Source organism: Phaethon aethereus (assembly GCF_964289735.1).
Source record: "Phaethon aethereus genome assembly, chromosome: 6".
Taxonomy (NCBI): domain Eukaryota; kingdom Metazoa; phylum Chordata; class Aves; order Phaethontiformes; family Phaethontidae; genus Phaethon; species Phaethon aethereus.
Window position 1 is genome coordinate 23053861 of NC_138580.1, and position 144179 is coordinate 23198039.

General features: G+C 38.9%; 3 protein-coding genes across 3 annotated transcripts in view; 1 reads left to right on the top strand and 2 right to left on the bottom strand.

The window, feature by feature from the left end:
* Positions 1-2784: 2784 nt before the first annotated feature.
* On the top strand, positions 2785-18161 carry GORASP2 (golgi reassembly stacking protein 2; the record flags this gene model as incomplete). The annotated part of the gene is made up of 10 exons (XM_082001483.1): positions 2785-2847; positions 11269-11349; positions 12138-12341; positions 12760-12846; positions 13314-13444; positions 13964-14096; positions 14224-14347; positions 14714-14800; positions 16878-16973; positions 17776-18161. The coding sequence occupies 10 exons, from the start codon at positions 2785-2787 to the stop codon at positions 18093-18095; spliced, it is 1326 nt and encodes a 441-aa protein (XP_081857609.1). The 3' UTR covers positions 18096-18161.
* A 22280-nt stretch (positions 18162-40441) lies between these two features.
* TLK1 (tousled like kinase 1) lies at positions 40442-107670 on the bottom strand (the record flags this gene model as incomplete). Its single annotated transcript, XM_082001746.1, has 21 exons — positions 40442-40618; positions 43629-43736; positions 44028-44139; positions 46679-46814; positions 47982-48151; positions 48946-49035; positions 49122-49213; positions 49489-49570; positions 51893-51990; positions 55617-55683; positions 62928-63116; positions 64360-64496; positions 66200-66310; positions 67524-67616; positions 68457-68546; positions 69677-69763; positions 70113-70159; positions 72743-72818; positions 78547-78618; positions 81697-81815; positions 107526-107670. The coding sequence occupies 21 exons, from the start codon at positions 107668-107670 to the stop codon at positions 40442-40444; spliced, it is 2298 nt and encodes a 765-aa protein (XP_081857872.1).
* A 32143-nt stretch (positions 107671-139813) lies between these two features.
* The window catches only part of METTL8 (methyltransferase 8, tRNA N3-cytidine), a 20580-nt gene continuing 16214 nt past the window's right edge, over positions 139814-144179 (bottom strand). Inside the window, exons 7-9 of the mRNA XM_082001294.1 lie at positions 141717-141823; positions 141555-141620; positions 139814-140313 (exon numbers count right to left, since the gene is read on the bottom strand). Of these exons, the coding sequence (XP_081857420.1) occupies positions 140099-140313; positions 141555-141620; positions 141717-141823 (388 nt within the window). The 3' untranslated portion in view covers positions 139814-140098. The remainder of the gene's footprint in view (positions 140314-141554; positions 141621-141716; positions 141824-144179) is intronic.

Consider the following 144179-nt stretch of genomic DNA (forward strand, 5'->3'; position numbering starts at 1 on the left):
AACATTGTTACTCTTTTTGGTTCTGGTGCTGGTTGACACAAGTATCGAGTTTGGGATAACAGTCACCTTTTTTCACAAGGAAATCAAAGTTCATGTCTTTACAATCTTTAATGACATGGGAAAGGGCCTCTAAGCGGTATTTTACAGTGTGTTTCACTGTGATGTAGCACTCATCATGTACTCTATATCATGTAGAGTTATAGTAACCTCTGCTGAGAGATAACTTTTTAAGAGTGAAGTATGCAACTGAAGTGAGGATTTAGTGTCTTCAGTGAAGCACGTGAACAATTATTACATCTGACCCGACATAACTCTGAGCAGGAAATGCCTGCCATTAATGAAATGTTTATCAGCTCCAAAGCCACTCACCTCTTCATAATCTCTGGGGAAACAGAAGTGTCACTGAAATTTACTGTGGGGTCTAAAAATGCTCTGGAATTTATGGGGCTTTGGCTGGGAAGAGAAGCAACCCATTGCAGTGTTGCTTGAGTTGTTGGTTTGGGGTTTTTTTCTTAATACAGCAACAGTATTTATATATATATATATATATAAATATATATTTTTATATATATATTCAAGGGTCTTCCAGTCCATAGGCAAGGTAATGAAACTGAATACACCTTAGAGAAGCCTACACCCAGTGAAGGTTTTCACCCATAGATTTGTTCTCAACAAATGAGGGGCCAGCATCACAGAGCCAGTCAACCAGGAGGACAACGTCTGGCTACATCTGCCTCATGGCCACAGGAAACGTACAAGCAATCCACAAAATTGACAGCACCTTCCTAGCAGCATATGAAGAGTGATGTCATACAGGAGCTACTCTCCCAGGAGAGAAGAATGACTGTGGGTGGTAGTTTGCCACCAGCTATGGATCCTTTAGGAAGCGTTGGATAAAGGCTGGTGAACCACAGCTGCTGTCCCTGGACCACACTGTGTTATACTGCTGTCTATCATGAACCTCTAATAGCAAGAAAGAAATCAATATGGCTGGGATTTTCCTCCTGAATCCAAATGGCATGTGCATGGAAGCATAAGGTTTGCTTAAGCTGGTATGGTTTTAGCCTTATTTGCGTGACTTTATCAGCTCACTGTAACAAATTTCCAGTACTGTGTTGAGCAGAGAAATTCTTGTAAGATATAGTTTATTTATTTATTATTCACTTTGTCTTCTTTCTACTGCTGCCTCTGGGTATCCTAGAATTGATTTCTTCTTGTAATGATGAGGAGAGACACTGTGCGGGCATGTAAGCATGCCTGAACTGGCGTGCAGACTCAATCCAGAACTGGCCATGCCTGTCGAGAGTGCGTGGAGAAACACTGGCTGCCTGCTCCGGTGGGAACACCTGGGCTCAGTGTGGTGGCCAAGGATAAGAAGGGGGTTGGTCATCTCTGCAGGCAGCACAGGGGTAAATCCCAAGCACAGTGCAGAGAGGCTTTCAATACTAGCCTGTAAAACACTATGATAATACAGAGGGAAATGAGTCAAAAGAAGTGAGGTGTGTGTTTCTAATCATGCTAATCTGAATTTTGTTTCTGTGCTCAACTGAGGATCCTTAACACTGTGTTCCAATTCAGTAACAAATGCTATTTCTGCAGTACTGAAAATGAGGGCAGTGAGGGCAGCACTCCTTCAAGAGGCCACCTCTCCAGATCTGTAGTACCAGAACCAGGAGGCACTGGTTTGCATGGGCAGGCTGTGCAAAAGCTTCATCTGGGGCCTTCCATGCACAAGGGACACTCTCAGAGAGACAGAGACTGTCTAAAGCTTAGATTTATAACATTCCTTGAAAAAACACCGCCCACCTCCTCCAGCTATGCTGTGGCATCAAGCTGGCTCAGGGCTGGATTTTAATGCCGGATGTGTGGTGCATTTCACCAGTTCGCTGCTCTCCCCGCACAAACAAGCTGGAGAGCAGATCTCTGCCTGCCGCGTGCCAGGACACACCGCGCGTCTGCAGTGAGAATCCATCCCATTACCTTGCTAATGCCTGCGAGGGGATGCATGCCGTGAAACAGGTTAATTCAAAATGCTGCTCTTGGGCAGCATTTCTCACCCAAACTGCTCTGTACCAATGCATGAATCCTTCCACTTCAGCCCCAGCTACCAGAGAGTTTCACGCGCACCCAGCAATCCCGATGCTTCTGTCTCACTTCGAAGCACCCGATCAGCTCCGTCGCACGGACAAGAGCAACCCTCAGAGCTCGCTGGTATTTCAGTTTTACCTTGAACTCCACAGAGAGCTGTAGGATTAGAGAAGCCGGCAGAAGGTACGACGTGCCCCAGCTTTCCCTCCCCATGTTCCGTGCACCCATTTACTATACATTATTAATATAATCAATACTAACATACATTAACTATTGCTCTGTAGCACCGCCGGCGCGACCTGGCCCGGGGAGCCCGGGCAGGCGGGGACGCGCCCCGCCCCGTGCTTGGCAGCGCCGCCCTCGGCCGCCAGGGGGCGCTGCCGCGCCAGAGACGAACGGGAGGCGCATGGTCCATCGCGGCCACCGTACAGCCCCCGCGTCCCCGGCGGCTGAGCAGGCGAGGTGTGTCCTAGGGCGGCCACCGTAGGGCCTCCTGCCGGCAGTGAGGGTGGCTGGCAGGGGGCGCTGCGGCGGGAGCCGTCAGCTGCGGCGCGGCCTCCCGGCATGCCCTGCGCGCGGCCTGTGCCCGCCCCTCCCGAGCAGGGCGGGTGGGGGAGGGAGGGAGCGAGTGCCACGTCCCTGGTGTGTGGGGCTTTGTGCGGGGAACAGCGCCGCCACCGCCGCCCGCCCCCGGCCATGGGCGCCTCGCAGAGTGTCGAGATCCCCGGCGGGGGCACCGAGGGCTACCACGTCCTGCGGGTAAGGGCGGCAGTGAGGTGGGCGCGCTGTTAGGCCGGCGGCGGCCCTTGGGCCCGGCGGCCGCTCCCTCCAGTGGTCCGCGTTCGAGTGGCGCGAGGGGCTCCCCCGGGCCGGGCGGCCCCACCGCGGTGCCTGCTCGGTGGGAATGTGTTTGGGCAGCGACGGCGGCCGGGACTCCCGGCGCCCGTGGCCGGGCCTCCGCCGCGGCCCTTGGCAGCGGTGAAATCCGCGGCAGGGTCCGCGCTGCCAGCTCACTTTCCCGGAGGAGCGGGGAAGCGAGCAGCCCGTTCTCCGGGCGCCTCGCCAGGAGGGCTGCGCTCCGCGCTGCTGCTACCCGGGGCTTCGCCTCAGCCGCGTGGAGCTGCCCGGGGCCTGCGCCCCGGCCCGGCCCGCGGCGGCAGCCCGGACGGGCTCCGAGCCTCCTTTCCCCGGCTGGAGAGACCTGGGTGGCCCGGGCTGGGTTTCAGCTTGTAAACAGGCCGAGAGGGACAGTGCGTGGGAGGTGATGCTGCTTTTTGGGCAGCCTCTGAGGGCAAAGGCTGCTTCTCCTCTAGAAAATGCTGTCAGCACAGGGGCTTGCACACATTCAAACCGCAGTTTAAGAACTGCGATCCCTGAGGTAACTGGCTTGGGTAACCCGTCAGGCTTTATCTGGATCGTTGCATCATGCTCTGAGCTGTAGGTGCTTCACTCCTCGACAGTAGTTCCAGGGGCGTATCAAGGTATTTAAATGTCAGGCATCACACCTGCCAGAGCTGCATTGATAGTGAAGGCGATGTTGCTATTTTTCATAGTTAGTTTTTGTTCACATTCTGGCCACAGAATTTTGGTTTTGTGTGCAACAGAATACTTTGGTAGGCTGTGTTAAAGGTCTTGCGAGCAGCCTTTGGAAGCCCGTTCCTGAGCATGTATTTCCCGTTCAGTGAGCAGAGTGGTATCTGGGTTGTGTCCTTGACTCTGGTGCCGGGGGTGGTACAGTAACTTTGCTGGAGCTGCTATAGCCTTGCCCACACGGTAGCGCTTTTGCCACGGCAGCCGGAGCCTGTGTACCTTTACTGGAGGCACCGAGCTTGGCTATTTTTTTTATTGGCATTCGACCTTCTCGGATCAGCTCTCTGTCTAGAGCTAGCCCCATGTCTCAGACGTGTGAAAGAGCACAAGACCTCGACGCATGTGAATTAGTGCTTCCTTACTTGGTATGGATTGCTACTCGTGAGCTACAACTATGTGTAGAATACCATGGTGAAAAAAGAACAGAGAACATTTTTCAAGTGTTAAAAAATCATGCGTAATGCTTTTGAGAAGCAAACGTTGATGTTCTGATCGAATCCAAACATTCATCTGTTAAAATTTACATATAGACTAAAGTCATGGTGGTCTTTGTTTCTTCCTTTTAATGTTACTAATATGGTAACGATCCAATATTATTAATATATACCAATCCACTTTGTCTTTTCCTTTTCCCCCACAAAAACCACTTCTGCAGTTTCATAAAAGTGGCAGACTTTTTTTTTTTAAATCTTACTACAGCGTAAATACGTGCTTTTTGCTTCTGAGGGTTGTAATTCAGTAAGTACTCTGCAGTTAGAACATCAGTTTTGTCAGATTCGTCAGTTCACGGTGTTTGCTTAAAGCAAAGTTTTGATTAAAGTTAGTAAATTGAGGTGCATCTCTCTTATGAAGTATAATCTACATATTTTTTCTTGTAATTTTGCTTGAATCTGGTACCTTTTGTTTTCGTTTAGGCACTTTTTGGTTGTAATGTTTTTGCTGTGACTTGAAGTGGTGGCGTTTGATGACCAGTCTTTGTAACTGTAGCTGGTGGGTACACATTAAAGAAGTTGACTTCTGAGAGGACAGCCATATTTATATTAAATGCAGGAAAGGACCTGCCTGTTGTCAGACTGATATGTCAGACTATAACAGACTGATATATCTATTTTTTCCACTTCTTGCTGATGTCTTCAGATGCCACAACAATGAGCAATTATTTTTTTTCTGTGGACATGCATCTTAAATTGCATCATGATCCCGGTCTAACAGGAATTAGGCCAGTGCTTATATGCAGTTGGGAGCATAGATTCAGAGTAGAGAAAAATTCTGAAGTTTCACATTTATAATGTGGAACATTTATATTGAAATGCATGTGGCATACAAGTGGCTAGAATTTTCCTCTATAGTTTTTTTTTTCCTTTATGCTTTTTATAGTTTAATTTTGCAGTTGGTATTCTGTAGTAAGTTTGTTAAAGACACGTGTTCAGCTCACACTGTTAGAGGAGCTTGACGCATGTGCTCTGTCTGTCTTCATGGATCGACCTTTGGTAGAACCTGGGGCTGAGCAATACTGCTGTTTTCTTCTAATTTATTCTCAAGTAGCCTTTCTTTCTGAGCTCAGTATTTCAATGAGATAAATGAGAATAGTAAAAGGAAAACAGCAGTAGTCACAGAAGTGTTACAGATCTAATTCAGATAAGGTCATATTTCTTTGAGAATGCCAAACTTCTGTAAATAGTATATAGTGGTCATTCTTTAGGATTTCATTGGTTGCTGGAAAACTAGAGAAATGTCAGAAAATCTTTTAAATTTTTGGAATAATTTGTTTGGGTGGGGCACATAAATGAAAAATACATGTTAAAAGGCTATGAAACAAATGAGTTACATGGTTCAGAATGACCGCAGGAGCCAAGTAGAAGTTGCCAGAGGGATGAGGAAACTCAGACTGTTGCAAGTTACAGGTTTCCTACGGTGAGACTTTTAGACTGTACACACTGCCTACCTACAAAACTGGTAGCAAGTCTTTCATCCTGGTCACATCAGACAGGAACAGAAATATATACAGTAAGTGAACAATTCTAAAGGCTTTCCATCATTAATTTCTGATGTAATTTCTGCAGATTACTTAATTCTTTTTGGCAGCTCCTGCTAATACTTGGTGCAGTGTCGCTTTCATTGTGAGCTTTATTATCAGTGCCCTTGTACAGGAAATGGTAACACTCCAGGACTGAAGCGCTGTTGAAGGAAAGCGATTTCATCATGTGCATACTTGACAGAAAAAGTTACTGTGGGTTGCACTCTTGAGTTTCAAGACATTAAAAAGTATCCCTTTGGTTTTGGGGGGGGGGCAGGGGAGGTGTTTATTTTTGCTGAGAGGGAGAGAAGGTTACAAACTGTTTTGTTGCCCTGGTCTCTTCATAGGTAGACATAATCAGTCATTTGTTTGAAACAATTCTTTGGAATACATTTTTCTTTATAGTATGTGCTTTTGCTGTTAGACTTACATTTACTGATTCATGTAACGTGCTCATAAATCTTTCTTTTAGCTAGTACCTCCCAGGCTGGTAGCATGCAATGCTATTTACCTGTAAGAATTTTCTCCATCGTTTGTTTTTTCTTCTCTGTAAATTTCTTTTAACATATGTTATGTGACTGATTAGAGCAACTGTCTGACTATTTATTGCTCAGAATGCATTTCTTTCTGCTCTTCAAAACCGAATGAAGCAAAATCTTCAGTAACTCTTGTTCAGCAATGCAAAACTGCTGTAGTTTGCTCAGGCTGTTGTAATCATTTGACAATTTCTTCAAGTAATAGGTAATGTAAGAATTTTTATCTGCAAGAGATTTGTATGCTGCTGTATTAAGTACCGTTTTCTCTAAAAGATATTGAACAGCACTGCCCAAAGTTTAGATTTCTAACTTTTACTTGGGTGCCTCAGTTTGTTATAGTAGAGATACAAATGTATTGCTGTAAAGGGATGACTTAACTTTTCAAGGGAGGCTCACATTTTAAAAGCTCAAGTTAAATTCTCTGTGCTAATATAAAATTTGATGCTACATATAGGAAATCTGTTTTCCTACAAAAAGCTTATAAAGCTTTTTCTCTTGAAAACTGGGTGTTTCGTAAGGAAATTCAATACAGTTACACTGTGTAATATGTTAAAATAGCTGACAGAAATAAAATAGATTCTATCAGACCTAAAAGGAATTGCGTATAACATGATACATAGTGAAATTTTATTACTAGTTACTGAGTGGTTGGAAGAACTACTGGAAAACTTCTTTCAGCATTTGTTGATAATAAAGTAAATATTCCTTAGGAAGCATTTCTTAATATGGGGGGGAAAAAAAGCTTCATAGTTTCTATTCCTTGACAGTTGTATATTTAGTGCTTGAAGCTAAACTTCTGAAAGTCAGATAACTTCTACTAGTGTCCACTTAGAAGTGGCAAGAGCCTTCATCTGCCTCTGAAAATCAGGGTTTCCATGTACTGTAGCACTGCTCGGTCGGGGCTTAAATTTGTGACCATTGTGTTGCTAAGGAGCTTTATTATAATGTGTAATGTACATTATATACTGTGTAGGCATAGAGTGATAGTGTCGGGAAAGGTGTTCAGCAAAGAGAAACTTTATGTACTTACCAGAAAAGAAGTCTTTTTAGTATCTTGACCTTGAAACCTTTTCCATGTTTAACTCTTGACAGTGAATTAAAAGGGAAATAATTAGCATGTGATCTATGTGCCCTGATGTCCAAGTGCTGTCATCTCGGTGAGAAACAAGTCCTGCAGCATTGTACAAGGCTGAAAGGGTCATACAGCCCTTTTCTGCCTCTGAGATTCAGCATTCTTGATAGAGGTTTTCTTTGCTTGCTCTTAAAAGGCTCCGGTGGTGGCAGTTCCACAGCTTCTCCGTGTAGTCTGTTTCACTGCTTTTCTCTGCTGTTAGAGAGTCATGGCATTTACCCACAGGTGTCTGTAACTTGCATGTCTGAAATAACAGCTGGCTTTGAGACAATTAGGCTTCCCAAGCTGCCATGGGTGGTATCTTGCCTGCACTGGCATCTGTTGTAGATGTCATTATTTGATTATTTCTCAGTCCTTATTTAGTTACAAAGGCAAGTTACTGAATACCTACTTGGGGAATATAGCAAAGCTGCACGTAGCCAGATTGCTCAGGAGGCCTAGAGTTTATGTACATGGAATCTTTGTTTCCATCATTAATAAGAAGGTTTTTGTGCCCTTGTATTCCTAAGGTCCCTGGTTATCGTTTCTTCCTGGAAGAGAACCGTGGCCACAGAGCTTTGAGCAGAGAGCTGTGCTGTGCATTTGGCACTGTGTGATGGTGATGAATTGTGCAGGTAGCAGGCTGAAAATACGGTGGTGCGACATAAAAACTGTATGGGGTCAGTGTCACTGTTCTGCAGGGCTGAGTATGTCACTTCTTTAAAGAGGAGTCTTTTCATACGGAGGGAACTCGGCACTTCTGTTTCGTGTTTCTGGGACTGCCAGGCATAAAAATGCTTTTCCGTCGGTGACGTTGGGCCCAAACAAGCTAGGCAAATAGGAAACTTTTTGTGACTGAACCTGTGCATGGCAGCATGAGGAAATGTGATGACAAAACTGATGCAGCTACATGCTTCTGAGGTGCATGTATGATTGATGCAACTATAAGAGCTTGATTTCTTTTAGATTCAGTTTCCTGGCTCTTTTTACATGCCTACTTAGGAGCAAACTATGCAGAGATGTTCAGGATTGTGATGGATTTGGGGGAAGGTGTTCAACTTCTGAAGATACTTTCTGCAACTAATCATTTGAAACTTGGAAACTCTCGCAGTTGCTTCATCAGTTTGGGGCAGACTATAAATAATTTACTTAGACTACGAAATCTATACATCCCAGGTGCCAGCAAGCTTGACATAGATGGATGCTGAACATACTTAATTCTCATTTGTTTTAGGAGCTCCCTCGAATTTTAAAATATTTCCTTATTGAATACTGGTCACTGTTGGTTCACAGTGCTCAGGATATAATCTGTCAGAGGCCCTGGAGGAGGGATATTGTGTCAGGGTGTAGGGGTTTTGTTGGTTTGGGTTTTTTTTAAGAAGTTCATTTGGAAATGGAGGAGAATCTCTGAATAAAGAGTGGCCCATGTCAGGGCTGCTTTTGCAGCTGTCCTGCTGGCTGAATGAAGTCTGGCTTTTCATAAGTTCAAGGCCATGACATGTATCCAGTCCTAACAATCTGATATGTTATCTGAATAAATGTATCAGTTTGCTGGGTTTACTGATTTTTAACGGTGAGGTTAGAAAGACATGTTCAGTCTCTAAAATTCTTGTTTTCCCAATAACTTTTGAAACCATCTGCTGATTTCATTTTGGTTATAAAGCCTTTATGGCAGGCTCATTAAAAACACAACATGTAAGTTCTTATATGTCACATGCAATAGGTGCTGGAATGAGAGAGAGAGAGGCTATTAAAGTATTTGCACTTTAATTAGTCACCTCCCTAAACTGAGGGAAGAACAACAATCAGCCCAAGATCATCCTACATTAGCTACTAGAAAAACCACATCAGAGGAGAGGATGTTTTGAATGACTTAATTACAAGAGAAACTTCAAGCCTGAGAGTGCAATTATGGAGCATGTCCATAGGAAACCAGAGTTCATTAACTCTGCTTTCATGAAACTGTTCATTTAACCTTTCTTTGGCAAGAAGGCCTTGAGTACCCAACTTAGTAAGTAAATGCTTTCTACATTTGAGAAGAATAATTCATATAGTGTATTTTAGCCTCTCTGTGGCTTTTCTCGTAAGCTAAAATTTCTATTTGTGGAGGCTGTTCTGCGGTAGCTCTGCATTATTGAAAGTTTTAATATCTAAACTTAAAAATGAGCTTTAAGGTCAGTCCACCAATGTCAAAGCAACATCCACAGTGTGCCTGGGAGTTTCTGTGCAGCTAGTGTCCGAGGGTCTGCTACATGGAGCTTAGCTTGCACGTTTACCCTCTGACCCGGTGCACAGCTTGCTATCTGATCTCTGGTTATTCTTGGCGAGAGGCATCTTGAGCCAGCAGATTGGGTTAGTAACATGGAGGCAGTAATTTCGATCTAGTTAGCAGGACTGCAAGTTACTTTGGTGATGGAGAGCTGTGGTTCCGTACAGTTAATTCTCCCCTTGGCACCCAGGGAGAATATCCGTACCCCCAGCTGTAGGAAATTCTCTCCAAGGAGCATGCAGGCATCTTGAAGAGACACTTCTGTAGACACACTTCAAGTTCTAGTTAGAAATTATAAATGTGGAGTTTGGGGGTGTTACTGCTGCCTCAGTGATTGTTGTTACTTTGGGGTCATATTGGTTTTGTGCTTTTTTGCTGCTTTACAAATCTTGGACAGCAACCAGTGTGTATGATGTGACCCTGGAACTACTGATTCCAGATTATTTTTTTCTTTAATGAATGTTTAGGTTATGTGACACTAATGTTCTAAGCTTCTGGCGTCTGTTACAGAAAGCTACCCACATGTATCTGAGTTTTTTCCAAGCTCTGATTTTATGAATATGTCAGGCAGAGATCAATAGACTCTAAGAGGACAGTTTTAGTAGTAGTCAAGCTTTATTTTTTTTCATATTAGAATATTTTGTTCTAGATGAGTCATATTAAGAAAACTAAATTCCTGCAGAATCAGACCGGTATCGAACAAACTAGCAGATTTGTACCAGTTCAGTCAGATAGAATAACACATAATGTAATAAACTATACTGTAAAGGGTAACGCACTTTAGATCTTTTTGGAAGATGAATGTAACACATAAAAGAAAAAGCCAGTGGGTGAAATGAATCAGCTCACAAATAAAGATGTTCTTTGCTACAAAGGCTGTAGGAGAAATCTGGTAGCCATATTACAGTTACATGCATTATTGACAGACAAAAGTAATAGTGAAAAAAACAACACTGGCAAATGTCTCAGTTACTCCATTTGGAATTAAAAGCATGCCTTAAGCTTCTGGAAGCAACATGGAGCCAATACTTAGGCCTTGACCTAGTGGAGGGGTTGAATTATTTGAGCTGCCATGGCTGCAAAATTGGCATGTGTCCCTTTTCTTGAAGCTTGTTGGTATGTTAATGAATCATTGGTTGTACAGATGCCCTCTATGTCTCAAGAATGTCAACAGGTGATGTTTAATCATGAGATAACAACCTGTGCTAACACAGATGTGACTCTCCTTTTCCTCTAGTAAGGATTAGACAAGAAGCAAGGTCCAATGTTGGTACTTCTTTGGAAAGCTACTGATGTTTAACCAACTTTTTCAGAATTCATTAAGCTTGCCCTTTGACCATAATCTCCTTTATTGAAATAAATATCTCCAGTTTATCTGCCACAGCTGTTACACATTGCTTGTCCCAGGGAGTGGCTACTGTTGTGTCATTCCTCAATAATTTATAATTTACTGATTCTTTTTAAATGTTTCTCTCTTTTTTTTTTTTTAATTAAGGAAGGGATTTTTTGACCCAAAAGATTATATTTGAACATGTAAAATTCATCCATACAAACATCAGTACCTTCTAGAGCTACAGTTTGCACAAGTAGAAATACAATTTTAATCTATGAATCAGCATTGGTACTCTTTTGCTAAATTCTTGTTTAACTTTGGTAGGTACAAGAAAACTCACCGGGGCATAGAGCTGGTTTGGAGCCATTCTTTGATTTTATCGTGTCCATTAACGGTTCAAGATTGGTAAGTGTGTTGCCATTTTATAACTCTGAATATAAGTAATGTGTTGAGAATCTTATTTTTATAGGTAAACAAATGCATTTGTTTTATTTAAATGTATATAAAATATTTCTCCTTAGTTTAAAATGAGAAAGCCTAATTGCATCAGAAATTAATTTCCTTCACCCTGTAGCTACAATCTATGAAAAATTTAGCTGTAGAATGCAGAGAAGGTGCAGACAGACAGATGTGCTCTCTGCAGACATCTGTGCCAGCAGGAGGTAGTACTACCTACTGATCCACCATGAGCTGCTTGTGTTAGTGCCCCCCTAGTTCTGTCTGTAAAACTGCTTGTGTGAGAACTTGCAAACTCATTTCAGTCAAAACAGGTTGGTTGAAAGAGCTGTTGTCAAAGCTGTTAGCTGGGCAGGAATCATGGAAGAAAGTTTTCAAGCAGAGCTGTAGTGAGACAACAAACGGTCACAGCAGCGGAAAAGAACAGCTGTGGGTAAGCTCTTCCACCGGTCCAGCTGGATTCAAGAAAGCCTCTGAAAAGCTGTGAGGTACATCAAATCACAGGTTTAATTGAAGTGCTTTGGGAAGCGTGACCTGTTACTGTGAAATCCCAGGTTTTCGCTGGAGTTGTATCCTAGAATTGTGAAGGGATGGGAAGCTTGTTATCAAATAGCTGTAGATACCTATTCTGGTAATGCATGGTGTTGGTAGGACCTCTGAAGTAGAGAAGTGGTGCTATAGAACTGTATGCTTGCTGTGTTAAGCACTAAACCAAGCTCTTGTTTGAACATTTGCAGAATAAAGACAACGACACTCTCAAGGACCTGTTGAAAGCAAATGTTGAAAAACCTGTAAAAATGCTGGTGTACAGTAGCAAAACACTGGAACTGAGGGAAACTTCAGTGACCCCCAGCAACATGTGGGGTGGACAGGGCCTGCTGGGCGTGAGCATTCGTTTCTGCAGCTTTGATGGGGCCAATGAAAATGTGTGGCATGTTTTGGTAGGTACAGACTTCCAAGTATTTTTCTCACTTGCTTAGTGTTAAACTTTGTATCTTTTTACTGAAAAGTAACTTGCAAGGGGGTACAAAAGCCATGAGGTCAAATTGGTCTGTTTTCTCTTCATTGATTTTGGCTTTGTAAAGATTTTTGAACTGGAACTGTATGTCTGTGAGTATATTATCAAATCTTGTATTTAAGTCAGTGGGTTTGTACAATAATAGGAGCTGCTCGTAGCAGTATCAAAAGAGACTGTCATCTAGCCACTCTTTCTCTAGTTCAACGACCATTCTACTAATTGTGCTGAAAACTTGACCAGTTTGTCTGTCTGACTCAAAACTTGTGTGAAGTGCACCTCTGACTGTTCTGCTACACCCTGACAGTTACGGAGTGTTTTGTAACTTTCCATTTTAAAACTAGGAAGTGGAACCAAATTCTCCTGCTGCGTTAGCTGGACTTAGACCTCATAGTGACTATATCATTGGAGCAGATACCGTGATGAATGAGGTAACTATATGAAAATAAGAATTTGATTTTTTTTAAATGGGGAAAAAAAAAAGTATCAGGGCAGTTTGAAACAATTCCCAGTTCTGTCTCTGTTCAGTGCTAATGGAAGTAAGTTAATGCAAAGAGGAAGGAGCTCTGGCATCATGCCTCTTCTTGGTGCTTAAATGCAGTTCTGGAAATAAAAATTGCTCTTAAATATCCTCATGAAGTCAGATAGAAACTTTTTTTGTACTCTAATATTAATATTTTGAATAGCAGACTTGAAATCTGGGTTGTGCCACATGTTATCTGGGTTGTACTAGCAAAGCACATCTTAAAGTTGGCCTTGCAATAAAGCAGCACCACTGCAACATGTATCAGTTACCAGGTTCTGTTACAGGAAGTTAGGGCTAGGAAGATTGATCGTTCTAATGTCAAATGATAAAATAAGGACAAGAAAGCCCTTATTAATTTTTCTCATTTTGCAGTCTGAAGATCTCTTTTCTCTTATTGAAACGCATGAAGCAAAGCCATTAAAACTTTATGTATACAACACAGACACAGATAATTGTCGGGAAGTGGTGATTACTCCAAATTCTGCCTGGGGTGGAGAAGGCAGGTAAGGAGACAATATGTTACAGGGGGGTGAGATGACTTTGTTATAGCAGTAGCCTAAAAGCTGCTTGCTTAAGTTTTCTACAAAGACAGGAAAAGAATGTTGTTATATCCAAGGCATTTCTGGTATACTAAATTATATATTTACTTGAAATTCAGATTTAATTACTAATGGGGGCTGTATTTACACAGTAAGTTATGCGCAGTAGCCAGAACAGAGGACTGCAAATAACAACTGTGAGTTGAATTCCAAGCTGTATACCCAGTATAGCTACTTGGTTTAAATAACCATGAAATTTATTTTGTGCTAAAAGTTTCTTGATAAAAGCTGCAGAATTTCCTTTCAGTTGTCTCATATTGATTATTTCTCTGTAGAAAATGAGGTGACGTTGGTGGGGAGGGAAAATTGTACAGAACTTGTCTTGAAACTTGTTGGCATCTTGAGTCGTTCATGCATTGCTTGCTATGGAGTCTGTGGTTGTAAAGTCACTTCACTGACTTGTAAATGTTCATATTTTAAAAGCCTAGGATGTGGCATCGGTTATGGATATTTGCATAGGATACCTACACGCCCATTTGAAGAGGGAAAGAAAATTTCTCTCCCGGGACAGTTGCCTAGCACATCTCTCAGTCCCCTCAAAGATGGCTTCACAGAGGTAAGTTGTAGTCACTTCTTTGGCTTGATAAAAATGGATTATGATGTTCTATTGCTTTGCTGCTTCTATTGGTTCTTGTGGAAACACACCCTAATGATGTAACTTTCTTTTTTTCCCTTTCAATAAGGTTCAGCTGTCATCAGTTAATCCCTCAGCCACATTACCTCCTGTGTCAGCAGGCCTTGAACAGAGTCTTTCAGGACTTTCTATTAGTTCACCCTCAACTACTGTCAGTAATGTTCTCAGTACAGGTTAGTATGAAAGTAACTAACTTTTGAAATGTATGGGGCTTCTGACTTTTTTGCATTCACAGGTGTTTCTATCAATTTAATAGAAGGCAGAAGATAGAAGAAAATCTTCTCTTCCTCAAACTTTTATCAACAGCAAAGGCTCGAGTACTACAATTGTGCCCTACTTGCTCGCAAAATAATTGCAAACAACTTCTATCAGAAATACAATGTGTATTATTTAGAAAAAATATTTTTCTTCATCAGCATTTTAAGGCTAAGGCAAATAGTAATTCTCCTGTAAGCAGTTATTCATTTGTGCTCCTTGAGGAAGGGAACTGAATTGTTGTATGCTTAAAATTAATGTTGTTTTCCTGTATACTCCACCAGGTGTTCCAACAGTTCCATTATTACCACCACAAGTCAGTCAGTCCCTTACCTCTGTGCCACCAGTTAACCCAGCAACCACATTACCAGGTGAGTAGGTAAAATTTCTTAAAACATTTCTGAAACAAAAATCTTATGGAGCAAGGGAAGAGGGCTGTCTCTTCCACTGCGTTTGCAGGGGCGGGAGAGTAAACTTCATACAACCTAAACGTTTCATGTTACAGATCCCTATACAACCTCTACAACGTTAAGAATTTTTTTAGAATGTGTGGACGGCATATCTGTAGCACAGAGGACTGAGTGGGCAACAAAGTTTACAGTCATTTACCTTTTAGGGCCCCCTGCACAGTAGATGCAGCAGTTCAGGATTTCTCAGGAAGGTATTAACTTCGCTATTTGCAGTATTTCTTGAGTTGATATATTGTTACTTTCCATAGTTCATAAATTGTATGTTGCAAAATACTTTTGCAAATAGCTTCACGGTTTCCAGTTTGTCCTTTGCACTGGGACATCAGGACAGAAGACCTGAGAAGGCACACTTTGCCTATTTCTGCATTCCTTTCACCCATAAAACCTCTATTTTAGGAAACTCCTTTTTAATACCTAGCATATCATTCTTCTTAGTATAAATAGAGGGTTAACAATATAGAACTGTATGTTGCAGTTACTGTTTCTGAATTTAGTAATTAAAACTGGTATAACAAAAGGAAGAGTCTTGCCTACAAAGTGGTGTGCATTATTTCCTGATAATAATGAACATTTCGAGCACTAGTATTACAGAATTATTCACGGTGGGTAAAATGAGGATTGTATACGATTTTACCGTGTAATTGGTGCACTGGTACAGGACTCAATCGTGCATTCCAAAACACTGAAGGAGTTGTATGTTTTGTATGCTGTGAGACAAGTAGATAAAGATGTGTCTGAAAATTTCAAGTAATGTTGGGAGGTATGCTCTCTAGCATAGGAAAAATGTGTAGCAGAGCTAGGTGCATGCAGACAAGGGCTGAGAACTTTAATCTTGTACTGCTTAGATAAAGTAGCAAACTACTAAGAAGTTCAGCTTCTGTTAATGTCCTCTTCTTCCCCAGCTCCCTACCCACCCCTTCCTGAAAAATCTGAAAATAGAAATTTTCCTTTCACCTTGTTCTCTGAATAGTGTCATTGCTTTTTTGAAAGCTATGAAAATATTTCTTGCAATTCGCATGGCCATACAAGTGAAACTAAGTAGTAAATATACAGGAGATTTAAAAATTGAGTGAATTTGTGTGAAAGCTCATCTTGTTTTTCAGATTTTAAAAAAGTTCAAACAAAAGTTGCTTGTAGCTGAACTGAAAGGTCTTTGAGTCAGATTATGTCAGCCTTTATGGCTAATGAATTCACAGGTAGGTAAAGATGACGGGTTTTTAATCAAAATCTGTGTACAGTGGCCTTGCTTTAAGATTTTTCTCCTACCCATCTTATTACTGCAATAGCAACAGTTTGTTTCAGAATTAGCCTTCTCTGAGCTAAACGCAAAGTAGAAGTAGGGCCCTTGTCCCAGAAATGCAGCTCTTCTAAGGCAGGAAATTCAGGAGTGGAAAGATGCGCCATAGCAAACACTAGGATGGAAGGGCACACATTGTGTTCATCATATGTTTCTCTTCTATTTTCAGTTATTTGTGACTTTGAAGGTTACCTTGTCTTGCCTTTTCTATATATTTTTGTGTTAAACTCTAGTTATGAACAAAGTAGCAAAGACTAGTAATAGAGTAATCAATACTAGAGATAAGAAATACTATGTATTTCATCCTATTATTATCTTCTGCCCTTCAGATGAGGAATGGAGGGCTTCTGGTATAGTGCTGTAGTGAAATAACTACCTTTGTTAAAAGCTGAACTTGGAATGCTAACCTACCAATTCCTTGAAATAAGATTCTGCTTTCCTCAGAAAAATCTGAAAGGTTGGAATTATGTATTTGCCAGTTCAGACTTCCTCCACAATGTCTGTTTTCATTGTGTGACTTAAAAGCTGGAACTCAAGTGAATTTGCATTCTTATATGTAAAAATTATAATCAAGATGTAAAACAATATAAAAAAAAACTTTAAATGGTCGATAAGATCTCAGAAACAGTTAGAAAAAACAATTCTAAGTTTTCAGCTGTAATTTTTCCACTCTTCTTTTAGGTCTGATGCCATTACCAGGAGGGCTTCCCAACCTGACAGATCTGTCTAAACTTAATTTACCTGCACCACACATCGTTCCAGAAATTATACAGCCTGGTATGTGCTTCTGCAAACTGAAACGCTGCAATAGCAGGTCTCTCCTTGATGATCCTTGACACTCTCATTTAGATCCATCTGGTGGAGTCTTGAAGAGGATAAATTGAATGTTTGCCTGAGATGGGAGTTGACAGTAGTGCCCAGATTAGCTAGACAAGGAATATGTCTTTAGATAAACTAATTCTAAACCTGTGTCTGTATTTAGTTTTTTCATCTTATATTACCTGATTTATGATCTCAGAAGAGATTGTGCCAAGAATGAAAGTGTATAGCTTTATGGAGGAAAATATGAGGTGTTTCCTTGTATGCTAGATGAGGAGATCGAAGCCATCTCTGAATGCCAAAAGTACAAACTAATACTAGATTTATGGTTTTATTTAAAACAAAACAGCTGAAGGTGCACATAGAATCATGAAGCAAGCAAAAAGCAATTGAAAGCTTACGTGGAGGAAGGCTCTTGTTAACTTCTTGTTTCTGGCAGTTTCAGTGAATGCCAGAAAAATCTAATCTCCAGTGTTAATGCATTAAATACCTAGTCCTCTGGGGAAGTAGAAGCAATCTTGAGTTTGTTCTGATTCTTCAGTTCAGAAATCTGAAAAGTATCAGGCTTGAAACTAGCCCGCAGAGTCAATGCTGCGTGTATATCATGCTCACACTAAGTTCAAAAAGCTTCCTCCTCTCCAAGAGTAAATAGATTAGAGAAGGTAAAAATTTTAAGCAAATAGAGAATCTCTCCAGACCTGTCTGTGGCATGCAGCAGCTCACTGCCTTTTTTTTCTTTTTTTTTTTTTTTTCCCCTTAGGTTTACCATCCCTTCCCTCCTTGCCGCCTCTGAATCTGATGGGAATAACACCTCTATCAATGCCACCCAAATGTGTTCCTCTTCTTCCTTTGGTCACAGAAGCATCCACAGTGCCTACAGATTTGCTTCCCTCCATTACTCAGGCCGGAAGCTTTTCCGTCGACCCTGGCACTATTGTAAATGTAGAACAGACATCTATGCTCACCTTGGATAGTGCTACCCCAACTTCTAAGGCAACTATTGTTGACAGATCAAGTGAATCCTCTACAATTAATGAGAAAACATCTGGAGTCACAGATACACAAGCTTCTGAATCATAACTCCAGATCACCCTATTGGATTGGCTTGGTATTTATTTAGCCATGGGATACATATTTGAAGAGCAAGTTATCATTAATTTCATACTAGTTTGTACTTAATCTTTAGGAGTCCTGTAAATAATATGGAGGTATAATAAAAATAAAAGGGGGTTTATAAAGTGTATGTGGTGGGAGGGAAGGAAGAATACTTGTATGTAACCAAAAAAAAAGTCAAGGTGGTAAGTAGAATTCCACTGCCAAACTCGGAGGTATATGATTTTTAATATAGGCTGACAGCCTTAGCCTGCTAGGCCTGTCCTTGCTTATAATTAGCAATTTTTGCTTCTGATAGAAATGAAGCAGTTCTTGCGTGTGACATTTACGTACCATAGTACCTGTTCTTTGCAAGTATCATGTCACTACAGTGGGGATGAGAATGTTTAATCTGAGTTGTAAGTTTGAACACTGCAAAACTTCCACCTAAAGATATTTCTATTAAAGTTGCTGAGTGACCTGTTAACTGAAATCTCGTTATTCAGCTTGTACACAAATCTTTATTTTTAAGCTCTTGAGATATGTTCAAGCCGTGTTTTGTGACTGCTGCTGCATCGTTTCATATGCCCACTGTAAAATGGCATTTGGAAGGGAATACAGGAGATGTTAAATGTAGCACACAGTTTGGCACTTCATGACTACTGTAAGACAAATTACTGGATTAAGCATACATACAGCAATAAATTCCTGGAGTTTTATCCTTTGTGTGACAAAATAGCACATTTATTTGTTTAATGCTTAAACTCTCATTTAACTGTTTTCAGATCAGCTCTCTCTAGCACAGATCTGTGAAAGAGCTCCCCTCCAGAGGAATGGATCCAAGAGGGAATGCCAGACTTCTTAATGGCAGACAGGATCAGCACTAGTGGTTAGATCCGTTGCAGCAATGAGTCATAAAATCTGCCTGCGTATGATTCATACTTGGCTTTTTAAATTGATGTTCAGGATGAAAATTGTAGATTAACTGTAGGTTATGCACTTGTATAAACTGGTGTGTGCACTGTACTGCAGGTGATAGCCTTTGCTGCTGGTATCAGGTACAGTTGGTGTGGAAAACTCTTCTGTACTACTTCAGTCCTTCTATACTACTGGAATTTTATTTATACATGTTTGCTACAAGCATATGCAAATTTTAGCCATACCATCAGCAGGCTGGAGTGAAAGTCTGTCTGTCTCAACAGCTATATAACCCCTTTTGGCAATGCAGTGTGCCTGATCACTGCAGTAGTAGTTGCATCTAACTGCTGATCATAATGTCTCAAATAATTAGTTCAAGTGGAAGCCTTATCTAATACCTGTTGTCCTGTCTCATCTCTATCACTTAAATATTTGTCATTCCTCTGCCCCATTACTGCACTTTTCCTCATCCCCTGTTCTGTCAAAAGCCTGTGTCAAAGACAAGCCCCAAATACTGTTTGTTTTTTCCACACTGAGCAGTTTCTTTTCTTAGCTGCTTAGAGTGTGAAATCCCTCTGTCTTGTTAAGTAGGGGGCTCAATGTTTCTCAGAATGTATTTTTGATTTACTGTGGTAAATCCAGTGTCACACACCTCAGAACTGAACCTTGGCATGAGAAAAAGGATGTTCCCTCTTTTTTTGGATGTATACAGAGAAAATTTGTGGTGTTGAGCTTCATAAAGCCTCACAGGTCTAACAGTTTCTGTAACTTCCTTACATGCTTCCACAGCTAGAGTCATTATTTTCCTTATCTAACCCAAAACCAGCAGAAAGAGCAGTCTGTCACATACCAGATTTAGAGCAATTGCTGATTGTAATCACATGTCTTGAATTAGAATCCTTGGGTAGGGGTTTTTTTGTTCTTACAGTCCTTTGGAGTAACATCTGAAGTTAGCTGGCATTTTCTATGCTTTTACTGCAAGCTACAAGCTTTTGTAGGTGTTGTGCAGTAGTCTCTAGTAGCTGACAAAATAAGATGCTTAGTCTGAAGTCGTGCACTTGTGTTAGCTTATTTTAAGGTACCTTGTTGCTGACTTTATAGATCCAACCTTTTGATAGGTATCAGTGGAAGTAAGGCAGTATTTAAGTGTAACCAGCAGCAGTTCGCTAAAGATAACATGACTTCACGGTTGGAGATGATTCAGTGGTACAGACTTTAAGCTGTAATCTCCCAGCTAAAAAGTCATAAACATTGAGAAGTCAAAAACTTACCACTTAAAATTGAAGTCCTATGATTCCACTCTGTCCCTGTTTTTTAACTCTCTCAACTAGATTTAGTAAAATTGTACCTTAATCACTCTGACAAGGGTCTCTTAATGACTCCTTTGCCCCAAAAAAGAGAGTAAGAAAGGTTAAGGCCTTAAGGTACACCAAGGGACTGACAGCCAATGTCACCTTGTTTCCATGAGTTCATGTATTCAGCTGTTAATGAACAGTTACAAATAGGCATATTAGCTTTATTTAAAACATTGACACATGGAGTTCTTTAGTAAGTACTGACAGCAGACAAGAAGACGGATGTATCATGAACATCCCCAGCCTTGCATATAATTAAGAATGATTAACATATGTGTGACTGTAAAACGGGTCATGCTGCACCAAAGACTGGAGTTCAGCGGTAGGTATGTTTGCTGTGAGCGCAGGGCCGTTTCTACAGCTCTGCTGGGGAAAGGGTGCGCGCATGCTGAAGAGGTACGTGCTGCAGCTCAAGGCTCTGCTGCTGCTCCAGGAAACAGCCGCTCAGGCTGCGAGGTCGCGGCGGGAGCGTGAACAAGGTGCTGAAGGTGACATCGCTCTGGTGGGGTCATAGGGGCGGCTGTCCCTGAGCCCCAGCCAGCCATCTTTTAAATCCACCCCGTCTAACATTAAACCTCCCTGTCGCAACCGGAGCTCCGTTTCTTCCCGGGAAATAGCTGTGCAGGGCCACGAGATGGCGTGCGGTAGTTTCTGTTTGCGGAATTGGCAGGATTAACTCAGCAACGGGGGCGGTTGGTTGGTTCCCGCCTCCGCCCCCCAGCAGCAACCGTAGTCAAATGGATGCCAGCTGGATGCTGAGTGATAGTACTTTAAGGAATCACAGATTATTGTAAAACCAACTGATTTGAAGACAGAAATGGTCTGAGCTGAAGCTATTTCTAAATTCCAGAATTTTGCTGGCAGTTTGCTGACTTAAGCCGAGCTAACCACGGGGCAGAGTGAAAGTTTGTTTTGAAGAAAGCAGATACTTACAGGCAGAGACTCGTTTGAGATATCGTAATGCTGAAGGAGAGGCCTGGGTAATATTTCCAACCTCTCAGTGATGTAAGTGCTGATTATGGAATTCAGTTGAAGTTGAAGGGGGCAGGATAAGGATCAGTGATGTTTGTGGCGCCCTGTCTTCCTCAATTACACACAGGCTTTGTCTGTACTAGTCAAATAAATGTGTTCAGAATCACTCCCTACCATGGAGGCTCCACTGGCACCAAGCTCAGATTCTTTGGTTCGTCACATGGACACCTAGAATCTGTCTCATTTTAGATTTGAATCCTGTAATGGTAAGCAAGAATCAGACTGAGAAAGTGTTTCTTCATTTGTAAGTGTAATTCATAACTAACTCATGCTTTGTAGTCCTGTAGCTCCATGTAGCTCTGTACATTCTTTGTGGCAGTGCCAGTGGCTTAATACATATTTGCACAGCCCAGCACACAGCGTCTTGCACTGTGCTGCGCCTTCTAGTAGTAACTTTAGCTCAGAAAGCAAAAATCTTCAAACTGATTTGCTTGTAATATCTGTGGCAGAAACTTTTTTCTTAGTTGTAGTATAACAGCGAGCCAATACCTACCATAGCACAGTTCTAAAGTGAAATACTTAAGGCACAAGAACCATCTTAAAAAAAAACCAAAACCAAACAACCATCCACCCCTATCAAACAGAAAGCTTAAGTTGGCTCCAACGGTTCCACCCCTGCAGCTCTCCCAAAGAGTTAGAGCTCCATAGAAGTTAAAGCATAGTAATCTGCCATTTTACCGAATATCTAAGAGATTTGCCGATGATGGCTAGAGAGCTAGTAAGCCGAGGAAGGAACAAAGATGTCCTTTTCCAGAAGCTTCAATTCATGTTTATCTTTAGGCCTTATGAATACATTATGTTGCCAGGGTGCAGCTAGCATATCAGAATTTCACTTGGGTGGATGACTGGTGTTTCTTAGGAACAGCCTTTGCACATGATTTCAGTTGCAAGTTAGTTTCATAGTGCTGGTTTTGTGCTATGACATGCTTAGCATACAACACTGCATCAAGACTTTGAGTTCAAAGGCCACAGATCTGACGTGTGGAGACCTGCTCTGGCGGAGAAGAATTAGATGGGTTGCCTGGTTTTGTTACCTTACTCGCTTACAGGGGAAAGTGCAGTCCCGTCTCTGTCCATAGGCCACACGCCTGCCTCTCCACTGCCCTTCCTTGCACCTGGAAGGGCAGAATTTTGCCCCCAAGAGGAGGCTGCAAACATTATTACTCTGCACTGACAAGCCAACTACAGCCCTATCAAATAATCACTTTCTAAGCCTTGGAACTTTTATCCTATGGTATCAAAAGGTATGTTTCATCCTTAGTTGTGCAATGTAGTTTTTTTAACTGTCTCTGAACAGTTTCCTGTGGTAGGTTCCCAGTTAATCCATCTTAAGAGCTGCATTCCAGCATTGCTTAGCTCACCCACAAGAGAGAGCTTCAGAGACTACAGAGGTCAGGCTCACCTTGGGCAACCCATGGCAACAGTGAAAGCCACTTCTGCCAACAAAACAACCCATTTTAATAACATCCTCTTGCCTGACAGCTGTTTACTCTGCCAGCAGGTGGTTGCATATTCACATACTTTGTTCATGGCCCTTGCAGCTTAGGTGAGCTGTGAAACCCCAAGAGATGCTAAAAAAAGGAAACATGAGCGATGAACTCAAGCCACAAAGCATATAGTTGATATAGGCTTGCTAGTTATGTAAGAAAATCTTGCAGTAGAAGATTATAATATTAGCAAAAGCAGTGCAGAGCTATGAGCTTTACATTTGACAAGGGATGCTGGATGTAATGGAGGTCACTGAGAGTCAACTTGTCTGGACCTTCTGATGTGCAGAAAGGACATTATAGCACTGCCTAGATCCCGCTCCCTGAAGGCATCTCTTCCCAGCCCTCGCAATTTATCAGCCAACATCCTCTGCTGGCAGCTTTCATGAACAAATGGCACAGTTCAGTGTTCTTGCTCCTAAGTGAACAATGGTCACAAATAATAAGTAAGTCTTCAGCCAGCACCACTACATTCTCACCTGGTGTTAAGAGAAATAGCTTCCAGTTCTTTGCAGTGGAGAGACAGAGAGAGGGTGAGCACACAGTTCAGTAACTAAGACTTAGCAGTGACTGACTTGCTACCATCTTGCCCTTGTTCTTCAAGCTGACTTTCCCTGAAATTCTGGTTTTTGAGTCTTCAAAATAGTTTTCTTCCTTTAAAAACAAACTGAAGATTTCAAACCTCTCATCCTGGCATTTGTAAGTACCCGTTGTTTGGGCTTGGGGCTGTACACATACCATGTGCTTGGATTGGCATATACCATCAGGCAGTGCTTAAACAATTTAAAGAAAGAATCTGGGAACTGAAGCTAGTTCAGAGAAATAGTGCAACTTATTTAAGAAACATAAGAACTTGGAAACAAAAGTTCAAAAGTTGAAATGTTTGTAAGCAGCGGCTCAGTATTAACAGTTACTAGGCATCAGTCAAGTTTTATCAACTATGATGCTAAAAGCTAGAACTGTAAGAAAAGATATGAGAAGCTATTTCAAACACTGTTTATGCCCTCAGGTGAGTTTGTGTTCACATTAAACAGGGAACAGAACAAGTGTGGTCCCAGGCAGTGACAATACTTTACTATGGCTCAGAAGTCTGACAATAGGAGATGTTTTGGTACATATAAACAGTACTTGGGTAAAATCCTTTTAGAGAGCAACTGCAACTGCTAAGAAAATAGAAACCAACTGGAAGTCTGTGTATTGCCAAGTAACATGCTGGGCACTGGAAATGGCTGAATTTGTAAAACAATTACCTTTTGTTTCAAGGTTAGACTTTTATTTGAAACAGATTTCTTGCCCATCTTACTAGTAACACCTATTCAGAGAGAAGACACAAAAAACCCAAAAAAATGCACTTGCTGTCTGGGCACTGACTGTTTAATAATGAAAAGGAACTTACTGTTCCTAACCCACTTCTTGACTATTTTCATTGCTAACTACAAAAAAAGTAAAAAAAATAATGTTCTTCTGGATTGCACTGTGCTTCTGAATATTTTTAGCTTAAAAGTACACCATAAAGGAGTACGAAGACTTTGAGGAATTTGGGGTGAAATATCAAGAACTCTGTGAAACTGAACCAAATATTTTTCAAATGCTCCTTGGAAACTGCCGTATGTCACTCATACAGAGGCATGCTCATGCATTCTTACCTGGCAGCTTCACATCGCTGGAGTTCCGTATAGGCGTGGTCTGCTCCAGAGTCTCTCAACAACTTGCAGAAGTACTTGCTTTAGCCTTGAATCCTGTCCTCGGAATGCCTACCTGTCAGCCTACAAACTTCTGCCTCTGACAACTCCACACCATCTCTCAATAAGTACATTACTAGCCCCTTCTCCAAAGGACTTGCTGCCTCAGGGGCTGCTGCCATACCCTGTGCTACAAAAATAGTATTTCAGGATAAGGCCTGAAGGCAGCTCAGAGTCTTGTCCACTATATCATCTTCCTCCCCTTTATCTCTCTTTGCCTTCCTCCCCATGTCATTCCTAGATGGGGCCTTGCAGTATCGTTCAGAAAGGCTAGAAAGGGTTGCTAAAAACACGGGGAGATTTCTTGTGGTGTATAGGAAAAGAGATGCTGAAATAGAGCTGTTTAAGGACAGAAGCCAGATGGCTTTCTCCTTACTAATCACTGCATTTAGCACTCTGCTTGGTGACTCCATGAGCAGTGAGATCCTACTGTCACCTCTTGCCTGGGACTCCTCATCTGCCATCCTCCCACAGGGAGTGCCCATGCTTTTTGAATTACTTCTTGTCGGACCTTCCAAGAAAGGTGTGGAAGTTGGCACCCACATCCACTGTGTGGCATGCTCTGCACACGCTGGTCACCCCTCTTCAGCTGCAGCCTGTGCTCCACCTCAGAGCTCTGCGGCTTCCATGGAAGTCTCAGAGGGAGCATCACGAGTCAGCCAGTGGGAGAGAGGACCCGCAGACATTGCCCTGCACCTGACACCAGAGACTCTACATCCCGTCACCATGAAAGGCACAGCAGCAGTTTTCAAGAAGCAGGTTAGCAACAAGCAGCTCGCTCGCACTCAAACCTGTTTCCTGCTGGAGGAGAGGCACCACGCTCTCTTCAAGGAGAGTTCTTCAAAAGGATTAAGAGTAATAGAAAGATTTTGTTATCGCACACGGGGCTGAACTTGAACAGCCTCTATGACTGACTGCGATGCTGAGAACAGCTCATGAGCACAGTGCAGTTTCAGGCGCAAGGTCTTTGCTTCTAGCCCCAGGTGCTGTGCAAGGGGGATATTGGCTGTTTAAATAGGTAGACTTTACTAGAGGAGGGTGTTTGATGAGTCCTGTACATATCTCCTTATGAAGAGTAGAAATGTGCTTTTGGAAAGAAAGACAGTATTTAAATTGTTTAGGCAAATAATAAATAATGCCCTCAGCCTCCCGTCTGCAGCAGTCTCCAAGCGCTGGGCATATGGCACCTTTCCAGACCACATGGCAGCCAGTGAGGCAGAGCTGGTGATTATTATTTCACCCACCTTTGGCAGGAAATAAAACATCTGCTTAATTCTGTCAGTGGGACTCCCCAGCAGTTAAGCTATGATGGTTAAAAAGGGATATAATTGAAAATTATGTTTAAGGAAGCAGAAGGCAGTGATAGACTCTCAAATTTGATAAGACTTCAGTCACTGATACTTTGAGAGCTGTGGGATTTTTCACGGCTGTAGCCAGTCAGGACCTCTGTTTCACAGCTCAGTCAGAGAGAAACCTTGCTTTTGAAAAAGGGCATCTTTTCAGCTGGGCTCAAGGGACTGGACTGCTCACAAGTGGAGCAGCTGTACTTGCTGCTGCTCTCAGTTCTTCTGGTTACCAAAGGTATGAACCAATTGCTGTTCAACCACAAGGTAGGGTTTAAGTGCTTGAACACTTGGACTATTAATGTGAAAAAACAAGATGAGCAGACGTGCCATTCTGTGAAATACATAAGTAGAAGAAGGTATTTTTGGGAGTAGGGAACAACTTCTAAAATGATCTGTTCCTCTGGAAAGTTAAAACTAATATTATTGACTATGAATGAGTAGCCAGTGGGCTGACCAAATAGCTCAGTTAGGCAGTGATGAAGGGGAAGGACAGCTGCAAGTCTCACCTCCTAGAACAGCAACAGAGCCTTAACTGGTCAAAAGAGGCAGCCTCAAAAAGAGGGATGGGCGTTTACTGCTGGTGATATGGTCAGAGTGGTCCAGTGAAACTGAGCAAAGGGAACTTTAGACCAAATGCTTGTAATAATTTCTACGTCTCAGATTAATCTGCATAACAGTCTTAGCAGGCAAGTGTTAAAATCCACTTCCAGAAAAGGACAAAACAGTCTTGGGTTCAGCAAACCAAAGAACAAGCCTGTGCTGAATTACTGGAGCAAGATGAAAAACATTTGCTGTTTTGTGGGATTCATCTCACTCTACTCTTCGTATCCAGCAGAGCCTGCTCACAGACCCTGTAGTGCTCTTCTTTGAACTGGTTTGGCTCAATGTGTGGACGGGCATTTAGCTAGTGCTGGTCACTTCGGAGGGAAAAGGGTTTGGAGAATCTTTATTCTACAGGCAGTCACTGAGAACAGATTCCAGTTGGCTGCAAGCACTCTCACTAGGATGTGAAGCACAGTGGAGTCTGAAGTGCATGATGCTCTGGGCACCCTAGTCAGCCCGTAAGCACAACCACCCTGGCACACATGGCAGCCCTGAAATGTGGAGAGTCATAGTCATTATTGTGCCACCTCTTAGGCAATTTGCAGCAACAGATGTGGACTAAACCCTCAAAAAATTTGTATCTGTTTGAGGCAGTGGTACATAATAAAAAGGAGCCTGAGTCCAACCAAAGACACAACTGAAAAGCAAAATGGGACTTCGGTAAACTTGACTTTGCCTACTGCACCCACTTACTTACCTACTGGCTTCAACTAGGTCAAAAAAAACCGGCCAGCTGCTGCTGCTGCAGGTAGCTGTTGTCCTTTGCTCAGCAATAAAATCAGCTGTTGCAGCAGAGCTGTAACAGGCTGCTGCTCTGGTTATGGGCTCAGAGCTACCAAGGCTGGGCAAGATCATTACTATCTTCCACTGACCTGCCCCAGTGTGGCCACCACAAAACGTCACCAAGAGTTCCTGTGCAAGTGTCACATTCCTGGATGAGTTGCAGCATAATTTGAGAAGGAATTCAAATGGCAGTTGATAATGGTGGATTATATAAGTTCAACTATTAAAACTCTTAGTGTGTTTTGTTTCCCTCACTGGAAGTAAGGGGTGAGCTTTCCTGCCCCTTTATAGTCTTTGTAATACTGTGTGAAATGGCGTTTTTTCAGGGGTACACTGCAAAATGACTGCCTTGCTTGACTGTTGGCTACACATTCACAGGTGTCTTTGCTGTCAGTTATTGATGCTATCAAGAAAGCTGCATCCCTTAAAAGGCTTCCAGCTGAATTTAAGCTCCAGGCCAGATACTTTCCCTCTGCAGGGTAACCTTTACCATCAAATCTCACTGGAACAAGAAGGCTTTAAAACTAGGAAAAAAATGAATGAGGAAATCAGTGATACCAATTATATGTCAAATGAAGATAAGTCCCTCTGTCTCATTAGCACTGTTTAATTATGCTTGGATTTAAATTCTAAATATAGTTCATAAGAATTCACAAGGGCAAATGTTTGCTTCCACTGTTGTAAACCTCTCCATATCTAATACTTCTCTCTCCTATAAGATCCTAACAGTTTTAAGGACCTGTCTGCTTGAGTCATAAATAAAGAAGATGCTGACAATTCACCCCTTAGAAGTGAAAAATATTGGTTAAGCAATGGCTTATGTTTGATATTTGCATTGCTGTGAGAGTCTAGAGGTCTCAGCTGACTTCTCTGCTTCCTGTGCTGGGTCTGTGTGAACATGGGTAGAGTCCCTGCTACAGGATCCTATACTCTTAACAAGGCAGAGGCAGTATGTTTTCATTATGCATGTGTGTATGTATTAACGTTAAGTATACATCTGTCTGTCTGTCTTGTCTCCTCAGTCTTGGTCAAGCACTTGACACAATCTATCCCTCTTTGGGATTAACTTCAACCTCTTTATCAGTTTATCACTACAAACCTGGTAACAAATATTATTTCTAACTATTTGACTCCACCCAGTTACTAGTAGATTTCAGCAGGATTCTAGAAATCCCCCCTAAATCTGCATCTTCTACCAAGGGGTTCATCTGAGAAAGAGAGGAGACCCACCCTCTCACTCCCTGGAGAAAATGCCCCCCAGAGCCAGTTCTCTGCTCATTGAGAGGAAGCCTACTCTTAAACTGTGTACAATGTACCTGTGCAAAACATCAGTGAGTGAATCTCTCCAATTTGAGTAAGGTAGGGTTTAAACAACCATTTCTGCATCAGCCAATGCTAAAAGGAGGAAATGGGGCAGCTCAGCCGGGAGGAGGGAAGCAAACAGCTGTTTTCCCTTCCAAGTCTGGTTAGAAATGCAGTGTTAAGAAGCCCCATCTAAGACGACAAAGATTTCCCAAACATCATCAGCATTTCTAAAATCACAGTGAGTGCAAACATGCTGCCTAGCATGGCACCAGTCTTTGCTAATCCTTTATCAGTGGTTTTGTTTGACTCAGAAATACTATTAATTAATCTAACCACATATAAAGACTATTAATTGAGTGAGAATTTTACTGCCCTCAAAACTACAAGTTTATTGCACTTATGAAAACATTTTACATTTGCATCCTGGATTAGTACGTATCTGCCAAGAACAGATGTAATTGCTTAGTCACAGTGTGCAATGGCATCTGATGCTCAGTGTAGGCTCAGCTTTGGGTGTCCAAGGGATAGCAGACATAGATGCAGTATCAGATATGAGCTTGGACTCATGCAGGACCTATAGGAATAATCACTTTCGTGCCCATGGGATATGGGATAATTAGAACATCAGGTTCTTCCTACATTAGTTTAGTCAGGGAACGCTTAAAAAAAGATGGTTTGTTTTTGTAATTCCTACTGTCTAGAAATAATTAAGTAGAAATGGTGCTGAGTGCTTAAATGCTGGTAGCACCCAGATCACTGTGGTGGCTGCCTTCATGGTTGTTGTTTCTTGGAGATTTTGGTTCTTCGTCATCGCTCAGCGGACAGCCCAGCCCAGCATGGACTCTGTGCTAGGTCTCTCTCATATGCTAAAAAAGCACTGCCTTGGTCAAATATTTATGTGATGGCACAAAAGAAACACTAAACTAACCAGCTACCTGAGGGCCCCACGGGAAGTGGTGTTGTCTTGCATGGGGATGTTTCCCCCATCTCCTACTGGTGGCTTTGCCTGTTGCTGCAGAACGTCTCTGCTGTTTGCTGTCTGTCGGATGAGAGATAATCTCTCCTCACCCCCTTGTGCCTCCTCTTAACATGACTGAATTTGACCAGTGAATGAAGCTAGTATGCCACCCGCAAGGGTAGGATTAATAGCTGTCGTGTCAAGGAACGCTTTTCATTCCAAGCCTTGGCTGAAAAGTTTCCTCCCTGTTAAACCAAGCAGAGACCCACAGACAACACTGAAAGCAGACTCTAATCTCTGGCAGTTTAGAGGGGTGTAATGCAAACATGAAAGAACATAACTGCTGGATACAACTCATTGCTTTAATGAGAACATGCCCTTGGGGTTTATGACAAACAAATTCCAGTTGCTCTATTGCATTGTGTCTGAATTTCCCCCTGTAGTTTCAGCTGGATCCAGCACACTGTTGGATCATGCCTGGAGAAGGAAGTTATTTGTGCAACTGTGGAGGGAAGGAGAAAATCTCTGGCAAGATGTCCACACAATGAAAATTGGAGAATACTGGTAGGGTAGCCAGCCGATTGCCCCCATTAAAAGAGGTGCTCCTTCCGAGGGAAAGCCAGTGTGCCAAATCTCAGCTGTGAGGGTAAGCCTGCCTCTGGGGAAGCCCCTCTTCCTCCAGCAGCTCTAGAGGGAGCACAGCCAGGCAGCGGGGCAGCCTGAGCTGAAAGTGAAGCCCTGTCCTACACCAAGCTAAGATGCTGCATTTCCAGAAGTGTCACTCCCCCTGCTCCCCATGCCCACCGGTGTTCCGCACCCGCTTCCCAGTGCTGGTGCCTGCACCCATGTGGCTGCTCAGGGTCTTGGGTCAGCTCTCGATCCTGGCTGAGAAGTAACCCAGCCAAAAAGAGCACTGCATTTTCACCGAGACCCACCAGCTGATGAGACCTAGCACACAGCTGCGTGGTCGTTGGTCTGGAGGCAAGGGAGGTTGTGGGTGCGAAGGGCTCAGAGGTGAGCCCTTGGGTTAGCTTACATTGATGACCAAAACTGCATCTCCAGCTAGGAATGTAAAACTAAGTGGTATTAAACCCTGGACCAAGACCACGAGCATCATAGCTCTCACACCTTTTGTGACTTTAGTCCAGCAGCTATAAAATAGCATTTTTCCCTGCAAATACAGAAATGAGTGCAAAACAATATTTTTAATTATGAATGTACAGTCTAATGTACAATCACACCCTAATGGAATCAACTTATGTGAAGCACTCAGATAATTGTCACATTAAATATTTGTCTTGGATCAAAAATACAACAAAATCTTTCATGGTAAAAGGATATTTAACTGCCCTAAAACACAACAGGAATGCTATTAGGATTAGTAACCACTACGTTATATTTTTCAAGTGGAAAACTCTTGCAGATTATATATTGTGGTAGCTATCACTATCTTTCACCATACTAGAAATTAGTTTAGGACTACCTCCTATCATTAATTCACCTTTATCATCACTATGCCCTATGAATAATGTGTTAGAAATCATAAGCAGTGACCATCACAAGGAAATGTGTGACTTGAAAGTGATAAAATGATACTTTAAAAAGCTTCTGAGTTGTGACTGTGTCATTTCAAATGACAAGACTGGCAGCAATAAGAATAAAGTCCAGAGCAGAGAGAAGAAGAGCTGAATTACAATATCTCCAGCCATTTTTCAATTATAAATATATTCTGTGAATCTTGCTTCAAACTATTAGATATCAATCAATGCATTTTATAGATTCATCATTACAGTGTTTGAGCACCTAGAAGTCCAAAGTTTCTTAATAACAGGCTAGGGCTTAACACAAAAATTGAGGAGACAAAATTCAGAACTGTTAGAGCTAAGTTCTTTTACAGATCCTTTTCCCAGACACTACAACTCAGTACTGCTGTGAACTCCAAACGGCAGTCAAGCTTCACTCCTGAAGCTTTGATTCTTATTTCAAGACTCTTGCTCCAAGTCAGATGGATTGTATAAATAGGTAAGTTTTCCTCCACCCTTTGTTACAAGCTATTCCTCCCTGCTTTACATAAGCTATAAAAGAAACAGTTTTCTCTTAGTATTTGTTGAATTGATAGCTAGCCAAGTACAGCCAAATGCTAGCAAATACTGATACCCCATGCCAATTTCTAGGAAAATTAGTGCCGTTAGTATTTAAATCCTCTGCCTGCAGGAGTCAGAGAAGCCCTGGGCCAATATCCCAGAGGGATGAGCAGTCCTGACCGCTCAGTCACAGCACCCGCTGCTCTGCTATTGCTATACCCAAGCTGTGTGTCACGCCCGTGTGAGGTGCAGACAGGTAAAGCAGATGTTTAGCAGTCTGAATACAGCACCTTGCTTTGCCATCTAGTGGGTGCTGGGGAACTGTGTGCTTCCTCCACCCTTGGGCTGCTGGCAAGTATGTCTGTTGCAGATCTCCAGTGGCAAGCCGAGTTTTGATGCACTCCGCTGATTTTGCGCCGAGGCTGATTTACGAGCAGTGAAGTGCCGCTTATAAAGTTGTGGCGGTTCAGGAACCACTACTTTTCCCCTTGTGCCCTGGGCATGATTTCTGTATATCTCAATATGAAACAAAATGTAAAACTTTGCCGCTAGCTATTACAGCAATTCACCTTATATCCTCCCAGTGCATAGTGGCTGAGTCTGAGAGTGTTCTGGACATACAGCAACTTACCTAAGTGAGCACAGCTGAAGTGTCATTTCAGTCACACCGTCCGTCTGGAGCCTTGCCTAGCTGACTTCTGCTTGCTTTTCCCCAATTTCAAATAGGAATGGCTCATATTGGCTTTTTCTCTATGGTATCTGTGCCTCATTTGCGTTGCTCCTTAGCACAAAACTAGCAAAATCCTTTGCAACCTAAGTAATCATTTGCAAAACCTGAAAGGAGAAAAATGTGACCCGACTCACTGAATAAAAAAGAGAGACCTTCACATTGCTGCCTGATGTTAACAGAACACATCAAAGCATGCCCCAAAATAGACAAGCTATCTCAACATAACTCAGCTGAATTATCTCAGTGGTCTCTGAGATAAGGAGAAAAACCTGATCTTTACAGTTTTCACCATTAGGACCATGTTTTGTTTAATGTGCTACATATATATTAAGGTTTTCATTTTACCAATATATTAAGGTATTAATATAAGTGGGAAAGGATGAGGTTCATTTAAAAACATAGGAATTCTGACAGATGATAAAGGATGAGAGAGGAGTAATTCTCCTATTTTAACTGTATGGGTTTTCTTAATTGGGTGATAGGACAATAACCTTTATGATATGCTAATTTGTTAGATTGGAATGTGTTTGGGCTTAGTAATGAAACTGTCCTGACATCTGACAGCTCTAAGACAACAATTTATGAGATCAGGCTCAGCATCTGATACATCCTCATGTAACCTTACAAGCAACATGAGGGTTTTGTGGTATCATATAAATGTATGTGAATTGACATCTAACCAATGGAATAAGATCCTCCAAATTCGCTATAGGCAAGTGCTTATGTGTAGTTTTCCAACTAATATGTTACTTACCTGGCTTTGCAATAGAAGGGCATGCAGGGAAGGTATTCCAGTGCTTGAATCACCGATGAGAGCTCTGCCAGCTGCCACTGAACCACAGCTGCAAGCCTGAAAAGAACCATTTGTGCACTAGTTAGGGTGATTATTTTTGTCATGAAGAAAGTTTTCCATTATGCAAATGTACAAAGCTGTGCAATAACTCTTCATGTGGCTGTTTAGAGGGACAAACCCAGGAGAATGAAAGAAGCTGCACCTTCTTGTTAAGTCAGCCCCATGTATGCGACCATTTGCCAGGTCCTGTTCCTCTGTCATACTTAGCCCAAGGGCAGATGAGGTAGAAGGTAGAAAGAAATCTGGGAGCATGGGGGAACGTTTTACTACTTTGAATCCTTTAAGTCCTTGCTAATCCCATCCGTTTTAGTGGAAACTGCTGTCCTACCAATGAAGGCAAGGAAAGATCTACTGGATCTGCTCACACATGCACAAAGCAGCACATTCTTTGCGCTCTGTCCTGCAAAGCTCTTGCCAATGCTAACAGGGAGTCAGTTCCCTTTTCCAGCTTTCCTTCCAGGCCTGCTAAAGTCATGAGCGTGTCCCAACAGGTTAAGACACAAAAAACCATCTCTCCTGTCTTTGTCTTGGATTCACACCGCTGAGAACTCCTTTCCGGAAATATTACTGGGATATAAATAGGAAAGAGCTCGTGTTGCAAAATACATCCCTGTGTATTCAAATAGTATTTCTCAAGGCCCTGTACACATCATCCCATTATTACACTGATTCTTACAGGAATCTTTACTACCTATCCAATTGCTAATCACTGCACGTTTCAGGAATGCATCGTCCACACATCATGGACTATGGCTGCATGGTGGCATACTGCAGCACTCCTGAACACAGCACCAGCCCAGTTGTCCTAGAAGTTGCAAGACCAGTGCCCGAGGGCTGGAGGATGCATATTTAAGCATCACAGGGTCATCAAGCCCCAGTTCCAGTTACTCCACTGCAGTGAAAGGTCTGCAGACAATATATAAATTTAGATTAAAAGGTATTTGGGCAATAGGAAACATGTATTGCCAGATCCTGGCTAGGAGTACTACAATCTGAAATAACATCTTTATATATATTACATACAAACCATGGACTTGGAGGTGTGTGTGACACTTTTATCCCTTCAACTAGAATAATCAAAAAAATAAGTCCTATGCTTGGACATACAGCCAATGTATTTAACATAATGTACTGCCTTTCATAAAGGCACATACAATTGCTTCTTTTAAACTATCATAGTTCTCTGTTAGTGAACAATATTTAGAAGAAGCTGGTTTGAGAGTGCATAAACATTCTTTTCCTTCTGTCCTGAACTATAAATATTTCAGAATTTCCACATCAAAAAAAACTAGGATATTGATTCAGCAAGGTACTGACAGGCACTTCTAAGCACCAAAGCACTGGATCATGCTTATGCGCCTTTGAGCTGTAGACGCTCCCAGACCTTACTCAGAGAGTCAATGACTCTGCTAAGGACCTCTTTCCGGTCTCGGTGAAGGAAGCAATTACGCAATCCCCTCAGTACTAAAAATAACAGAAAGCACAACCCCAGGCCACCTGCAAAACTGATTTGAACCCTGTGCACAGATAAACAGGTTTCCCAAGAGTAACAGCAAGCACAAGGGTGATGTCCAGGGACTGCTTATGTTTTTTACACTGAAAGCACAACTGCCAAACTACAGAAACTGTACTGGTATCAGGGCTCAGGGCTGAGGCGATGGCATTCTCTTCCCGGGAAACACTTGTTTCACTAGGCTGCAGAGCTGTGCTCTGCTCAATACCATGGCATTGCTTCCACACAAGAGCAAGAAAACACCTTACTTTGCCAGCTGGCCTGCTGGTCTGATGGTAGCACATCCTCTGAGGATATAGCAAATGTGGTTTTCATCCCCATCACTTTTTAAACAGACAGTCCCTGTGTGTGTTTTAATGATGCATGCAAGAAGATACTCTCAGATTTGCACAAGGGGATTCTGAAATTCAAACATCATGTAATTTCTTAATGATACCTGATTAGCTCTAGAGACACTAGATACAAAATGAGATTTCTAGGGAAAGTATTTTCCCTTGATTTATGCACAGAATTTTACTGGCTTATGAAACACGGCACAACGAAAAGATCGCAAGGTGAGTGATTCAATTACTTAGAGCAAAATAGAAAAAATTACTTTCTTCAACAGCAAGAGTTCCCCTAACATTCTGTTAGGAGTTGAATATCTGAAATAAATAATGCAAGAACCTCACTTGTTCAGAGGGTAATAATCTTAACTCCAAAGCATACTCAAGAAGCATGTATGAAGTTCAAAATTAAATACATGGAGACTGCACAGAAAACAAGGCTCATGTACTACACATGGCAGGGAACTGTTCTTCATATCATAGTGCATACGACTGGAAATAATAGGCTTAATAAGCAACAAGAAAGACAGGATGCTCGGAAGAACTGGAGTAGATTGCTTGCCTAAGTAATGCAGCCTCTACTGATGGGCATCTTTAAGAACAAGGTGGACAAATTTGTCAGGTTGTAAGTAAACTTGAGCCAAACTTGGGGAGTGGAAGAGACTAGAAAGTTTTCCAGGGACCCTTGCCTAGTACGCATTGAGGACCAAGTAAAACCCGTTTTATTTGTGGAAAGGGCACCTGGAAACACATCAGCCTCAGGTGGCAGGTATGTAACACCAGGCCCCCAGGTTGGTGACTCAGGGGGAGCCCAGTTCATTTTATCACACTCCTTTAATCAATCTGTGGTCAGAGACATATGAAATTGCTGGATTTTTCATTATGTGTCTGAAAACATTTGCAGTTTTCTTACCTTTCCTATGAACACAACACAGTCCTTAACTCTTCAAATCCATGGCTGCCTGGAGACAGGTATGCTCCAGGCCTCAGGAGAGGTATTTAGACCCCGAGACCCATGGCAGGATCATGCTGGGACTGTGGAAATGAGTGTCCTGGCCCCAGTGCCATGGCAGCAGACAGACATGGTGGGCTGGTGGGCACACAGTGTGAGACCGTAAGGGTGAAACACTGTCAGTCTGTGCTGCCAGGCACCCCTCACCTGCAAAACCAGGGGCCTCCGACAGCAGCTGATATGTAGGAAAAATATTAAAAAAAAAATACAACAGCAATTGTCAGATTAGACACCAAAGTCAGGAGGCTCTCTTACCACTCTGCCTCCAAAATTTTGAGGCCATCCCTGCCTTGACACCCTGCCCAGGCCCCTCCCCCCGCCCCCCCCCCCCCGGCTGGGCTCCCCAGTCCCCCTTCCCAACGCAATCTCCCACTTCTGGAGAAGAGCAGCAAGTCCCAGGGGCTCTTTCAAGAGAAATAAATGTCCCAGAGACCCCTCCCAGCCATCCTGGCAGCTCCCTTCCCCCCAGCAGTGTCCCTCCCCATTCCAGTTCTCTGCAGAAAACATGGCGGCAGGTGAGGGAGTGGCTGCCACCTGCCCAGTTGGGGCCCCTCTGTGCTGTGACAGGAGCAGCTTCAGCTCCAGCAGAGCTGAAACCTGTAGCAAAACTGGAGCAGCAGCACTGTTGGGCACCCGCACCCACTCCCCAAATGGGATGTGCCGTGTCCTGCCTGGCTGGGAGAGCTGTGGGCCGGGGAAAGACAGGCCTGGCCGGGCTGGCGGCCCTGCCTCAGACCTGCCGTTTCCTCACATTCAGGAAGACATCAATGGTGTAGCAGGAGCACCCAGGATGCTTCAAACCCCAGGGCATGCTTACTTTAAAACATGCCTTAGCCAGTCACCTGCTTAGGCCGCCATTGGCAGCCCCTGGCTCCCACGTGGGGTCCCAGCGGCGCAGAGCTCCCCTCGGCAGCGGCTCGGCACCTCGCGCACCCGTGACTCGCGTACTGAGAGGGCTCGCGGCTTTGTGGGCCTCTGAAAGCCTCCCTGTGCAGCGGTTTGCTCATAGCCACAGCGTGCGCGGCCAGCGGCGCTTGGGCAGCCGGCCAGCAACGGGATGCCCTTCTAGTCTTCTTGCAAGTGTCAAAAGTATTTTTTAGAAAATTAAAATATTAACTAGTCTCCATGAAAATGGCATCTACCAACTAGCAAAGACTGAGTTAAGGGTGAGCAATGCTCCACGCTGAAATCTGAACAACTTCAGTGCAAACTATTACAGAGTGCCAAAACATGGCTGTTTTCCAGAAACAAGCCAACCATTATTAACTCTGGCTGCACTGACCTGTAGCACTACAATCATAGTTAAAAGCGCAGAATTTCTCTTACAGTCACCTCTGTTTCATATGTAGGGGTTTTTTTTATTATACAGCAATGTAGTGTTTAGTATCTTCCAGTAAATGCAGAAATTTCAAAGTACTTATGAATTTAAAGGAAGCCTTTCCTTTCCAAGGTTCATTAAAAATTGCCTGATGAAGTTTAAACTTCATTCCTTTTGTCTACCTGCTGCTAAATCAGAAGAGAGCTTCAGAAATCTAGTGAGAGATTTGATTGATTGACAGATCACATTAACATGTGATGAAATCAGTAAAACGTGCATGAAATACAGACTGAACAACCGATGCATGAATTACCTAGGAGTGGATCAGCATTCCTCCAGAGCAGCAGTAATTCCATCTTCTAGACTCAGCCTCAAGGGTACTTCTGTTCCAAGCATGAACTGCTGAGTATCAGGCACCAAATGCACAAACCCAGATGTCTTCTTGCAACTGCAGAATAACTCCACACGGGGATACAAAACTTTCGTTAACAGTACCATAAGAAGCTAACACAAACACAACTGTGTGTATCGGAGGTAAAAACCTCGCAACTTTGATTCAAAAGATGAGATGTTGACTTTTTCTTTCGTGTGTTTCTATATGGAACTTTGTTTAAAGTGAGCAGTTAGGTTTTAGAAATGTGTATTTGTAAAGCTGGAGTAAGTGTCATGCATTCAGCCACAACAGCCTATTCCCAGATGCTAACAACGGGAACAAGAAGTCTGTTACGTAATTAGTGCAATGCATAAACCCCCTCATTTTTAGGTAGCTGTAAAATTTCCAGTTACTTAAGCAGTTCTCTATTACCAAACTTCCCTTTACTAGGGGTAGCCATAATGCATTCCAGATAAATAAAAATACAGTTAACACAATCCTACATCTTTTCCTTAGGCAAAACATTCTTCAATTTAACTTCTAAGAGTGACACATGCAGAATAAGAAGTAACAAAATGTAATGTGAGTCTACAGCTATGGCACATTCTCCTCGAACCCTGCACTCGGTCTCCTGCTGTAGAGGGTGAAAAGGATGCAGTCCCAGTACTCTGCTGTAATATAAGGCAGAAAGAGTCACTGTTCAAGGTTAATTTTATTCTGTGAGCTAATTTTATTCCACACTTAAAGAATTCTAGAAGGACCTGTTGGAATACTTAGAAATTGTTTCTTTTAGACTATTCACTGAAATGATGTTTTGGTTACTTCATTAGCACAGATGTTTTAAGTTTCATGGAATCCTTCCCCTTTTACCTCCAATATTACTTAAAACAATCATTGTTATTGGCCTTTTGTTTGTAATTAAAGAGAGTTTGCTTTAAATAGCTAAGTGTAAGCTCAGTGATATGGTTAGCTGATTTGCCCTTTGTTGAAATGCAAAAACATGCAATGAAAACCTTGAAATTTCAACTGTCATTGTTTATTACTGTTTTGGCTACATTCTCTACAATTTCAGCAGCATCTTAAAGAGACAGTTAATGTTTCTTTATATACAATGAAAACAAAATGGCTTGCAACATCAGAAACAAGAGCAACAGTTTAACTGTACAATACTAAATGAAAACCTGTGGTAATACAGCCTCCTTTTTCTGCAACATGGACAAAATTACATATAGGTATTCAGCATCAAGAATGGGATAGTCAAAAGAAAGGTGAACAGTAGAGAGAGATACACTGTTCTGAAAAATAAGTTTCTACCATACAAGGCAGTTAGAAAATGTTTCACATTTTAAAATATCTGTACAAGCCACAAGAAACATTTCCTTGTTGATAGGAACTTCCAGAAATAGAGAATAACCATGAGCAACTTCTACATTTAGTATCAATGCGCTCTGCGGGTAGAGAACGCAATAAACTGACTTAAAGAACTGTACTGTATATTGCCAACACAGATCTGTTTTACATGCCTTCATTGTTAATGAATTACCTACTCTTAATCTCTCTATAACGTACAGTTGACTTGCACCTTAAGGAGGTCATTTGATTCTTTCGCAAAAGTAAAAGCAACGTCATTTAGCAGCAATTAAAAGCGCCTTGAGGGAGACTTAAAAAAAATACAATATCCAATTAGAAAAAGCCATACTTTAAACATTTGTACAGGAATAAGTTGCTGAAATTTAACTGAAAATGTGACATCTGTACAACAATTTACAATAGAGCTAGAAGGGAATTTATCATTATTCCTGCATAGAACATTATACATGACCTGTTTGCATTTGGTTTCATGTGTTGCTTGCTTTTATCAGAAGCCTGGAAAGTTTCACAAGTTTCAATACCACAGCAAATATAGTATTTTTAGAAAATTGAGCTGATTTCAAAATTCGCAATCCATTTGAGAAATAAATGCCAGGAATTCCATATCACCCTTCCAATCTAAATTCAGTGAAACACCACCACATTTCTGGAGGTACAAGCCTGAGTTGCCAAATAAAATACTACAATTTTATCTGAGGAATCTGATACAGAACATATCTTTGACCATCTCACACTCCTTTACTTTGGTTTCAAAAGATCAATGTCTTGGAAAGATGGCAGTTTGTTTAGTTTATAACCAGGCACGGAATTCTTCCTGTGTTTTCAAATTTGCTCAGTAATCTTTTTTATTTAAATAATGAAAAACTACCCTTCATGTTAGAACTTTCCAGTATCAACCAAATGTACTTTAAGTATTAAAAAGATTATTTACAATGTTCCCCAGAAAAAACTAAAAACCTTTTCTTCAGTCTTAAACACAGTATACCTGTTAGTGCGTAACAGGCAGTGTCATCCTTCAACGTTTAAAGGTATTTCTTAGAAGGGTACATTTATTCACAGTCCATGATCCATTCCAATCATACAAATGACACTATGTAGGAGGACTTCAGTCTGAAAACACAGTTATCAAACTTGTCCCGTGTAAAAACACTCAAATGCTTTCAAGCTCAAGTCTGCATCTGGAAACTACACAAAGGTATCATGCCATTCCTCGGTTGGAGAAATTTCAGTATGAAATGATGCTTGAAGTAGGTGGTGTAGGGGATGCTGCTAGCCCAGTCATATGCAGGTTTCCTGAAGAATTTGATCTCCTCATATGAGGGAGAAGATAAGGATCATTAGCCAGCTGGTGGACATCAAATCTATCCTCTTTTCGGTATGCTAAACAGCGTCTGATAAAGGCCTAGAAAAGAAATGTAAAAAGTGACAATACCATTCCAGATAATTATGTCTGCTTACAAGCAAGTATGCATGTCCTCCTGGATAAACTACTTTCTAAACAAATTCTTGTTCCTATGTAATTCAATTCAAATGATAGTGTAACATTTTACTACTGAGTCCAATGAAAAAATGTAACATCCCAGCAGAAAAAAAAATAATCAGCAGATTAATTAGTTTCAAATAATCACAACTCGTGTATGTATTTCCATGTTTAGGAACTATACTCACAAGTAAAACATTAGCACCTCACATAATTAGAATTCTGCATGCGTTATCCCTGAACAGCTTAGTAAAAACCAGAAGCAAATGTCAGAGGGTTGAAAAAGTAGAAAGGAGCTCCATGGAGCTTCTAAAACCATTCAGCTGTGTGGTCGACGAAGAGTAGATGGAAGACACAGGCACTGAATTTCAACACTTTGAAAGCAGGCATTACCACATGTGCCACGACAAAATACAGCAAAACGTGTGGTGGTTGCCACGTTCATAGGCATTAAGTAACTACTAGACTATTTAAGAAACCACTACCTAGCTGGAACTGCTTTCCCAGAAAAAAACTCAATCCCATCTGCTTAAAAATATCTAACCAATTGGAAAATTCTGTATCTTGAAGACTGTTCTTGAGACACCATTGTTGTCCTACATTTAGGTCCATACGATGTATGCCAATCATTTTGTGATGAAAGTTTCCGTCAAGTGTTACGTCTAGCATACACAGAACATTTGGTCTCCTGAGGGCTTGGGCTTCAACATTTAATGATAGAAAATCCTTATTATTGCTACAGAAGTGATTAGCGCATCGTTACTTAATTCAGAACTTAATTTAAAAGAATTACGTATCTTTTCTCTGATAAATCTGTTCAGCTGTTTGTTATTTGCTCCAATTAAAAACTGGAGATTAAAAGAAAAAAATCTATGATACAAGTCCCAAAGAATCATGCTAGAATTTACTTCTATCATTTACATATCCAGCATGAACAAGGTACAAAATAAAAGTCATGCACATCTGTTAATATATATTCACATGTTCTTGGACGTTATGGATTTTAATAAAATTCTTCACAATAAATCCTTCATAACAAATGAATTGTTAAGAGTTGCTTGCAAGATCCTCAGAGTAACAGTTTGTGTCTAAAATGTTTGTAAAATACTTCGTGCTTCTGTGGCACTGTAGACACACCAGTGCAATACAAAGACAAACACTGCACAAAATAGGAAAAAGTGAGGAGGATCAAAGGACAGTTACAGTCTGAAAACTAACAAAGTCATTTCAGGTTCCGTATGTATTTCATCTCCATGTTTTCCAAATCAGAATTTCAGTTTACAAGCTGTTCCTTTCCAACTGCCAGGCCTATAAATCTGAAAGACAATTTGGATTCTACACAGTCATCATAAATGGTCTGAAATTACAAGTTAGTCTGAAATTGTTTTATAGCATTTCCACCAGAGGATAGTTTCTCCCTCTCTCTTACAGCTATCGTGACAATGTTAATAAGAGTGGAGAACACTGAAAGTTTATTATAGTCTTTCAAGCAAACAAACAGAACATGGAATACACAGAGAATGTAAAATAAGTTGCCAATTCTCCATGCTGAACTGCCTCCTCTTTCCTGACATCCTCTATATAAAAACTACTAATGATAAAGAAATGCAAAGAGACAGGGATATAAACTATCGACATGGAATGTTATTAGTCTTATGATAACAGTATTTGTCAACTGCATTCAAAGAACACAATTTTTCCAAATGAAAAAACAGAAACTGCAAACGAAAAACCCAACCAAAAATCCTATGACAAACTAAACAATTCTTTAACCAAATTTTCATAATCATAACTGCAAGTTGCTCACTAACACTACTTTTAGAAAATATGACCAATGGAAATATACCACAAGTTGTAACAGCAAGTTTATGTACCCAAAAGACTTATTTCCTTGGGAAGTTATAGCCTCCAGGTTTCCTTTCGTTTTCACCTTTAGAAGCTAAATCTTAACATTCCTAATTTTTTGCAGCTAGTGTCCCAAATCTAAGTATGTTTAATTAGTTGCTGAAACCTGAACAGGCATTCTACTATCTTCACTTTTTTTTTTTTCAATGAGCACATCTCTACAGCATCCGGCCTTGAATATAACTTTAAAAAATTGGGACAGTTTTACAAACAAGTAACATATATAATGTTTTCTTCCATATTCACAGAATAACATAACACATAACTTGTGTTATGGATGCTTACAGCAGCATCATTTCAGAAACCACCTTAATCTGTTTCTGAATAGCTAGTCTGTGGAGATGAGTTTGATACTACAGATGTTTCAAAATAAGATTTTTAAATACAGGAAACATTGCCATCTGCACCTTTGCAGCAGATAACTATTTTGGCAGTTGAACCAGCATCAACATATCTTATAGATTCTTAATCTTAAGAATTTATGTTTCTAAACTCAGCTTTGAGTTAATACACACATACTGTGACCTTTCAAGGGGAAGAGTGTTAGCAGGTATATCCTCCAGGTATTTGATTGTCAAATAGTTTTCAAGCCAATAAGGCTGCAGAGAATAACATTCACAACTTTCAGAAAAAGCTTGTTACTGTTAGGAGAAGTATTTCAGAGGAACTTCTAGTAAGACAGCCTGAGTGAGACATATACGGTCCTCTGGGAAAAAGCAAAGCAGACAATTTTTAAGGCAGCCTACTTTAAAACTGATCACAAATTTCTGGAATATATATATGTATATACTATATAGAGTATATACTATATATACATATATATATAGTCTTGCTTTGAAGTATGTGATTTTGAGAAGTCCCAGAATAAGTTTCCTTAAATAAAAACATCAAAATACTAGTTCTCCATTGTTTTCTTACACGTTTAGTTACTACATCCCACAGCATTCTTAAGTTAACAGCAATTTTATAGCGGAATCATTTATGATCAATTTTTTAACTGTTACTCAGAGATCATCCGAAATGTTACCTTGGCTTCATTGCTTACAACAGGTTTGACAGGGAACTGAACTTCCGTCGCTTTTAATATTGTATTTTCTTGTAAGATATCTTGCTGTGATTGATTGTGGCCAAATGGCTGAAAAATAAGCACAGGATTTTCTTTGTAAGAGTTATCCAACTACTTAGATTTCATAAATATTTATGTTATAGTAAGTTGTTGCGGTGTTAATACAAACAGCTAACCATTCCATAAACAAAAAAGCTTCAGTCAAAATTTTCTACACTTCTTGCAGTATCAATGCACACCACCAAGAAGTAACACAGGTAATTTTCCATGTAGATTCACATCTTTATGACTATAATTCACAGTCTACTGGAAACAGGCATTTACACCAAAACTCTAAGATTTTTCAAACATATTCCTTACCTTTCTACCATAAAGGCATTGGAAAAAGATTACTCCAACTGACCATACATCAACCTTATTAGAAATCTTTGGTGGCTCTTTGCCAACTACAAAACACTCTGGAGGCAAGTACCTAGAAAACAAAACGTGCATCTCAGTGTCTGCAAAGAGATGTATGGAATCACTAGAACTTTTTCAAATATCAAATTATACAAACACTTCACGTACACATCTCTGAGCTTTTGACAACTGTACAGTTGCCTTTCAATCCGCATTCCAACACCTTGCACACCCATCAAAACTGACATGGCTTTTTGTATAGTCAGTCATTCAAACAGAGGGTCTGTTTCATACAAGCACAAATACTAACGTTCTTCACCTAAATCACTAATTATCACTTTTTTTTTTTAAAATTGGTATCCTAGATTAAATATGAACCTTCTCTATCTATCAGAGCAAGAAAAGATGAAAGCCATATGGGGCATTTTACAGCAGGGCCTGATTAGGAACCTAAGATAATGTAGATATGGCTCAAAAGACTCTTGACCTAAGTTTTTAGTAAGCATGATGACATTAACCAGAGGCTTATATGGTAGACAAAGGCCATTGTTATCTCCATTCCTATAATCTGCAGGAAGCTATACCTAAAGAGCTGAAAGTTGCGGAAATTCCTGAGCCATTCCTGAATTATGAAAGAACTGGTGAAATTGAACCTCCTTTAAAAAAACAAAAACAAAACCTCCCAAACATATAAATATGCGGGCAGTTAAGTATTATTGAGTATAATATCTAAAAATTGAAAAAGACATAAAAACTATCAGAGCAACTACAGGATCAGATATTCTTTCATCAACAGCATGTAAGGCTTTAAAAGAAATTTTGAAGAAATATTTGTGGAAATGGAAATAAGTGGAAAAACGAGATAAGAACGCAACCAAATACGAATTTGACATAGTATCACAAAATCTCTTCTGGAATACTCATGTACAATTCTGATTACAACATTCAAGCAAAATGATCTTAAAGTGATGCACATGCAAAGAAATCTACTAAGATGATCTGAAGCATGTAGAGTCTACAGTTCAGGGCAAAAACCTGAAGGCTATAAAAACACCAGGGAGCAAGTACCAGGAAGGGAAACAACCTACTTCAGGGAGGACAGTGTTGGCACAGGAACAAACAAGTATAAACTGGACACAAATAAACACAGTCTGTAAATTAGAAGATTAGGTTTCTAATGATCAGAGAACTGAGGTTACAGAACACACTTCAAATCAGATTACTGGGGACAAAATACTAACTAAATTTAATATAAATGTCTAAGTTTACAAAAGAGACTGTGTGACCTAACTGCCTTGAAAGGCAGGTAACTGGACCCAGTGACTGAGGAAATCCCTTCCAGGACTATGCTGCTGACAGTTCGTGCAATTTGCTCTGAACAGTCTCTTCCCCCACCTCAAACTCACTCAAAATATTTCTCTCCTTAATGAAGATTTTAGGCTCAGAGAAAGTGTGATTTAGAAACACAAGAGATTCATCATGAACCCATGATGGCCCCAGATCTTTTTTGATCTCTTAGTTTACAGCACCACTAGTGCCTGAGGCATTTCAGATTAAATCCAAAGGCCAAAATTTTTTGACATATATTCCTACAATAAAATATTCAAAGTGGTGTTTAAATAGCTAAAGCATTAAAAGAGTGGCAAAAGCCTAACACTTCTAAAATGCTTCAACTTGAATAATCATCTTTCCACAGTGTGTGCACGTTGGCATTTGCGCAAGAGTATGCGTGTTTTCTTTTCTAAAAATTCTGAAGGAAAAGGCAAAAACTTTATTACGTGCAACCTCCGAATATAGGAGAAGTTGCAAAGCAAATGGGAATGGCTTCTCTGTTTAGTTAGGTTTCAGCTCCTGACTCTGTTTGATCTGCTACAGGCAGAATGAGGAGAGAAAGAGCAAATGAATTCACAAGTAATAACCTGGTCAACCTAGGCTTTCTATTCCACCCACCCTACCACAGCTACCATGCACCCAGGCTCAAAGAGCTACTGTGCCATGAAGAAGCTGCATCTTTAGAGAGCAAATTCTAGAAACAGCTTTTCTGTAAACAATGCAATGCTTATTATCATTCCTGTTCTGTAGGCAGCTCTAAAACTTCAGGTTTTTGGACAAGCGTGCAAGTGCACACAGAAAACAAATCACAGCTGCTGAGCTGTCATTAACCTTTAGGATGGAAGAGTAAATACTCTTTTGTCCTGAGGACATTACCTGCTGGTAATCCCTGCTCTAAGATTTCCAAGGACTGAGCACCCACATTTAATCATCATAGCTCTGTCAAATGTCTTCAACCACCTGCAGCCAAAGATTAAACACCTGCTTCTTCAGGGAAACCATGTTTCTAAATCACAGTGATCATCTCCACTTTTTTTTTTTATATATATGTATATTTATATATATAAACAAACCACACATACTCACACTCTCTTATTTTAGTTATGTTACCATTCTAACATTTATGAATATCAACATTCACTGTACTGCACAAAAATCTTTGTCATCCACGTTAATAGTTTTAATCCTAACTCTCTCTCCAAATTGGTTTTATGAGAGAGCATTTATGAATTCTGAACAATGACCCAGAGTCTAAACAGCTAAATCAAACCAGGCATTACCAGTAAGTTCCTGCTCCCTGTGAAGTTAAATCCATTCCATCCACACCGTAGCTATCATCATCCATTATTTTGGACAGGCCAAAATCAGTAATTTTTATTTCTCCACATGCTGTTCCATCTACAAGAAGGATATTACCTATCCGGGGGGGGAAAAAAAAAATTACCTCAAAACAGCCAACAATGTTTTATTTTCAAAACCAGGTACATCTAACTTCATGACGGGTAACTGACAACTTTACATCATCTTTATATCCTCAAGTCTAAAGCAACGTGACTATGACACATTTCAGTGCAGTCTCAGGAACCTTTTAGGTTACCACCATCATCTGAAATGGCTCCCTCAGCTGGGAGACGGCTGGACAGTGAGGAAACACCAAAATGTAGCGAGGAAACACCAAAACGTAGCACTATACGAGTTACAATGAAGTTTCATGTTTTTATGCCCAGAACAAATCCTACACTACAGGTTTCAGCGCTTGCATATGCCACAAAAATTGTGCCAAGAAATTGCTGCAACACTATGAATTGTACTCCATATGTTAAAAATGTACGATAATTTCTTGATCTGAAAGTTATTTGATGAAGTTCCTCTGAGAACAAAAAATAATGAGACTAAGAACACATTCTGTACAATTCCATAACATGAAAGAAAACTATATGAACAATTTATTGCACAGCAGCAAGCAAACAGGCTGGCACAAGAGTTATGTTACAAACCCCACACTTGGAAGTGTAGCAGATTAAAGTACATGAACACAAATGTCACTCATGCAAGGTGTAAAACAAAGGCCATGGATTCAAGGCAGAATACATAATTTGTGACAATGTTCATTATTAATTGTAAAGAAAACTTCCGTAAAGTCCTGTTTTGAAGTGCTTATGCTGCAATGCTGAAAGTGATTGATTACCTATTTCAATCCTTTACAGGCTAAGAAATACGTAAGGGAAAAATTATTTACACATCAGCATTCCACAATGGTCACAGGATTTAGCCAACTAATGATCTTATCTGTTTATATTGCTAAATACCAATGTATGTATCTATGTGCTATAGGATATTTTTCTACAAATTCAAATCAAAATAATACAAAGTAGAAAAGTTATGACAAACATTTTTCCAAAGAAAAGACAGATGATTTTGGCAATAAAACTAGAAAGAGAAGTACACACTTTTTTCAGTTGTTTACAATAAGCCTGACATACCCAAGATAATTTTGGTATTTTCAGGCATGAATTAGAAACAAAATAAAGGATAAAACAAAAACATTTTCAATCATTTTCAATTGTAACATTCCTCATTCACCTGGTTTAAGATCATAGTGTATAATAGGGGGCTTGATCTCATTGAGATACCGTAGTGCATTTACAATTTGCATTACAATGGACCTAGCTTCCTTCTCTGACATCAACTTATGTTGCTTGAGATAGAAATCCAAGTCATTGCCTTCACAGTATTCTAACACCGTGCAAAACCTAGGGTAGAATTCAGAGAGACAAAATTAAATAACGTATCAAACTGCGCAATCAGAAACGGAAATATGACAACCTAGTTTGATACCAGCAAGTTTAAGAACAGCTATATTAAACTATATGAATGAAATTGTTAATAGAACACATGGCATAACTATTAGCTTATGAAACTTGACATCGATCAGAACATTCATAGTCACCAAAAGAGAAAATGCATCCACACTGATGAGAGGTTAAGCTAAAAACCCCCTTATTTATGTAGGCACGTTTCTCAATAAAAAAATATATTCACTATTCCTTAAGATGTGACACAATTTCACGCAAAGAGGTGCAGCCCAGTGACCATGGGCTACACTTAGGCTAATAACGCTCCTGCTATCATTTAGTCTTGGAAACTCTTCTAAGCTACAGCAGCCTTTTTGGAGCTCCCTTGAAGCAGCCCTTGCTCTGCCCAAAAACATTACAGCACTGCATGTCCCCTTCACCCTCAGGACATCCTATAGGGCTTACTAGTCAGGTGTTGCAAAACAGTGTTTTCACCACTATAGAAAGCCTGCAATATTTAGCCGAGACAAAATTCTGCAACTAGTGGGGTGTTTGGTTGGTGGGTTTTTTTTTTCTTTCTTTTTTTTTTTTTTTTTTTTTAATTTTTAAGTACCCTTAAGGAAGCCATGAGCGCTTTGGATGAAAGCAAGAACATACTATTTTTGTTCAAATACTCTTCAATTCTCTTTATCTAGTATACACCACTAAAATCCTTGCCATGTTCTAGAAAATGTATCTTTTCATGTACTTACGTATCTGTATCCAGGGAGAAGTAGTCATATAGTTTAACTATCCGGGGGTGATCCAGTTCTTTGTGTATTCTATACTCTCTGCACGCATGTCTAAAAGAAGATGGATACATTAACCTTCCATAATCAATAAAATGCTATTCAATTTAACATATGAAGCATAAGTCATTAATATTTACTTGTGGTAGTTTTCTTTCTTTTCATCCCTCCAGCTTTTGTTAAGCTGGTGAATCTTCACAGCAGCATACCTTTGTTCATAAAGATCAAAAGCCTAAAAAAGAAACCCACAAATATGGGAAAATTATAACCATAGATGATAAAAATAACACCCAATAAAAAGAGGAAAAAAATTGGCATGTAATTCACAAATCTGTTGTAATGCTACCTCCCTTCCACGGGTTAATCAAAGTTTGCTCAACCAGTGTTTAAAGAGTATACCACATTACAATCCTTCTGCTTACTTAGATCCTCTCCCTCCCCCTGAAAATTAAACATACAAACGTACATGGCTCAAACATTAGATTTAGCAGACCCAACACACTCTACCTTGTATACTTCACTGAAGCCACCTCGTCCAAGTAAATGGAGTAACAAATACCGTTCATTCAACGTGGGGTGATCTTTAAATCTCAAAAGAAAAAAAAAATTAATTCTATTTAAGGTATACAAATAGAGTCTGCAATGTAAGCCTCTTAGTATTACTTCTCAAATGGAGCTTTCTTTTTACTAGCAATATCTAACATGGTGAACAATGTTACACCATGTGTAATTTTATGACACAACTATACATCATCACCAATTTCAGTAATTTTTCACTATTTAGTGTACAAATGCTATCACACCACCACCATCAAACCAGTTAATTCTGGTAAACTTTTTGTTATTTTTCTCTATTTTTGTGAGGATAAGAAAAGTACCCTTAAATTTAAACATGCGATACAAGGGCTCTCTCCTTGTTGCACCAAATTTTGTAGCAGTCTCAAACTCCAGCTTTCTAGAACAGATGAGGAGGATATACTTCCAATTTTACATGAAAGATGACCAGACTTGTTGTATATACCTGCCTTTTTTTAACAAAATTGATTTTATATAACACTAAGAAGTTAACAAATAACAAACAACAACATGGGGAAAACACATAGGAAGGACCGAGTATCTGCCCATACTCTAATCAAAAGCAAGAAAACATTCCTTCCAAACACAAAACGATGCTGCAGGACAAAGAAAAGAACCATACTCTCTCCTGAAATGTGCAGAAGACAAAATACATCCTTCCATCCAACCAGGGGGAAGGGAGCTGAATATTCATCACATTTGTAGTGCCACGATGGGACAACTATACTCGTAAATCTAGGGCCAGCTACCAATTCTATTCCATAGAAAACTTTACAGAAGGGTTCAGGGCTAGTCTGCCAATAGGTCATTCCATCCTTCCATGTTCTCTACAGTTTTGGAGGTATGATCATAGATAGTCAAGTATTTGAGGGAACATGCATCTTGTCCATGTCCTGTAACTCTGTTTTCTGCTGGGACTCTAATTTGGACATTCTTTGCCCCACACATGGAATATTTACACAGCCAAAGCCTGTCATTTTTCTGTGGCATTTGTTCCTTCTTGTTGAGGGATCCTTTTTAGAAAAAAAATTCTTCTAATGCAAACACTGAAGATTAAAAAAAGTTATCATTTAACCTGCAAAGAACTGCTTGTTTATTTGTTGTAGGACATTTATTTTTAAAAGAAAACATTCTGCCATCGAATTGTATGCATCAACACCCATCATTTTTTGTATCAAACACACAACACCAATTTAGCTATCAATTAGCACTATATCCACATGGTAACAAAAATTTTCTGTATTCCTGCAGAGTAGGTATGGGGATCAGTTAAGTGTGATTTCACATCTTGTTGCTCTATGTTTAAAAGTCTTAGTGTATATATAATTCTGTTGTGTTTAAAAAAAAAAAAAAAAAAATCCTGACATCTTAAGGCCACTGATTCATAAACATTTACTAGTGCAGAAAGAAAGAAGCCCAGTCCCATCATCTCCTTCCCCCGGCTGCTCATTCCACCCTTGCGCTGCCCTGTCTCCTTATGGTATCATAAGCATTTTGCAAAGAACTAGACCAGGAAATTGATTTGGGGTTCAAATTAATCCAGAAAAAGAAACCACAGGATTTAACTTGGATCAATTTCCAGTGTCTGTTCAGTGAAGACATGCCATTGCAAGCATGTGAAAGGAAACAGGGCAAGGGCATAATGAAGTAGTCAGGGATAGGCAAAACCAGTTCCTTGCAAGCAACAGTGCCAGCTTAAAGTGCTGGTGAAACTGTAGCATTAGTGTTTTTAGTCACCATCATGGAAAAACTAACTAATTTTTTTAGTTATGTAATCATTACTTTCAAATATGCTTAGTATATTCCAATTTAACATTGTGACATATTGCCATGCAAGCTGAAGTACAGAGTAACATTTAACATAATACAAAAAGACTTTGCACTTGTCTTTTTCCTACTAGGTACCTGTACCTAGTAGGAATAAGATTACAGTGCAATAAAACCAAAACTAATTTTAACTGCATCACAAAATTGCTGCTGTTTCATCAAACCTCACTGCCATTTTCTTGCATTATTGTCACCTAAGTGAATTCATTAGGTTTCCTTACAAGTATTTTTTTAGCCAAGTAATATGGTCTAGCAAGTTTTAGCTCTCCTGCATTATAAGCTGTGTATATATGTTATTTCTTGCTTATTCAATAAAACTATTAATAAAGTTTACCGAGTTCTAAGTAATTCTATTTTCTTAAAGTTTAAATAAGTTGGTGTTTAAAATATACACATAAACAAAGAGAACCAAAGAAAAAATTATGAATGAGCCTCTCCTCTGTAGGTAAAATGTGATTTTAGAGCATTGTTTTTAAAATAGACATGCAAAATTAAGACAGTCTCTTACTGTGAATTATCTTCATTATTTATTCTTTTCAGTTCTCTTATGTGAAGATTCCTAACTCTTTCCAAACGTTCAAGTTCTGCTTGTATTTCAGCTTCCTCCTGCAAATGAAAAGAATGAAATGTAAAAGCTCATTTACTCCCCGTTTGAAAAGGATATTTTTACCCCTGCATCAATACTAGTGGTGATGGAGGAACATTACATTACAAAACCCTGCTGAACTAGAAGAAAGCACTGCTTTTCTCTTAAAGCCAGAAAAATTCAGAAAGATATGGCAAAAGCCTGTTTCAAGGAACCTTTCTGTCCATGAAGCCACAGGTAATGGGATGTTCAGAGTTTTGTTCTGCACTGTAGGGATGCTATTTGAAATGAGCAGCAGCTGGGTTTTGTACCTCAGCCAAGGAGAGAAATTATCTGGGAAGCGGTCTAAAACTGATGTACAAAGAAGAAAAAAATGAGATATATGCAGTTACAGATTTTGTAGAAACTGATAAATTAAGAAAAGACGTTTAAAATACTTTGAGGCTGAAGTGCAAATCAAAAAAGTACAAAAATAAGTCATTACAGCAGGAATGTTCTTAAGGTGTTGCTACAAGACACGAAAACCAAGCTAATTTAAAAAGATTTCTCCATTTGTACCTTATTAAAAATACAAATGCAGAATATGTATTGCCTAAGATTTTGAGTGCAATTTCAGAAGAAGCATGTCAGGTACGAGCACATTCCCTAACTAATTTCAGCACTTAAAACTATCTCATCTTTATGCCACATACTAGAGAACACTGAAATAGTTGTTTAGTCAGATTCTCTAAAAAAGTAAAGAATTCACAATGCGTAATTCTTGGAAACCTATGCATCTATACTAGAAGTGAAAAACATATACTCATTAAAAGACAGTGTAGAAGGGTTATGTCCTTTTCAGAGCTAGTACCTCTAGAACTTGAAAGTCTGAATAAAGGGGAGACAAAATTAGTCCATAGCAGAAAGCTCATAATTATGGAATTATTCTAGCTGAAAAGGAAAAAGAAGGCTTGGCATCTGATACTTTTTTTTTTTTTTTTAGTAGCAGTGCCAGTGGAAGCAGTGTCCCACATCATCTCTTGTTATTTTGGCACAGCCTCTTGTACAGCCACACAGTGAACCAAACTGGAAAATTAATCAATCTTTTCTTTAAAAAAAAAGAAAAAGAAAACCCAACCCACAAAAAACCCCCAAGCCTCACAGAAAGATACATATTTGGTTTTTGAAAGAAGCTAGATCAGTTCTCCAATTTATACTGTGACTGCACAACCTGGTGATGCTGGTAAAAGCAATAGGGCAACAAATCATGACACAAAGGGGATGGAGGCAGAAGTCAGCAGAAGGAAGAGAAAATGCTGTAAATCTAGTATTTCCAAACATTGTATATCATAAAACCACATCCCGAAACAACAACTCCATTTATATAATTTAAAACACACATTAAATGACCACAACTCCAGCGAGTTGAGGAGTCCGGATCAGATGATTTCAGTGGATAGCCTGAATCCCTTCCCATAGGCTAAGGAAAAAAACCAAACCTCCCATCCCAAAACCAGACACTAGATCAACCTCCATTCAGAAAACAAAAATAAAATTCCTCATAATTTAGAAGCTGGATGAAGTAACACTAATCTGCTAGCTGATCTGGGTGGACCATTTGTTTTTGCTAACATATAGTGTCAAGGATTTCATTTTTTTCCTGTTTATACAACGCTAGCCTCTTTTTTTTATATTTAGATCCATCCTTGCAGTTCTCTGTTAAATACCCTGAAACGATATGCAGTTCCTCATAACCCAATAGTCCCTTATAAAGAATTCTAGCCCTTCTCCCCCACAAAAGGCCACACACTTATACACACACAATTGTCTATGTTCTTCCCAAAGGCTGACAAAAAATACCCATCAGTTATGCCTCTTTGGGGCTTTTTTGTTCATATATTATGCAATTCAGTGGTTCTCAAAATGTGGTTCATAGGCCAATGTTAGTCCAAAGAGAACTGGCTGGTTGCATTGTTTCCAGCTGTTATTTAGGACACTCAGGCTTTGAATACCTTTAAGCAAGAATGAACCAGCTTAGCTGCCTCAGGTCACTGCTATATAAAAGGAAGTGAGAAAACAAGAGCTTCTCTCCAGGACCAAAGCTGCTAGCTGGAAAAGAATTTCCTGGGGAGCATAAGGAAAAGAAAACTGGTGGCGGCAGCATGTACAGGGCACCAAAAATAAGAGCACCAGGAAAGCATCTGGAGAGTGAAAAGGAAGAAGAGCAGACAGCAAAACAGCATATGCAGAAGTAAAGAAGAAAAAAATGTAGCCAGCAAAGAAGCACTAGGGAAGAAAAACAGCCACATAAAAAGAAGATAACAAAATAGGTTTTTTTAGTTAATGACAAAATCTGTATCGCACCTAAGAATTAAAATGCAAGTATGTATTTTATGATTTCAGATATATTCAAACATGATTTGCTAAGAAATAACATTGGTTTCCCCACTGGCATTTAGTCAAGGAAGTTCCTTCTTATACAGAGTACCCCAGCATTGATGCTCAGGGTGAAAACCAAATTCAGATATTGAACTGTCTTGTAGCAGCTTCCTTCATATGTCACTTGAAATTTCCATACGACTTCAAAAAGTCAAAGCATGGAAAAAAACCTACAGAATTTCGTAACAGAATTTCACGTGAAGCTGCTGCTATTTCTAAAGCATTAACAATGAAGAACTATGTGGGCACTTTATACTTTACTAGTGCCAAGAAGTTTATATGCAGATTCCCTACCACAGATTCAAGTACTTTCTTATAATTTCTTTAAAAATAGCATCAGTGTTCTCAAGGAGCCCAGATCGGTTTATTATAGTAGGATTTATAACAGGTGACTTGTACATTTGAAGAGAACAGACCTGAAAGAGATTCTTACAACATTTCAAGGGAAAAAACTATGGCCTGTTTTGACTGAACATCTCAAGAACTACTGCTCAGGAGATAAGGGTACTTTCCTTTCACACTTGTTGAGATACTTCTGCCTGCTTCAACTGTCATTCACAGGTTATTCCTCAAAAGCTTTGCCTGAATAAGCAATTGTTTGTCAATGTTATCTCATTACATAGATTTATTAGAATGATGGGCCTCAAGAAAAAAGTACTGCTGTTTTTTTCAAAAATCAAACACTGGAGTAAAATATCTGATTGCAAAAATAGTTGAAGATACAGGGAAAAGATTTTCCATAGAAGTAAGAAAATTATATTCTCCCTTGCCAGAGGTAGTATGCTAACTGATAATAACTGAAGTGGATACTGTAGGTGATCAAAACATGATATTCAGAAATGCAATGCTATGTAAATTGGACCTTTTTAAAGGTCAAAAACTAACATAAAAAGCCCATATATCAAACTTGGCTGACTCCAATTCCTCAGCTCTGAAACAAGTGCAGTGTTGGCAGCATCATCGTATTACAAGGATTCAAGGAATCAGTACAGTGTTACAGTGGATAGACTCACTACTACTCCCCTGTACTCACAGTGTTTATGGTAAGTTGCACAATAAAAAAAAAAAGGAAAGCACTACTAGGCATAAAATTGTACAGCACTTTTAGTATCATGTCTTCTAATCAGATAGCTCTCAATAAGCCCTCTCCTTATTTTGATAGTACTAGTTTTTATGGGTTTGGGCATGGTCAAAAAAACCCTCTTAGAATAACAGACCATATACATACCTTTTTGAGATGTCCTAATCGAAGTTTGAAAATTTCTTCCTGTTCGTGATACTCTGCTAGAGTCAAACTGAAAAAAAAACCCAAACAAAACAAACATGTAATTATAGCTTTTAGATGATGGTAAACAAAACAACAGCGTTCTTACTTAAATACTGTAATAAATACAGTATCTTATGTTAATTATTTACTACCAAAATACAAAGACTACATTTTTGAACTATCTGAACATCTTGGTTTGTAATTTCAGGGTCAAAACATATTGACAAACATACCTCTGTGTCTGGTATTCTGGAATATTAACTGCCCCTCCCACTGGATCATTTTGGTCTCTCAGTTAGCCTGTTAGGTTATCTGGGTGCATCCGGAATCATACCACCATCTCAGTATTTTAGCTGATGCTACTCCACTGCTTGGTTCTCAACTCTAACAATTAATGAACCAAAGAACGGAGATCCCGAATCCAACTAGACAAGACTGGTAACACTGGATTTTTGAGATGCGATTTAAAGAACACAGTGCAAACCCATACATTCCAAGTTCATTAACATTTTGCGTGAGACCACAAATTCAGTTTTGAATTGGCACGTGACTCTTTTGCTTGTTCTCTTTTCATCTTCCTTTGAGAAAAGATTCCTGGCTACAATTAATTCAAGGGTTTCTTCAGTGTCTGTAGACTTGCTAGGACACAAAGTCAGTTATCACCCAGAGGATCTAGACTGTTCATACAGATTAGTAACTAAGAAACCCAAAAACTGACTGCACACAGTACCCATCTGACAAATGAACAAAAAACACACAGAAGACAAATGACCAAAGAAACAAAACCAAAGAGACTTCAAATTCCAGAGAAGAAGCCATATGCGTATAATGAAGACGAACGGGGATGGGGAATGAGAAAGAGTTATGGTCTCCTTGAAAAGACTCATACAAATTCCTATGAACAAATTAAAATGAAACATTTTATTGTTTTGCCTGGATCTATTATTTCTTGCATGATGCAAAGATAAAACTAATAGCATAACATGTTTTCACAAAGTCTGTATTTTAGTGGGTTCAGTTATCAACTGTCCTGAGAAGATAAGTTACACAAAGTGTTTAGAAGGCTATATATGCTGTTCTTATTGCAAGTCTAGGGAACTACAGTGTCTTAAGAATCACCTGTAGTTTCCCCAGAGGTGAGGGACACCAATTCAGATTTCTCTTACAGCAAATGCCAACTTCACTAAGATTTGCAGAAATCTGATAAACTGTAAGACTTCTTCCTCCCTTTGAAATTTGGATGAAGTTCGCCATAGTTTTCAGAATTCTACACCCTGTATTTACTGGGTCTCAAAAATTGTTAATAAAGGACTGCATCTTTTCCGGATAAAACTTGGTATTTCTGAAGCTTTCATAGAGCCCCTTCCTACTCCTGATTTCATAAATACTAAATTTCACTGCCCCTTTTCTGACTCGGCCAGGACAGAAGATTGAGTTGACCAGATATTCTCCATCAATATTAGTGAAATTGCTGGATTCTTTTTTGACCACAGCACCTAAATTTTCAAGAACCTGGAAACAGCTTCACAAGACTGTAATTATTTCATCAACCATGTGGTCTATAATATATAAAGATCAGGTGACAAAAGCAGCTATTACCACGTCCTGTCATAATTCGAGAAGGAAGCGATCCTTTCTTTTAAGAAGCATCATACAAAGTTACCCTGCATGGTTTTTTTCCTATTGGAATGAAACATAGCCTTGTATTCCAGTCAACAGACATCCCCAAACACTATGAAGGCAACAGAGTGAGGAAATTTGCCTCTCCGAGAAAGGCAAAAGGTCCCTTAGTATCAGATTTTGGGACCAAACGTCTCTATTCTTTTTCTGGCAGAACCTCCTCCGGGTCTAGACAATTTATGCTACATCTTAAAAGAGTCTTTAAAGCAAATGTGAAATGTGGTGCCTCAATAGCTAGGAAAGTTGGCAATGCATTCTCTGTACAGTCCAAACAACAGCAAGAAACCTAAGAAAACAATACTCTTAATTCCTGCTCTAATGCATCTGCTAGACCTATCAAAGAGAGCATCAAGACCATGCTAGACAACTCACAGCAGCATGCCTGACATTTTTTCAATACTTCTACTCAAACAGCAAACTACTCTAACATGGATTAAGTTCTCAATTAAAAAAGGCAAAGGATCAATGCCAATGTGTATGAGGTTGAATATTATTCTTTCCAGATTCTTGTCTGCAGTATAAATTACAGGCTTGTGCACTTCCAGAAATGCAGATAGTAAAGTTGCCTTTCTCAGAAAGAGAAACCATTTAGGTGGCTTAGAACCACGAGCAAAACGCACTGAAAATACGAAGTTTATGACATGACCTTCCAGAATTTTCACTGAACAGAGAGCCTTAAAACCATAGATCCCCTGAAAAAACTAACATAATAGAGGAAATCTGGTCTTTTTTACAAAACCTCAGCTATCTACGCAGAGTTATGACGAAGTGCCTAGACAACTCTAGCAAGTATTGCCTTCCAAAAAGTTCTTACATAGCCTGCTTCAGCACGGAGCACAAGTTAGAGGTCATATTGAAAACATTAAGATTCAAAGTCACTCTTTCCACATTTCTATGCTATATCGCAATAAATGACTGTTTTCCATTTTTGTATTTCCTTACTAACCTAACTCTAATAGAGGCACAGCATGATGCACAGCAATGTTGTTACTGACCACTGCATTTTGGAAAAGGGCATATAAAACGCTGAACTGTACACAGACATGGTCACTTTGGATTTTGTTTGTTTACTTATGAAAACCAAAACTTTATTCCCTCATATTCAGAAATTTTTTTTTTTTAGAAGTAGGAGTTTATTACTTTTTATCTATAAATATACCGTACTTTCTATTCATATTAAAATAGCATACAACAAATAGCAGTAAAACAATGACAGTACGCATGCTGTCTGTTTTCTAGCTATAGGCCACCACCCCACTGCACTGGCTGAAAACATCCAGCCTAGAGACTCCCACCAGCCCATCCACCCACCACCTTTTGCAGGGCAACAGCATGCAGAAGGCACCTTCTGAAAACAGAAGTCACCTACGAGACACCACCGTTTCCCGCAGAAGGGGTTGCTCCTCCGTCACCCAAGACACACAGGTCTCATCAGATGAGGAGGAATAAAGGTTGAGCAGCACAGGGGAGGCACGCTGGCCAGAAACAGGCTGCTGCCATCCACTAAATGAACTTAAGTTGGGTACTCAAGCTTGAGGCTAATCTGAGGAGCACTGGGGAAGAAGGGCAGCTGGGAGTAGGTAGCATGAATTAATCTGGTAACAGTCTGGTCCTGACAGTGATCCCTTCCACTCAAAATGATTGTGCAATAAATGCTGTATTTTAATTCTGCCTACAGCCAAATGAACTACCATACACATGCAATGAATTCCCGAAATTCTCCAAAAAGCACTGGACATATTCTGTGCATGTAGTGTAACTTTCCTGTGTCGTGTAGGGCCATAGTGTGCCACTTTTACTTGTTGCTGGAGGAAAGTGAACAGCTTACCTGCCTGAAAGATTTGATTATCACCAATTTAAACATTTTTTAAATTAGCAAAAATAGGCTTTCCAGTTGTTTAACAATGTTTTCATAGCCAAATTTCAAAGGCTTTGACACAATACCCATGGGTAGACATAACCAATCTTCTTTGCACTTCTTCCTCACAAGTTCAGACACAACCTTCGTCTATGATCAAAACACTCTTACTAGTGGGTACAGACAAGCAAAAACCCCAAAAGGCCATGCACTCCTTGGTTGTCATGATGATCAAGCCCGGCACATTTACAACCATCTCTCCTCCCACCTTCTCCTAGTGAAAAATCATCCTGGATACACAGGCACAGCAGAATGCAGCCACGCCCCCGATCAGCCATACACAAATCCAGTACAAATTTCTGGCTAAAATTTCTGAAGCGCTCCTTTTTTGGTCCAACCTTATTATCACTCTAGTTCCTCAAACTTCTACAAGGACAGGCAGACACTGACCAGTCAAAGCCTTCCATGAGGTCTTTTTACCCACTGTTTCCATGTTTGCCTTAGAAGGAGACTGCCTCAGGAAAGGAGCTGTCTTTACTTGTCCTGTAAAGCCCAGACACATTGTTGGCACTTCAGCGTGAAAAAGTTTCTGAAAATATTTTTATTTGTTCCATACAGAACAGTATGCTCCTTCTAAATGATGCATTTGTTCAGCTACATTAACAAGCTCTGCCAGCTCCCTCTGCTCTCCTATTCCAAGTTGCATGCAGGAACAAGGATGCATGCAGACTCCCATGGAGGAACTGGGAAGCAGAGGAAGAGGTGAAGGAAGAGGTGACTGGGAAGTACATACAACTGACACTGCTGAAGCTGCAGAGGAAGGACGATTACCACCTAAACTATTAAAAAACCCACTGCTCCTAGAAATAATTGTCTAGTGAAATAAGAGCTGCTTCCAAGAAGTGGGGACTAGCATTGTAATCTCTCAAGTCGCCAAAGAATTTGGAATAGAGGTTTCAAACAGATTTTTCCAGGGCTAAGAAGACAACCTCTACTTCAAATAAATGTTTTTTCTCCAAATAAATTTCAATGTATCCCTTTCATATAAGACTAATAAAATTACTTTGCTCGGTAGAAAAGAGATCCCTCAAAATGGAAACTACTTTTTAGTTTCGTTTGGGCCACAAAAAGGGAAAGAATGATAGAAAAAAAACAGGACAGTGTTTAGACTCATCTGTTGCATGTTATTTAAATACCAACCCACCATTTACTCACAGGACACTAGCAGATGGCCACTTTTATACTAATAACTTCAGTGCAAGAATTTTACTTTTAAATTCAGATCAGAGACCATAGTATATTCAGCTAAGCTAAAACAATGTCCTTATTAAGAATGCGACAGGCAACACCTTCAGTCTATTTCAAAACAGTTAACACCTGTTTTCAGAAAGGGCTTCAATAATACTGCTTGTTACAAAGCTATAGATCATTTTGTCTTGTCCATACCTGCAGCTGGAGACATTTTCTAAAAGCAAACACCACAGTGGTAGAGACACTTGTTGCTAACAACTACCAGCAAATTACCTGTTTGTTTAAAGAAGATACGCCTTATCACATGCATATGTGTTGTACTGATTTACTACTGGTTTAGTACATTAATCTCAAGCAGCTCTGCATTTCCCCATGCCTCATACAAACAGAACCTCTTCCATTTGGCTCTACTAATCAAGATCATTACTTTTGAAGTAACACAGGAACAGTGATAAGCACAATGTAATAGAAGGGAATCACATACAGCAAATGACAGATTTACTCTAAAATGAAAGTGCACAATAAATGTTTTACCAAGATACACAAAGCATATTGAATTCTGTACTGAGAAGCAGAGAGGATTTAACACGTAATACTACTATATAAAATTGTAATACATACTATATATAAAATTATAACCAATCCCGAATACAAACATTTAAAAAACTCTTTTGTTCAAAGGCCTAAGAGCATGATGCAGCTTAATGATTCTGTGATCTCAGGGCACGTTGCAGACCTTCTCACAGGTCTGAAACAGAATTTATAAGCTTATCATATAGGCAAGTAATCGCGTATCTAGATTATTTAACGATCAAATTAGGACCCTTAAAGGCAAAGATCTTTGATTCAATAACAGCTTAAATTTATGTTAGCATTAGATATAAAAAAGGCAATTCTGATTGTTCCATAACCAGCAAACATTTTCATGTGCCATCTAACATGTAACTGGTTAAGCCAAATTAAATGAAAATTTGCAAAGTTTTTAGTAATTTGGAAATTATTAAAAACTGCGTAACACCAGAAACTATTCCGAAGTCTATTATCAGGAATTCCTCTTGTCCTACTTAATAATTAGAACATGTCTTCTGTATTTTTTCCCAAATGTATATTTTATCACCTCCTAAAGCAGCAGTAAGATTATGGAAATTTAACATGAAATAAGACATGGCCAAAAGCTGTCAAATTAAAAGTTCTGTAATTTTTCAGGTCTTTTCCACTACTTAAAACATTATTTTTAATAACAAGAGGTATTACATTCAAACAAAAAGGTATTTTTAACATGACGGTAATCTTTACCATACTATTCAGAAGTATTCATTATGTTCTAAGAAGAAACGTAGACACTAAGTATTACTAAAGAATCAATTTGAGTGACGACTCTTCAGCTCTCTACCAAAATACACCAGTAACACTAATCAAAATTTGCTTACATCACCAGCCTTACTATTGTATTTTCATCATATTTTTGTCACAGCCAAACGATTTCACAATGTGAACTTTAAGAATGATGCATTACGTAAAATATACGCAGCTGTCTTCAAACTGATGTTCCAAACATATGTATTTTACAGATCTAACCAGAGTAATTTATTTACGCCCCACCCCCAGAGGTATAAATTACTACCTCCGTAAGAGAGAGGTGACAGATCACCATGTTCAACACATGTAGCCTACTTCTGCAAGGTGAAACAGATTAATTTGTTAAGTCTTTTTAACCCTAGTTATTTACTTTTTATTTAAACTGGCTAGGAATCCATACACTATCACCTGGATCCTTTTAGCATCAAGGGCAGTAACTAGTATCTCCAAGCAGCAACTTCTTAAAAGACTCAAATGTCAAGAACACATCTGTCTGTGCCTTGAATTATGTCATTTCTGTATGCAGGAAAAAATGTCATTTGAAAAATGGAGAATTCTTTGATAACTCTCAATTTTTATGTTTAAATGACAAAAAATTTCAACATTGTCAATATGAGAAATGGGATTAGTAACTTCTGACGGTTGCTCTCAGGATCTAGCATTCAGAAGGGAAAAAAAATAGTATTTCTTCCATTTTAGACACATCTTCAAATACCAAAGGCTGAAAAAAGCTCTTCTTATCAGCTAAAGACTGTTATATCAAAAATGAAACGGTCTCTAACTAAAGGAGAGGCTTCTAAACGAATCAAGAAAAGTTCAATAGATATCAGAGATATTACAAGAGTAGGAAACCAGAATAAGGACTCCTCTAGATCAGGAAAACAGAAGGAACATTGCATAAACACAGAATGGGCTTTTCTCTGGTGACTTTACCAAAAATAAATTGGGCAACTGTATGACATATTCATAGGCAGTGGTGCAAATTTCCCTAACATCAGCAAGTCCTCAGTGAGAATATAGCTGCTGAATATACCGAGTGTCTTTTTATGCTGTTGTTTGAATAGAACTCACACAGACAATATCTGAGAATTTATGTAAAAGACTGATTGAAATGTTAAACTTACAGCTGTGGTAAATTGGGTCTAACAAAGGGATCATTTTCTGCCCCATTCACAGCTTTATTTTTCCTCTGCTTGGGTTCAGAATTGGCAGATGGTGCCTGAGAATTATTTGTAGTTGGAGGCTTTCGCTTGGCCAGGAGCTTTCTTTGCCTTTCAATGTCTTCCCTTTGTTGATTCACCCATTCTTGTTGCCTGTAAACCCCCAAAAAAAAATTTATTAAAGTTTCATCATTTTGCATTTTTTAAAGAACTATCTTTTTAACTGATAAAGCATTAAGAAATTTTTAGAAAACTTACTGTACATGTGAAAATGTTTCCTAGGAAAAAGAACACCAATGTTCTTCATGAAATTTGCTAAAGTTTTGGCACGATTTACTTTTGAAATATGTGGGGGTTTTTGTTTTGGGGTTGTTTTGTTTGGTTTTGACAGTGCTACACATGATTTCTGCACTAGAAAAAGAAAAAAAGTATCTGAGCTGGTGGATATCTTCTTTTATACCATGAAAAGAAATGTAACAGTCAACAGAAAGTACTTGATTTTTATAGGCCAAATACTGAATTTGATCTGACTGTTCCCAAATAAACCATCAATTTGGTTGTATGGCAAACAACTACAGCTTTTATGCAAAACACATATACAAATTGTTTTTAAGATTGTCTTAACACAATGCCCTAGGCAATCACATAATGCTAAGACTACATATTGCCCTCCAAAAACTACAATCTTGGTGAATTACTTTTATGTATATAGACACACAAAGATTGAGTCAGACTCATTACCAAAGAACATCATCTGAGGCATCGCATAATTATTTTACCACCATCTCTGACGGTCTCCCAGAGCCCTTTTCCTTGGCCCCGTCTCTGCTGAAATACCTGTTGCAGCAGCTCTTTTCCAGGTGGCTGCTCTTCCCCATCCACTTGCACTAGACCCTATCTGAGGCTGCCAGATTTGTCACTCCTCCTTCAAGGCACTGAGGAGCTGGATGCCTGAAAAAGCTGTTACAGTGATGGACGCACAGGCAGCACCTATGTGACCAATGAGAATTTCATAGACCTCATCTGCCCCAGTCATCACCAGTGATACATGGTTAGCTGCTTAGAAAAAAAACAGGAAAACTTAGAAAAACCTGATTTAGTTTTATAGTTCTTTCTACCAGCTAAGCTGAATAATTATGTGGTGCTCATTTAGTACATTCAGGCTTTTCTAAGGGTAGTTAAAATCAAGTGAAACCAAACTGTCTTTCAAAGACACCCAGCCTTAGTATTCTCTCAGTTCATTAACAGAGTTCTGTACTGTATCCTCAGTCTTCAAAAGGCAAAGCAAAACACAAAGTATGAAAAGTCGCTCCAATCCTAGAACCTTAGTAATAAAAAAATCCACTAGAGGGAACTAACAATTAGTGAGAAATTTAAGAACATAGCATTGACTAACTTCACAAGGTTTTGAAATGCAAAGCCATCTGTCCACTGTTCAGTAAATGAAGCACCATGACGAACTGTGGTAAAATGCCCCAGGCGTAATCTGTCTTGCATGCTCTTCTCTCTGCTTGCCAGCTTCTCCTGTGTGCTCTAAGAAAACAAAAAAAAATTGGTATTTAGTAATACTGAAGTGTTCAAAAAGTCAGTGAAACACTCAGGTTTTTTCCTCCAACAACTTTCTAAGGGAGGGATAAAAGAGAGTAGATGAAAATATCTTTTATTACTTTACTCTCTTTATTCTAATTTCTGCAGAACTCAAACATCTGCATTTGTCAGAACTGGTACTAATGGCAATTTGTGCACCAAAAAAAAAAAAGAGTTTGACCCATTTTTCCTATAAAGTTCACTGTTCTTCATTAATTAACAAAATAAGTACAGCAAAACTGATACAAGTATCAGCATCATAGAGGCATACAATTAAGATTAGGTCTGTACATGTCTACTATACTAAATGACCCTGCTTAGATATCAGAAAGAGTGCAGCTACCATACTTAACCTGGAAACTCCCTTGACACAGCATCTATGTTACTACTTGTACCAAACTGACTGAGCTCAGGAATCTCTATGTGGGAATGCACTGCAGGTAGACTTAACTGCTATCAGATATTCAACTGCAGTAACAGAAGCAGATGCCCTTCTCAGAACCACTCGCTACTACCACAAGCATTGGGATATGATAAATGACTGAGTCTGCCTAGTCTGCTTCAGCACAAGAGAGAGCACTGTGAACACCACTGGTGGACAGAAACTTCTCTAATTGTTACAAATGCTTGCTTCTTAAGAAACGTCTACGGCCCAAAATCACATACACAAGGGGGGCGGGGGGGGGAAGTTGTTGACAGAATTAAGAATCTTTGTGCAGACTTCTAGACTGAAGAGGAGGCCTGCATGGCCTTTCATGAAAAATGGCCTATGTGATATTCTCAGTCTGAAGATGTCCATCTACCATCATGCTGACCAGATCTGATGCATCTTTTCCCTGCATTCCCCTCGTGCTGGAACTTAAAAAGGACTGCAATAATTTATTTATGGCATGCTAGCAAGGAAACTCTCCCTAATCCTCTGATGGATCAGTCTGTGCCCTTGTATCTGACAGCAGCATCTAACAGCTAGTGTTAGGGAACAGACTTGGCCGTTTAAGGTAAACTTTTTCATATCCTAATTTGTAATAAGCTGGTTTTCTATCCACTTTTTGTTTAAAGAAGATGTTTTTCATTTTTAAAGAAGAGGTCCTTTAAGAATTGCTGCTAGTTTAAATATAATTGGCATTAAATTTGAAATAATTATTTCTTTCACAGTAGTATGATGGTAGATGGTCACCTTCATTTCCCTGTTTCCATTAATTGAGTTAACATAGCATTTTATAATTTTACATCAGAAATTATCTCAGCTACTTAAGTGTCTCACAAAGATATTTCATCTGTCTCCTCTCCACAACAGCTTGTATTCAGAAATTTTTTCATTCACTGTAACCTTAAAGTTTTTCCAGAATATTGGCCACATCCTAAATTCTTATCTTTTGTGCTTTGCCATATCTGAATTACTCATGATGGGGAAAAATCCCCTTAAATTAAAAAAAGGCACATTTTCCACAATCTGAAAAAGGCTCAATATTTTATTTTGCCTGTTCAGGCTTATAAAAACCACTTACTGCCAAATAGAGACCACACATATGAAGTTTCAGTCCCAGAGACAATGTGAAAAAGGTAAAGTGAAAATGAGGGAATCATAATGGAGTTCTACAGCACTCTCATAGTTTTCATCACCAAGATTTTAAAGGTAGTAAACTTACCTTTTCAATTAGAAGCTTCTTGCTCATTGAAATACATTTGTTTAACCTTTCTTTATATTTTTCAAGTAGCTTTTGTTGTTCATCTATTTGTCTTCTAAGATCACAGTTAGCCTAATAAATATACACAAAATATGAAAAGATATATTGAAACACTATTTTTTTTATCAGCTGTCACAGAAAAATAAAGGTATCTACTTTCACATGACTAAACTAAGGAACATGAATAAACAGATATATATAGGCAAACATCTAATTTCACAGATCTATCCCAACCTGTAGAGGGATTCCTTGCTTCCTCTTATATTTCCTTTACACTGAACTGCATTCTGTATTACAGAGCATTCAGCATATAAACAACATATAAAAGCATTGTACTGACTTTTCCAGTCCTCCAGTGTTAAACTGAGAGTTTAATTTTAGCTCCAGATCCTTTATATCTGATTGCTGAAGTCATGTGAAATCCTAACATTTTTAATTTAAAGGAAACAAAAAATTCGCAAAGATAAAAGTTTCAGTTATCCAAGTAGGAAGTTTAACAAGTTCCCTACCTTCCAATTACATTTATTACCTTAAAAAAAACCCCAGCAATATTATTTTATCTAAAATTAAATTAATTAAAAAAAAAAAAAAAAGAGGGTTAGGTTTGTCTGTCCCATACTGTTGAACATGTGCTAGAACAGTCTACATGTACAATCTTATAATTTATGACTGTACTTGTCCACATATAAACACTAAACAGACTATGACTTGTGAATTGTTTTTTTGTTTCATATTTCTATATATCACCTCTCCAACACTTCTTTCCGGAATACAAGCATTAAGATTTTTTTTCTGAAAACAGGTCTTAGAGCGCAGTATAGCATAGCATAGGTTTCTTATTAAAAGTAGTTATTTACTGCCTGTAATAGTTTCTGTCACAATCGTCTCCATGCTGAAACTGCCAACAGTTGTCCCACTGATAACTGCTATTCACAATTAGAACAACAGAAAACCCACCTGTTACATGAAATTGTATTAGGAACTTAAGGAATTAATCAACTGCCTGCGAAACAACATCCGCTTTCTTTGTACCTTCAGAAAGTCTATAAACATATTTCATCACTGACAACCCGTAGCACAGAAGCAGATAAAAAACCTTATGCATTTCATTTTGCAGGCTTCTTGGAATTTCAGTGAAAAAAAAAAAATCACAAAAATTAAAAACTCATTTCACCTCTCCAGGGTAATTTTTAAAACAAGGATTATTCAAAGATTTAAAATATTTGCCTCAGATTCACTGCCTGTTGTTCTGAACACGTATCTTTACCCCATGTCTAACACTTACCCTGAGTAAGTCATCTATACGACCTTCTTTCTTTTCCAAGTCTTGATTTTTATTACTTTCTAGTGCAGCTAATTTCAGCATTGTGAGATCAGTCTAAAAAGAACATTTTGAAATATTTATCCTTTCCTTTAACAATTACAGCATTATTTTCTCATGTTTGTTACATAGAGAAATAAACTACTTGAAAACATTCAACAAAAACAGCACATCTTATTTCATGTGTTTTGAAAGTGACATGGAAAATACTTATTCAAAACTGCTTTCCCTCTTCATGAGGACAACTGTGAACAGTCGGGACAAACCACTAACAGTGTTAGAAGATTTAATCACTAACTGAAAAGTTATTGTTCACAAAAAAGCATATGAAACAGGGCAAGAATGTAAATGTCAGTTTACATTTAAATTCTCTGTATTTGGTCAACAGGTGAAGTAGTCTTGTTCTGACTACCTTGTGAAAGACAGAACAGACCGTGTCAGAAATGGCAGACAGGGTGAAACAGTTGCTTTCAGCTTTCAAAAGTCATGACAAAACTGTATCTTCATCGTTTTGATTACCATCTCATTTTTCTTCTTCAATGTCATATTTTAAATGCAACATGACAACAGCAGCTGTCACTTCAAACACTGCCTGAAAGCAGCCTCTACTTCTAAGATCACACAACAGCTAAAATCTTGAGCAAAAGCCTACCAATGACATGGTCATCTAACTATTCATGAAGTGCAATATTGGAAGCAGAGCAAGTGCAGAACACAAAACTAATCAGAGAGATTTAAATTATGAGCTGCTCAACAGAAAAATGCTTTGGTGGACTGTGAAAGCAAAGCTTTTGAAAGCCTTTAACAGTTTAGAAGCTGAAAGACAAAGAAAGAAACATACCGGCTTTTTCTATAGTCTGAAGTGATATAGGATAGCTCTACTCAAAAAATAGTTACCTGAGTAATTTTAAAAGATAACTGCTTTGGTTGCGTGATAGGGTGGTCCCCGAAAGCTAATGAAGTAGGAGAAGGACTATTCTGTCGAACCTGGAAGGCATGAAAACAAGGGATTTTAGATACAACTCTAATATTCAATTACGAACACAGCCTTGTTTACAACTCTTGGCAGGAAAATCATATAGAATAGAAAAATAAGGTATCTTTATTACAGAAGATACTACTTGGAGCATTGCACTGAGAGCTATCACTATGCTGCTATATATCACTTGCGGTCTAGAAAGGATGCAATATATTATCTGAGAAAACGACGATTGTCGCTTTTGGGAAACAGACTGGAAGATTTAAGACAATACAAGAGTGACATAAGGTGATGTCAGTCTTACACAAACTTATTTTCCTGATTCTAAGCTTTCACAACTCAAAAGTAATGTGAGTTATTTTTGGAGTGGGTATTTCCCATGGGCGAACCAGAAAGGGGAAGCTAGAGCAGATCAGACCACAAATCCTATTAACAAAACTTCCCAAAACTCAGTAGTTTTTGTGAATGAAACTTGAAAACTCAAGCCGAATTCCACACTGTATTACACTCTATACTGTTAGTAAGAATAAGAGGAGGCCTGATGTTGAAAGTACATGGAATAAAAACTGACGTCTACCAGCAGAGTAAACAAATCTTTTCTGTAACTGGCAGAATCTGTTTGGCCATTTATAATCAAATGTGGGTATGCGTAACACTGAAATTGTGCATATGAGGAGGAAAAAAATTAATTAGCATGAACAACAAAGAGAATTTTAAAAGGATACGGGCAAATTAGGAGTCAATTATTTAAAAATTTACAACTTATTAAAACCTGAGCTTTTAAAGTCCCAAGTTATGGGCTCAGTTTCCTCATAAGTAACAGAAATCCTCCCCTTTTTTGTGTGAGGCTTGTGAATAGACGTCATTAAAATATTTTAACATTTATTCAACGTTTTACATAATTACTTTGTATTTAAAAATGATGTTTTAGAAAAAAAAAAAGTCCCAGCACTAAGAGAAAATTTCAATTTTAATATTTAACTTAACTTGATCCTTTTTTTTTTCCTGTTGAAAGAATGAACTCCTTCCCAGGATTCGTTCCTTTGAAAACTCTTCCCTTGAATATAGATCCTTTTCAGTTACGCTACTTTTAGACTATGCAAAGTATCTCCAGCAGTTATGAAGTTCACAAACTTACAGAAGAAGGAGCGGAATGTGAATTCTGAGGAGATCGGATTGCAGGAGGTACGCCTCGCACTGGACTAGAGCCATTTCCACCTTGGTACTGTAGGGAAGATATGGCCCTCCAATTAGTCAATCTCTTATCAGAATACATGATACATCTACTGAATGATACAGCTCACCTGTACACAGAATTTGTAAATCAGATTGTATTGCTTTCATTAGGGTAGCCTTTGGTCATTTGAAGTGTGAAAGAAAATGGTTTTTGTATTTTAGCTCAGGCTGCACCAAGAGACCACTGCATCTCTACTTCAAGGTTTAGTACTCATAAACTTACACAAAGAAAAGAAAAGTAACCTCTCAAGAGGCCTGCCCATTACAAGAATGTTTTTTTAAAAAAAACCCTAAATTTTAAAGCTAAAGTAAATTTTACAAACACACAAAAACCTTACCTCAAAGTAGTCACTAATCTTGTGACCACGTCCCCCAATATTCTTTCCTGAAACAAATACATGAATACATTAGAATTGATTAAATAAATTACTTACAGATGTGTCTTACATTTTTACCTATACAGTAATTATAGCAAAGTCTGACCACTTATTAACTGGTTTTCTTTAATGTGCTAATATGTGATCTCCCTATGTAGATAATTAAGGGATTGGTCACAAGAGATTTGCATATTCCATTCATTGAGAAATCGGAAATTAAGTCACACTTCAATTCCTAAACCAGATTAATGCAGACTCGGCAGTAAGTCCAGACCTCCTCCAGATACAGGAAACTCAGCACTCATCCTACAGATCAAACCTTTAACTAACTGTAAGACCCTCCCCTTTTCAAGCACTATCTCAAAGTTCACCCACTTCCAAAATATCAAATTAACCAAGTCTATTAACATTACATGCTCCAAGTAAGTTATAGTGCCTAAATGTTCAGCCCAAGGATTTCCCTAAGTGCCAATAACAGTGTGGGCATGGAGGATGACAAGTATTTCCACCCATCCCAACCTGATTATGAATCAGCTAACTCACAGGGATAACTAGGGAGATAAATAGAGCATAATGAGAGAGTAGAATTTCTTTTATCTTAATCAGTATTGAGACTTCAGGAGCACCAATGTGAATTAATCTTTCCTCAATGTGAGGACCTGACCCATATGTGCCATTCCAGAGATTGCACCAATGCCTTACCCAATGACATAAATGCTTTCTTCTATTCAGCCCTAAGATGACTGATGAATCTTAAGACTGTATTTGTCTCCAGTACAGGTCAGACTACCTGTCAGGAGATCCCTTGAAAACGGACCATTTTTCAAAGGTTTTTTTCTTTACAGAAAAAACTATCTATATATATTTATCGCAAAGTTTCGCGATAAATCAGGACAGCATTACTCATAGGTTCAAGAATGTAATTTTGTACTTTTTAGCGAAGATTTTCAAGCTTTTCTATTGCTTCAGCCCTGAAGAATTCTTTCTAGTCCAAGATGCCTCTGTATCAGCACTGCTGCATGACTTTGTGTCACCAAGAAATACCATGAAGAAACAGAACCATGTGGCAGCCCTTTTTGTGTCAAGACTTTTAACAGAAATATTTAAGTAAAATAATTCAAAGACCTAGAACAGCACACAGCTAACCTCTCCGGTAGTTACCCATTTAGTGTACATATCACTGCTACTGCCCTCTAGCCAGTTCTTTACCTACCCTATCATTCTGCTAGTAGTTTCTCTCTTCATGCTTAAATCTCATATATCACTTTATCAAATTAAAATTTGCTTTCATCCAGATAAATGAGTCAGACTGCATTCCTTTGCAGAATAGAAAAATCTATTCTATGTCATGTTACAGAACTCTGCTCTGAAGAAATACATCAAATTATTTTGGCACAGCCAATTACGAATAGATTTACAATGATTTTATCCCACTTTCCAATTACCTCCATGTTCTGAACAATACTTTTCTTCAACATTTATGGATTATTTTGCACATTACAAAGTCAATATCCTAGGTATGTAATATGCAAGAGATGGATCTCTTGTTCCTTTGTTCAATACAATAGCAGTATTTGCTCTGCTTCAACTGTACTGTACTGTACCACTCCAATATGCTGCTGTTTCCTAGGCCAGTTCCCTGAGAATATTGCAGAATATTCTATTCGGTTTTACTGCTGCTGACAGTAAAATAGTAATTATAAGACATGATAATCATGTTGTCTATGACAAGAAGTTCCTGTAATTTCTATCATCTCTAATTTCAACTCTCATTGGTCGCAGGGAGGACAGGCTACTAGAACAATGGAGATAGGAAATTTCATTCAAGTTCTTTGAACAAAGCCGATCTCTATGAAGCAACACTTACAAGGAAATTAATTTCAGTGAAACTACATAATTCTACTAATAGCATGTTGCATCATGAAGGCTTGCAGATATGGAGCCCATCGATACATATTTGAAGTGACATTTCCTAGCTCAGTTAGTGAAAAAAAAAAAAAAGCTAATACAGATGTCTCCTCTCCCCTTTTTAAGAATTTCTCCACCATTCCTCCCTCAAAAGTCACATTAAAGAGAGGAACGACAAAAACTATGCTTTGTAGATATTAAATTCAAAATCGGGTCTCATCCTGATGTCCCCATTCCTCTAGACAACTACACTGTACAATAATCCATAGAAAAGGAAGAATAAAATTCAATTTTTAGATATACCTGACAAACAAGTAATCAGATATTATAATCTGTAATCTCTTTTCCCCCTTGCCGACTGAAAAGGAATACAAACCAGAAGGGTATTTTGGATAAGAACTGTGACAATTCTTAAAAAGTACACAAAGTTTTATCATAGCTGCAAGTTACACATGCAACAGCACACGACTCTTACGGGCAATTACCAGCCCAGTTCAGATTTTACTTGTCACTTCCAGTGACAAATGAGGAGGGGACAATAAGTAATTTATTATCCAAAACCCAACACCCATCTAATGCAAGCAAAAATACAGAATTTCTAAGGCGAACAGTCAAAACTTTGTGCATTATAATTTGATTAAATACATGCAATAACTATCTAATTCATTTACATTTTAGTTTACCTTGGCTGCTTTCACTCTGAGTGTCTGCTTTTCTTTTTCTTCCTCTGGAAGGTTCAGACTGTTTCTTCTCTGGAGTCTACAAAGAAAAGAAAAAAGATCATGATCCAACAGCATCTCTGCTTATTTATATTATTGCTATATTATTGTGAAATAAATTTAAATCCTCATTCATAAAACATGATTTCACAATTCAGCAGGGATGCAATTTCAGATCCTAGTTAAAGCAGGTAATACGATCCTTGGTCAAACAGATAAATACAAGCTAGAAAAGATAAATTTAAGAAAGTGAGAAATAATTCTTAAATAATTTCCAAAAAGGCAATTCTACATATTAACTTTTAAGCAGTAACACTTTTTCATCCATTCTGGGGTTTATGAACACCCAATTTGGTTTCACTTATGGCTACAGTTTACCAAGATCTTCAGATTATAGTTGTGGGTGTTTTAAAGCTTAATACTTAGTGAAATAAGCTGATTCTTGATGGTGTTTTCTAGACATTGACACAGTATAAACACAAAGTTCTAGTGATTCAACAGGAAACCAATAATGTTACTCATTTTTGGAAGCGCAGAAGTCATCTTCAAATTAATATAAACTGTAGATTTCTAGAATCTGCTTAGGATTAAAAAAAAAAAAAAAAAAGAGCAGTTATTCAAATTTAGAGCGTCTATCCACTTGGAAAGTGTCATCGTCCCCTCCCCATTATATTTGTATCTCAAGAAAGTAAAATAACATCAGTTATTAAGTGAAAAAATACAGATCTGTTAAAAATTTATTCCAGAAATATTATACATAGTTGCCTAGAAACTACAATCAGCATGTACAACACAGACAATAAGAAAGGCTATGATCGGTAGCATCTCTAAATTGTATTTGCTGTCGCTTCATCTGAGGATTCAAAACAGTTAGTCTCCCCAGTGTAAGTTAAATTCTACAAGCTGCTTTGGTTCAAGGAAATGATACTGCAGCTGTGTGTGTATTCAGCCTCCAAGCAGCCTCATGCCAGTAACTGAAGAAAGCAACAGAAGCCATTACATGAATTCTGTTCTACAATCAAAAAAATCAATGATCCCTAATATCTCAGACTAAATTTGAGATCAGTGATAAGATGCTTCATTTTTTATATATATTCATTTTATCATTTCACTGTATTTATCACTTTGTGCTCAAAGTGTTCTTTCTCAATACAGCAAATGACATCAAAATTCAGATTTCAACCCATCACTAAAAGCATCTGAAGTATGTTTCAGTTCCAAAATCTTCACGTGGACATCTTCAAATATAAATTTACTACAAATATCCTAGAATATTTATTTTGGCTAAAAACCACTTTAAGTTACCTGCGATCCATAGAAAATCAGAAAATCAGTCTATAAAAGAACAGTCAGGACAAGAAAGGTTTTCCTATTTATACCACATATACTTCAGAAGTTTTAGCTCTGTGGGTAGTGTCACTAAAACACCTTTGGAAGTTTTGCAGTTCTAACTTGTATTATCAGGCTACAAATGAAGTTCAAACTACCTACATTTTATTTTAAATAAACTCTTCCAAGGAAAATCTGCACCTTTTATAGTGCTACTGTACGCTAGCACACAGTGCAACACAGACTCCTGGAAATGAAGTTATCTTAAGACTATATGATTCTAAAAGCATAGCTTAGAAGTATTACTTTAATAATTTGCAATTACTGCCAGGTAAATAGGTAACATTAAGAAATCTTTCCACAGAACTAAATTGAGAATATTTAACCAAGCATTTTCATGTTATTCTTATTCTTCAGCTTTCACTTTTGCAGTTATCATTCCAATTAGTCAGTTTTACCTATCATATCCAGGAAAAAAGTGGTTTAAGAGCTAAGTAATGACAAAACATTTAAGATTTCCCCCACCAAAATTAGTTTCCAACTGCAGTGACTGATGATCTTGTACTTAAAATCCAGATATTTAAAGAGATTTATAGTTTTCAAACTGAAACCCAAATAATTCATAAACGTCTATTTCCTTAAGCTCTTCTGACTTCTTTCAGTGTTTAATTTAACCTTCCAAACTAAAAGTATTAGCACACTAATGAGGTTATTAATGAGGTTACCCAACAAGGTCATGTTCACCTTTTCTAAGCACAATGTTCACATGGCAATGTACAGTGTACATCAGTCAATAGAAAATGTTCTCCAAAATCCTTTCTAATGAATGGAATCGTATGACTTACAAGAAACTGAAGACTAATGGGCTGAGGAGTATCCTCCTGATAAATGAAGACTGTAGTTGCTTTTAGTCACTTCAGAAGGATTTACATGTAGCTAAAATTTAGATTAAAATCCCACTATTTCATAAGGAAGATGAAATAGTTTTGAAGCTATCCAAACTTAAACTGTAGAGCTGTTAAAGTTACCCACAGCTTGGCATATTAGCAGAGCCTCATACATCACAATCTTGATCCTAGCTTAGCCCTCAATTTTAATGTGCTTCCCCTGAGTCTTCTCTTCACATTTGTAGTTTAGAATCTTGGCTTTTCACACCCTTATTTATAAAATAAATACTTAGCATTTCTAAGTACCAATTCTCAACTAGCTTATCTCCTTAAAAAAAAAAACCAAAAAAAACCTCAGATAAGTATTTTTAAATATTTTATGTATAGTTAAATGTTTTCTACCATTATTGTAGAACTGGCAACAGCGTAATTCAAGAAATTATTTTTGTAGATGAAAAAAAAAATTAATGTAATGTGTAATAAAATGAAAGTCTTTATTTTTTCTCTCCCAACACTTAAATCTCCAGTATGCTTACTAGTTATGATTTTTTAGTTGTTAATATTGCTCATATGCATAATGAATGAGTTGATAGTTTTCCACAATTATTTTATTCTAAATCCTACCCTCCCCCCAAAGCTTTACAACTACAACAAACAAATACAACAGTGCTGTTTATCTCTGCAATGCATTATAAATTCCAATTAGATCAAACTCTCAGTTACTTCTGAAGTTACATTATAATGAGGGTTCTGTATTACTGGGAACTGCAACAACTGAACAGCTACAAGCAAGCAGAGCAAAACATTTAAAAACTAATCAAACTGGACAAATCAAGCCACAGACAAAGCTGTCCTCCTTTAAATAATTCATTATCTACAGAGACTAGAAAATACTAGCCATAAATAAAAGAATGTATTTGTGACCAAAACAAGGAGGAGTAATCTACTTTAATGAGGAACAGTGGGGAAGACTAACATATTGGAAGACTATCAGAAGCACTTGTTCACAACCTGAGGTAGCCAGTTTAGGATTTATCTTAACTACAAGTAGCTAATACACACTCAAATTAAGACCTATGTACCACAGCAACAGAGCATTTAATAACATAAAAATAATGTACACATTTAAAAAGAAACTGGTATGCATGTCTGGATAGTAAGACCAAGCATCCAGCTAATGTTTACCGCTCACAACATTCAACTGAATACAGAATAAAGCCTGGTTTCAAGTTATTTTGCAGAACAAAGTTGACCTCTGTGAAGTATCTCAGTTGAAACTCTTATTCAGGTAAGTTGCCCCTCTTCATATATCCATCAGATTGAAACAAAATTCTAGAAGACTACAGTTCTAATAGCTGCATTTTCTGCAGTCCCATGTGTAAAAAGTAAAAAATAAATTCACACGAGAAAAACAAAAAGTGTGTGTGTGTAGGAAGCCTGCCTTGTTTTTAAAACTAAGTGTGAAAGACTTGGTTTTTTTTAATGTACCACTTAGTGATGAAAGCACAGAATGATGACATGAATGTACCATCACAATTTGATCAGAAACTGATATTCTTGATAGAAATTAATTTCAATGATTCTGAGATTTGCATTTCTACTTTTTTTCCCATCCCAAAATCTACTGTAATACAACAGTTCTCTCTCAACATCAAATGATAGCACTGCTTCCCACATGAGTAAGTCTTTAAATTTCTACACTACCATCCAAAAGAGGAATTCCTTATTATTATGCAACCTTCAATGTCACACCATTAAAGAAAACCCACAAAAAATCCCACAACCTGTTTGAAATATTAAGAATTAAAGTGTACTTTTTATAGAATTACAGCATGTAAGTAATCAGATGTTATTTTAAGAACAAAATTCTAAAAACTTATTAACATATTTGGTATTACAATTATAATTTCAGTGAATAAAACTGACATCTTCTGAAAATGGGTCAAGAAATCATATTTCATTATTCAATGTCATTAAGACTCATCTTTCAGAAAAAAACAGGAGAAACCTGGAACACTATGCATTGGAGCACTGGAGATATGTGCAGGGACTTTTCAGAAAAAAAATAACCTATTTCTATTTTATAATCCAAATTTTAGAATTATTATTTTTTAAAAAATAATAAATTATCCCCACTCAGAAGCATGGCTTGAGGTTAAAACACTGTGCAAAGACTGAAGATATAGGTTGAACTTCCAAACTTACATGCCAGCCTTACAACCTTGTATCTCATGTATCCAACTGTAAAATAACATTTTTCTACACCAAAAAGTTATTACACATATAGTCAGTGTTCTGAGATCACTCTACTACTCACAGGCACGTTTTTCTATCACGGAATTGCAGTGATGCACCGTAACCTTCAGGCTACTGCAGCACACTTCCATTCCCACACCTACATCACAGCTGCATCACTGCAACACTGCCCAAAGTATTTCTAGGAAAAGCCATGAAGAAAACCAACAGGCAGACAGACTCTTCTGGTTAAGAAAATAGTCTATATAGAATTGAAAGGAAAATCCAGCTGGGAAAGGCAAGGGGAAAAAAAAACATAGCAGAGCCTTTTTCAAAGAGAAAAATATGAAATCACATATACAGAACACTTATTTATAAGGTATTGGTCTTGGGAACCAACTAAATTCACTTGCTGGTCAGCCCAGTATAAAAGCAAACATGAGTGTCTCCTAGTGACTGAGTGAACAAACAATTAGGCCCCACAATAAAGCTATAACGTATGAAAATAATGTCAAAAGCACCTTCCAAACAACTCTCCCTCCAGCATGACACATACTCAAATACAGGTCTAGCCTGGGCTAGAAATATGCTCTTGCTTACAATGGGTATAATCTTAGCAATGCAGTCTGTACACCAGCAAAACTGTCAGAGGGACTCAGCAACCTCAAAATAGGTAAATTGTAAGAGCTGCATTAGTGCAACTACATCAGTGCTGGTCACTAATAGGAAAATCTTCTACTCCAGGGAAGTCTGGACTCTGCACATTAAAACCTAATAAGAGTATGAATCCTTTTTTGGATTATGAAGTGATTCTAGGTAAGAAAACACACAATGAAAACGGCAGCTTTTACAAATGCAGATGATGGCTACTCTCTGACCTTGGAGTAAATCCATATTTTTAAAGAAAACACAGCAAACTAGTTTCTAGAATATTTTAAAAGATGCAGCCAGAGACTAGTCAAAGTTCATCTGTGCTGATGAAAACCTTATTTCTTATTAAACAAACGACAGCAAACTGTTTAAGCATTTTCATCTCCAAAAGCTGTATGTGTCCTCACAGCATGACTACATAGATAATAAAGAAGCAGAAGCAGCTGGTTTCATGACCAAAAATCCAAAGAAACTGTAATGAAGTCATGTCTCCTCCTCCAAGAGATGGTATCTTTCAGTAGTGTATGCTTTTTCCTATCTAGCTATGTATTTTGCATTTTACTTTAAAAGCTTCTATAGAAAATAAGACATCAAAGTGGAATATAAAATTATTACTTTTTAGCATTACAATTTTGAGGTAGTAATGAATCTGCTCCATATACTTACCTCTGATTCTTTATCACTTAAAGACCCCAAGCTTCCGAAACTGTGATTTGAACTTTCGTTATTTGTTGAGGCCTACCAAGACAAATAAAAGATTAAACATTATATACAGATTTATAAAACAGCTAATCCACTATTATCACCCACTGTTATAACAAGTGACAGTAATAAAATTTCATGCTTGCAAGGAAACATTGATTAACTATAGAGCACTTGTGACTTGCAAGGAGGATAAGAAGTTTGACAGGTGGATGTTTTGACAAGGCACAGTAAATTCTGTATTTCAATTGCTTTTAAGCCAAGTGAAACCCTAGAACATTCAAAAACGTTTTGGTTGTATTTGGGAACAGCAAAACATCCAAAGAAAAATGCTACCAAATAATTGCACAGAATGGGCTTAAAAAGCCAATACTACTGAAACAGACTACTAAAAATTTTAATTTTTCAAAGAAAAAGAGGGTTTAATTTTCTCCAAGATAGATACTAGGCTATTGCAGATTTTTTTTTTAATCCATTCAGTGACAGAAAATTACAACTTATTGACAATATTATTCTACATTCTTAAAACAAACCATTTCCCCCAAAAGTAACAATTCTAGACTTGTTAGGGGGGAACAAACTAAAAAGATAACAACTGTGAAATAGACCCAAGTTACAATATTTATTCAGAAATTTTGTGAGACTGATTTTCAGAGATCTTTTGCACACAGAATGGCAACAAGGACACTTTATTGAAAACGTCTGTTCCATGTTCATGTAACAAAAAATGCCAATACCAGTCGAACTTCTTTTTATTAAAAGAAAAAAATCTTATACCACTGGATTATTCTCTTCCATATAGGAAGGCAGAACAAATACTTTGAACTGAAATAACAACATCTCTAAATTGCAGTTTCTGGAGAAATGTTAACTAAAACAACAAAATTTCCATACGAGTTCCCCCCACCCTGGCAGTCTCTAGCATAGAAATGCCTATATGTAGTTCTTTCTTGAGATGTCTCAGTATCTGATCATCGGAGTCAGCTAAGACAATAATCTCAGTAACCTATATTCGTATTTCCACCCTTGCTTACTGAAAAAGCTTGAAGATGATGGCTCCCCCCCTCCCAACAATTCCAAAACTCTTCAGCAAAACAGTAGATAAGGGTAGGCCTTCAGAATAGTAGTCCGAGTAACTAAGAGTCCATCTCAGTTTAACTACTAGAAGAATAATGACCTAGAATGTTTCAAAAAATAACCAGTCAGTGCAACCTCTATATTGTCTTGCTAGGTTAGGAAAATGAGAATTTGGTATGCGTGGGTTTGGGTATGTACACAAAGAGGAAGTTTTCTCATTTTTGTTTTCAAAGTTAAAACAGCTCAATGGAGATCATATCTATACATCACATTTTTCCAGTTACCTCTGCACATCAGATCAAAAAGGTTTTGTCAGTTTTTTGAATAAAAATTAGATAAGCCTCTCTCAACATCCCCCACCAAAACTAAAAATTATATTGAAGAAAAAAAAAACCAAAAAAACCACACAGCCCAGATGAGCTACTACACTTCATATTATCTGCTTGAATACACTGAATGGTCAGAAATAAAAGAAATACAAACAAAACTGATTTAATTGCCATTTTACCAATGATGGGATAAATCACAGGACAAAAACCAATAGAAGGGTTTACAAATAAACTAAAAGTTAAATGAAGTCAAAAGAAGATACAGATCTAGTCATGAAAATGGACAAATAGTCATTTGGATTATGAGCAATTACAATGAGCTAATAAATTAGGGGAGTAAGTAGTACTAGAGAACCCAAGGAAGAAAGAAACAAAGGTGGGCCAGAATTACTGGGTTGGACTCTAATTTTAATCATAAGATATGGCAAGTATACTTTTTTGCAGTCATAATGAGAAGGCAATTAAATAAAAAGAGAAAGCAACAGTGTATCAACCACACCATGTCAATCCAACCTGATTCCTTCCCCTGACCATTTAACTCACTTCGTTACAGTGGTAGTAACAGGAGTGATATGTCACCTTTTTTTACAGCTTTTTGACAGTTACCTTCATGTCACTCTTAAAAACAATAAATTAAGAAGATATGATGAAAGGTCACTATGCCTTGATTTCAATTATTTATAGTTTGTTAACAGTCATTAATACACCACATGTCTCCAGAAATGTCATTAATGTCTGCTATCAGGTAGTACTTGGTTCTATAATCTAGATTGGAAATTAAAATGCGTAATAGGAAGTGAAAAATACTAACAAAGTTTGTGTAAAATACTTAAAATATGAGAGCACTGCAAACACTTTGGAAACAGAATTCAAAAGTACTTTGGTCATGGGGAAAATGTGCCTAAAAATTAGTATTATTATATCTTTTTAACATCAGTTAATTAGGTACTTGTTCTTGGTGAAGAACATTCAAATACACAAATACAAAATGGAGTACCTCTGGCTAGGCAACAGTATTGCAGAAATTAGTCTTGGAATTTGAAGCTAGTAACTTGAACAGAATTTGTAGTAAAGGCAAATTTATTTTGCAGATATATCAACTGAATGGTAATACATGAGTTATGGAAGGTAATCAAACCCTGCTATTCAATGTTCGTAAGGTTTTTCCTCAAGTCTTGCATCCTGGTTTAGATACTAATGGACAGACTACAGAAAGTCTACAATGAAACTAGGCAAAATTGATTTAAAAGTCTGGAAAAGTTGAAAGAATTTGGCTTTGTTAATCTAGATATATTAGTCTTCAAACAAGTTTAATCTTAAAAACAGAGATCACACCAGACTCCCTGTGTCTATTTCAAGCCAAACTGTAAGTAGCTGGCCATCTGCAGAAGGGACAACTCCACCTAAATACTGGGAAAAACTTCTACATCTCTGATCACACATGCACTAAAGCAAAACCACAAGAGTCTGTATAAGCCCATTCTTTGGTGTCTTTAAGAACAATTCAATGCCCATGTGTCTTAGATAGGATTGTTTATCCTGAACCTATTTCAAAGCAAAATAACAGACTAACAAGGATTTTCCTGAGAGTCTCTTCCAACCCAATATTTTTGCAAGTAAATCACATAGGCAATATACAAGTGAGACAGCGTGAGATAAATCAGTATTTCAAAGATGGCAGATCTTGAAGACTGCTCTTAGCACTTACTTTAGCTCCAACACTGCAACTTCCAGTACTCCCAGTGCTTCCGCTTACTACTCCTGTAAATCTTGCCTCTAACAATTCTTGTCTTCTTGGGTCCAGGCTATGCAGCTCATCCATTGCTCCTAAAATAGATAAACAAATGAATTTTATTCCCTAATATTTGCAGTGGAATATTTTACAAGCAAGCCAAACATACCACTAGCCTATGCAAAGTAAGGATTTATACCCTCAGCTTGACGACGATTCACCATCTGTTATCTAATAACAAATACACTCAACGAATTCCAGAAATTTTGGGGAAAGTTCTGTGTCTCAGAATAGCCATGTCAATTCTGGTGAAAACTAGAACCTGTTAGAGGCGTGCAAGAGACGCGGAGCCTGCAGTGTGCAATATGCCAACCAGGCAATTAATTATAGATTAAAAACTAGCTGACAGGAGCAAAATATTTTCCAGCATAAAACCTCACAATTCTGCAATCCCCCTGTTTTCCATATTATTTCAATTGTTTAGGCTATCAACATATCAATGTCCAAGACAAACATGTAAGAATCATAGGAAGAAAAGGAAAATCAGAAGGTAGATCATAGTCCCCAATGCACGCAAGGAAATGCAGGGTTATACGGGGGTTCAAAGGGCAGAGAAGCAAGGAGCGGGATCAGCGATATGAAAGGAGCCAAGAGTAAAGAGAGACCCTTGTAGAGGTGGTGCCTTGGACAGAGCCCTGCTAAATGGGGTGAAGCAGTGCTGCTGGCATTGGCTGGGAAAGTAAGGTGGAAGGAAATGGAGGAACAAAAGGAGTTTCTGATGAGCTCTGCCTACATGAGTGGGCTGCATCATGATGTGCAGCTTCCTAATTTGTATTTAAATCACGGCTGTTGAACGAGTCTAAAAGATGATCTAGACAAATAGTCTTCTGTTTTTTTTATCTTTTCAACTACTTCAACACTCAATTTACCTTCAATTGGAAACATTTCAGTTGCTTTATTTTAAATAATAAGTTATTTAATGCCAAAGTCTTTATGCACTATTTTAATAGCATATCCCTCAAGTACCATATAAAGTGATATAGTCTCATTTTTTTCAACTAAGACGCAATTTATCATGTTTGTGTTTTTCAGTCCCACAGGACAACAGTTCAGAAAGGACTGCAAGTGATAACTCTATGTATATTCAAATGAATATGAAAAAATGCTTTTGCAATGTGCTTTTTACAAAAACTACCGTTTGCAAAGTTTAAGTGCTCCTATTAACTTCTACCCATCAGCTTAGCACCCTGACAATCAAGGCATCAGCATAGTTTTTGTCACCATTAATAAGACACGAGACACTTTCTTCTATGACTCTCGAGTGTCTCACTAGACGGAACTTTTTGTACCACACATTTTGGCCACTCCTGGCCATGCAGCTAACCCTCCTGGTAGAGAAAGCACTGGCTCTGCTATTTGGCTAATTCAAATTGCCCTCGCTCCCGAGGGAAGGCAGATGATGGCAAGTGTGGAGTCGGTGCTCCTTTACCACAGAGCCCGGTACCCAGACCTCCTCCGATGGAAGAAAACCACACCAAGAGAAAACGGTTGGGAAGGAGACATTTGGGAAATATGTTGTTGGCAGAGCCTTCGGGGGGGGATCAAACTGCAAACAGCAGGTTGAGGATACTGTATTTTGCTTCTGGAGGTGGGGGAGATTACCCAAATGCAGCCACATACGGAGCTGGAGGTCTCTTTTCCAGCAATGCAGGGGAATTACCCAGTCTGAAACTGCAGCTGGCTTTATTATCAGCAGTTGTAATGACGCTTCTGAACTTGCCTATTAAAAATTCCTCCAATTTCTACATATTTTAGACTGTAAGCTCTCCAGGGTAAAGACTGTTTTACTATACGTATGCACAGTGCAGAACAATCAGGAATCCTCTTTAAACTCTTGCTTCCTAAAATGTGCTTGTGTACTGCTTCCAAGAGTGTAAAAACCAAATTGTACACTTCTCCTATGCACAAAAAATACTTCTTATATTTTCATTAAAAAAAAAAAAGCAGATGCATACAGCATACCTTTGCTAGTGTATATGTAATCTATACCTTAATGGGATAATATTGTTCTGAAAAAGCATAAGCTAACCACATCAGATTTGTCAGGCAATTTTAAGTAATAGTTTTGCTTCATAAAAGTGTTTAAGTGTATGCCACTGAAATAACTAACTTTAGTTTACCAAAGTAATGAAGCAGAACTAGCAATATTTTGCTTTACTAGCCTACTTGATAGTCACTGCCCACAAAAGTTCTGAGCTTACTTAACATTACTGACATAATCCTAGCAATTACAAAACTATGTGTATATTACAGAAACATACTACCATACCCTCTATTGTTTATCTTATGAAATATAGGAAAGCAATAATCACTGTGGATACCTAAGGCTCATTCGAAGTGCTGCAGTGTAAATTGCTACCGCAGGTCTCATGTACCATATCTAGATACTAATGCACAGAATTGATCAGCACCCCTGGGTTACCTTACCTGTCAGAATAGTAATTTAGCAGGTAGAGGGGTAGTCCACAGCACAGATGAAATACAATCCTTCATTTTGTTTTCTGCTCATCGATTTTAGAGCCTACACACGCTAATGGATGCACTGTATTCTCTTCATTATTTCTGCTGGATTGTTTTTTTGTTGTTGTGTTTGGGAGTTTGGTTTTGGTTTGGGTTTTGTTATTGTTGTTAAATATCCAGAACAAAAAAGCAACACAGAATTAACATGTACACTCTGCCATCCTTGTGATCTGAAGGACAAGACAGAAAAGCTGGATTCAAGCCTTCTTTCAACACAGAGCAAATCTATTAAACTGCCTTCTTCATTCATGCTGTAATTTAAAATACACCATTCCTTCCCAGACACACAGCTGTTTTTTCAAGAACACGCAGTTCTGTAGAATCCTTCAATTCTCAGCACAAGTAACCTACTTTTAAAGGTACCATAAGCTTTAAGGCACTTCATGTAAGGGACAAAAAATAAGCATGGTGTTTAAAAATAGTTATATAAATTCTCCTGCTCACAGAACACCTTGCTACCCACAAGATGGACATAATTGAACTGTTGAAAATATACTCAAACTTCTTACTTGAACTAACTTCATTCCTACCCCTGAAAGCCAACTCACTAACTCAAAGGACACGCAATCATGTTATACAAGTACTTACAGTATTTACAATGACACTGAATGAAAGACTGGCATTGCTACCACCCGCTGCCATTCAAACTATCTTCCAAAGAGAGCACCTGGAAGATTACACAAAACTCGCAGAAGAGCCCTAAAAAACTACTTCGCTTTATTTATTGTAACCACTACAGATTTTGGAATGCTTCTTCTAGTAATTTTTTTAAAAAGTTACCAACACCACCTAGCTGTTGTATTTTGGTGGAGTGGTGGTATCTTCCATATTAATTTATCTTTCCATAAGAGGCTGAAACATATACAGCCTCTTCTTGAAAAACTAATAGAAAATATACAGATTTCTTGTCCTGAAAAGGACACTTTTTGCAACAACTCTGTTGAAAAGAACTCCAAACTCCTCTGAGAATTTGTTAAGCAATGGGTTATGTCAAAAGTCAAAGCTATAAATTCAGAAAAGCAATTTATAAGCTTTTTCATGGCATTTGGTATAATCATTTATACTGTATTCTACCTTAGCAAAACAGAGATATAAGGAATCAGATGACTCTCCACGGTAGTTTGAATTTTTCAGAACCGGTGACCAGAACATAATGAAGTGCAACTACACCTGTACCCCAAGGCCGCACACCTCCAAATATACAAATACTTGCAAAAGATCCAGATATTTAACCAAATACTTGCTCATACCTCAGTAAAATTGACATTTTAGGAGAAAAAGTTTAGCAGAGAGTTGCAACTGCAAGTCTTCACCTCCTGAAACTGGATCTTTTGGGATACGCACGTACTACGATCTCTCAAACACTGCTTGACTACAGAGCAGCAGTGCAGACCCAAACATAAAGGCTTGACAGATCAGGCATGTTTTTCTTTTCCACTAAGTATGGAATCAAGCTCCAAGACTCAATCTTTATCTTCGACTCTCTTATTACCCTGAATGGACTCTTGTTATCTGGCAATCAATTACAGCTTCGAGATGAAGAAAGATCAACAGCTTCACACATTGTCAGCTTTCTACAATGAAGATAAAGTTCATTATGCAGAAGCCAGATTCTTCTTAGAACAACCCTCCAGATTAGATTGAGGCCCCCTTCTCCCGAATTCAAGGCCAGCACAAACCACCTTTCACTTAAGTGAAAGGCATACTGGTTTGGTCTGGTTTCTTTAGCAGACTTATATGCATATAGCTTTTAATGCCAAAGCAAAATACTTCAACACGGAGACCTATCTATTGAAGAGAAGACGACAGTTCAACAATAGCCCAAATGTAAATCGAATTTCCTGATGCGCTCCTAGCAGGCACTCAGATTTTATGGTATCACACATGGTATGAGAATTATGTCCAACATATTTTTAGGCCACTTCACATTAACACTGATAATATTACCACCATGTAGTCTGTTCACTGGCAGTAGCATCCTTCAGATCAGTAAATCTAACTAATATCCAGCTAAAAGCGGGGGTGGGGGCAGGGGGGAAGAAGGTACACATTTCAAATGGCAGAAAAGCAGCCAAGAAAGCAGCTTCCCCCCTCCCCCTTTAAAAAAAAAAAATAAAAATTGCTTTAAAGGTATCAAACAATCTTTGAAGTTATGAACACTGGACTTCAAGCATGGTAACCATTCCAAGTATAGAAACTGCTGTTTAACAGCATTCCAGTGCGATCCCTACAGTCATTAAGTAGCTGTTTATTTCAACTTAGAATATCCTAAATATGCACTTATCCCATTATGTTGATGCTCTAAAAATTTCACTTCATAACAATCGAGTATGACAGCTCATCATTCTAGAATACACATGTATCAGCAGATAAAAGGAAAGCTTTACAATATAAAATGCAAAACAGATAAAGAAAATTACTAAAAATACAGATTTTAAAATCCTTAAGCAGTCTCCTAAAAAAAAAAAAAAAAGTCCATACAACTATTTTTCTTTCACCAACATGAAGATGCATCTTCTCTCTGCATCCATGTGCATCTTCTTTTAAGTGACCTACTCTCTTGTCTCATTTGGGGAAAAAAAAAAGCGCCAAATAAAACCACAAAAACAAATCAAACAAACCATGCACTCAACTTCATTCTTCACTCTTATCTTTCTGAAACTCCAGACTTTCTTACTGCAGAACCAACCAGAAAGGACTTTTTCATTCTCCAGAAAAGTAAGGTAATGAAGCTAACATTTCTGCCTCCAAGAAAACAAACTATTTTGTAGTTAGGTAAATGCTAGCAAGTCACTGTCACGTTGATCAAGGTCTCTTCCTATTAACAGTAAAACTTTCTATTTACTACAGTTTATACTTTATGAGGTACCGAAGCATATATAAAGTCAACGGGCAATAAAGCAACTCAGAACAAGCTGTCAGTGAAGAAACATACAGAGCTCTAAAATACAAGTCTAATCAAGCAAAAAAGCAAGGCAGACCAAAATACAGTAAGACATCAAACTGTATGGAGTGAATGCAAATTTTTTTTTTAATTGGAAAAAATGACACCTGTTCTATTTAAAATAGACCATTTTGGCTGTGAGACTGAGAAATTAATCAAAAAACCCCCCCACAATGCTGACCTGTGTTGCTAAACCATGTCTTGAATAGTCCTTCTTCCACACCATGTGTTAGGGAATCACAGGAGACAGAACTGGAAACAGCTTTGAAAACTACTAATGTGCTAAGAAAACAAGTAGTATGATGATAAAGCCAAGCAGCAGAAATTTAAGAGTTCAATTCCAAGATAACAGCAAAAACACAGCCTGCCCTTGGCAGAAGACTTTGAAGTGCATCACCATCCAATGTGAATCACAATCCCGAGGCCACAGTCATTCAGTACTGTGGCCTCAGAAGTCAAGAAGGTCCCACTCAACCTGACTCAGCAGTCAACAGGGCAGACAGAAAGACACAATCTCTGAGATTTAAAGTAAAATAAAGAAAAAAATCCCCAAACTATATTTACCTCCTAACAACAGCTATACAACCAAAGCTTAGGGGACACTGTTCACCACGGCCCCAGGGTTCCAGCTCTTCCAAAATACTTAACAGAGTAACAACAAAACAGCTACAGATTACCAATGACAAAGTTTAACCTGGAAATTTAGAAATGCTTATAATCACTGGCTTTCCAATGAAGAGGATTAACTTCTTTTACAGAGGATTATGTAGCTACTATAACCTCCAAACAACAGGTGACATAAAAAGTTCAGGGTACTACATTCGAGTTTAAAACCTGCACTGTAGCTGAAGTCAAAGAGCAGCAGTAGATGCAATAGATAGAAAAGGGGAAAAATACATCCTGATGTTCAAGTGAAACTAGCAGTTAGAAAAGATCTTAAGTGATAAGAAATTCCTAATGAGAGCGAGGTATCTAAGCCCAGGGTCAGGAGAGAACAGTATCCATTTAATTGAGTCATTTTAAATGCGCGGTGAAAATGCAACATTTCTCAGCACCTGAGCCAGTAACACTGAAGCACGAAACAGAAAAAGTAGTATAAAAAAAGTATTTCTCACTGAAGTTATTTTCTCCATTTAGGCACTTCTGTTTCCTAACACATGCCCTACCATTGCTAAGGTGCCTAGGTGAACTTAAAATGTTTTTCTTAATAATCTGAAGAGAGTTTTTATTCCACAAACTGATCCTCTTAAAATGAGAAAAACTGTCTAAAAGAATGGGCAGAGGGATGCAGGCAATGCTTATAGGCAGCTGAGGGGTGAAAGAAAGGAGGGAAAAAGCTGGATAATTAGCAGGCAGACAGATCAGGCTTTAGCCTACATAAAACCTGTAGAAGGGAAATAATATAATTGGAAAATTTCGGCCTAAAAAAGCACAACTATGGTAAATTTAACAAATTATAAGAAAAAAATCTTCCCTGTAAACATCAGAACACAGCCATTTTGGACAAAAATTATAAAATTTGTGTCTGCTGATTGTGTCCAACAATCATACAACTGTAAACTTGTTAAAATACAAGATAGAGAAAATAAGGTTTTTCTGATGGGGAAAAAAAAACCAGAACAAAACCAAACACAACTCCTAACCAATTTCCCATGAACTAAAGAGTTGGTGAGGAAGTGCATTTTGGGTAGGTTCTTGGGTTACCTGGATTCTACCATTCAACATTAATTCTTCTGGTGCTGAAAGAACAGGAAAATATTCCCTGTGTCCCTTCTCTCCCCAAGATGCAGTCTATTTATTTTTTGATGTCTTCTTCGAAGGTTTTTTAAAATGACCGTAGCTCACTTTTTAAAAATGCTGTTCAAACATAGTTTATTTCACTTTTCCCAACAGGTCAACAGTCCAGAAATTTGATCTAAAACAAAGAAAATTTTGGCTGCTTGACAGATAAGTAATTTCGTGCAAGTCATTCTACAACAGAAATAAATCCTTTAGTGCTAAAAAAATTGTAATGATCTTTAGACTTCATCTCTGTGCTGCCAGTTTTTGGATTTCAATTGTCTGGCCAACAACCTGGAAAGGAAAAGTGAATTACAGAGAAATATGCTCCTGAGGGAACCTCTGCTAACGCCTTGAAGAAAGACTTACGAATAAACCACTTGGGCCAACTCTGGATCAGCTAGGAGGTATCTGTGGGTAACAATGTAAGAATGTTTAATTTGCACCACCTTTCAGCTAGGCACCCTATTCTAAGGATCCCTTGGCCATTATGTGTCCCATCAGATGGCTGTAGGCAGCAGAGGCAGAGATGAATTTACAAGATGCCTACCAATGCCTTTATTTGGCCACAAACCAACAGCATACTCAGGCATGTGGGTATATGCCACAAAGATGGGAACTCAGAACAGCTCATTCAGAGCTCAGGGAGTGATTCATACAACAGAGAGGACAATAGCTCCCCAAGGGTCTAGTCTATTGTAATTGCGGCTGAGCTACGCACGCTACTATGGCTAAGGCAAGCCGGTGATGCCTTGTTTCTGAGAGTCCCTCTACCAATCCTACCTTTTGGAAGTACAGCTGAATTGCCTGAAAGCTACACAGGGCTCAAGAGCCAGGTACAGGACTGCTGAAGCAACCAAGAGCTCTTACTTCTGAGTGACAGCATTTTCCCTACATATTGCATATAGGTAATTGCACTCTCCTTCAACACCACAGACAACAAACCTATTGCACGGGTGTAAACACAACCTGTTTGAGGTGCAGCACAGTACCTAAGGTAGACAAGCATTAAGATAGGCAACAGAAAAAACCCAACTGACTTAGGCTGAGCACCTTTAAAAATTACATCCCAAACCTGAAAAATTGTAACATGCATGTCTATGACATCTTTCAAGATTGAAGTCTGTCTATAATTGATGCTGCTGATGAGTCTGAAAGCTACTGAAACTCTTCTGCAATATTCTTTGAAACGAGGGCCTGCTGTGTCTCATTCCAATCCTGTTCACTATTCAGAAAACCAGAGTCAACATTTAGTTTATTTGGCACATCAGTCCTTATAATAAGTAAGATTTTAGCCAGACTTTTTTACACTAGCTTTTCCTGCAGGAATTCTTCATGTATCAAATTTTTCCCTTCTTGCCCCTGAAACTACAAAGCTATTATTTTTTGCAGTATTTTTTCCCATATTAATGATAGGAGTTGGTAAGTATACAATAATTAGTGAAGAGAAGATAAGATATAGCACAGGACAGTCAACATTGTACCTACCTGTCCATTCACAAACTTCTAATGTAACTCTGTGTTAACATAGCAAATACTGCTACAGGCAACAGAATCACAACAAGGTGATCTGTTGAATAATGTTTACTGCAATTAATAAAGGGAAAAAGGACAACTGAAAGAACCTGTGTTATATTACTACTATCTTGAAAGCTTTTTATCTTGGAATTGCCACCCCCCAACAGCAGTAAGGAGGCTACATTCTGAAGATTGGTATCACTGTATTTCGTCCTCTGCTCGTGCACATGTTAACTACACAAAAACTGCATTCAACAGATCAGTTAATGGTCATAGTTACAGAAACACTTGCTGTGTCCAAACAGCAGGACAGTCCACTTGGAGGAAGAATTGCCCACATGCAAAATCCCCCTCCATGTGCACTAATCCCTTCTAGGCTCTTAAAAACAATATTGAGTTAGGTAAAATCAGAGTGTACTTCCTATGTTGAAAACCCAAACTGCAAGATCTTTCCCCATCATAAGCACTCTCCTGTATCAATCAAACAGAAAACCCACTCAAAAAATACTCCACAAAAAGATAGCATCGGCAAATTATATCCCTTCTGAAAATGTCCTACTTAGAAAAGACTTATTCTGAAGTCATCCAACTAAGAGCTTAAATACTAAAACATTTGCTAAAAAACAATTTCCTGAGTTGTTGGCTACAATACCACATGCAGAAAGAGCTTGACAAAGAATTCAACACTCTGAAGATATACAAACTAGATAGGTGATACCCTGAGCATGTTTGTTACAAGGAACAGTATAGATTCCTTTGAAACTTGTTGCTATGTAATCCCAAGCACTGTATTTTCCGCTTTTTAAAAAATCTGGATTACCCACTTGCAATTGTTCTCTAGATTTGGCAGTTCAGAATAGAGCGCTCAAAAGCAGGTTCTGATTTGGCAGAAAGATTTTGGTGGCTTTTCAACACCACCAACTTCCATCATTTAATAGAAAATTAGCAGAGCCAGAGTGTGTCAAAGAAACAAGTAGGTTTGTTAACATAGTTTTCACTGCTCATTTTGCACTCTTCACAGCTAAAGACAGATACAAGAGAGGAGGTTTATTTACTAGTTGACTCTCACTGCCTAAAGTACTGCTCTAAGCATTTAGTCCATTTAGAAAAATGTATAGATACTGAAAAACAAATGCATCTTCAGTAAAACTCTTTTTAATTACATCATCTGATTTGAACATCTGCTTCAGTGATGGAATAATCACAGATACAAAGCACTCACTTCAAGTGCTTTTAATAAAGTTTTGTTCAAGATAACTGTCAGTTTTGGCAGTAACTGGGTAGCCAACTAACACGTCCTCCTGATGTTTCTTGTCATCTCTGACCACTAGTCTGTGCCTGCATAAATGGGATGCTGACCTCTCTAAAGCCTCCCGTAAAGCCTTAAACAATCACATCTAGTTTCCATGCAGCTTTCTCTTGGAAAGGGAAGATTCATTACACCGTTGTAAGGTCAAAAGCAGTAACTTTTCTTTCTTCAGAGTTAAGAACAATGTTCTGCTTAAGAAAAAACAACACTAAATGCATTGTTTTATGATTGTATTCTACCAAGTTAGAAGAAAATATGATGGCACCCCTTTGGGTTGCTTTAGTCTATTGGAGATCCTCAGTGAATCAAAAAGTAAAAAAGTCCTTGTTAGTGTCCCATAGGGCAGTATCAGTGTTGCTTTATTGCACTTGTACTACTACTACAATCAACAGACAAATACACAATGCACAGACAAGAAGTTTATGCTTACATTCCACATATAAGGTAGGAAAATCATATTTATATTTTACAGAAAGCACCTAACATCTTGGCCAAAGTTATGCAAGACATCTGTGGCAGAAACACTAAAAGACTGTCTTCCTAGGTAGCAAACATCTGCCTTGAACACAACATTATGTCAAGAGAGATAAAAACTAATACAGCCTGGGCCGCACACATGTGGGTGATGTGCTGCCTGCCTGACTCTACCAGCTCCCTTTTCATCTCTATGTAGAGGAATCTGCAGCAATTACTGTTGCTTCCAGACAGCTCTGTAAAAGGTATCCAAACAGAAAGAGAGAAGCAGAATTTGCCCATTTCAGCTTCATTTCCTTCAAAACCAGATGCTCCGTATCCCCTTGCGGAAGAGTCAGCGAGCAGGGAGAAGCACATTGCAAGTTCATGGGTCGCTTGTTGGCAATGCTGACTAACAGGTCACAAGATAACACCAGTTTTGTGATACTCTCAAAAAGTGCATCACACACTGAACAAAAGGTCACTACTTTCCATCCCTCTATCTATTTCTATGCTGAAAAGCACCAAAAGCCTGGAGCAGTCCTGAAGAAGAAACATCCACCTAGAGAAATACCAAAAAGTACAACAAATTTCATTTGCTGCATTCAGCTATAAGGAAACAAACCAGGAGCTCTAAATGCTCAAGTCCACGAAATGGCTGTTCTGCAAGAATTTAAAATGGCACAAGCCTTTTGCACATATCAAAAATAAACAGCAGTTTCTGCTATCTAAGGAAGGACTGAAAAGGAAGTTGAAAGTAGAGATCACCTACTGAGCAGGACAGGAGTGAGCAATGCCCCTCCCATAGGGCTTTTGGTTCTCACCCTCACTCCTCAGAAAAAGTAAACCACAAAGGAACAAATACAAACTGTGCAACTTTTCATCAAATAAATTTGTCTGGAAGTTACCTGTAGGGTAGAAAGTCAATCCAAACCACCACAACAATTTCATAAAATAAATGTATCTCATTTTTCTGAGTTACAATACCAGTCATTTGGAATTTGAAAGCTGTGTATGTGTCAATAGGAGTGTGTTTCAGTTGTTAATTCCCTGAACTTCCTCATCTCCTTACTTCTGTAGCTCCTACTGCCATTTCTGCCCTCATGATCTTCAAAATCTCCCCAGCACAGACAGCCCACTGACCCTCGAGGCTGAGGGAAGCGCTCTGCTCCCTGGAGCACACAGGACATAACAAACTGCCAACTGCAGTACATAACTCTTAACCTATATCGCTCTCGCCACTACATGACGAGGAACACGCTACGAATGAGAATTAAACAAAAAATCCTAAGTCTTTCCAAATATATTAATCTATTTCACTCATAATATTGTAATCAACTAGAAATTCAACCTCCATATACTTACATAAGAGGTCACAGTTTAACATCAAACGTGCAAAAAAGCTTATTACACCTCTAAGATTAAACTGGGACAGTAAATTCACCTCTAACTGTAACCACAAGACTAATGAGCTATTTTGGCTTTTGAATTTTAAGAAAAAAAGGCATTAACCTCAAATAACACTGTCAATTTCCTCCTTTCAAAATACCTGCATGGCACACACAGAATAGAAAATACTAAAAATTGAAACAAAAAAAATTTACATTACGATATTTAGACTGCAGAATCACAAGCTTTGTGAGAAACCACCACACAGCTCATGCAACGGGGAACCCTGCCCCCCGTGCTGAGTAGGGCCATGCTACCTGCAAGATGGCTCACTCCTCTTGTAGGCACCCTGTCTAGAGGTTGGGTGGTGCTCCAAGAATCACACAACTAGATACTGGTCCTTAGGGTTTTGTAGGGGTTTTTGTTGTTTGGGGTTTTTTTTGTTTTTTTTAAATTTAAATTTACAACTCCATCAGCAGCCTCTGAATGGACAAGACAATCCAAGCTTTGCTGAATAGGGGAAGAAACTAATTTCCTCCAAGTCCCTTGTAGGGAGGAGCTTCTCAAAATACAGCTCTAAATAGATAAATTACACACATAAAGCTGACATGGCAATGACTACACCTACATTTTCCTAGGACCTTGCAGCATTGCTCTCATTCTGTAGATCGGGGAAAAATGAGACTTGCATTAAATCAGACACAAATCAGTGAAAAATCAAGTTTAGGGCTAAAGGTAAAAAATATTTTAAACTCTATACTCACTCTTCTTACATCATGGCTACAAAGTCTGCTGATACCAACAGTATACATTAAATTCAGTTGCAACTTTGTGTACTGAACATTTTTAAAAATTCAACACCCACCCTATGCACAAAGAAACAGCTTATGTAATCATCTGTCAAAAATTCAGTTTTAGTTTTGCTCAGCATTATCACTAAAGAAATCTGCATTACAGCCGCTTCTCTTATCCAGCACTCATCACCTAATTTTAAACCAGCTTTCTTTTCTGCTATACTATCACTTTCATTCAAGTTTTAGAAGAGAGAAAGAAGGGATCCTCATTCTTTTCAACACAGTCCCTTCCTGAGAACTGCCCATCTTGCAGGTTGAGCTAAGAACAAACTTCATGGAACAAAGTCTGTGATCACGTGACTAAAATTTCATAACATAAATGCAGTTAAGGCCCTGAGGGCAACCAGAATTAGGAAAGCGCACAGTTATAAGTCTTTGATATTGCAAATAGAGAAAGTATTTTCAGGTATATGTTCAAAACATATTTGAAGACACCAGTAAAAATGCTTATGTGCAATTAACATAATCTACCACGTAGAAGCACCTGAACACTCAGCTGCATAGTACTTGTTGCCCTACAAAACCAGCCACATTTCTTCTTAGTTAAAGGATAAGGACACTACACTGCCTTCTGTGGAGCACTGCGGCCATAATTTAAGCAAAAACAAGTGCAATCCCAGTTCTCTTCCTCAACTGACAGGAGATAAAGCAGGACTTCTTAAAATAGCTCACACCAGAGACAAGGAAGGACCATGAGATTTCTTGGATGGCTGAAGTAGGATTCCCGGAGCCTACTTCCTACAGCCGCTTTGACAGAGAGAAAACAGCCAGTGCTACCAGGAGGTAGCAGCACACCTTTACCAATGGTTGACAAATTGGGGTGCGTTTCACCTGGCATGCACTTAACGTGACTGCTTCCACACTCGTGACTTTGGGGGTAACTTAAACACCAAGCTAACCACATGGAGTATTTTTTAAAAACTAAATAAATCTGTCTAGGAATCTATAATGGACTCAGAGGATGCAGAACCAAGCCAGGCTTACCACCATCAGTTAGAAAAGGCACAGTTCCAATGAGACCAGTGCCTGCACAATCAGACAAGGTTAAAACCCCGACAAGTCGGCAGATGTGCGGGGGTACCTGCTGCACACACCACACTCCCGCCCCCAGCTGACCCAGGCCCGCAGCTTTAGCAGGCTCGCTCTCTCTCAGTGACAAAAAGACAGATGAAATTTAAGAACTCGTAAAAGCAACTTAGTAAAAACACATTAGAAAGGAGAAAGTTTCTCCAGCAGCAGTTCCCATGGAGAAAAAAGGTCAAGTTGGAGGCCACCCTCCTGGCGCTGCCCATGCCCGGTGGGAGTCACCGCCACCAGCAGGGCCGACACACACTACACACCCGCAGAGGCGTCAGCCGCGGCTGTCGCAGATACCATATTGCCACAGTTAGTATGTACACATGATGAAGTCTACACACAAAAAACCTTCTAAATATAAGGTGGCAAATGCAAACACAAATGACTGAGTACAGCATGCAGGTTTTGGTCTAACTGTTAGAAAAAAAAAAAATCAGTTTAGTCTCTAATGGAATCCATTTACATCCTAACAGTCACTATCTATTTTGGGGCTTACCTTAATCACTAATTAACTATTTTAATTTACTGCTTTCACATGACAAATTACTGTTCTGTGAGTACTACATGCTAACATGACTATTTACCAGATGAGAGAACTCATACTAAAAATGTATTATTTTGCCAGAAGTAAACTCTTCCATTCAGTATCTTTGGGTCATTCATACAACAAACTAAATAGATTCAATGGCTCAACGGATGTAACAAAAAGCAATTGTAATGACTTAAACCTAAAAATCTTAAGGAATTTCCATTATTAAAGACTGAAAAAAACGCTAACAAAATCTGTTATTTCCCCAAAAGTCCTCATTTGAGCCTTTATCCACAGCAATCTTAAAACTGGATTTCACCTTTTCTGAAGTGGTACCTGGTGGTCAAGCAGAATTTTGACACCCAAAATAAACCAACATTCCTCTCCGGTCTTTCTAGACACAGGCATCTGCGGCTGTGAACTCATAACTGCATGAAGCACCCACCGTCGTTGCCAGCTCGACAGTGGGAGGGCTGCCGCACGGTGACATGCCACAGGACCCGAGAAGAGAAGCTACATCCTTGCAAAACCGCATCAGTGAGCGCACCTCCAGCTGAGCATGGGCAGTCAATGCTTGAACATCCAGAAGGTTCCTGATTCTACCGCATTGACCTGGACCTGCTCTCTTTATCAAAGATCACCCTCCCTCCAGCAAAATCAACAGCATGCACAAAAGAAAGCTGAGCCGGTGGACCACAATTTGAGGAGGCAAATGGCAATTTTAAAGCAGCACAGGGGAAGCAGACGAGCAGGACAAGACCAGAGGTCACCCTTGTGGCCCAGCACCGGTCAGGAAAGGAAACCGGTGGTGGGCGGAGGCAGGCCGAGGGACCGGGTCTAGGAGAGAGCACACACCCCACCCGGAGAGCCACAGGGATGGCGGCACGCTGCCGAGTTCTGCAACTTCCGACAGTCACTGGTACTGCTGCCTCACCGCTCGTTTCCCTTAGAAAGATAGGATTTCAAAGCCACAAGAACAACAGAAAAAAGTAAAAATAGCAGGTTCTCCCTCTCCTTCTTTTTTTTGTATGAACAAACTTGAAGAAAAAGAGAGATTTAAGGAAAACAGCAGGAAGGTGGTGTCAGACGCTGGCAGAGACTGGTGCCTGTTGTTTGCACTTCTCTAGAAGAGAAAAACAAGTGAAAGGCTAGGAGGGAACAGCACGTTGCGATTTAGCCAGAAGAACAAATCAGGTCAACTTTCAATCACACGATATGGGGGGGGGGGGGGGGGGGGGGCGGAAATCACTATTAAGGTCATTTACTGGAAATTGTATTGTTGTCATTGCTTCAATATTTCATTCCCAAATTAAGATACACGTTGCAAGTACAACAAATAGGGGGAAAAAAATACAAGAAATATACCATTAATATATAATCTAATACACAACTAGACTCTACTTTTTTGTGAACTCTACATGTTTCTATTCTTCTGTTTAAAAATGAACAGCAACATAAAAAGCCAAAACTCAAGATATGGCAAAACTAGCATGATCAGTCTAGCAGTCAAATTTTCTATCATCTGCAATACTCATCAGCAGATTTAACAAAATGACGTATTTGAAAAAATGAAACATGTTTTTAAGAAGTATCTAATAAGAGACAACAGGAATTTAAAACTTTTTTACTAAAAAGCAGCTGAAGTTTTTGTGTAAGCTCAGCCTGTTTATGAGACTGCTGTGGGGGTTGGGGGTCCTAACAACAACATTAGTATTCCTAATGACTAAACAGACACCTCATCAAGACTTCACACTCACATTTTACGTATATACAAAAGTGTGTGCATGCATGATACATAAAATTGCCTCTTCCTTAATACTAACCACTTGGATGTTCTGGACATGAGAGCATGTATCAAGCAAGCGACTGAAAACAAAAATACCTATGGATGCAGAATACAAAATGTCATCTAACAAGGAAGCAAACACCGTGATACTTGCCTTTCATAGTTTGAATACTGGTGTTACCCCTCTTAGGCATTATTAGTATCACAATCATTTAATAATACAATTTAATTAGAAAGAGGTAATATGCAATCTGATTATATAAGTGGAGGTAAATTAAATAGGCAATGAACTTCACAAAAAGCAATCACATACTGAGGCAATAACATGCATAGCAAAAAGTGGATTTTGTATGTCATTTAAAAAATCTAACCTTATATCTTCAGGAATTTCTTCTATTTGTATCCTATAGTAACTTTAAGATATGAAAATCCCACTCCTCATAATGGCCCTTCATAATACTAAGTACAAAGGTACAATAACAAGAATTATCCCACTTCATTCAAAGTTAAAGCTTGTTGAAAACTTACAAGATAGCCTTTTACAACAGGTCAGCACTGTGAGTAGAACTACTTAAACTAAAATGCAACACTAATAATCAAAAAGTTTCTAAAATATGTATCAAAGACACAGAAACCACTCCCAAACAACAGCCAGCTCAAGGAATAACTGACTTGCAAAAGAAACAAAACCCCTAGTGACGACTACCGATAAACCTGCTCTTAATAATCTATAATCACCACCACCGTAACTAAAACAAAAAAATTACCTTATGAAGATAATCACACCACCTAGACTATCACCACTCTTCTCATCACATTGTAAGTTCTCACCTGGCTGGTGAAGGGAACACATCAGGGGGGAAAAAGAGCTGGAAAAGGGAAGCATGACACTCTCCTGGATATACCTTAGCAATAATAAAGCACAGAGAAGAAGGGATTCTGCTCTGAGAAAATAATCAGATCAAACCTTGAAGAAGCCAGAAGAGACTGAATGACCACAAAACCCAAGTCAAGATTTTATGGTTGTCAGGGATAACCTTAAAACTTACCAACCACTACAGAAAACAAGGTATTGTAAATAAGCTATGAATCACATTAATATATGTGGCATTTTAATATGATTATTCCCATAAAAAGTTATCCTGAAGAATGCCAAATGCCAAACATAAAGAAAGAGGTAGCTTGAAACATGTGTTTCTTCAATGGACTGTACATGATGTTGAACACAGTATCTTCTAAATACCAGATCTGAAATAAGACAAAATGTGATCACTTTCTACATGCTATAAATTCTAGTTCAAAAGGCAGCTATTGCAGGCTTAGTTGTTATCAAGTATTTCTGCCATTCCTTTTCCAATAAGGGCTCTTATTTCAAAAGGAAGGCAAAAGACAGGTAAGAAGAACATTATGAAAATAAACCACGACGGACATTTACTTTGAAAAGTTTCAAAACTTCTGGCATGTCTTTTAATACAACTTTTAACAGAACTGTTCAAAACAGATCATTACCTGTAAAGACTAAAATAGTGTGCCTAGAAATTAAGACCTCCAGCATAGTATCTGCAAAATGTTTTCCTACATAACCTAACATAGTATTTGTAAAAGATAAAAAACCAAAGCTATTTCAAAGTTACTTCATTTTTCACCATACATACAACTATTAAGAGAATTGTTTTCATTACAATCTTGTATGTACAAATACAGTTCATCTTTACAATGATATCACTCAGAAAAATATAAAGCTTGCTGTAAGTCACTAGTGTCAACAAAAGAAAAGTTTGTCCTGTCTAAACAAAAAAACATGTTTTTAATTATAATTCTCTATAGATTAGTTTAAAAATACATGTTTCTACTGATGTTAAAGAGAATACTATGTGTGGATTTTATTTTCAATTGATTCATAATGAATGTATCAATTCAATAAAGGGCACTACTTCTCTCATCACATTTACTACGAATAAGCTAGTAAATAGCAAAGACCACAACCTCCCTGAGGACCCAAATAGCCAGAAAGAGGGTTTTAGGGCACACACACACCCCCCAAAGCAGAATTGGCTGAAGTACAACTGCAAAATTTAGGACAAAACTGTGCAACCTATGACAATGAAGCTTCAACTAGAAAACACAATACTTAACAAATGCAGCGATGCGGTGTACAGGTCTGAATAGCCTAAACCACAGGAATGAAAGAAAGAGTATTAGAAATCCTACTTGTAGCATCACCTGAGTTTGTCTCCATGGAACCAAGAGCTCCAAGAGTTCAATGGTGGAGAAAAGGGAAACACCTCTGCTGTTAAAGCTGTGTGATCCCAAGGTCAGAGACTCACTGAGCAAAGACCAGGATCTAAATTACATTCTTTCAGACTTACAGAAGTTATGAAGAGCAACTTAAATATTTGTATATTTAACATTACTTTCCAATTTGTTGCCCTTATGCATATAGTTTAGAGGTTCTAGAACTTACAAAAAAAAAAAAAATTTGCAATCCACCAGAAGCTACAGCTGTGGGACACAGCACTTGAAGCATCTATATGCTTTGAGCTCAAGGTACAGTCATAAAATTAGTTAGATATCTAAAAGGTTGGGTGTTATGTGACATCATACAATGGATTTTTCTAAAAGCATCAAGATTTCCTGTTATTCCTCAAAAAAGATATTTTTCTTCCTTTTCTCTTACAGGTATAGCTATATTAGAAGTCCAAAGAAAGGGAATCTAGTACTTGCCAATCTCCAAATAATTATGGTTGGGCTTCATTTCCTGTAAAAGGCACTCTGGAGTTCCTTACCACCATCCTCATCTCTCAAAATCTGAAGTGCAGAGTGCCTTGTTTTTAAGGATGTTATAAAGAAAGCACCGCACCTTTAAGTTTCCACCCACTTAAAACTGTGCAGATATCATGAGGCAAGATACATTGCTTAATGTTCCTGCTGCCACCTCTCCGCAAGTGGAGGTGGTCCCATGGAATACCAACCTTCTCCATGACGTTCAGTTTCATGTAAAAGCTCCAGTAAATTAGGTTTCCCGTTCCAAAGCAACCAGATTCCCATCACTGCTGTGTAATCACCGAACAACCCCTAGCTTTCCCTCCACATCCTTGGAGGTCGCCTGTCAGCCTCAGAGCCTCTCCAGCTGAAGCTAAAAAGGCCTTCTCAGCACAGGGTGGATAATTTTCTTATTTGTGCATTTTAAAAATACACTCCAGCACTAAATGCTTAAGCTAAACTTGGAGCGATAAGAATCTATGGTGAGGTTTAAAGTTTATGATCTATTAAATTCATACAAGGGGAAAATACATTCAAATGATATAAACTTAAATGCTCTGCTGGCAGCCAAACCATCGCATCACTGGAAGCTGCTGTTGAGCACCTGAATTGGGAGCTCTGAAGCACTCGACTGGCTTTCGCCAGCAACCACTTCTGCCATTTTCGTTTGTCCAACTACTTCCACAGTCGGTTCACTCGGAACTGCTAAAGAGCAACTGACAGCTCGGAAAGCAGGAAAGCCTGGCTTTCTTTTCCAAATGATGAACAAGAAGGATCGGTGACTGGATTTGATCTATTAACACCAAATCTCGCAAGGTGCAGCGACCAGAAATAACTGACTCATCTCACAAACTACACACAATTCTACTTAATCTGGTTTAAATGCAAAACACATTTTGATATATTTGTTTCTTCTTACATATCTAGCACAATTAGGATTCATTTTATTTAGCTAATAAAGTTAACTAAAAGCTGTCTAAAGCATGGGGAATTATGTTTCTTAAACATTAAGAATTTAAGCTGCATAACTACTTAAATAAATGCATATAGATGTGTTCCCTCCTGCCTAGCAAAAGGCATGATCGAATTAGACCTATTAGAATCAACTTTTCTTTAGGAAAAATAATTAAGCACAAATGCAAAATAAAATTTTAAAAAAAATACGTAATCAGGATTTCCTGCTCGCTGATTTAAGTCATGATTAAAATTGGTAATATAATCACTCTGATTTCAGTCAATCCTTCCAACATGGACCCACCCTTGAAGGCTCGCAAAGCCCCAGCCTTCCCCTGTCAATCTTCAGCACGTACAACTTCACTTAAGCCCTTCTGCTCCCCTCTTCTGGGACCAAGTTTGACTGAGGTCAATTAAAGCTTACAAGCATTCATGTTCCTGCCACCTACCGCATCCTCGCCAGGGAAAGGCTGGTTGCCAGGATTTTTCTGCTGACATATCCCGGCACTCTGCTCAGGAATGAAAGAAAGGAGTAAGACCTCCAGGGAGATGGTGCCCAGGAAGGATGCAGACCCTTAGTTTCTAACCCAAACAGAGTGTCTCAATAAGGCTAAGAGTCAAAATCACAGGAAATGTAGGATCCAAAATACCTTCTCATGCTCGCTAACCCTTCTCTACTACTACTGAACTCAATCCTTAGGTACTGAACATATAAGTGCAGTACTCATCCCTTGTTATCTTCAGCAACCATTAAAAGTTTTCCACTTGCAAGCTAACCCGAGAAATTGGTGGCCAGCTTCTGTTTAACCGCTCTCCAGCAATCACAACTGGAGTACCGGCATTCTCACCAGAAACCCTGACCACTCTTCTTCCTCTGCCCACCTTCACCTCCACTCAGAGCAATTTGGCAAACCAAATTTCCCTTTTCCTCTGCTACAGCTGAAACACACCAAGCCAAACAGAAAGAAGTTCATAAAGACAAAGCTTTTCTTTTCCCTCTTGTGTGCTTTTATGTTTTAGGGGAGCTACAGTTCAGGAAATACTCTACTGCCTAAGCACAATTTACTAACTTCAACATTTTCTTTTGTAAAAAACTCAGCATGGGGGCAAGAAACTTAGTATGGGGGTAATCTGGATTGTACTACTTCAAAACACAACCTTTTATCAAGAACACAGAAAGCATAAAGGATTATTTAAACCTGTTTTATTTCTGTAATCTCCATTCTTCACATAGCAAAATTCTATAGACCTAACTTTGACCATGATGCACATACATACAGTAGCCTTTCCCAGGAATGCTAACAGTATTTTGCAACCAGGCTCTAAGAAAATTTGAAGAAATGTCAAGACTAATTGCAGACCAGAGTTATTACTAATAAGAAAGTTTACTTCAGCTTGCTGAAGAAAAAAATTTACTTGCTGAAAGAAAAAGCGAACAAGAAAAAAAAAAAGTAGGAAAAAAAGAATGAGAGCAATAACAAGCTTTTTATTTGAATGGAGATAATAATAAATAAATACAGTCTGTCCTTAGAGATATTGATTCTCTCCCCACTTGAAATGGAATAGGTTAATGGGAAATTCCATTCTAAGCAAGTTAAAACAGAATTAATACAACCACCCAAGTACTAATTTGCTTTATTATTTGCAGCACTTGCCGTTTAGAAAACCAGATTCAAACAAGGGCCCGTACTAAAAAAGAAGTCATCTTTTCCCATTTTTTTGGGCATGCTATAAAATCTCCTAAGAATTTGATGTAAGTATCAGCTCACTATGAGAAACACATCTGCAACAAACACAGCAGTAATATCACAAGCTAGAATCTGTGCCTATCAGTGGAACAACATGAAGTCTTACACAACACCTGCTCATGCTACAACCGGCCTACATAATCTTTTATGATTGCTGTACACATCGTAAGTAAAAACATACTTTCATATTTAAACGCGAAGTGTTCCCATTTTATTCTGCTCCCAGGTAAACCAGCCAAATCCATAAAATTCTCAATCTACAGTTGAACAATAAAAAACAACAAACTTACTGAGAACTTACTAGTTAAGCAAATAAAGTAGCTGAGTTTTTACACTACAAGCAAACAACAGAAAAAAACAACGCTGGAAGTTTTAATAAGACCAGGTAGCTTTCATGTTCATGAACTAATATACTGTATATAGCATATGTGACACACACAGCCTGGCATCTAGAAACATTTTCTAGACTGGAAACTTGCAGGAATAAACTGTACCTTTATGCTTAGATAGACAACTACCATCACATTTTAGGTAACAATAAATACAAATAATATACATTTATCAAATAGAAAGAAGTCACCAAGAAAATCTGCTATGCCTACAACATTAGTTCTTTTTCAAAGAGTGTCAAATACATGTCATGAGTTAGTTCACCATTTTGTCATCATATGTTAATTTGGGCTCAAATTTGAAAACCGAAATTCACATTCCTGTCGTGGTAATTCAAAGTTGTATTTGGCATTCTGCTTTGCTTTTAGTAAGCGTTCAAAACCAACAGCACACACAAAAAAATAAACCTGTAAAGCATCATGCTTGACTACTACCACTGTGTGTGGCACTGCCCCCAAACTCAAAAGAGAAGCTATTCCAAGACACTCATATGTATCTCTCAACATCTCTTCTACACCTCTTCCTTGTGTGCAACAGCCTGAACATCCTCCATTTACAAAACAGCACTTTCCAGTTATGTGCTTTGGTCTTTTTAGCTATATACATAAAGCAGTCAAAAGTCACTCAGCTTCATCCTTGAAGTTGAGTGACTGCAATTACATGATCTGTGGCACAAGATTTAGCCACACAATCACATACTGCATGTAAAATAATACTGCGTAACAGTCCTCTTAAATTCCTGATAGCATCTACAGCAGGGCTCTTGAATAAGTAACCACATATCCCACACATAAGTTACTGGCATATAAAACAATTGACAGAACTACAGAATTTACAAGCTATACTGAAATGCAAACAAGACGCAGTTCTGCTACAGTAAGTGTACAGATACAATTGCATTCAAGTCCACCCCAGTCATTTCATTTTAAAACCTTAAAACATAAATTCAAAGCTCAGTCATGATGCCCCTGTAAGTCAAGATACTGGAGAAGATAACAGTCAATTAAAAATGTTGCTGCAATGTTGTAGGGCATTTCAAAAAAGATTGTTTTCTTTAATGTTACCTATATTTCCCAAGTAGTCCCCTTTTGATACTGACAAGGCGTTGCCGGTTTTTTTAAATAACTTTGTGTGATAGTTACACATTCCAGAGCTTTTCTTCTTGCTTTCTCCATATTAAGAGATTCAGAGAATATTTTTAGGACTTCCTAATCAAGGTGCTGGGGGTTTCTGTTCTTAATCAATGAGAACCTTTAAAAACCCGTATGAGAGACATGGGCTCACGGCAAACTTTCGCAACGAACCACAGGTAAGGTCGGATAAACCACAGCACATGCAGTGCGCTCAGTGAAGGCCTGCCCATCCAAAGGCAACATGGGCGTAACTGCCACAGAAGCCAACCAAGGGGATCTGAATCCTCTAATCTCAAGGCCAGGCCAGGCCACAAGCTCAGCCCAAGCGCCGAATGCACCATATCTGGAAATATTACCCACTCAAAACCGGCACAGGCATTAGCAGCGATGCAGCTGTGATCCAGTATGGGCCAGCAGCCTCATGCACTGCTCCAAAGCTCATAACCTCTGTTAACATCACAAGGTATCACAAGTTCAGAATCGATGGGAGCACAAAATCCTATCAATGCACTACACTGCAAATATTGCACACTTATTAGTTTGATCTGACATCATTCTTTCACATATATAAGCCAATACCTATGAACATACCGACATGTTTATATTTCAGGGCCTACTGCTTTCAGGCAAGATGCTTCATTGTAAAATGTACATACATGAAGTAAGGTGTGCTGATAATATCCTATGAGCATGAACGCAAAATATAAACCCAAGCACGGCTGGCAGCTTATACTGATTTCCAAACAGAACTACATAGTGAGGATGCACAATTACCACGACCCAGGAACACTGTGCAAATACAGTACATTATAGTACCAAGCAAACACCAGGGTTTTGATTACTCTGCAACCCCTGAATCTGTATTAGAGGATGTACATTACACTACCCAGAAAAATCGAACAGCATGAGTCGTACAGAAGAAAAACAGTAAAAAGCATCATCGTCATGTTAAAATTTATTTCTCAAAAATGTTTTTTCTTGTCTAAACAGAAGTACTCAAGGAACACTATTTTTCTTTAAAATAGATATATACGTTGTGCTGCAATAATAATTTCAGGCTTGTATGACAGGTACCTGAAATACATCCAAAAATAAGCCACGTATACACTCTACGTGAATATTGTATGCACGCATATTCATAATAAGTGTTGCAACACTGAAGAAACCTACTCTCGATAAACTTAAACTACATATTTGGCCAGTGGTGGTTGTTTTTCTAAGCCCTTCAGTTTCCCAGAGAAGACGAGCACAAAATGCCTGCCACTTTACTGAGCATCTTTAACATATACCATAATTCCTTCCCAGGTATTTTCTAGAGCATTTCATGTCAATCTACCTGCAGGAGCATGTGCAAAAGTGACACAGAGTGACACAAGTCTGACAACTACTGGCATGGAAAATGGAGAAACACGAACTGCATTATATGTTTTCAGGATGCCGAATCCCTGTTACCAAGTCCTTACACCGCTTTCAAACAACAAACCCCAAGCAAGCAAGCAAGCAGCTACAGGAAGACCTGAAAAACAAAGACTCCCCATTTTCACTATTATTTCTATTTTAAGTTAGCAAGTTTCCTGCGTGGACGATGACGTTTTGCAGACGCTACAAGAAACACTACACGGTATTCATTAAACTGGGGCAAATCAAGTAAAATTATACAACTGTTCGGTATGCAAGTATCCGTGTATAAAAGTTCTCCTCCGCCACTAACCGGCGTTCAGCAAGTAGTTATTTCAGCTAAAAAAAGCACCGAGCAATTCACTAGCTGTATAACTGCTACATCTTGTGGCAATACATTTCAACGCAAGGAGGAAAACTAGACAATACCCGAAAGGGAATAGCGAAGGGACTTGTTTGCTCATAACCTTCATACAGATATTCCCTGCAAACACCCACAACACCCTGCTGTCGCTGTCGGTGTAACACAAGAGGGGAGGAGCAGGGGAGGGAGGAGAAAAATATTATCATCTAAGGCGTGATGGAGGACAGGAGAAAGTTGCAGTCATTCCGTGGCGGCCGTAAGGCGCCCTGTCACTTCTGGCCGTAAAACCGGCCGCCCCCGAGGGCGCCTTCCCCACGGGGACGTGCCCTCCGGTGTCGGCCCCTCTCGCCTCCCCACCTCCATGATGCCAAAAGTGCCCGACTCCCTCCATCCAGCAACAACGGCCGCATCCTCCGGCGCAGCACTTTTACTTCGCCGCTAGCGGAGGGGGAACCGATTTCGGGGAGGACGCGCGAGCGGCCGCCCGAGGAGAGCCGCCGCGGGAGGAGACGCGAGCGGCGGCGGGCGGACGGCCCGGGAGCGGAGGGAGCGCGGCCGATCCCCCTCCGCGGCCCGGCAGCGGTGGGGGGGGGGGGGACAACAAGGCGCCGCCGCACTGACGAGGCGCGGGTGGGGGCGGCGGGGCCCTGCTCGCCCAGCGCTGGAGGCTCCCCTCGCCGCCGCCGGGCCCAGCGCTGACCCCGCGCCGCCGCCGCCGGGGGCACCAGCCTCTCCCGCCGCCGCTCCCCACCAGCCTGGGACCGGCCTCCGGCGGCGGCCGCCGTGCCCCTCCCTGAGGGCCGGGCCCCCCGCGCAGCCCCGCGGCGCGCTGGTTACCTTCCTTGGGCGGCTTGCCGGGCGGCGCGCCGTGGAGCTGGGAGGCCGCCGCCGCGGAGCAGCCCTGCAGGCTCGGTGGGGACGTGGAGAGCCGGGACCAAGATGGCGGCCCCTCCAAACTTCCACTGCTACTTTGGACACTCATCAAGCTACTTTCCTGGAGCCCGGCAGCCGCCGGGGGCGGCGGGGGAGGTGGCGCGGCGGGGGGACACCCAGCGCCGCGCTCATGGCCGGGGGGACGGCCCGACACCGGCGCTGGGAGGCCGCCGGCGGGGAGCGGGCTCCGGAGGCAGGCGGGGCGCGGGAGAGACGGGGCGCGGGGCCAGCGCAACCTGCCCGCACCTCTGCACTGCGTCGCCGCGGCCGCCGCCGCCGAGCAGCCGCCTGTGTCTGAGGCTAACCTTCCCCGCCGCCGCCGCCGCCGGGGAGGGGAGGGCGCAGGCGGGGAGGGGTCATGCGCAAACACGATCGCGAGCCGAGCGAGCGCCGCGCTCCGCCGGCGCCCAGCCGAGCCGTAGCCGCCCAGGGGCGGGGAGCGGCGCCCCCAGCGCACGCACCTGCCCGGCGGCCCCGGCGCGGCCTCAGCACGCCGCTCGGCCCCTGCGCTGGGCCGGCCAACGGCTAACCACCCGCCGCCCCCACGCACGCCCGTCCCGCGGCGGGGACCTCCTTCCCCCGCCACAGCGCGCACCTTCCGCGCCGCGGGCAGCGCTCCGTCGGCCGCCGCGGCAGGGCCGGAGGTGGCTCCACCGAGGCCGCGGCGCTTCCCTCCGTCCAGGTTTCCTGGGCGGCCGCCCGCACCGGAGCCGCCGCGCCTATCCCCGCGGCCCGCCACCATGGCCATGGTGGCGGGGCGCGGCGGGGGGCGGGAGCGGAGCCCATACGCGCCGCGGCCGCGCAACAGGCAACCCCCGGCGTGGGACCGCGCGGGGCGAGCCCAGCCCGCTGCTGCGGTAAGTAGGGGCAGTAACAAGCGGGGCGAAGGAGGCGCTTCCCAGCAGGGTGCAGGTAGACGCTGGTTTGGCAGCTATGCCCCCAGGGGCTGAGAGGGGTCTGCTGGACTTCACGTGTTTTTCTCTTCTTTTCCTTTCCCCAACAGGACGGTGTGCCGGCAGAGAAGCTGTTGTCCGGCGGGAAAAGGTGTAACTCGCTCGCCAGCCCAAACCCGCCTCGCTGCAAAGCGGCAGCTCCCACCACATGAGCTGAGACTCGGGCAGGAGCCATGTGCCAGGCCCCACCGCCTCTCACCTGCCTCAGGCAGCAGGCTGAGGCTCCCAGCTGAGCACCAGCCCGGACCTGTGCATCTTCCAAAACGTACCTCTCTGCCTTGACTTAGTTTGAAATAGAGACATAGTGAAATTTCAACCAAATTTTTATTTTTTCCTTCCTTAAAACTAACATAGTCTTCACTGAGAATGCGAGATAGATGGCAAAGTCAGTTCTGGAACAAAGCCTTTTAATTTATGAGTGCAATTTAAGTACGACAGTGACCTTGGTTACTTAAAAAAATATCATGGTTTGCAGATATATATTGCATTCTGCATATATAAATAAGTATATTCATCAGCCAGGCACGGCGCTCATTGTGTGGTTGCTGTGTGGAGACATCCTGGCCATCTACTAACTTACTTTCCTCTCTATTTGAGAATGGCAGGAATAGATTACTGATGTTGGGTTGGAGATCTGTGCATAACACAGATATTACCAATTCTTTCTCTTCCTTTTAAAGTGACATCTGTCACATTATCTAAGATCTTCACCTCCCACAAGTATACAACATAGCTGCAAGTTTCTTAGCAATTTGGTATTAACATAAGTAAAAATTAGTATGTTTACTTGCTAAATAAGTCTGTTCCAGGGCATATATTTAGTAACAGTTATACATTTTTCTTGCAGAGAGAAGTTGTCTTTAAGGACTTGATCCTAGATCAAGGATCCTAGATCCTTTTTACCTAAGCAAATTACACCAGGAAATTGCTAGTACTTGGGCATGAAGTAAAACAGTGCTAGTTCACTTTGACTGCAACATTAATATTTAGCAGCTGGCATAGAAACTTCTTGCAAGGTTAAAAACAAAACATATTCATAATCCCACAATCCATAGGATAGCATAAGCAAACATGTACCTCATTTCCTGATCAGTATATCCTGCTGCAGCATTCTGGGTTTAAAATCTGCCAAGTAAGAAGCAGTAAGTTAAAGAAATCCCAACTCTTTGTTTATATATAACATGCACTTAATACAAACCCCTGCTACGCTTACAGAAAGGTACGTAAACAAGCATTCTGCCACTTCTGCTTACAAACTGTTGCCCACAAGTCATTCCACTGATAGGGTTGGGACTCATTCTTTAAATAAAGCATCAGTCGCTTTGACTAGGGGAACAGGATATGAAGAGGAAGATCCCATTCATTACAACTTCTATCAGTCAGACGTGCAGTTTAAGTATTATAAAAATTACAAGATGTCTTTTAAACTGTCATAAACCAATGCTATGAAAAATAATCAGATCTTTGAAATACCTCATCACTGAGGGACCAGGAGTGGGCACGTACTGCAGGGTTCCCCACCAGAGCACCCATTAAACACACCGCCTGTTGTTTGGCAGAAATGGGTACCTGCTGCAAAATACAGGTTGGGGTCTACTTTCTGTGATACGGCAGAGCTATATCTTTTGGTTTTGTGAGCTGTTGCTGTAGACTGAAAGCAGAATGTGAATGATATAGATCATCTCCAGACGATCTATATAACTTTAAAAATACATGGAACTGGTATATTTCCCTTCTGTATTTCACAGAAAACTTATTTTCTTAATGTGTTAGAGCTAACACTGATTTTAAGGTATTCCTTTTTTTGTAAAGCCACATTGCTTCAGTATTACCAGTTTAATAGTATCACGGCAGGAGAGAACAACATCTTCATTAATACCTTTTAGAAATTTTCAAACATATTCTAAAAGACTTCCCTTTATTACATAGCATCATAAATGTACATAATGCTTTTCAGTCACTGGCAATGCCCTGCCTTCATTTTGCAATAAAACTATATGGGTGGTCAGATGGATAATCTCTCTCACAGTGGTGAGCAGTCAGCTCAGTGTCACCCACCCAAAATGTTAAAAAGTAAATCTGACTTAAATAGTACTGAATAAATATTAGTCATTCTTTTTTATAATTATAATAAATACTAGATCTTTTTCTTTGCCTTCTAGTTTTCAGGAACAGAACAGTCTGCTATCAAGGTTTCCCATGTAAATACTGCATATCATCATCAGGCATAACTTGAGGTAGTAGATATGGGGAAATCCCCTTTTGTGGGCTTGCACTGAATAATAATGAAGGTGCCACATACCTACCTACAAGGGAAAGCTTGACTCCAGGCAAAGCCCAAGGAAGCTCATTCAGTTTTGCTAACTGCTGAGGAAGAGGACCTCAAAATTCAGATCGGAACAGAGAGGAATGAAATGCCCATGTGCTATTTTTCTCATGAGACTGTGTAAAATGGACATTAGCAAACGTTTATCACAGTAGTAACCCTCGAATCAAGCAAAGACACTTGAAAAACAGACAAGCATCATGACATTTCATTATTCCAAAGATTAAAAAAACAAGCAAGAAAAATCCTGAAAAACATTAAAATTGCGAGAGCTTTCAACTTTGCCACTGGAATTATTTGTGCAAGAAACTTTTATCACAGTAAGTTCACAATCAGCCCCTAAATCTTTAGAAAAGTAAGAGACATTTAACTGGCAGATAGTGAAGGAAAGGGCTTAAAGAAAGTAATTGATGGGCTGCATAGTGAAAATAAGGACAACTACAACAGGAGTGAGTTTCTGGAGACCTCTACATTGCATCTATAAAGATAACCGTGCACTCAGGTCAAATGTCAGTTTCAGAACTTTTACATACATGCTTTACAGAACAAAGAGGCATCATTTCAAACATTACTTGTGGTAAAATCCAGACTTTATCCCAGATGCTCTTGAGGAAGAACATGGTATGATTGTGGGACCAATTACAGACAGATTATAGTTTCTTCCCTATTGAGACCTTCACTGCTTACAGGCACCAAATACATTTGGGTGTCCTCATGAAAAATATGTACTCTATTAACATCAAATAATACATGTTCTTACTAACTGGGTATATCTTATCTCTCTTTTTCCCCACCAAAATCAATTTGATACTAGCTGGCTTAGGTTTCATGCAAGCAGCAGATACTGCAATACCTGGGAGTGGCGACTGATCAGGTCAGGTAACCAATTATGTGAATAACATATGTTTACATACAAGTTCTAAATAAGACCATTTTTTAATTATGTCAATAATTAGAAGGAAAGCCTCAAATTCTCGGGACAACTGGAAGAAATAGAGGTAGAAGAGGAGCTTGATTTAGCAGGCTTGTACTTCTAGGAATGAAAGTCAGAAGTTTCCAGAATTATGACAAATGACAACATCTCTGGAAAAGTATTAAACTATGTGCTTCCAAATTTAAATCAGTCTCTATCAGCTAGAGATCAGGAAAACATCAGGAATCGGAGATCCTTATTGTCTTTGCTTCGGATGGTTTTGGTATCTATTTCCTTCACCTGCTTCTTTTGATTAAGAGTTCTAAAATATGCCCAGCAAGGGTAATGCATCTCCTTTTTTTACTGTTTCATATATTTAATATGTAGCCTTCTTCAATCTTCTTGGACTTGGAACAAGTTAACCTTCTTTGACAGACAGTAGAGCAACCCAGCCTTGTTTCTACCCTTTCCTCATACAAGCAATGCTCTTCTGTAAGCAATATTCAAGTCCTTTGATTTAGCCCATCAGTTATTTGTAATGCCAGTGAAACTGAGTGTTTGTTTGTTAAGAAGGCTTCAAATTCTTTGTTAGTTCCCTGTCATCCCGGCACTTTGGTATTTTCTTAAAGCATAAGCTATTACAGCATGTCACACTATATATTTGCCAGGATATATTTTATACGTAGATATATGTATACACCCATGTACACATGCACTCACCTACCCCATATATAGAAGAACATACACACACCCTATAACTATGCCAACACCAGCAGCCCATCTGATTTACCTATCACAGTAGAAAAATATTTTTGTAACTAAATAGACATACTGGTACACCAGCTTGAGTAGAAAATGTGTAAATTATTTAAATCATCAAAATGATCTATTTATGACATTTCTAGGTTAGATGGAATGTAGTATGCTGGGAAAACATAACTTGGGAGAAGAAAATACTGTTTTCTGTCTCTGTGAATGCTGGAAGTTTGTAGCTCAAGCACTCTGTCCTTCCTTCTCCTGACATAGCTGAGCACATGTAGGCACCCTCCCTGTATCAGACCAATGTGCTCCTGGCTGGTCTGGGCTGGAATGATGACTAGAATCTTCCAGTCTGTGTCCTGTAGCTCAGAAGATTCAAAATGCAGTTTTGGCACGAGTACAAGGTAAAATGCCAAGTGACTGTGACAGCAAGTGCATTGCTGTGATAGAACAGCATCTCTGTAACAGCTTCTGCACCTGATTCTCACATAGCATTTCTATTTATGAGCAAATAGGAATGCTGCAATTGTACTAACATTAATTTTCAAGTTTACTTAAAGTTTTCTAAAACTGATTTAAAGCAATAATATTTTTATAGGAAAAAGTTATTTAGATCTTGATTAAATCCATTTTGAGGCTCACTGAATTAGAGCTGTCTCACTGAGCCATATACTGCACTACATGCTTTGTAATTTTTTTAATATAGCACTCGCTAGCAACTCTGAGTTGCAAGGTAACAAAAACATACATAAATAATATACTAGCAAAAATATCTCCCCTAAAAATACCAGCATATCAAGATGCTGAGAAGCCAAAATGAAAAAAATGGTATCACATTAAGCCTACATTCAAGAAATAGATACAAACACCATGTAAGCACAGATCTATTTTTACCATCCATGTAATTGTCATAAACTGCATTTATCATACCTTTGATACCATCACCAGTCAGATCCAATGATCCACCTCTGCTACGACTATTTGTACTCCAAATCTGTAAGAAGCCTGCAAACAGCTTCCCTTCAAACCAAACACAAAAATTAAATGGTGGCATTTTTTTACCCTAGAAATGCTCCTCTCGACTCCAGTCTCCCTGCTCTAGCTCCTAAGACTATTAGCTACATTCCAGTCAGAATCAAGGACATTTTCACAATCCCTTCCTGTGTATGTCATTTTAATAAAATGGTTTAAATGTTCCCTGACGAAGAAATGGAAAACCCCATCCTGATGGATGCTATATTCACTTTCTTTTCCCACACCCGTCTGTTTTCATTTTATTCTATTGCTTTTCTTCCTGTGTCCCTTGCAATCTACTTGTCTGCTATTCCCTGCAATTTTTTCCTACCCTCAGACTATTCCTTTTATAACGCTGCTCTCAGGTAAACAGGCCCCTCTTATCTGTCAGGCTTCCTCTCCATCTTTTTTTTTAAGCTTATGCTTTTCCACACATCTTTCATACTTATATCTCACTCTTTACACCTTATATCTTCTTTCCCAAAGTATCTATCTTGCCTGGAGCTTATTTTGTTGCCTTTGATTTTAAGCCATTAGAGACAGACCGTGTTTGCAGAGAGCCATGTCTGTATGTGGTTTCTAATAGCAATGGGACATGCCTTGATGCTTTTTTCCAGGCAAAAGTCATACCAGTTTAGGGATGTTGGGTTTTATGTAATTATTGAATAAGGCCTTCAAACTTTGGCCAAATAACAACAACAATAAGCCTGACAGATGATGAAATATTAGATATTAAAATGACAGTATTATAATTTACAGATTCCCCGCCTCTGTTCCCTTCCAGCTCCAGCTGAGCTGGTCTACAGCTTCACTCCATGATGCCCCCTGTGCTGGGAGTAGGGGAGCTGCTTTGCTCCAGCTGATCTGACACCCAGCTAGGCCGGTGTCCTACCTCTGGTTCTGTCCAGACACGTTGTACTCCTCCAAGACAAAGATAACAGCCCCACAGTCAGCAGATTTGGGACAACCGTTCCTTCTCACCCACCAGCCCTCCACACACACACAAGCAGTACAGGAGACAAGCTGCGGAGCAGATTCCTGAAGGGTACCGAGAACACCTTGTCATTTCAGACAGTTGAGGAGATAAGAGACGGAAGCATGCTTTGCATATTATTTAGCTTATCAGTTAATATTCCTGATTAAGACAAAGATGGAAGGTATACATATAAAACTGATCACAAAACAATAAATTTAATAATGTCAAAGAAAGCATGGAGTACCAGAAAAAGAATGGGCTTCCAAAAGCAGATTTTAGTTGGCTTAGGGAATGAATGGGTGGGTAGATATTTTGGAAGAAATTCAGAAGGAAATGGGAGCATAGGAGAGCTGACAGTTACAGAAAGAGGTGTATTAAAGGCACAATAGCAGACTACCCTGATGCAAAGATAGCACTGAAAGAGAGCAGCAAGGCTTCATCAAGAGCTATTTGATTAACTAAAAGCCAAGAAGGAATCACACAAAAATGTGGAAACAAGAACAGATGACTAAAAGCGTGTTCAAAAGAATAGCACACTCACATGGGGAACAAATCAGGAAAGCTAAGAGGCAAAAAGGAAAGGACCTAAAAGCCATTGAAAGGTTACATACACACACACGTACGTAATGGAGACAAAGGAAGGTTCAAATCCAATATCTAACAAGAAAGATACCAAATGATGTGACACAGAGAAGACTAAAATATTCAATGGTCTTTTTTGCCTAATGTGTCTACAAAAACCTTAGCATCAGATGTGCAAGGCAATTAATTTTAACAAAGGTCAAGAAGCACAGACCACAAAAGGGAGGGAGTCGGTTAATTGATATTAAGACATGCCAGCTTCTGATCCTGCTGACTTAAAAGTGTAGTTCAGAAAGCAGTGGATAAAGCCTGCTTCCCTGTAGCCTTGCGTCTCCTGTTTGCATTAGCCCAGAGCGAAAGCTCTGACTGAAATTTATGGCTGGAATATTCGTAACATTCTTCTGTGATTTTTCCAATTTCTGATATCATGGTTTAATTTCCACTGAATTCATTGTTGCCATGGAGGAGACTCTATTTACCTGCTCATTTTCACAAAAACTGTAGAAATGTGTTACCTTTGAGACCACCACTACTCAGCCCAGTTCTGTTGGAAAGTGGGCAACAAGTTCAAAAGGCATGGTGTGGTCTGACTGGTCATACAGCGTGATCATGTAAACTGCATTTCCATAGGAAAATGTGCTAAAAATTACCCTGGAGCACTTAAAAAGCTAAAATAATCTCTGCGTGATGATTCTGGTTTGTTGGGGTTTTTTTGTCGTTTGGGTTTTCATTTTTTGAGAATTCATGGAGTTCAAGGGAGGTCCTAGAAGACTAGAAAGGATGAAAATAGTGTCTTAGGAATTAGAGTTCAGTTGATTCATCCATCTCTGAGGGATACTATCATAGGTTTTTAGGCAGTTAGCATATAGGCATGAAGATGATAATATGATAGAAAACAATTGAGCAATTGAGTGTCAAACCTCTCTAATTTCTTTCTTAAAAAGAGCAACAGGCCTATTGAATAAGAAGCAAGCAGTATATGTGATATCTGTGCTTTAACAAAGCTTTTAGTTGCATCCTCTCTAATTTTGCGTGCAATTCAAAAAATGGTATAGATGAAATAAGTAATAGTTGACACACAAGTAGTTAAATATTTCTCCCAAACAGTATTTATAAACAGTTTCCTGACAAAGCAGGATGGCACTGCAGTAACATCCTTCAGGGATTTCTCATCAGTCCTATTCTGTTCAATTTTTCATTGAACCACTTGGATAATAGAACTGGGAGTAAACTTGTAAAATTTGCAAAAAATCGGGAAAGGGCTTGCAAACACATAGGAAAACAGATCAGAATTCAAAATATTAGGTAACGTGAGAAACAGTGTATCTGCAACAAGCTTGTATTATATAGAAAGAAATTAAGTGCTACCCAAGACAAAAATAAAACAGAGTATATCAATATAATATGATGACACTTTAACAAGGCAACAGGATTGCAGAAAAGGATAGGAAGGTTTGAGTGGATTTCAAACTAAATATGAGTCAACAACATGATGCTGTTGCAGAATGGCATTTCTCATTTCAAGGATATATTAGGAAGTGTGCAGTATGTGAGATGCAGGACCTAATTATTTTGCAATCTTCAGTGCCTCCGAGGCCTCAGCTGGAGCATTCTGTGCAATTTTGGGCAATGCACTCCAAGAACAATTTCAACAATTTGGATGGAGTTGAAATGAAATCAACAAGAATGATAAGTTATTTTGAAAATGTGACTTACAAGGAAAGGTTGAAGGAATGGGGCTTGGTTTCTTCAGAAAAAGAAAGCTGGGGGGGAAATACATGCTTTAAAAGGCAGCATACAGAAAGCTATGATCAACAGTTCTTTGTACTCACCTGAATTATAACAAGTAATTGCTTAATTTGCAGCAAAGAAGAGTAGACTAGATAAAAAAAAAAGAAACAACAAAAAAAATCCTTTCAACTCTGAGTCTAGATTAGATGGAATAGGTTTATGGAGGTTGTGGAATCCCTTTCATTTGTGTTTTTTAACAGCAGCCTACACAAACATCTGTCAGGGATGACCTAGTTACCCATTTCCTGCCTCAGAACAGGGAAGGACTGGATGACCTTTTAAGGTCTTTTTCTGCCCCTCTCCTTTTTTTCCCCTGTAACGATTTCAGTACTAGAGAACCTGTTTCCTTTAACTTGGCTGCTATAGGTTAGGCAGTACTACTGTTGTAGGCAGCCATGGCCTTAGTAAAATAAAACAAACCTCCATGTAAAATAAGAAATAATTTTGAAAATAAAAAAATAAAAACCACCAACTTTAGCAATTTTAAACCATAAATGTGTCAAAAAAACCTCAAACTGATAAACTCCAGATTTTTATAATGGCAAATGCTATTAACATCTTTTAGCCAGATTGCAAGTATATGTCTTTGCAAAAGCTTCATCCAAAACTCACTATAGTCTGTTAATAACGATGCTAGAATTGACTGTCATATTGACTGATATGATCAACCACATGGCAAAAATCACAGTGCTGTGTTAAATTTCAGTAAAAAAATACTAATCTTGATTAATTACATTCTTTCTTAAAATACAGTTCTATTGTCCAAAACATCTATTTTATAACCACTAAGATGTCAAACTGAGATTTTGAATTCTTATAAAATAACCAGGGTAGTAAAAGGTGTTTTGATTTTAATTCTTAATTTTAATCTAGGCTTATTTAAAGAGGAAAAATATCTACGATTTTCAACAAGAAACAAGTGTGATACATGTAATACAGAAAAACAACTCTCAGAAAAACTGTGAATGAAGTTCTGTCAGCACCTCAGGGTTATGATGATATCATAAACCACACGAGAGCTTTTCTCCTGTGTTTAAGATGCTGTCATCAGAAACTTCCTGTGTTTATCCACGGTAGCCTTACGTATCACTGTTAAGAGTACTTAGATAATATCACGCTATGCACATGCACAGAGGCACGAAGTGTCAAGCTACAGTTACAGCTGATCTGATGACACTTTCATCCTGAGTGCTAATGCAATCCCTTTTAAAGAAACACAAACATCATTCATGTTGAAGTCTTCATGACGATTAAACTTCTAGATGATTTCTAAGAGTTAATTTTTTAAATGCATAGTTATTTTTCCATTTTTCATAACTAGCAATTACCTAAGCATGAAAAAAATTCTGTTCCAGAATAACATTTTAAAATATTTATGTAAAATATTATTATTACTTTCCTAGATCTCTAAAATGGTTATGTTTTCAGACCAAGCTTGTAGTTTACAAGACATACATAGCATAAGAGGCTTTTCATGTGTTCCAACCAATATAGAAAAGAATCCAATTCCTACTACTGGCCTGCAGTGGGATAAAAGGAAACAAGTTGGTAAACCACAGACATCTGGTTCAAAAGACGGGATGTGTGGCCAAAGGCCATAACATGTTCTATATTACCCAGATACCCACCAAAAAATCTGATCAACCTTTCCAAAATACTGTGAATTATCAGACCTACAATAAATAGTAATTTATCCAAAATCAATGTAATTCTTATGTTTGGCTCTCCTGTTTTTGTAGACAGGTGTGTTTAATTCTGTGTCTGTTTCCCAGATGCTACTAGGTGAAAAGGACCTGAGGAGGAATTTACAGAAGCAGCAAATTCAGAAAGCAAAATGCCCATTGCTTCAGTTGGTGTATGACATTTGTAAGGCAACTGAGGAGATTATCTTTAATTTCCAGTCTTAACACACAATTGCATGATAGATTTTTACAATCCAGAAATGTGAGCAGGAGGACATTGCAGGAACGCTAACACATACCAATGAGTCCCTTTTCATTTTTTGGGTTAGATTTTGTCCTGCATGCCAAATGTAGGTCTTTCTCCCCCTCCCCAGCCTTGTTTGAAGCACACAGAAGAGATATAAACTGTATAATGTAAGAATTAGTGTAACTGTTTGGGAAATATTGAGAAGAAAGTACAATGGTTGTGCTTGTAAAAGTAAGTTCTTCTGCATGCAAAAAACCAAAAGTATATACCCAACTGTGCAGTTTCTACCTATAAAGTGAAAGTTTGTGCCTATAAATACATGGTTTTGTGGGTGCAATGTATGTAGAATAGCATCTTTTTAAACCAGCTCAAATTGAAATTGAATTTTAGGCCTTCCCATCTTTCCACCCCTCTGGTAATAATACTGCATATAGAATGAATGGCATCATAAGGGAATTTGTTTGTATCTCATCTCTTTTTTTCATCAAATTATATTCCCAGACTGTTCTCAGCAGCTGTTCATCTAATTCATCAGCAAGAACCATAGAATATATTCAACGAGATTATACTGCTTTCATTCAGCCCCTTCAGAGAAGCAGAGGAAAAGTAGAGGAGAGGTAAGAATGCAATAGGTGAGTGTATAGGAAAACACAAAATTTCCACAGTCCTGCAACTCAGCTAAACCTTAGTTATGGGCAAAACCCCACAAACTACTCTTTGATATGTTAATTGAAATCTAGCTTTCCACATAGGCCCATTTTCTTCTCAACACAAGGGACACTAGCTGCTCTTGAGAAAGAAAAAATTAAATGCCTGTCATATAGTTTTTCCTTGCTTACTTCAAGAACAAAGGGTTATGACAGACATTGAAAAAGCGTCCAACAGATTAGATAAATAAATAAAAATGCTTATGTATGTGTATATGTGCGTATGATGATAAGACAATTCCTAGACATCTCTCCCTCTCCCCTTGCTGTAACACAGACAACACATGGTGTCAAGCCTGTTAGGCCTCCTCCCTTTCTCTTCCGCTGCAGCTTTCAGTAGGCACAATGCTTATTAGTACCACAACAGAGATTTTGTAGTCCAAGTGAATCATATCTTCTAGGGTGTAATCAATGGCTAAATCAAAAAAAAAAAAAAAAAAAAAAGGTCAGAAGTTAAGGACTCAAACTGCAAACCAACCCAGAAAGTAACAGCAAATACTAAAACATGCCTCAGTATACAGAGATTACATTGACTCTTACCTGCACCTAATCAAAGAGGCTTGAAGGTCAAACCAGACACACTCATCTCTTGCTTGTAATTTGCTCTATGGCAGTCCAGCAGTGTTTCACAGAAGTATTAACAATCACAGAAGCTACAGATGGAAAAGAATTCTGCATGTCCTTCAGTCAATGCAGGATTTTTCATTTTGTATTTTTCATTCCTTGGTTCAGTTTCAAGCACTGGTGGTTTTTAGTGGTGGATCTGCAGCCCAGTAGCTCTCAGTACACTGGAATATTCTTCATTATGGTCTGGCAATGTTAGCTTTGCTGATTTTTCTAGAAGGCAGAAGAGGGTTTTTTGCTGCACTCTCTCATTAGCTTCCTAGTTCCCCAATAAATATTAAGAGGGTTGGACTCATCATTGTTGCCAGTTTTAGTAGGAAGCAGTTACTGTCCACTAATAATAAATATTTATATTTGCAGATTTATTTTCTCTGTTATGTTACATCTTGACCCATAGCTGTTCTTTTCACAAACAATCCATATTTGTAAAAGTCAGTATCAGCATGCGGATACTGTAGCATATTTTGAGGATTCCTTGTTGCTGTCTGGATATATGTGCAATGTAAGTCCTCCATTATGACCTTATTTTGAGATATACTCTATTTCCCATCTATATTATATTTCAATCCCCCTTTTTTAGATTGTCTCCAATTTGCTAGCCCCATTCTGGTAATGAAGTGTCTCTAACTGAATGCTTTTAGTCTGGTCTGACAGATGTATGCCAGGATGAATCTAGTATCATAGTTCATATATTAGAGAAAAAGATCAAAATTGCATCCTCCGCAACATTGATTAAGGGACAGCTTGAATCCATAAGGCATTTCAGGGCATACTACTAAAGATATTGGCTGCAAGAACAGGAAAATTCAATCTATTGCACGTAGTATAAAAAGCCAAATACTGGAGATACTCAGCACACAGCCTGAAACACACTAGCATGAAATGAGGAAATGAAGTGGTCTCACTGTACCAAACTGAGTATCTCAGGATGGCGAGATCTAATACCACAGTGCAGAACTTTGCCCAGTCTTGAGTAAAACTTCCTGTACTTTCAGACTCTAAAAAGACTCTGTCACCTCACACTACTGTTCTACTTCTTTCTGGTTTGATATATCTAATTTTTTTTTCCACTTCATTTTTTGAAATTATTCAATACAATCCTTTTTCTCCCTTCTTAAGTTCTCTCTACCATGTGCACACACTCCTTCCTATTTGCAATCAAGAAAGTTCAAGTTTCTCAGGAAGGATCATTGCAAAGAAATTCCAGGGCCAGCTTTAGTCTGAGTCTTGTTTTACCATTTACAGTGACAGAAGAATTCCCTAACACAGACAACAGGCACTGCTGAGCTTAAAGCTACAAGGTACCACTTGATCTGAGAGTCAGCTGATTTTAAGTGTGCAATCAGATACAGGCAGGGAAAAACTGACTGATGTTTCAGAGCCTCCTTAATTTGGAAGAAGATATTACACACTGCACTGAAGTACCCGTTATGGCTGCTATTGCTGCATATATGTATAAGCTCAGCAGAAGGTGATCTCCATTGCCCTGGCAGGAGGCACCCAGACACTACTCAGAGAAAGAACAAGTGCTTCCCTGTCATTAATGGAGCTGAGAGAAGCAATCAGAAGTACAAAGCAGAGATCCAATTTCATAGGGAAAGGCTGAATTAAATTTCGGACTCCTCTAACAAGTATCTGGGGAGCTGCAGGAAACTGTTACGCAATATAATTTTATCTACAGGATTCATTCTCATGCAAACACATCAAGGAGTTATTTTCTTAGCTGACATCCAAACAGCCCTATCAAAAAGAGTATGCTAGTCTTGCCTGGAAGATATGGAGCAACAGCCTTCAGTCCATGACTGGTAGGCAACATACTGGCCAAAAACCCTCTGTAAAGTTGCTGACGTCCACAGCACACTACCTACTAGGCAGTAGGTCAGTGAAGACTGGGGATCCCAATCAAGGGTCTTTTTCCCTCTTTCATGAGGTGCAAGGTACCTCCCAGAAGTGCATGTATGACAATATCTGCTTTACAAAAGGCAAGACATGAGGACAAGAAGCTAATACAGAACTAGATAGAACCAAAAAAGAGAGCTGAAAAATTAAACAGTGCCTTGGAGGGCTTTAAAAATAAAATTATTTCTTTATTAATAAAAATCAAAGAAGCTTTACAACATTTGACATTTTTTGATGAGTTTCAAAAAAATTACAAAAACCAAATGCTAATCACAGTTCCACAAAGAACCCCAACTCATCCTGAGTCTACCTCATTCAGGTATGAATAAAATAATCTTATATAAACCCAGAAAGCTGGTGACTAACATTAACACACTGCTCGACAGGATGCTCGCAGCAGCTATTATTGTCTATGGATGTTATTCAGTGTTATCCTCTTTCCATGCTATTGCATTGATGATGTGCTGGCAGAGGCTGTATTTTATACATTAGCTTTCCTAGGAAAGCACAACTGCACCTTAGGGGTAAAATTGCAATCCTAACTGAAGTCAGTAGCAAAGCTCTCGTTGTTATAAATAGGGCTAGAATTTCACATTAAAAGTTATTGTATGGAAAGATGTACTAATCCTTTATTCCTCATCTGTCTCTCTAGGGAAAACTTATTCTCACTTTTGCAAGATCTTATATAAGACTCAATGCCGACGCATATCTATCAGACCTGACCACTAAAAGACAATGCATCTCATTTTCTGCATTCCAAAGATAGATTCACCGTTCACATTCAACTGTCATAGAAACAACAGCGAAAGCAACGTCTGTCTCAGATGATGGGATTCAGTCAAGGTTTAAGGATCCTAGGGAAGCAAAGCGAACACAGTTTGCTATCAGATATATCAAGTGTATTTGTTATTCATGTACTTAATAAAGCTCACAGGCCTCAGGAACAGCCAAAATATTTGTTTCATTGCCAACAAAACTTAACCTTAAAGCACTAAAATCAGTCATAAGACTCATACAGACAACTTTGTATACAATTTGCATTTTTTTCACAGAAAGACCTACCCAATTTTCCTATCAGACAATTCCACTTCAGGTAGTAAGGGTAATTGCCTAATAACACTCAGGGCTCCTTTAGCTACTTGCATGCTAACAACTAATATAATTGTGCCTAGCTTTTTATATTAGATGGAGACTACCTGCTTCCCATAATAATGTTCTTTCATTAGAGGACCTATTCCATCATGATTTGTATGATAGCTACCCAAGTTCCCAACGGGAGTTGTACTTTGGATAATAAATGTAACTTCTTTGTTCCATACAGATTTTGTGCCAGTTCTATCTCCTTTTCACTTATTCTAGTCAGTATTTTGATCTTCTTTTTGATGATAGTACCACCGTAGACTCAAATTCATATGCCAAATTATTAAAAAGTAAAAAAAAAAAAAAAAAAAAAATCAAAATCAAAGAAGTTATAAAATATCCTGTAAAACTTGTTCCAAGTCAAGTTTTTAGATCCTCAGGGGTAAAGGATAACCCATGGTCAATTGCACATACTCATTTATAAATAACATTATTTAGACACAAACAAAATAGCAGCAAGACATTTATACACATTAGTTTCTATTTTTTCATTCTATCTTTTATGTATTTCTGTATTGTTTCCTGACTACGTCTCAGGCATGCATAAAGCAACACAACTGTTATCTACGCCGTTTTAAGATTTTGTCTGTGTGGAGCTGGGACAGAGCAAGTCAGCTTGCTTTGTTTTGGAATTTTTATTTTGTTTGACACACCACACATGCACACAAATACGGTTAATTATGTAGGAGCACAAAGCGTTAAAATGTTGCTTTTCTGTAGCTTCTGAGACAGAGCTGAACCACTTCCAAAGAAAACTCTGTTCTCTCACCATCAAGCTTTGCTACTACTGTGGAAAGATTCATTGTTCTAGATGACCTATGTTTTATTTCTGAGCTTTAGTAGATCCCTTAAATACTCCAAATCTCATTCTTGGAGTGCCTAGAGAAAATAGAGCTGATTTATTATTCTTTGAACAGATGGAGAAAGGATCAGAAGACAAATGGGCAGTGTCCTCCATCTCTGAGAATACACAGCATTGTTCTACGCTAGCTGCGAGTCTTAAGTACCAAAGTTACTGCTATGCATGTTATCATATCACCCTTGCTCTAACCCAACCACGAGCTAACAATGAGTGAGATGAGGTGATTATTCACAAGGGTGGGACAATTTCTTCCACAGCTTCATAATGAATTATAGTTAAGCAGCTGAACAGAACTCCAGGATTGCAGCCATGCCCTTTGTGCTGATGTGACAGGTACAAAATATCCAGGTTGTTTGAGAATCCTTTGTTTATATATAGCATTAGTGGCCCTTTATGATGGTGATTATCTTATCCATGGCTCTTATTATTTGGTCCTGACACTCAGCAATGACAAACTGTTTACCGGATAGCTTCTTGGCATGGGATTCAACAATATGAAAGCAAAGACTACCTAGGGTTTTTTGGGGAAAAAAGTTACAATTTTTCTTTTATAGAAGCTTTCACTTTTCAGTATTGTAATTCCAAACTCTAGCCCTTCTACCTTAATGTGGTAAAGGGTGAAAGTAGCCCTTTTGGCAAGGAATGCTGCAGGGCAGTGGAAGAAAAAACTCATCTGGGGACCAGGATGCCAATAACTGAGGCTAGCACACATTCAGAATAACTCAGGAGATCCCAGACTCTGACTCAAAAGAGCAATTGCACTGTTACTGAAAGTCCCCATAAAGAGAATGTGAGTGCAGAGTTCACAAAGACATTAGCTTTTTCCTGCTTTTCAGGATCAGAACCAAACTATCACCCTGCCTTAATACAAGCAAGTAGTTATTGCTATGAATAAACTCAAAAATACTACTTACAATCTGATGTGTCTAATGCTGGGTATATTAAGTAGAATATTAAATCCCTAATCCCTGTTAGTGATTATGGGTATTTTTCCACAAAGTACTTCCTGAATATAATTCACAAACTAGATTCATGTCTGATTTCAAAACGATACTCCTTTTGCATAAAAGTCTCAAAGAAATCCCAAAACATTACAGGTCTCAAACACCTTGTTAAATACTACCTTGTCCATAAAAACCTTGTACAAGGTACCTGAGAGGTCTACACAAAAATGCTGAAACAGAACGGGACTGAAGTAGGTGTATTATATAGAGGTCCTACATACACAGTGAGATTTCTCTTACACTTCTGATAGTTTTTTTGTCTGACCCCCAAGGCGAATCTTCTCATGATCACTATCTGGAGGAAGAATTTGCTGTCAACATATACTGTACACTAGAGGAAGAAAATGAGCTCAATCCACATTCACACCAACCCCACAGCTGCTTAAGACACTTATTTTCAAAATATTTTTGTTCAGTAACATGAGCTTTGTTTCAAGTTTCTTTATGGCAGATCAGTAGAATCAAAATGAAGGCAGGCTTGCTAACCACTCAAAGCACTTGCCTTCTTTTTAATTTCTCCCAGGAATGAAAAGTATATTCAGCTTTTCCTCCTTTGGCACCACACTCTGCCCTCGTAGAAAATTACTGAAACATGAATTTGGAAAGGCTATTTCAAGCAGAAGCAAGTTCCTGTGTATAGGAATGATACTAATTCCTGTCACTCTGAACATCCAAGCAAGATTGTTGTTAAAGCTGCTTCTAAAGGACCAAGCGAATTTGTGCCATTCAGTTCAATGACTTTCATCACCTCTATTAGACTAAACATAAATGTAATATAGCCAAGCCAGATTCCAAAGGTTAGTCTTTCATTTAGGCAAAGTACTGGAGATGCAAAAGCTGTGCAGCATTTACAGGAATCTAACATAGATTCAATAAACCAATTGAACACGAAAGGAACATCCTTTCTAAATGCAAATTATTCAGGTGCGATTTGAGTTCCTTAAAGGTTACTCTTCAGTTCCCTCTCTCTGTCTAATAAATGAGAACACCGAACAGCTTAGTTTCCTTTTTCAAAATTCTTTGTATTAAGTCATCCTGCTGCTTCTATTACAGGTCTTTTCTATAAGGAGCAGATACAGACTCTGGACTGCTTCTGTCCTGTGATTACTGAACACCAACATTAATCTTTTACTAAAGCATTTCTGAGAAGAACTGAAAAACTAATTTTAAAAAGCAAGTCTGACAACACAGCAATGCACAGACATACTCAAGCTGGAGTGTTTTCTCTTTCCTTTTCATTTTGCCAAAAGGTTCTATATTTTCCCATTTGGAAGAATAAAACCAGAAATATCAAGAAGGTTCCAGAAAATGTATCCCAACACCACTTGATATTAAACTGATCAAAGTGTCAACAGATCTACCTGAACAGGTATGCATAATAGCTGCAGATCTGACTATCAAATTTCGTTATGATGAGATCTTGTCTTGAGTGAAGTCGGTGGCAAAACTTCTACTTGGTTCCTGTGGGTCAGAACAATATTTGTTATATTAATTTTGAGCTAGGGTCTTAGGAATCACGGGAAATAAAATATTATATTATAGTATAGTACAAATGTCATATTAGAGATGCTCTCTACAAGAGGGACTATATTTGTGCATAAATTAAACGCTGCATAATAGTAGCCACTGAATAGGAAGCTGCTGCAGGCCCTTTGTGGAATTGGCACATTCATTAGAAAAATCTGCAAATACATTTTATACAAAAAATTTGCATTTTCTATGAAATATAATTTCAGCACAACTCATATAGCAGCATCTGCAGAATTAACAGGGATGACTGAAACTTCAGGGCCTTCAGATGAAGAAAAAGACTGAATGAAAATGGCATTGAATTCCACAAGAAAACAAAACCCAAATGATCCTACTGGGAATTACTGCTAACGGGGTATATCTCACTGTTAAAGACACAGGGGAGTCTCCTCCACTGGAGAAAAGAAGCACTAGCAGTTTTGTGGATACAGGAAACGTTTTGCATTTTCCACGTTTCTTTCCATACAAGGTTCAAACAAAACGTAGCAACTGGTCACAAAACATTAAAGTTTAAGCTGGAATTGTGGCTATATTTTAGACAATCACTAAGTCTGATTTCATATCCCTGTCTCATCTCAGCTGCGTTCTGTATTTTTTTAATTGTACCGAGGTCTCATCCATTATATATTAATGGTAGCACACATGAAGTAACTAGCATTTTGAATGTTGTAGGTCTAAAATAGACAAATAACAGTAAGAAGTTCAATTAAGAAAAACAGACACATTCTGGTTTTGATCCTGTGCAAAGACAGCACCAAAATGAAGAGAATTATAATAAAGACTGGTCATAAAGTCCCAAATCAGTACCTTCAGCATACCATGCCTAACTGAAAGCAGGATTCAGTCCTCTCCAAAGAACATGTTAGAAATTCCCAGTAAGAAGGGTTGGATAATATAACATTTACTGATTTTCCTCCTAGTGGAAAAAAACAGAACTTTATTGCTTTATATCTACCACAGGCAGCAGAAATACACTTGTAGGTCAAGTATTAGCCATTTACCTTCAGGAGCCCAGAGATCTTGACTCCATCCACATGGTGCTGAGAAACTCCATGAGTTTAGCAGGTTTTACAGAGCAACAGACAAGAAGTCTACGGCTAGGGGTAGACTCATAGCAGTACCTTTTAACACAAGTGTTCAGTGCAGTCCTCCGCCCTAGTTTAATCAGAAACAGATTCTTCTCATCGCCCTGCTGTAATATTGTCAAGAAATCCACTTTTGTGTAAAATCATCTGTCTTAGTCTTACACCAGTTGGAAGGAAACTGATAAAATTGGTTTTGAGCTAGAAGCAAACAAAAACCACTCATTTCAAATTTTAACGTAAGTTGCTAACTTCTTGTGGTTTTGTAACTCACACATGGATGACTAACTTTTAAAACCTCAAACTTTGCATGTTTTAAGTTCTCATGGAAAATGAGGGCACAGTTTCATTTTGAAGCTCACATCTTATAGTGGGGTAATGACTTTTCTTTTCTGACTAACCAATCAGCTGCACGTGAACTGCCACTACAAATGCACTACATGTCGGATGCTATGGGTAGTGCTTTGTCATGTAACTAGCTACAGATGTTAAGAAGTTCTGTTCCCAGCTATTTCACCTACAGAAAATGGCTCTTGAAACACACTGCAGGTACTCAGGATGAAAGTTTGATACAAAGTTTATATAAAAAACTACTTTCCCTCAAAACAGTCTTTCCTCTGCTGCTATCCACTTGCTAGATATCCTTCCCTTAATTCAAAAATCACCAAGAGTTTTGCCTACCTGGACTGTAATCAATCTAAATCATGAAGCATTTGCTTCACTTAAAGCAGAGCCAGGCACCGGCACGCCCCTGGGCCATACCTGGCCTGCCAGAACAATATCCATCAGACCTCACAGCTCGTTCAAGGGCTCGCTTTCCTGGAAGACCTTGGTTGGTAGCTGGGTGGGGAGATGGCACCTCTGCTGCTCGTGCTCTGCAGCGGCAGATCCGTGCAGAGAGAACCAGGAGTCAGTCACAGCACCTCGGTGGCACCCAGCAGGCGCGATGGCGGAGGCCTGCCCTGGCAGAGGCGGCAACATACACATTTAGCCAAACCTACGTAATTGTTGACCAGACAGGATTTCTCCCTCCCCGCCCCACGTTTTCAGGTGGCAAAGCACTCAGCAAGCATTTCTTTAGCTAGGATCTACGCAGAAGGCACAGAATGCTGTCAAAATAAAACACTGACTCACCAGTGTAAAACCTTGCTTTTTTAAGAAGGAGCTCCTACTATACGATACTGGATTATACAAATTTATCTACAGTGAAAGTAAAAATGCCTTTTTGTATTTCTGATTCTGTGTCACAGCATTTTAAGTGTCAAAGGTCCTATTTCAGCAAAGTTCCCAAACAAACAAGCCAAAGTGTGCAGAAGTTCATCAGAAATAAAAGAAAACACCAACCGATGTACTGAATGCTGGTATAATATACCAACTGCAAAAGAAAAGTTAGTACAAATCTTCTCTAAGAATATTTATTCAGAGAACTGACAATTTGCAGGCAGACTCCCACAAACTCACACTCCGCACCCCCTGAACACAACAGCTAAAACCCAATCAGAGTCAAAATTCACTCCTCCTAACTTAGGCTTATCCCAAGCTTCCTTCCTTAAGTTAGGTTGCTCTTCTGTTCCCTCCCCCAAAGTCTACTGGTTCCACCTCCTCTGCATAGAGCAAGAGCATACGAGCTACTCCGAGAGAGTTTTGATGCTTAGCAGAGATTGAAACTTGCCACTGCTCTGTATTTCTTTTAATAATTTTTAAATTTTAATTAATTATTTTTTGTTTGTCATAGGAGCTACAATTTTCAGGAGTATGTGTAATACAGGCACAGCTTTGGTTCCGATACAAGCACTGTTAAGAATGAAATCATTCAGGTCACCAAAGCTGCATACGAGTGTCCACTGTTCCCAGATTAGGGCTTTAAATGTTCACCTCTATATTTAGAAACCTAAAACCAAATGGCCAACTTTCCTGATGACTCAGCACTTGTACTGACGGCAGAAGAATGTGGAGCCCCAGCAGGCCCCTTGTATAAAAGTGCTAAGAAAGTCCAAACGTGAAAGTTATGGCTTATACATTTTTCCAGACCAAAACCTGAAAGTCCGTTACTAATTTTTCTTTTACTTCTCATCCCATACTACCACTGGTTTTAGGAAGAACTTCTAAGCATACAACCTCTCTCTACCTTATGTTAAATGCCTCTCTAAAAAATTTCTTTTTTCTCATGCCTGGACTCTTCTTTAATTGGATGCCAGCCAATTTCCATTTCTCTACCTCCCAGCCTGCTTATGTTCTCTATGCTCTCATTTTATTTTTATACACAAACACATATATATGCATGTATGTACGTATACAATCCAAGCCCTGTAGGCTTCTCTTTGGCAATAACTGTTTTGTTGTGTTTTTTAAAAAAAATAATCAGGGAGCACCAAAATACTTGGCAGCACTCTGAGAGAGATAAAAAAGGTCGCTCTAGGCTCCCCTGGGGAAAGTTTGCATGTTCATTGGTGATCTCACCTACGAAGCTGGGGATGAAAACCAAGAGGCCTGAAGATGTCACTGTTCATGTAGTTGCACATGAAGATTTATGTTAAACTTTATATTTATTCACTTTATGAATACAAATAGTAATACTTAGATAATGTAAGTAATGTGTAAGTAATACTTACTTACATTCCACTTGGGAATCTCCAAAAGTTTTATTAATGTAAATCAGAAAGGATGGTAGCTGGAAACACGAAGAACATGAAAATGATATGAAGTATCACAAACATACATATAGTATACCTCTCCTAAAAAAAGTGCTGGTAACATAGCAGATAAAACTGTCCTATTCTTGATCTCACAGATGGAAGTAAAATCCACTGGAAACAACACTCAGTTAATATTTGTCTCCGTTATCATCAACAATCGGTGGCTTTCAAAGAGTTATGATGTTTGTTTTCTTCTTTAATCTGATTTAGGAATAGGAGAATAAACAACTGTGAAAAAAATGGAAGCATAATGTAAGTTCAAATTACACTGCTTTATCAGTATTTCCTTAGAAACACACACCAATATGCAAAGTCTTTTCGTAATGGAATAACACAATTTCTATGAAATCCAAAAAGATAGGGAAACATAAATATGCATTTTCACTTCCTGACAATGTGTTAAAAAAAGCTATTCTTTCCCTTATTGTTTTTTTCAATCTTATCTTCACAAATTTTGTTATTTTGGACTTAAAAGGACTGTTAAGAATAGGCATACCTTCCCACAGGTACTTTCTCAAGTATTTGAGAGAGAAACATAGCAAAAATGAACATCTTAAGTATTTTATTGTAAGTCACTTATCTTAATCAACCATACTTATCTGTTTGGTTGTCAAGTTTTATAATACTTAATACCCGTTAAAGAATGTTGTAGGATAAAAAGTTCTGAATATCCTACACTAAAATATAAACACAGATATGTGAGCATCTTAAACCCAAACCAAATTTTAGCCCTTAAACAAGGTAAGAATAGTGACCAAAGCTATTGCCTCTGTGCAATTGATTTTCAATTCAATTTTTTAATGGTTAATGTAGATGTTCTTACTGTCAGAATATTCTTTTACTTCTGTGTTTGCATTTTTATTTTTACAAGGAATATTAGGCACCAGTTAATCTGGATTCTAATTGCAAGCAACTAGTCTATATCTTGAAGCAACTCCATAAACTTTAGGAGTCATCTTGACTTACATTGACATAAATGACATTGGGAATCTGGGTCAAAGATTCAAAGATTTTTTTTCTTTCAGATTTAAGCCTGAGGCCTTTTATTAACATTAATTGTTTCAAAGTAAAATAAATATTTACTGTTTCTGATACTCTGCCTCAAGCCAATTGATGCAAGAAGAAAAGAATGTGGTTTAGTAGTTTGAATATCTTAAGTGATATAATAATACTTACATGCTTTGCAGACTCTGTGTCATGCAGTTTCCTTTTTCATCTGCTTTCATTTGTTATTAAAATAAGTGGCCAGCAGGAGTAGCGAAGTCATCATACCCCTGTACTCAGCACTGGTGAGGCTGCACCTTGATTACTGTGTTCAGGTTTGGGCCCCTCACTACAAGAAGGACATTGAGGTGCTGGAGCGTATCCAGAGAAGGGCAACGAAGCTGGTGAGGGGTCTGGAGCACAAGTCTTATGAGGAGCGGTTGAGGGAACTGGGGTTGTTTAGTCTGGAGAAGAGGAGGCTGAGGGGAGACCTTATCGCTCTCCAGGGGAGGTTTAGATTAGATATTAGGAAAAATTTCTTTACAGAGAGAGTGGTCAAACATTGGAACAGGCTGCCCAGGGAGGTGGTGGAGTCACCATCACTGGAAGTGTTCAAAAAACATATGGACGTGGCACTTCAGGACATGGTTTAGTGGGCATGGTGGTGGTGTTGGGTTGATGGTTGGACTTGATGATCTTAAAGCTCTTTTCCAACCTTAAAGATTCTATGATTCTAAGTATATGCAAAATAAAAAGAAACTAAAAACAAGTTTCTTGTTGGTTATATTGATTACTTGTAAGTTTCAGTAAAATAAAACATAGACTTATTGCCAGGGTGATTTTGTTCTTCTCTCTTTGTATAAGCTAGCTCAGATTGTTTCCAATTTTAAAAATAGACCTTATTTCACAGTTTGGTAACTATTACCGAGTATTTATTCAACTCACTAATATTCGCTCTTGAATAACAAGATGAAATGATTGTCTAAAATAAGATTTTGAGTGTGTTTGTCACAATTTTTATCTCAAAGCAAGTCATGCTCAGTGACAATCACAGCTTTGTTACACCATCTTTTATTAACACAACCATCTCTGCTTGTTAGATCACAAAAATTTAAAAAGGATTAAATGATTGATTTTGAACAGAATTGTGTATCATCTTTGGGTTTAGCTCAGCCCCTGTGTAAACAGGCTTAGCTTTGTCATTGAGAATTATACCCATTTACGCCAGGGATTAACATGCCAGAGTCTCTCTCTGTGAAATCACAGCTCCATTCTAAAGATACAGCTTCTTTTTCTTACTGTTATGTTCTCTTCATTTTAAGTAAATGCACATTTAACTACAGGCTGCACTGGTAGTTTGTGGGGATGGAGATTAAACCTGAAGTGAGCACAGAAGATTCAACTCTGCTCCACTTCAGAGTGAAAACTGTTTCTCAGAGGGATTGTCACCCACATGCAAGTGCTAGAGTGCAAACTTCCTCCTCGAAATGCCTCACACTGTCTTGTCTTTTCTCCACCCACCACTCCTTCTCATCCCCTCACTGTTGAGTGTAATCAATGCCACTGGAAACTAAGCTGCCCGATTCCTCAGAATGACTTCTGACTACTGTGCTTAATAGGGTATGTAGCAAACAGACCCATTAAAAATGGCAAAGCTTTTCCTAGTGTAGAATAAAAGACTAGTGGTAGGTTCGGATTCTCTAAGCCCATCTGCTAAATCCTATGCTGCACAACCACTCTTTTATTCAAGTTGAAAGATGCAGCTCCTCCATTTAAAGAGCACTTGTTATTTGGGAGGAAATGGAGGCTAGAGTGTGCCTGACTCTAAAGAAAGAAAAAATGAATGTTGGCTCTGCAGAGAAACCCTCCAATACAGCCAGTCTGATCCAAACATAATTAATCAACTGTATGCTCTTTTAGCAAACCTATTGCTTTTATCTGGCTTTTGGCTTGTGCAAATGCCAGTTTACAGTGATACTGTAAGTGACAGGAAAGTGTGGTAAGACTGATGTCTCTCGGGCACGGTACTGAATTTGTCATTCTGTATAAAATACTAACTGCTATATGATTGCTACAGGACTACATGTTGTCATGCCAATTAGCATGTGCTTTTTTTTTTTTTTCTACTTTTTTTCACCCTCTATCTTTTCTTAGTTCAGTAAACTGTGCCTCCTAAACCCATTTTGTATTCAGGTTTATCCTCCAGCTCTGCTGCTGAGCAATGTTAGAATCTCACAAAAGGTAATGAGAAAGGTTGTAGGATTTGGGGTTTTTTTAATTGCAGGCATTTTAAAATCTTAAACAGTAAATATGCAGACTTTCCTTTTCACACATATAAAAATAGAAATTAAAACATCTAATATAACCCGTTTTTGGCAACTCACCAATTTTTTTGCCTTGTGAACATTGTGATTCCTTGTGTTTTTATAGGGCATACTGTATATATTTATCAATGTAGGTTTGTTGCCTTCCAACTTCACTAATGTACCTTGCTTTTTGTATCATGTAAAGGGATAAACTAGAACTTCTAAATACTAAAACATTATATGCCATCCTCACATTGTCTATTATTCATTTCCCTAACCTGCCTTCATATGAAGTTTTTTCATGTGTCTAGGAACTTTCACCATCAATTTCTACTGCATCTTTTTTCTAGCTGAACAGGACATGCTAGAGAAGACTATACACTGGATTTATGCAGTAGCTATAGAGCGTTATATTTTTACATCACATTTATAACTATATAGCATTCTACTTCCACATCATTTTTATGAATTTTAACATAATAGTTGTTTTTATAACTAGTAGCGTACACCAAGCCTGTGTTTTTAATCAACTTAAAAGTTCATTTAGTATCACAGGAATGCTCAGATTATTCTTTGAGCATTTATTAAATTGTATAGGTCATCAGTGGGTTTTAGCCATAATTAAACCAATTCACTTCCTTTTTTAACCTTTCATGCTCCCTTCAAAATTGTAGTAAACTTATCAATAAAACATCCTCTATCTTGTTGCTAACTCCTTTTTCACAGTAACAATTGACAAGATACCTTTGGCTAACATTAAGTATACAAAGCCTCATAACATGGATATGAGGTTTAATATTCTTGATGATGTACCTTATACCTCAAATAACCTAGATTTTCAGCCTCCTGGGCGAGTGCTCCTCTGCAACCATGAGAGTTTTTTTATGTTTTAAAATAATAAATATATTACTTAACTGTTGTAAACTCAGATAAAGCCTAAAGATTATTTTGCCATTTTCCTTTTAAGTTGTATTTCTAGTTTATATAAATTCACTTAAGTTCTGCTGAACAGATGCAAGTATAACAGAAACTGAGATTGGGAGGCACTTCAAGGTGATAATCTGCAGATATGGTCTTGATTTAAATGGGACAACATCAGAACATATGGAGTACATTTAATTGTCCTACCTTCATTGAACACAATCAGGATGCAGATACTTGTGTTATTGTTTTGTATTTGCTTCCCAGGAGGTTAGGAGTGTAGATTCTGTCACTATAGAGTTCTACTTGAAAGAAGGTAAAGACATTGTTCCCTAAGGAAAAAGCAAAAGCAGGTGTATCATAAACCTGCCTGCACTGTTGCAAACATGTGCATAGCACATATAAACTACAACAGATGAAACATTCCATCTTTGTAATAAATTGAAACACATTGTGCCTATATGGATGAAAAAGAAAGCCTATAATATTCCACTAAGATGTGAAAATACAGTACCACTTGGAAGAAAAAGGCTTTGAAGATAGATCTTTCCACCTCAAATCCTTATATCCCATTTTCTTTGTTTACCCACGTTTCACCCTTTTTCTGTGACAGATCAGCCCCTTTTTTCGTATTGCCACCTCCATTTCATTTCACCCATTTCTACTCCCAATGTCCTCACCCTGCCACATTGTCTCCTGCTAGACGTCTTCTCCCATACGGTGCCCGTATTGTTCTGTTCCTCAGTTCCCTGATCAGTCCTGCATCTCATTCTTCTTGCCTTGTCAGTCCAAAGCTTCTTTCTTATCCCAGTTCCCAGAGAAAACACTCTTTCTCTTGTCTGTCTTTGAGCTGCATCTGTATCTTCCTCCTCTCCTGCCTGTATGGCTCTTGCATTCAAACAAGGCAGGTTCTTTTAGTTGCTTGGTACTAGCAAAGGGTAGAGGATGGTCACTGGACCAAGTTCCACACCTCACCGAGTTCCCTTCTCAACTCAAAGCCCAGTCCAGGCATGACCTATATATCATACCAGCAGGTATGACAAAGAGCCTGCTAAGATGCCTATGGCAACCCATGCAGGTCTGACTGACTATACACTAACTGTAATTGCATTTAGCTGACTTAAACTTGTCCAACTTCTGGCTGATTTTTCAAGAAGAGGACAACTGGCACGTTAACTGATATAAAAACCCCCTCATGTCCAGTCTTTGTTCCAAACACAGAGAAAAGTTTACAGATACTGAAAGGCAAAGTGACCTGTATTATTAACAATAGCAATGTTTAATATTTTTATAATATATATATGGTTTACTGCCAAGGTTGTTCAGCCATCGATTATGAAGACGCTCTATGAAGAAGAAATGGTTATGTATGAACTGTCTACTATTATCACTGCCATTACAAATAGCATACCCTAAGGTATATTTGGCTTAAAATAATTTAAAAATACAGCCAATACCACTATATTAATTTAGCATCTATACAATTCATTGCATTCACACAAAAAGAAAAAGCAATCTGTTCTGTACGAAGGAAATAAAACTCTCTCACTTTGATCCTAGAAATAACCCAGCCAGCAAATTTTACTGCGAATGTTTGTATATATAGCTCCTGTGGAAACTGCTTAATTGTCTACCATGCACAGGAGAAAGGGGAAACGAAGCATATGGCAACAGATCAAAAAGCACACCAGAGCAGTGAATAAAGATCACACCAGAAATCAAAATGAAGTAGCAAAATTTATGTTAAGTGATTTCCACTGGTGTTTAATACAAACTTATGGATGGTTTGTTACAAATTTTTAGTCATTATTAAACAGCAGAATCTGCAGATTAGCTGAGTCACAAGCAAAAGAAAAACAGAAACAGCAGTTTCCAACACAAGAAACTTTCCTCTAATGTCACTAGACTTCCTTCTGTCTCCCCGTCTGCCCTGCATTTGGTTGTCCTCTTCAGATTCAGTGGATTTGTAGATATGACACAAGCAACTGCCTTGGTTTTGCTGGAAAAAAACCCAAATTTTTTTATCTAAGTTTATTGTTATTGACTAGATACTTCAGAATTAATGTAGGAAAAAAGGCTGGTCACTTCCTTTACTTTATAGCTGTCTTGCACTTGCTTAAAATCTAAGCAAGGTCTAAACTAGTAAGTAGCATTCTCATGTATCCCTGTACATAAATGTAATACAGTACCAGTGGAGATGGGCAAAAAGTACACGCTATTGATAAAGCGAGCCAAACCCAATGAAGCCAAAGCTCAATTCTAACAAGATTATCTTTCTCTAATTGCTATTTGTATACATTCACAAGTCTGCTTTACCAGCATAGGAACTCATGCTGAACCAAAAAAAATTTTAAAAATTTGCAATTAACAATTTAAATATTTAGTATTTATATAATGTGTACTTCCATAAATTTATATAATTATATATTTCAGATACATATCTGACTAAAGAAGTAACTTCAGATTTCAAAAGTGAAACTATTTTCTATACTGGGCACACTTTGTTTGCAATACCCTAATTTTTCTTTCACCCAGAAATTAATTAGCAATAAGCCATTTTAAACTGCATTTCCTGCACAGTTGTCTATATCTCTTTTCTGTCTTTTATTTCAGTAGTTCTACTTGCCTTTTTTTGCCAATAAGGTAATAGTAGTTTTCCCAAATAATACAGATAATTTGAAAGTATTTTAAAAACATGTCTTTGATTAAGCTTTTTGAAAATCTGGGCCTGCTGGAGCGGGTCCAGAGGAGGGTCACAAAATGCTCAGAGGGCTGGAGCACCTCTCCTATGAGGACAGGCTGAGAGAGTTGGGGTTTTTCAGTGTGGAGAAGAGAAGGCTCCAGGGAGATCTTATTGTGGCCTTTCAGGAGTTAAAGATGGCTTATAGGAGATGAGGACAGACTTTTTAGCAGGGCCTGTTGCGATTGGACAAGGGGTGATGGTCTTCAACTACAAGAGGGCAGATTTAGACTAGGTATAAGGAAGAAATTTTTACAGTAAGGGTGGTGAAACCCTGGCACAGGTTGCCCGGAGAGGTGATGGATGCCCCATTCCTGGAAGTGTTCAAGGTCAGGTTGGACGGGGCTCTGAGCAACCTGATGTAGTTGAAGATGTCCCTGCTCATTGCAGGGGGTTGGACTAGGTGACCTTTAAAGGTCTCTTCCAACCCAAAACTATCCTGTGACTCTGTGAAAACTGAAATGTCACGAAGCCGAAATATAGAAAGATTCAGAAGTTCTTATCGGGAATTATGTCTTGGCCCATTTCCCCTTCTATAGATCCTACAAACATTCAGACTAGTTACAGTTCACTTTACAGTGAATATCCTACACTTACAAATAGTAACCGATCTTCTTACTTCTAAAATAGGTACCATTATTCTAAAAGAGGCAGCCAATACTTATGCTGCAAGGTGTGGAAGAGAAACAGCTAATTTTGCTCAAGGCCATACGAAAATTCAGGGTTTGGTTTCTTCTGATGTCACATTTTTGTTAAACTAGCAACACAGCATATTAAAATCTTGCCAGAATCAACATATCAGTGTGAAAGCCAAAACAAACGTTTCATTAGCCTCTACACATGGAAAAATCTACATCACACCCAGCAGTGAGACTGCATGATGCTCAAGAGCTTATCACCACCATCACCTCCCTGGAAAATTCTACAACTGAAAATCTTTGTACTACACTAACAGCTATGCATACTCAAGAAGTCACGATTAATAGCACAGGGTAGAAACCTAATTAAAAATATAAGCAGATACTTATTTACATTTCCCATGCAGATGCTACCATCTCGTAAGACTCAGGGCTTGAAGAAACACAGCTATGTTTTAACCTTTCATTTATACCACAAAAATTTTATTGCAGGTTACAATAATGCCATTGCTAACCAAACCTTCCTAAGCCACTTAATTCATAAAAGAGTATCTTACCCTCATGGGAGTTTAGAATACACCAGAAACGCAGGATCAGTTCCTACATTCAAAGGCCCCTTATTGCACCTCATTTTTGAAACAGATGTGGGTTTATGGAAATTAAGCAGGTCCATCATCGTGTCAAAGGGGGATGAAGATACTTAGCACCTAAATTTAGATAAATTTTTTTTTTTCTGGAAAAAAAAAAATCAGGACTACTTAGCTTAACAGCTAACAACTTGCAAAAAAATGGGTTGTCAGCTGTGACATGCATACCCTTCAGACTAAAACAAAAGCAAGAAAAGAGACTTTGAGACTGTTACTACATTAATGGCATGCAAAACTGTGCCTTCAACAGGCATTCTGTATCCTTGTTGAAGTAAGAGATTTTATTCATTCACCTGTTTCTTGTCCTCTCCTCCCTGTGGCTAAGTGGTTGTAAAATCACATTTAAATCATAGAAGTGGCACCTTTAAATACTAGCTCAACAGCCTCAGTTATCATGGTCTGCATCTGAAAACAGTGTTTGCATTTTGGTTTTCTTCTTAAAAGCACTTGACGTACTAGTGTAGTCCTGTCCTTTTACTGTCTCTCCACAGGGTCAATACAAAAACATTGTGTCTTTCTTTAAAGACTCAAGCCCTAAGAAAGCAACCTCTCTCTCTAAAGAACAGAAATATCTCAGCTGCCATGCAGATCGCCATTTTACTGTGATTACATTACCCCATAACAATATTAATAAAATGTACTCCAGACTATTCTTTCTGCTCCTCCCTCTAGTGTATCTGACATGTCATAAAAATAATGCCTGCATTTATCCAGGCAAGTGTTAACTATTTGGTTTCAGCACTGTCTTGGCATTTTGGTAATTCTTTTCTACATGATGTTCAGTTTACAACCTAGGGCACTTTAAATATAATGTCTGTGTCACTAAGCTGTTACAGAAACTTGAGTTTGGCATATTTCTGATGAGCATGTAGATGGAAAGAGGAGACTTCAGAGGAATAAGTCAGTCATAGTGGAGGACCTCAATCACTGACTAATCTGATACCTACACATATCACATGCAGTTAGTATGAAATGATAACTTACATGCAAATCTGAAAGAGACTTTGTCTTCATTATTTATGCACCAAGAAATTCCACCCCAAAGAGGAAATACAGTTGCAAGACACACAGTGGTTAAGAGACACAACTCAGAAATTACCACAGCACAGCTTGTAGTGACAGTGAGAACAGATACTCTGTTTCTCTAAATCTCTGAAATAAATTACACTTCAGTCTAAAAATTTTATATATTGTGAATTTCAATAGGAACAAGAGACATGCTTATAGAGTATTCATATTCAAGGAATTAAAATAGTGTCTAGTCAAGGTTATGAATAGATTAATGCATATCCCTTTATTGCATATAAAGCAGAAGTCAGAAATTAGCTCCCCCCGAATCATTTTCACACACATACATTTACAAAAATGTCAGGGAAAGGTTTTCAGTTCAATATATTTCTCCTTTTCAGTGGTTAACACAAGATTTATAGGAAATATACGTACTCAAATTTGCTTTAGTTTCTGAAGTTCATGATACAATTATCTATAAGGGTGCCGTTCATGGTTTCTTCAGGATTATTTAGAGACATCAGCAATGGTTTTTGGAACTTGCTTTGTATCCAAACTCGCTGCATTTTCACTTTTTTCTTCCTGTTTACTTGTAATCGCCGATCAACTAAATTCTGCACTTCAGTTAATCCAGCCAAGTTGAACATGTTCCATACCTCATCTATTTTCTCATATGAAGAATTATTGTAATTAAAAAAAAAAAAAGGACATTTGTAGAATGTAGTAATTAACAACCTGCAGTTCAAACAAAGATGGAACTAAATCTGTTCTATGATTTGAAAGATCAAGGAAACTGCTTGTAAAAAGTCTTTTGTTAGAAATTAATTTTCACAGCTCTCAATTTATATTACTGTAAAAAAATGTTATGTTGAAGCCCAAACCACATTGGTTATTAGTCATGCCATTCATAGATCCTCTTTCTTCAGAGGGTTCAGTATGCCAGAGTTGAGGAAAACAAATGCATGCCATTTGGTCACTGTTCACATACTATCGAGATAAAGCTATTTTGCCTGCCAAATGGCAATACACACATTTATTCCAACATCATTATCACCTTCTTGTCAGTCACCACTGGAAAACTTTAAACTTCTTTGTTGTAAGTAAGCACAAAACAAGACATTTAAAAACTGAGAAGGCTCTTTGAATTCCAAGTGATTTCCCATTTCCCATACATGTCCCAGATTTTCGTTCACCCTTCTAAAACTAATCAGGCTGGGATAAATCCTGATCCATCTCTATTGCTTACAGTCTAGGTTGCAAAGGGTAAAAAGGAGAAAAAAAAAAAAAAGTATTGTGATGCTCACTTGTACAATCTCCAGTACCTGGGATAAAATATACCAGTCTAAGCAGACTGCCAACAGAACCAAGTGAGTGGACAGGCAAAGAGTAATAGAATCGATAATCAGGAATTTAAGTTTAGCTCCTGCAGAGAGAGCTAAACTCACAGCTCAGATTCACCAACATAGCAGAACAAAATATCAGGGCACAGCACTGCTACCAACTGTCCTTCCAAGCATGTTTATCTCAATTTTAAGCAAGAAATCTAGTGCATCTTTAAATAACAGAATTTGAGCATACCATTAGACACAAGATACTTAGACAAAGAGAAATTTCCAGTGATGTCTGCAAGCAATCTTGTAGAAACCCAGATGCAAAAAGGGTATGCATAAGGGAATTATTTTCTTACAACAGTTAGATTTGAGCTTTGTAAAAGCAAAGAATTAAAAAAAAAAAAGCCAATAAAACCTTCTTTAAATCATCTTCAGAGACACTCAACCCTTTCTATAAAACTATTATAGATATATATATCTATATGTATTATATAATTATATATAATTATAATATATAATATTATATAATATTATATAACCTTATATATAAAACTATAAAAGCATTTCATACCTTTGGTAAAGAAATATACTCTGGTTCCATCTCCTCGTACATAAAAATTTTCTGATAAGCACTGACCTAAGAAATTAGAGCAGTAATGAAAAAGGACACATCACTTTTTTTTTCAAGAAGAGTTAAAATGAGCAGTGAACTACAAAAGCATTCAGGAATTACCTTTTTTAAAACGAAGTTGAGCTGTATCATATCTTCCATAGTCTCGAAATAACAATATTCCTCCAGGTTTCAGTAGCTTAGCCAACCTATTTACAACTCCTTGCATCCTTAGAAAATAGGTGGGATACTGGTGAAATCAGCAAACATAACTGTTTTTTTCTAGATGCTTGAAATATACATAGACTTCAAAAACTACAGTTAGAAGAGGTGTCTGTATGTACTACAGCAAGGCCAGGTGCTAGTGAACAGGAAGAACACTTTACAATAAAGCCTCTAAACCAAAAATTTAAAAGAAACCGTAAAAGAATACAAACTGAAAACAGAAAAGGAACCCTCTTCCTTCACTTCAACAGAATCTCAAGGATGGATTCAAACATGTTTTTTGAGTATATGGGTCATATGGGTCAGGCAGATACATGACAAACAATGAATGAACAGTTAGCTATGTGCATTGGTGAGCTAGACTGAGCCTTCTTGCTGTAAATAGCAAAATCAAGGGCCTGGAAGGCAGACGAAAACTTACCTGATTTCTTTATGGAGGTACTGATCGTACACACAAAATCAGTATCTCTACACCTAGTGGTTGAGGATGAAAAGAAGAATCTGAGTAGTACCTCAGGAAGAGGAATCTGGCAGAACTCCATCTGGAGATATTGGTAGTTGGAGGAGGAAAGTCTGTGTCCTCCAAAACACTGACAAGTCTGTGAATCTTGGTCGTAGCTAACATCAGCTCTTCTGTACAAAAACTACACCAGCCTGCTGTATGTATGATAGGAGTAAGTACCATACACAGTACTCTTTCCCCTTTGCTAGACCAGAGCATCTTCATTCTCACTTTTTAACCTTACCTTGGAGCTTCTTGTAAATACATTTGCATTACTCTGCAAAATACATTACTGATGAGTAACGGCTTGGGTTTGCCGCACTCTTTCAGAATAAACTGAAGGACTCAGGTTTTCCACATTCATGAAAGACCACAAAAGGCAGTCTGCACCTGGCAAGCTGCAAGGTAGATAAGTCCACTTGCCTAATTCAACCCTTCCTCCCACGGGGAAGCGGATAGACCATGTAGAAGATGTTGACCCAAAGTGAATGCAAAATGAATGGAATGGAAAGGCAGGGTGCTGTATCTGAAAAGAGCTAAAGAAGAGTAAGTCCTACTTAACGATACAAAATCAGCATACCATTAGTGTGTATCAAGAGAACATCCTTACACCACATCTGTCTCTTAGGTGGCCTTACACCCTTGCCCCAAGAACATGAGCACTCAAGCACTAATGCAATTTGGTCCTTATGCAACAGCAGTGCAGGCATCTTGCCTTGATTTTTAAGGGACAGAATTAGGAGGTAGTTCAGCAGAAAATAATATCGTAACTCCAAACAAACAAACAAGAACCAAAAGCTGCATACACTTTTTAAGCATGGAATACCCTTAGATGAAGCCAAGTGCTTTAAAAGTTGTCCTCCCTGCTCATACTCAACAAAGGCAACCAAGTGTGGTGCCACGTACAGAAAAGGCAGCACCACCTAAGAATAAGAGGCTGTTCAAGACAGATAGTTGTGCACAGAATTACAGACTTCACATACATAAGTTTTGTGCACATAGAAAAAAATGTACATGCACAAAAAGTGAAAGTGCTTTGCGAAATCTCCTGTAGGACTAAAGCACATTCATTATACAGCTTGAAGAAAGTTTAATACCTTTCAAATTCTGCAACCAACTTTTAAAGGGGCCTTCTAGCAGAATTGAAGTGCATTAAAAATGGAGCACAAGAGTAGCAATTATCAAAAACTAAACACACCAGCCTGTGGAGAAATCACCAAGTAACAATTGCACTGAATGCAAACATGTCCTGCTCAAGTATATTTTCCAGGTCTCTAAAGTACTTAAGTTCTGCATCATCGCTCTCTTGGTTTTCTTTTTCGTTTCCCACTTTCAAAGTTTCCAGAAAAAAATGTATACTCAGCAAGATGAACTACATTTGCCTTTATGCAGTAATTTTAATTCTATGAGATGACAGTAATGACTAACAAATCTTTGGAAAGTGGGTCTTGTAACACAGAAAATTACACAGAAATCTTTATGTGTATACACACACACAAAAGCATCCATGTCAGCCTTTAGATGCTGACATAGTGAGGGGGAAGAAAAAAAAAACCAGACAGACAAACACATTCCCAAATGACTAATACGAAAAGCAATTGAATAAATGCACTGCTATTGTCCAATTTCTTCCTGGCAGCATCACGACAGTTAGAGATGTGATCTACTGCTCAAATTGTTTGTGAAATCTGGACCCAGACTCTGCATGACTCATGTGCTCATCTCTGAACAAACAGGAAGGAGCAATATCCTATATGAGAAAGACTTTTCTGTAAAGCTAATCATTAATAACTTAGGCAGGGAAACAGTTCTCAGACTTCGGCAAATACTGTTCTGTTTGCCAAGCCCATTTTAATGAC